Genomic DNA, 138,451 nt, shown 5'->3' on the forward strand with positions numbered 1-138,451 from the left:
CCATTCCAGTTCAGCAGTTCAGGGAGGGTTTATGAACATTACAAAATTAAGAAGGATTGGTTTTGGCTTTGGGAGGAGGTGTTTTATTTGTTTTAATGTGGGGCTTTGGGTTTGCGGGTTTTATTTTTTTTTTTCTGAAGACTCCCTTTGTTTCTGTTTGCTCTTTCCTGTTATTTTCCCGAACCAGTGAGTCTGTTTCTTGTAGCCCAGATCCCAATTGTACTGCGGTACAGGGAAAGATGTTAAAAGCTTCACTGGCCAGAGATCAGGCCTTGTTGTCTGGAATAGCAAAAGGTGGCAGTTCATCCACGTAGGTAATCGGTCGCTGCAGTCACCCCTCCAGCAGCCTTTCCCAGCCCCAAGGATGGCAACGTTTAGTGCACAAGGGTTTTTTTGGCTGCCTGCGTGAGTGTGGTGAGTCCACAGAACATTATTATTCAAACCCTTAAACCTGTGCCAGACTGTTAATGTCTTAATGCTTATTCAAGTGTCAGGGAGTGCTGGCAGATGTCAGAGTAAATGCGAGACTGTCAATAAGGAAATTACTTACCATTCACAGGATGATTGCTGCAGTCAGTCAGGTAGCATTTGAGAGGATGTCAGGCTGAAAGAAGAAAGGGTGGGGAGGCAGGAGAAGTTGTAAATGTTTCCTTTTCTTGAGGGGGTGAGGGAGAAGCCTCCAACAACAGCAACCGTAAATCAATAACTAAACAGAAATAAAGATCCCAACGTCCAGCTTTGGAATAATGCTGCTAAACGAGGGGTTTGGGACTTTTAAAGCTTAAGGCACGTGGCATTGACATAGTGTGAAGCATTTGCAGTTATCCACCAGGATCAGAAGCCAGATCACATTCATCAGTACCTCCGTTTCTTCTGTATTCCTACGTCACGTGTATATCATCAGACAAGGTCCTACATGAGAGCTTTTACCCATAGTTAAAGATATTAATTGTGCAAGGTATGTTATTTCTTCTGGATAGTCTGCTTTGTGGTTAGGCATACTTCCCAATCCACAAGGTTCTGACCTCCCAAGCCGCAGAGGACTTGGGGATCAGGATTTGGTTCTGTTCTTGGTGTTAGCTGTTCATGTGCTACATCATCTGCCTTTGAAAATGCCTCTGTTTCTTTGTCTTTAAGACAAGGTGGAATATTTTTCAAATTTGCAGGTAGCTGTGAAGATTTATTAGTTAAGACACTTTGGGGAAGTTTTATGTAAATAAACAGGAAACAATTATTTCACTCTAGACAGTTTATTCCTTTGGGGACAGTTAAATAGAGGCCATCAATAATGCAAGTGATTGCAGTGCATCAACAACTTTTAGAGACAAAAATCGGGATTAAGCCATACTGAGTTGGGATTGACTTTACCCACTTCCTCTGTCTTCCAGCTCATAAGGGACATCAGGAACTAGTGAAGCATCATGCATTGACCTGCACTTCTTTTGATGGTTTTGAACTTGTAAAGCACCCCAATAGTACTGGCAAAGTTATGTTCACTCAAGAGGAGACAGAGCCATTTGCTCCTTGCATAAATAAATTTTTAAGGCAGACCAAATCCTGACACTTTTCATCATGGCTATTAGTTCCACACTGCATTAACACTGAAGGTTTCAGTGAGACTCTCAAATAAGAAGCAACCTATAAACTGTCCTAAATGAAAGAGTTGCTGCTTGTCCTTAAGAGCTTGAAGATGCTTTTGCAACACAATGACAGCCTTATGTGGCTTAATTTACAGATACCTCACTCTCACACTGGCCAGACCTGGGGAAAGGTCAAGATAATCCACAGTTAGATTCAATGAAAGAGAAAGTGAAGCTGGTTGTCCTCCTTAGACAGACGCTGTGACAAGCCATTGGTATTTTCATCTTCACTGCTTGCCTCACACGGGTTTCACAGGAAAGAAGGCACGACTATGTGATACCTTACAAGGGACAGCCTCAGGACATGTGAGCAATGCTTCACATTGGCCTTCTTTGTCATTTGGGAGAGAAAATAATACTCTTCAAGGATGACTGTCTTTCCCTTCTGCTCCCCACCGAAGTCAGCACTTAGCCTTGTCATTCTCAAGGGTGAACGGCTTTAAAGATTTGACGTCCATTTTTACACATTGATTGTCACCCTCTTAAATGACAGAAGTATCATGTCAAGCTCAGGTATGTGAAATGACTGAATGGAGTCCTCCTCTCAGACTTCTCTGTGTCTGAAGCACTGGTTCATGGAGTTGGATTCAGGAGTCACATGTTCCTCCCACTAGCCTGCCAGATGATACAGAATTTGATACTTTTGCATCTGGGCGGTGCTTGCCTCCTTTGCAAATGGCATTGAGCTCCAGTGGAGATACCTCCATTTGGGAGATGTCTCCTGCAGTTTTAATTCCTCTGTAAGATTCCTCCTTAACTATATTATCCCAATACTCGATGTCCTTACCCCATCTTGTTTCTCCCCAAAATATAGTATTTGATCCTTCCACATTTTTGTCAATTTTCTTCCTCCTTTTCACACTGTCTTGGTGTTAACATGGAGGGCACTGAGAATACAGAAGACTCTCCATCTTCTCAGCAATGGTGCCCACTGCACAGAATGGGGTCACTTTGGTGCAAGTCCAGCTCAGCTCCTGAAGCCTGGGACTGATGTTGTCAGTCGCAAGAAGGTCTGTAAGAATTATGCTGACAAATTCTTCACATGTGCATGTAGGACAGACAGAGAGCTTTCAGAAATTAAGAGCTTGTCTGAATTTGGGCAGTTCTTCCATTAAAGGCAAAACATTAAAGGCAAATTACAGGGAGCGTATTCTTTCAATTTTCCAGTCCCTGTCCAAGGCATTGTCACAGAATGTTTTCCTTTCAGTAACAAATAAAAAAGCTGTCGCCAACACAGGAACATGAGCAATAACAGTAGATTTTTGTCCACCACCTTTTCAGAAAAGCATAAATAATTTTATCTGAATTTTGCCCTAACCTGAAGCAGGCACCTGCCATCAGCACTTTTAGCTCCAATTGCTTAAATTCTGACAAAGTTGTAAACAGCTAAAATCAAAGTCTCATTACAAAATACCTGTTACAGGAAGTACTGTCTGCTTACCAGTCAAGTGCCCTGAGTGCTTGTACATCTCTTAATCGCCACACACAACCATTGCACTGTCACACCACCCCATCTAAACATTGAAGACTGTGCTTGAATCCCTCTGTCAAATCACTGAAGTATGCACTTAATTCAAACTTGAAGCCAAGGCAAGGTTTAAGTGATCTGCTGGACTGCTCGCTCTAATCTAAATGTTTACAGTGTGACTTGAATTTGAAGCAGTTTTTTTAAAATTCAAAGTGGTCAACCAGTTTTAGTATCTGGTTCTCCAAATAATTCTACCTATGCAGCTGTCTCAATGATTTCAGCAGGAGTTCTGTGCACAGGTTTAAATGTGTGCTAATATTGCCAGACTAATGCTTACTTTTGAATTTCAGACAACCGACTTCAAACTCTAAATCCTTCCCTTCCATCCAGTTGTATCAAGAGTACTCTTTGTGTATGGGATTCTGCTGAGTACTTTTTGAAATGCCAAATACATCGTGCACTTTTTATGTAACGTGACTTCTCTACAGTGAGTCAAATGCTACTTTTCATTTACTGTGACTTTCCTCTTATTTAAAACCACAGGTTAGTTTTGGCAAGCATTAATAGCTTTTAAATGATTTGTAATCTGTTTTTAATATGATCCTAGTTCAAGTTCAAAATGAATAAACATAGGGCTTAAATGAAACCTGATGTCTTTGTGCTTTATGCAGGGAACTGATACAAACCACAGGGTAAGGGTTTTGATGTATTTGCACAGCAACAAGTATTAAATGAAAAAAGAACAGGTATTGGCTGTTTTCTCTTAATTATTCTTCTTTGATGATGCTTTGGAGTTACAGGAGGCAGAGAGCAGCTAGTTTAGCCAATTGGTTACACATTGCTTTGACAGAGAACTGTCCAGACAGTTACTTGCTGAAAAAGCAGACAATGTTCTCTCTTTATGCTAAAAATTCAGCATCACTTAACTGTGTTACAGACCGTGCTTGCATGATATAACCAGTAAAAGATTACTGGGTAAACTGAGGGAAGTGGTTTCTGGTTTATCACTTGGAAATGATGAGTATTTGGCTGGAGCACACAGCACAGGCATGGCATCACGGTAAACCCAGAGATGGGCGGGGGGGGTAGGTTGTTTTATCGGTAGACAGATTTTCAACCACATAATGGAAGTTAGTCCACAATGGAAGTTGCATAGAGTTAACAACTCTATTCTCAGTATTCCTAGGCTTGGTGATTTTTCTAAAGCCTCATTTCATCAAGTCATCTGATGCCATTAAACATGCTTTTTCCCCCCATTCTTTATAACTTCTAATTCTTATGTCTTGGAGAAACACTGGATAGTATGAATATGTTGATTTGAAGCTTATCGGCTCAGCTACTAGTCACCAGAAAAGTAAACAGAAATATATTGAAAAAAATAAATTTTCACTCTATGTAAGTGTTGAAATTTGGGGAGTTAAACTCCTGCTTCTTCAGCAGTTTATATTGGCATTGCTGTTTCGGCTTGGCTTTTCTGGAGTGGGTATGAAAGCCCAGGAGCCCCGTTAAAATTAGCCAGAACTGTAGTTTGTTTGCGTACATGGGCCCAGAGTTTTCCAGTGTCTATTAGATACAAAAATCTCTTCTCTTCTAAAATCCAGTTTGTTTTGAAGTAACACATTCGGTTTTCACATTTAGATGAAAAATATGTTTTTATACTAATAATGGAGACAAGGCAGGGCTGTGGATGGAATTTTCCATAACTCAAATACCCAGGCAAAGCAGAGGCCCGGCCTGCAGTCCAAGTCTGTAGTCTGTATTTCTACCATGGTGGAGGGTAACATGTTAAAGCCCAGCCTAGATGCTGGGTTTCATGCCAGCAAATCCAGCCATGGGACCCAGGCCTGGATTTTAGGAGAACATTGCCTGCACAGAACTTCTTTAGCGAGCACTGGTCTAACTGGTTTAATGAGCCCCCATCTAGTTTTCTTTGGTTTTGTTTGTGCTTAATTCTCTTAATCTGCATTGCTGTTGTGAGCACTACCATATCAAAAATGGGAAGAATAAATAAGCAAAGCGTCTGAGCAATACAGACTGGGCATGTTCTGCATTTGAAATGTTGACTCATAACTGTACTTCTTATCTCCTTACAATTTTTGATCTCCTCTCAACTCTTGCCAAGTTATTCATAACTGCTTGCACTACTGCAAATGAGGCCTGAGCAACGCCAAGCACAGCAGACAAATGACCTTCCTTGCTTAGTACAATACTTGACTACAGCCCACTGAGCTGTAGCATTTGCCAGTCTTGCAGCAGCGCAGTGCTGCTGATTCATGCACAATGTGTCATTTGCTGCACCACCCATCACTCCTCTAGGGTAGTCCTCTCTGCCAGCGAGCATACAGGCTGCCTTCACTCTTGTCAGCGTGCACCAAAACAAACCAGGATAAATGTGTCTGTACATGCAGTTACTTCAGTAAAATATTTCTGCTTTAATCAAAGATCGTGTCTGAGCATAAAGGAGACTAGGGGAGGGAAAAACAAATGTTTGTCCTCAAATCTGAGAGGGGCAAAAGGAAAAAGGAAAACCCTTTATCTGGATGAAGTCTTGTCATGGTTTAAGCCCAGCCGGCAACTAAGCATCACATGGCTGCTCACTCGCTCCTCCCCGCCAGCCAGCTCCCCCAGTTATATACTGAGCATGATGTCATATGGTATCGAATATCCCCCTGGCTAGTTCGGGTCAGCTGTCCTGGCTGTGCCCCCTCCCAGCTTCTTGTGAAAATTAACTCTCCCACCCACGGCCAGGACATTATCCATCTCTTATTCTATACCAACTATGTCATGCCCAGACCCCACACTTTTCAATTAATCACCACCACTTTCCCTGTCTTTGATATATATATATATATATATATATACACACACACACAGATATCATTCCCTTAGTTTATAGACCATCCCTCTAACATGTCTGTTGAGTTCATTTAATCCATGACTTTGGGACTCCATCTGTCGTAACAGTCTCTCAGGGCAAGAGAGATGGTGTGTGGTGTTAGATTGTTGTATGCTGCATCCTGAGCTTACGGCTAGTATATTTGGCATGGCCCATGCCCACAGTCTGTGGGTTGAAGATGTTGATCTTGAGAAGGTTGCTGGGCGCCAGTTGCTGAAGCCAGTTCAAGTTCCATCACCATTTCCATCACCATTCCTCAAAGTCCATCCTTCATTGATTTGGGTGACTCTTACTGTAATACCATTGATATGGCATATAGCAACTGTAGTAGTGATGACACACAGTGGCAGGATTATTTAGCGATTAACATCATACAATTTAATTCACTGGCTATTCTCACCGAAAATCAAATCCCCTTGAGGTACACACTGAACCTTCCCATCCTTCTTCATCACCCACCAAGTGCACCCAGGTCCCTGAGCAAAAGCAATCCCGTGGATGGGCTTGCCTTTGCCTAAGGCAGGACTAACCCAGACTGTCCTCCCTAACATATTCTTCGTGTGCACTGTGGGGACTTTATCCCCTTCTACAACACGTGGAAGTTCTGATTGGGCAGGGCCAGCTTGATTGACAGATCCTCTAGTGTTAATTAACCAGGTGGCTTTTGCTAAATGTGAATCCCAATGTTTGAAGGTCCCACCACCCCTTGCTCTCAATGTAGTCTTTAGCAGTCCATTGTATTGTTCGATTTTCCCAGAGGCTGGTGCATGATAGGGAATGTGATATACCCACTCAATGCCATGCTCTTTGGCCCAGGTGTCTATGAGGTTGTTTCAGAAATTAGTCCCATTGTCTGAATAAATTTTTTCTAGAGTGCCATGTCGCCATAAGACTTGCTTTTCAAGGCCCAGGACAGTGTTCCGGGTGGTGGCATGGGGCATGGGATACATTTCCAGCCATCCGGTGGTTGCTTCCACCATTGTAAGCGCATGGTGCTTGCCTTGGCAGGTTTGTGGGAGTGTGATATAGTCAATCTGCCAGGCCCTCCCATATTTATATTTCAGCCATCATCCTCCATACCAGAGAAGCTTTAACCACTTGGCTTGCTTGATTGCAGTGCATGTTTCACATTCAGGGATAACCTGTGCGATACTGTCCATGGTCAGGTTCACCTCTCGATCACAAGTCCATCTATATTATATGTTGCATCTCTTCCCTGATGGCCTGAGGTATCATGGGCCCACTGAGCTATAAATAATTCACCCTTATGTTGCTAATCCAAATCCACCTGAGTCACTTCAATCTTAGCAGCCTGATCCACCTTCTGGTTGTTTTGATGTTCTTCAGTGGCCTGACTCTTAGGTACCTGGGTGTCTACATGACATACTTTTACAACCAGCTTCTCTAGCCGGGCAGCCCAGACGGGTTTACCCCTGTGCTGCCAGTTGCTCTGCTTTGACTGCTGCAACCACCCCCACAGAGCATTTGCCACCATCCATGAATCAGTATAGAGATAAAGTATTGGCCGTTTTTCTCATTTAGCAATGTCTAAAGCCAGCTGGATGGCTTTCACCTCTGCAAACTGACTCAATTCACCTTCTCCTTCAGCAGTTGCTGCGACTTGTTGTATAGGACTCCATACAGCAGCCTTCCACCTCCGATGCTTTCCTACAATGCGGCAGCACCCATCAGTGAACAGAGTACATTGCTTCCCATTTTCTGGCAGTTTATTATCCAGTGGGGCCTCTTCAGCACATGTCACCTCCTTCTCTGGTGATATTCTGAAATCTTTGCCTTCTGGCCAGTCCATAATGAATTCCAAAATTCCTGGGCATCTGGCATTTCCTGTGTGAGCCCCTTGTGTGATCAGTGCGACACACTCCATGTAGCATCAGTTGCATGATGTGTAGAGGAGACCTTCCCTTTGAACATCCAGCCTAGCACCAGCAGTCAGGGTGCTAAGAGGAGCTGTGCTTCAGTACCAACCACTTCTGAGGCAACTGCCAATATGCTGCCAATATCTCTTTTTCAGCTGGAGTGTAGCAGGCCTCAGATCCTCTGTATCCCCGACTCCAAAACCCTCGCGGTCAACGTCGGGTCTCCCCTGGTGCTTTCTGCCAGAGACTCCAGGTAGGGCCATGCTCCCTGGCTGTGGTGTACAGCACATTTTTAATATCTTGTCCTGCCCGGACTGGCCCAAGGGCTACTGCATGAACAATGTCCCATTTAATTTGTTCAAAGGCTTGTCTTTGCTCAGGGCCCCATTTAAAATCCTTCTTCTTCTGAGTCATTTGACAGAGAGGGCTTACAATCAGACTGTAATTTGGAATATGCATCCTCCAAAAACCCACAACGCCTAAGAAAGGTTGTGTTTCCTTTTTGCTAGTTGTTGGAGACATAGCTGCTATTCTGTTGATCACATCCATTGGGATCTGACAACGTCCATCTTGCCTTTTCATTCCTAAAAACTGGAGCTCCTGTGCAGGTCCTTTGACCTTACTTTGGTTTATGGCAAAACTGGCCTTCAGAAGAACTTGATTATTTTCTTCCCTTTCTCAAAATCTTCTGCTGCTGTGTTGCCCCATACAATGATGTCATCAATGTATTGCAGGTGTTCCAGAGCTTCACCCTGTTCCAGAGAAGTCTGGATTAGTAGTCCATGGCAAATGGTGGGTCTGTGTTTCCACCCCTGGGGCAGTTGATTCCAGGTGCACTGGACACCCCTACCAGTGAAAGCAAACTGTAGGTCGCACTTAGCTGCCAAAGGGATTGAGAAAAATGCATTAGCAATATAAGTTGTGGTGTACCACTTGGCTGCCTTTGACTCCAGTTCGTATTGAAGTTCTAGCATGTCCAGCATGGCAGCACTCAGCGGCAGCGTGACTTCATTCAGGCCACAATAGTCAACGGTTAAGTCTCCACTCTCCATTAGACTTCTGCACTGGCCATATGGGACTATTAAAGGGTGAGAGAGTCCTGCGGACCACCCCTTGGCTCTCCACCCGATGAATCAGCTTATGGATGGGAATCAGAGAGTCTCGGTTGGTGTGATATTGCTGCTGATGCACTGTTGTGGTAGCAATTGGCACCTGTTGTTCTTCAACCCTCAGCAACCCCACAACAGAAGGGTCCTCCAAGAGACCGGGCAAGGTGGACAGCTGTTTAATTTCCTCCATCTCCAAGACAGCTATACCAAAAGCCCACCAGTACCCTTTTGGGTCCTTGAAATATCCTCTCCTGAGGTAACCTATGCCAAAAGTTCACAGAGCCCCTGGGCCAGTCACAATGGGGCATTCTTGCCATTCGTCCCCAGTTAGGCTTATTTCAGCCTCCAATACGATTAGCTGTTGGGATCGCCCTGTCACACCAGAAATACAGATGGGTTCTGCCCCTTTATAGCTTGATGGCATTAGGGTACACCGTGCACCGGTGTCTACTACAGCCTTATACTCCTGTGGGTCTGATGTGCCAGGCCATTGAATCCACACAGTCCAATAAACCCAGTTGTCCCTCTCCTCCACCTGGCTGGAGGCAGGGCCCCTCTAATCCTGGTCATAGTATTTGTTACTCACTTTTCACAAACGTGAATCAGAAGTCCCTTCAAAAGGATCAGAAGTGAGATCAGCCCTTCTACTCTGTCTAGGGGACTGCCCACTGGAAACTGGAGCAGCATTTTCCTGGAGGAATCCCCTTTTGTGATTGTTTTTCCTTGCAACTCACGTACCCATGCCTCTAGGGTCAAGGTAGGTTTTCCATCCCACTTCCTCATGTACTCTCCATGGTCATGCAGGTAAAGCCACAGGGTACCCTGTGGTGTGTACCTTCTATCTCCTTTCTCTTGAGCAGGGGAATGGTTACTCCTAATAGCTGAGGTACAGGCCCATACAGGTGTGGGGCATAACTTATCCTTGAATCACCGGAAATCTTGGGACAGTTTCTCAGCTAGCATGTCTGGCAGTTTCTCCACAGCTGAGACTCAGACCTGTAGGGAGGAAGAGAGACTTCCTTCATATTGCCGGAGTTGGCCAGCCACTTCATCCACCGTTTGTCCCTTGCCTTCTTTCCAGGACATTACTGCCAATGAGTTGGCATACAATGATGGTGCACTTCATAGAAACATCTGCCACATGGGTTGCATGCATTGGTCTTCATCTGGATCTGTGGGTAACTGCTCGTTACCCAGGTCATTGTAAATCACCTCCAGCATGGCTAATTCCTTCAGGTACTGGGTAGCTCTTTCCATGGTGGTCCACTTGCCTGGGTGACATGTAACATCTTCCTTGAAGGGGTACCTTTGCTTCATGCCTGACAGGAGTTGCCTCCAGAGGCAGAGGGCTTGTGTCTTTTTTCCAATCACCTTGTCAATACCCACTTCCCTCAACAGGGATCCCAGCTCTTTGGCTTCCCTACCCTCTAATTCCGAACTACTGGCCCTGTTATCCCAGCATCAGAGCAGCCAGGTGATAATGTGCTTGCATGGATGGCAGCCGAAATCCTTTTGCTTATCTTGCAGCTCACTCGGGGATAGGGATCAGGTGATTATCTCTGGTTCTGCCTCTTTCTCCTGTTCTCGTGATGACCCTGGTTCACCTTCATCCCTCACTAAGCAAACTGATTTTTTGTGTATTTCTTCTTCTGTATAGGGGTGACTGATACTGGCACAGGTTGGTTTTCTGGTTCAGCTGCAGTGCCTGTCACCGGGGTTGGGGTTGCAGTGCTTGTCATGAGGGTTGGAATAGTTGAATTGCCTGTAGGCCTGTTTTCCCTCCCTTCCCCCTGAGGGTGCTGCCTAATATCAAGCAGTGTTTGGTAGATACTGGCCAGGGCCCAGCACAGTGTGGTAAGTTGTGCCTCTTCGGAATAGCCACAGCATTTTCCTTTCAAATATTCTATCACTTCATCAGGGTCCCGTAGTTGCTCGGGAGTGAAGTTCCAAACCACTGGAGGTGAGAAGTTCTCTAGATACCTGCCCATATTCTCCCACGTGCCATGACACCCAGGACTATCCAGCCTTGGGGCAGATCTCTGGGTGGTATTCTTAAAAAAATTGTGTATAACCCTAAACAAGACCTGAAACACATTCAGGAGACATAGCAATAAGAGCATGCTGTCTTGAACAGCCCAAGGATATTCAAAATTCTCAAAAGCTGCTGTAATTAGCCTGAAGGAGAAAGGGGAGGTGAAAGAGCTGGAGAAAGTATCCCCCCCATCTCCCCCATAGATAGGGTGCGATTACCAACAAATTCCGAGAGAAGGCGCCCGAGGCACAGGCATGATAACAGTGCCACATACAACTACCAGCTTAACCTCATGACCAGTGATGTAATCATATCGTAAGTTGACATTACCCAATACAGCAAAATGATAGTCTTGATCCCTCTCCCAGAGGTGATAAACATCACTGCAGGGAATACATAGTGCATATAAGAACTTACATAACACCACCATGTGAACAAATGAACCAACATTGTGACCAGCAACTATTTAATATAAGAAATGTGGGTAACAAATTTGTTTTAACACGGTCTAGTCAGATCTGTCACTATCTCAATTCTGGGCACCAAAAAGGACTGTCATGGTTTAGGCCCAGCTGGTAACCAAGCACCACGCAGCTGCTTGCTCACTCCTTTCCCTGCCCCAGCTCCCCCAGCTCCCCCAGCTCCATACCAAGCATGGCTTTATACCATAGTATTGAATATCCCCTTGGCTAGTTCAGGTCAGCTGTCCTGGCTCTGCCCCCTCCCAGCTTCTTATGAAAATTAACTCTATCCCAGCCAAACCCAGGACAAGTCTAAATTCTTTTCTAGTAGATTTCTAATAGGTATGGCAACAAGAGTTGTCTGATGAAGAGAATTGTAGAGGTAAACAGGAATCAAGAAAGTTAAATAGTTTATTGCAAACCTGTCACAGAGAGGAAACAGAGGTAGAAACATCGCAGAGCAGAGCCTGAGGAAGATAAGTAGCACCATCCTCTGACATACCAAAGTGGGAAAAGGACCAGGATATGTGTGTAAGTGCTGTGACCTCTGACTTGACATTGTGTCATCTTCCTTCAGAAATAGCATTGCAATGTCATTTCATTATACTTCACATTATATGTGACACTGTGCAAAGGGACAGAGCAGGCTTTTGTGTGAATCCAGAACTCGAAGACTTGCAAGTACTTTGTAGAATCCACAGTGAGATCCCATGCACCTCTAAATCCCAGTTCCAGAAGGGAGTTGTGCGGGCAAAGGCCCTTTGTGCTGGGTGGGGTCCCTTTACTATTAGTTATCTCACCAGCTCAATTATTTAAAAAATAGCTTTTTAAAGTATTTCTTTCAAAGAGACTGAATTTAAAGAAATTGAAATGCAGGTAGGCAGGATTGTGTGACTGCCTCCAAAATCATCCTGGCCAGAGGAACTCAGGTTTACATGCTCCTTCTATGCTTGTGTGCAGAAATAGTTGCCAGAGGCGCATTTAACTACCAGGGACAGTTTTTCTTCAATTAGTGAAAGATCTGATGCATGTAGCTAGCTTCATGTGTAAAGTACGGGCTCTGACCTGGCTGCTGCCACTCGGTTGGAAGATCTTGGTTGGGTGTTCTGAGGGGTGGCTCCAGCTTGGAGCCCGGTCACAGCCAAAATAGGAAATTGAGCATAGATTGGGAATTGCTAGGAGGGGATGGAAAGCAGGGAAAGTTGGCATACTGCTCCCTAAATCCGAGGTTCAGCTGCACCTTGAATTGTGCGTGTGCAGCTCTGCTTCCCTCATCTCAGAAAGTTTAGAAGTACTGCAAAAAGGTTGGTGAAGGATAACAAGGATCATCAGAGATTTGGATCCTGTTTGAGGAGTGACTGGGTAGACTTGGACTTTTCAGCCCGGAAAAGCATTGACTGAGAATGCTGTACAAGAAATGGAGAAAACTCAGAGCGCTCTGCAGAGACTGAGTAAGAGCAAAGTGTTTTTCACTCCATGCAAGACCAAGGGGACATCAGATGGAAGCTAGTAAGCTGCTGAGTTCAAGAGAAATGAAGGATGTTGGCTCTCTGACGAGTTGTAGTGGATCTGTGCAAGTCCTTTTCGAAGACTGTTGTGGATGGGCTGCAGGGGGAACTGGATGAGTACTGCAAAGAGAGGTCTGTTGAGGGTCACCGAACAGACAAACAGCACCGGGCTCAGGAAATCCCCTGAATTTCCCAGCTGAAAATACAAGCTGGGAGACTGCTTGGAGGAAATACTGCGTGTGCGCGTCCCGTTCTTGCCCACCTGTAAGCATTCGCTTATGACCGCTGCCAGCGGCAAGATGCGAGGCCGGCTCGGCAGTGGCTGCTCTCAGGCCATCTCAGCCGAGTCGAGTCGCACACGGGCTCAGTCCCAGGTTTGAAACCAGCGCCCGCGACGCCTGCCCGCTGCTGGCACCCGCAGCGGGCTTGGCCAAGCCGCTCCAACAGCCTTTCGGGGAGCCGGCTCCGCACCCGCGGCCGGCCCTGCCCACGCTCCGCCTCCGCCAGCACCGGCGCTGCAGCGCGGCCGCCCCCCGCCCTTCCCGACGCCCGAGGGAGGGGGCGGGGCGGGGCGGGGCAGCAGCGGGGGCAGCAGCAGCAGCACCACCATCACCACCACCATCATCACCATCACCATCAGCGCCGCCACCACCACCGCCACCTCCCGCGCTCCCGCCTCCCGCCCGGGGAGTCCTGGCGAGAGAAGCGGCTGTGCGGGGAGCGGAGCCGTGCCGTCCCGTCCCGTCCACGATGCGTGCCTGTGGGCGGTAAAGCAGCGGCTGGGGCCGGTGAGCGCCTGCGGCCACTTCCAGGTACGGTCCGGGGTGTCTGCGGTGCTCGAGTGTGGGTCTGTCCGTCTATCTGTCCATCCGTCCGTCGTCTTGCTAGCCCCGTCAGGATGGTCTCTTTCCTCCTGGTGTTTATCTCCTTGTTAGCTACCTAGTTCTGTACGGGCAGAGCTGCTCGTTTCTGGGGGATCAGGATGCTGGGGAGGGGAGGTAGACTTTAACCCAGCAGAAAAAGTACTTGGCGGTGCGGTCGTTGGGTCCTTCTCCTTGTCCCCTTCCCTGTATTAAGACGGAACAGAGTCCTAAAACTGCACGATGTGATATTTTTATGGCTATAATCCTCGGAGAAGCTTTCCACTTCTTTCCTTAAGCCCATCGGTTCAATTGATGGCTGCTTTTTTTGGATGGGAGGGATGAAAAAGTACTAATTTGCCAGATTGTGGTTGTAGGGCTGCATAAAATGGGTGTGTGGGCAGGACAGGGGGGTGTGTGTGTGTGTGTGTGTGGTGTCACTGAAGCGTGTTCATGGGCTGGCTTCTCTTTTGCTGGGCATCTGCTGTGTGTGACTGTGGTAAAACTTCAGGCCCCTGTGCTGAGTGAGGTGGGAGCAGTTCAGGGGCAGAAGGAGGGTAACAGCTGTTAAATGACCCGGGACCAACGTGTTGCTCATCAGTTAGGTGTACTATGTTGTGCTTAGGCTAGACTGTAAACTAAGGCATCCCTAACAGCAAGCAGTGCCTCCCAGTCTGTATGTGTGTAAAGCTAAATACAGCGCTGAGGGATGAGGAAAACTTTCAGAGGAGTTCCCCTGAATAGAGCAGAGGAGGGCTGACTCCTCTCAAAGAGGAAGAATAGCCTGAAAAATCAAGAGCTGTGAACAAAGAGGTGCTCTGTACCTCAGACAGACAGCTATCTGTCTAAGCAAAGAGTGTTGAGGGGGGTGTTTTCAGTGAGATTACAACCGCTGTGGGCTGAGATAATGTGCCATCTGTGGGAAATGGGGACTTGGGCAGGCAGGACTGGATCTCTAGTCTGTCTGTTTATTTTGGAAGTTGAGAACAGCGTTTGAGGGATGGGTCCCTCAGGCTTATCTTACAGCTTCCAAATCAGATGTCTTGGAGAAAAGCTGGTAATCAGCTGAAAATCAGTGCTAAATATACTCAAGACAAGTAGCTAACTGGTGAGCTGTGCTGGAGAGACCTAATAGCTAAAACCGACCTCTGAATTTGGGTTAGCGATGGGGATATCACTCCTTTAAACAGGCAGGACTGAAACAAGCCACTGTAGGTTTTGTTAACTCTTTGTAAAAGAGGAAAAAAATGTACTGGTTTATCAGGGGTTAAGCTCACAGTGGTGCCACACACTGAGTAAAGTGCTTTTTTATATGGTACAATGAATCCCCATTGGTTCATATTCTTCATAGTTTCTTTCTGTTGAGGTTTTTGGGGACAGCACAGTGTGTTGTTACCTGTGCTCCAGTTGTATGAGTTACCTAAACAGTCCTTGGGGAATGCTGTGAGTCACTGTACATGTTTGTGATCTGCAGGGTGAGCTGTTGTCACACAGTGTCAGAAATGACAGGCATAGTTCAACACTGGAACCCCATCAGTGAAGGAATGTGAACTGAAAACATGGGAGTTTATTTTTGTAACTCAGAGTGGTTAGAAAGTGAGTTTTTCTTGGGGTGAAGATAGGAAGGAGCTGTGTGTGGATCATATTGTCAGTTTGTGCTACATTGCTGTAAGGGTCTGGCATTATGATACCTACTAGTGCTGATGGAATTGTGTGGGTGGGATCTTTCTTGGCTACCTTTGACTACATGACTACTTGGGCATTGGTGTTACCCTTGGAAAAGTGCTACAAAGCTAAATGGTTAAAACTTAGTAGAACTGGTAGTCTCAAGCGCTTCTGAAATTATCATCTCTGAAAGGGTTAGGTGATGTTTGGGGCCAAAGATGCTGAATGATCCTGATAACAGGGATGCATTGTGGCTCTCAGCTTTTCTGAATATCAAGCTCTAGGTGTCTTGTGCAAAGAGAACAGGTGTAAGAAGTATTGGATGGTTCACGCTCCAAAGATTTCCTATCTAAATCAGAGGGTTTAGAAACATTTCTTTCTACACAATGCAGTCAGCCAGCTCGTACTGATTTTAACTGGAGTGTCATCACACTTAGAAAACGTGGTGGGAGCTCAGTCAAATGACTTGGCAAAGGGCAAGCTTGTGGTATTCACTTCACTCTTGCACATCCTTGATGTGGGTGTGTCGTTCTTTGCAACTGTGTCCCTGCTCAGTTTGTAGAACTCCTTCCATTAACTGTGATCCTTCTTACCCATTAGGAGAGATTAGTGTCAAAGCTCCAACATTGAGCAGGGTAGCTGTTATGGGAGATTTAATTTAAAGCATAGTCTTCAGAAGACAGCCCTCGACTTTTGGAGATAGAGGTGATCCTAACCATTTATGTCCTTGTCTCTTTATGCAGTGTTTCTAAATGAAAAGCTAATTTTGCCTTTGTCTCAACACATCTTCCTTTTCTTCAGTCATTTCAGCACTGTTCTGCTGTTCAGTAGATCATTGGGCAGTACAAGAAGAAGCTGTCAGTTGGAATAGGATGCCTGTGTTTCAGTGAAAGAGGCAGAATTTCTGATTGCTCATACTCTTTTTTTTTTTTCTCTCATACATCTTTTCCCAGATGGTAGTAGATACACAGGTATACACTGCAAGCACTGACAAGTGCCCTTTGCTTGGTGTGGGTTTGTGGGACCGAGTCACATCATCTAATAAACACTTTGCTAGAAAATGAGCTTGCAAACAAAAGTTCCAGAGTGCTTTTTGCAGCTACAGCAAGGACAATACATAATTTACAAACAGGAGGCAAAGCCTCTACCTCTAGCTGAAAGCTATTGCTAATTTCTCCTCTATTATAGATGCTGTGAGAAGTAGTATTAAAAAACCTAGATCACTACAGTGAGGAATGTGAACGGATGGTATTCAGTATGGCTGTATTTTTAATTAGAAAATGAGCAGGATCATGGAAACAATACAGCTTAGTCTTCCTAGGTGGCTCTAGAATAGCACCGTATGACTCAGATCCACATATTCTGACTATTTGGGGTTTGATTCATTAAAATGCATCTTCTTGCCAGAGTAAAATGTTCCCCAGGTCACCTGCCCCTCCCATGGGGTCAGGTACTCTGCTTGCATCTTGTCACATCTGGAAATAGGACCAGAAATACCAGGTTGCACGCCAGTAGAGAGATGAGTCTGGGAAGCTGTGAGTCTGCATCAGCCAGCACAATGAGACGTTTAGATTCATAAGCAATAAGACAGAGGATAAATATGCTTGAGTCAGATTGGGGAGTGGGATATTTTCTGAGATAATTGCTCTCATTGATACAAGGCCAGGTGCTTCCCGCGTGAAAGCAGCGTTCTGACCTGACATACCTGCCCATCAGGGCTGCGAGTTGATCCTCCTTTAAACATCCTGCAGGGACTCCAACACTATTAGCCCGTGTTTACAATGATCCTTTCACAACCCAAGCTGCTATACGTTTGCTCAATACCATACCTACTGTGTGTTGACTTAATAGGTGTAATTGTTTCAAGGCAAGGAGATCGACCTATCGATTGCAGAGCCCAAGGGTCCACCTTCAGTCGAGCATGGGAACTGCTGCGGGGTCTTAAAGGCTGACACAAACCAGCAGATGCAGCGTGTGAGTGGAGGAGATTTCTGCTATGGCCCTGCCTAGACAAGGGAAAAAACTTTTCAGTCAGTTTAGCTAGACTGTTCTTCTTGATTTCCCAAGGAGCCAGTCAAGCTGATTGGAGCCAACTGTTTTACAAGTCCCCTACACCTCAGACCCAGCTCTGGTCTAGAAACCGCTGGCTGATATTCAGCCCAGGTGTAAATGGGTACGAGGCAAGTATAACTGATCTGGATACAGAGCTGTGTTTGCTTTTTTAATTGTCAAAGTGGGACCATCCCTTTTTATCTTCAACCTAAACATTGGAAGATGTTTTTTTGTGGTTTTTTAACTGAAGTATTTCCACTGCAGAAACTCTAAATATACTTTCAACCTACTGTATGTCTGTGTCAGTAAAAATTCTGTACTGTTCATGGAAACATAAGGTCTTAGTAAATGGAAAAACAGATTATGTGAACTGTTTGCCTTAAACCAGCATTTTTTCTGCATCATCTAAATGGAAAAGAGACGTTTGGTGATGAGGTTTTAGGTAGAACCAGTTAGATGAAATTAAGTACTGTTCTTTAACACTATTACAGCTTGCTGTTGTATACTATGACTTGACTATCTATTATGATTATAAAAGGGAATGGTGCTTTCTTCTGAAGCATATTGTAGGTTTCACCAAAAGGCCAAGCATGGATGTCTGCAAAGAGCAACAGCTTTTGGATTTGGAAGATGTCTTGCTTTGATGAGGTTGAAGAAGGAACCGTGTCAAGAGAGCTTCATGCTTAAGGCTAGTACTGTGCTTCTGGCATTAATATGGTGTGATACACCTTCTGTACCCTGTTCAAAAAAAGATCTTGGAACTTAGTGAAATAACCCCACACTAATGCCTCTATGTACTGTCAAGCAGAGGAATGCAGTAATGAGAAAATGAGTGACTTGACTAAAGCCATGTGAGGACCTTGTAGCAGAGTCAGAAGCAGATCCAAGCTCCCAGCTGCCAGGTCTAAGCGCTGAAATGATGCTTTTTCTGTTGACTGTGGATGGATGTGTGAACAGTTCTTGATGAAGCTGTTTATCACTGTGAACTAGTTCCAACCTACGCTTAGCTACTAACTGTGCAGATAGAGGAGGTGTATCTTTTGGCCTTGGTTATCTGAGGTGGATTAGGATTACAGAGGTCGCATAAAATGGATCATATTCCCCAAGGTTAGTGGAAGTCTAATACCACATTGAAATCAGTAATACTCTTCTGATGATAGGGCAGGGGAAACTACACTCCTGTCTCGTACTGACATAAATTTTCTGTTTCTTCAGTATGAAGTACGCAGGAGGCACAAAGCGTGCTACGGAAATGATAGGGTGTCAGGGTTCTGATTCACTAGTGGGGATGGCATAGCATGGATGACGTCGCAGGTCCCAGCTGTCCGCCCACCCCACACCCCGTTCCTGGACAGCTGAGCCACTGTGAATCAGCTGCTGAATCACTCGCTTTACAGCATGATGTTTCAAAGTAAATCATCACTGCTGTTCACTTGCCTTAAAACTCCTGATTGCAAACTGCAGCAATTCATCAGCTGATTGATGAGCAGCAGCTCAGCCGTCTGCTCAGTAGCGCAGAAGTCTGGGACGGTAACCTTCTCGGGTCTGTAGAGCTCTGCATCTTGCTGGTGGATGGGAGCCCTGACCGAGCCAGTCTGAAGCTGGCTGAATAAAAAGGTGGGATTTTAGCCTTTTATGACTGTAATATTTAAGACCCCTCTGTTTTCAATACAACCAATGGCAAAACTCTTCTGTACTTCACTGGGTGCAATTAGGGGAATGCTGTGTATTTCTAAAAACCCCACTCTGCTTCAGTAAGTTAAAAAAGCATAAGGGTTTAGTAGTGTGCTTGTGTTTTCTTTGAATTTAATATACTTGTACTCTTATTTCAAAGCTTTCGATTTTGCCATGAGCAGTTCCAGCCAATTTAACACTTTGTGCTGGCCAGCCAGTAGGCTGTCTGCCTTTCCTGATGGTATTTGATTTTGGACAAAATTTAACATGTAGGACGGAGAAAATGATACGCAGCTTGTGCATTGGTTTGGTTTTGAACAGAGTGCTTGGAGGACAGTCCATTTATGAATTTTTCTAAAGGAAATAGATCCTGGAGGGGGGAAGTTGTTTCTTAATATGATGCCAGTATTAGTTGTCTATCAAAACTTCTTTGTTTTCAGTTCAGCTGTTTGCTCATAAATTTTGGTAGAAAAGAGTGTTGTTTGTTGTTTAAAATAGATGGTATTTCATTGCATGCTTTGGCTAGTCTGAGGCCTTTGTGCCTCCTTTTCCATTTCATTCTGTAAATCACTCCAGCTTTACAGGAATCACTATGGAGCATGCAATGGACTGAACTTTTCTAGAATCTCTGGTGGCTTGTGACATATAATCACTGCTGTGCTAATCCATCGTGTCACTTAAGTATTTATCTTGTATGGCTCATGTTTTAAACTTCTCCTCTGAAACCAGAAAAAAAAAAAAATGTGGGATTATCAAAGAGATTTACAAGGTTAAAAAAAAACGCATTTATGGGAGGACAGCCTTATTTTGAACTAAAAATTGAATTAAAACATTAAAAGGACATAATCCAGATGAAGAAATTGTCCATAAATTAAAAAATAACTTACAAATGAACTTAATAAAAAGATTAATCAGTCAGTGATGGAGCACTCTTCATATAGTGTCTTTTTTAATAATTGTGACGTCCTCAGTTTTAACCTACAAATAGAAATCTCAGTTGCATTTTGATCATGGTAAGATACAAGTGTGTTGAGAAAGCTAATATGTTATATGTGTGGTCTTCTTTTCATGTTCTGTGTTTCAAGGCTGCTGCTTTTGTGTGTCCAGCAATACAGACAAATTGTTTCATGTCTTTTTGGTGGGAGGAACATATGTCCCGTCCTCTCTCTCCCTTGGCCTGGCTAATTTTCCTGCAATTGGGATCTTTGCCGTGATGTAGTTTGCCTGCGTGTGCTTGTCTGGCACAGCAGCAACGCTGTGGCATGGCCACCGTCAGCATCATTAGATCCGCGTCACTCTTCCTGCCCCACAAAAGAAGAGCATGGGGAAAGGGTAGAAGGGGGGGTTGGTTCTTGGGTCTTAAGCAAGGGACATGAATTTACAGCACATTGGCATCAAGAGGAACTTGTTTGTTTTCTTCCCTTTTTCCACCCTTGCAGCTTTTTAGAAATTCAAGGCATTCTTAACCCCCCTGCACTTTTCCTGATGCTCCCAAGCATACACACAAATGCATTCATATCCATCACACTTTTGCAGTTCAGTATCCAAGGACTTTAGTTTCGAGTGATTCAGGATCCGCTTAATTACTGTGCCAAAGTTCTCATACCTGAGTAATCAGTCAGTAGTGCTGCATCTGACCTTCCCACATCATCAGCTGAATCTATTTATAGATCCAAGAAAGAGTTTCTTTGCACATTCAGGAGGCAAATGCCTTTCATTGAAATTCAGTTCCTGATCTGTTTTTTGCTTACTGGGGTTTTTCTTTTTCCTTTGCAGTCTATTGTTGCCTGAGTAATATTTTGAGAACTTTACAAAATTGTTCATCCTCTGCTGTTTTAGTAAAAATGAAGAAATATCTTGGGGCTCAGTCAGGTTTGTTATGCCTCAGGTCTTTGCTTGCCCTGCCACAGACTGCAATTCACTGGTCTCTGCTGTGTGCAAGATGTATTTATACTGTTATGCCACTGTCCAGCAGTATCACCTGTGGATAATTTTAGTCCTCCTGTTACCCTGTGGTGGATTCCTTCCGAGTTGCTCTTAGTTTTGCTCTCTGTTTCAGCCAGGAAAAAGTCCATGTCACTCCTCTTTCCATCTGCTATGTGAGTATGAAGTACCATTCTGTACTCTGCCTCTTACAGGATACAGTTTATAAGAAGTATTTCTAGGAAGGACAATATATAGGAAGGAACTGCAAGTCAAAGTTCATGCTGAAGTCACACTGCCAGAATTGTATGGCAAATTCTTCATGGAAGAATGGAAGCAAGAAGACTTGAGCAGGGGTAGTTCTGTGATCTTAGTTTCTGCAAGTAAGGCATATGAAACACTAGTCTGGGAGGTTTTAAGGTTTCGTACCCTGTCAATAGCTTGAGCTGTAGAATTTCACTTTACCTTTCAGTGCAAAAAACAAATGCTTTGTAAGCAAAGCAAACACACCCAGCTGTATGGAATGCAACCAGCAGCTTCTGTGTGTGGTATGCTTTTGTTTTGGGTAGCCTGTGTCATTGTCTAAAATACTCCACACTTTTCAGAAACACTTAAGAGAAAGCTGGATGTTGCTGGCAAGCACCTAGTCCTTACTTCCTTAAAGTCGAGGCTCATTCTGACTTGCTCAGACTTTCCCAGGTTGGTGCAAGCTGTTAAGATTCATAGTCCTTTCCCCAGCAGTCTTTTGTTTTGCCATACCTCAATTTTATAATGGCATCTTTAAGAACAATGGGGGATGGTAATTACCTGCTAAATGTGGTTTGGGGTTTCTGACTGAATGTGAGGTACCTCTGAGGGGATGTAGTTGCACACCTGAGGTTTGCATCTTCTATGAAGAGGTGTGCCTTGGGACTCATAACAAATTCAGTCACCATTCCTCTGGTTGAGGGATGTAGTATGGGAGATACCTGTACATAACAGAGGAGCTGAAAATGTTTGGCAGTGGCTTTAAAGGCACCTTTTGTGTCTACTACTGAACCCCTCAGTGGGTGCTTCTATGAAGGATACAAGCTGTCCATACTGTTGGTTTTGTTTTATACACCGGATGTGCAGACTGAGCTCTTTAACGTAAATGAAAAGAGAAAAAACCAACAATGCAACCTTCCACAGTTGCTAGTAGAAAACGGATTTTTTTTCTGTTGCTGAACATAGAGGTTTGGACAAGCACTTTGCAGCCTGGAAGCTACGTCTTGATTCCTTTAGTTTTGCCAAACTGGAGTTCAGCTCTTGCAGGAAATGGTGGGGGTTTGAGCACATTGTCTTTGGTTCTGGCTTTTTATTTACACTACTGTTACTGGGAAGGTTGAGACTTCTTTTTTGTCAGAGGCTACTCAAAGTCAGAATTTGGACCTTAATGCCCAAGATCTCATGTTCTCTGTAATGATACTAAATGCAGAAAAAATGTTTTATTCCTCTTTCCACAATGCAGAGAGTTATCGACTTCTTCTCTCTGTCACAAGAGAACATCACTGGCAGAGCCAGGAAATTATTTCATTGCTCTTTCCTTCAAGTTAGATCTTTAACGAGAAAAAAAAAAAAGCCACTCTTTTCCTTCTTAAGAAAAAAAAAAGAAAAAAGAGAGGAGAGGAAAATGTTTTCCATGTTAGTGATAGCCAAATGATTCCAAAGCCCAGTTAAAAAGTTCCACTTTTAACTCTCAGGATGTTTTTCACGAGAATCATATTTCCTGTCTTTTTTTCTAATTCCTGCTTGTCAGATGTATTGCTGTGGTTTATCAATATTTTTAGGTTTCAAGATACCTCTGCTCTATATGCCAAGGCTTTGTGGACCAGATTCTGCTTGTGACCAAATTTCAGTTCCACTCAAGTTATTCTGAAGGCAGGGTTTGGTGTTATTTAGCTCCTCAGCTAATTAGAACTAAACATGCTGCTTTGTGTCTCCACCTCCATATAAAATACAGCAGAAGAGTCAAGGTCAAGGTAATAAAGGAGTCCTGCTGGAAAAGCACATGTGTTGTATGAATCATCCTGTTGGCTATGCTATATTTATCTCTGTCACACTTTGATATCATCCCTTTTCATCACACAGAGAACGTGTCCTGTGTCTTGTTCACTTACAAGTGAAATCCTCAGTGTCTGAATGCGGAGCATACAGGACATCTCTTAGCTAGTACAACTTGATGTCTCAACAACTGAAGCAGAACTGAACCATCTCTATCATTTCTATTCCAGAAATATTTAGAACACATGACCCAATATGTACATTTCAGGGCCAGACTTTTGGGAATTTTATTTTATTGTTTTGAATCAATGTATCTATTAATGACCTGATGACTTTTTTCTTTCCTCTTGATGAGGCACTAGGAGGCTCTGTGTGTCTCAAATTTAATTTTGTCTGAAGGAACGTTTTGATGCAGATACATTTTGGCATCTTGCAAGGTGGGATTAGGACAAGTCACGTAGGCCAGGAGGCTCTCTTCACCATCCCTCTCTGTCTTTGCAACAGTTTTTCGCTTTCTCTTACTGTTTACTTACTGAATCCCTCAGTCTTGCGCTGGTTTGAATGCCTCCATGGTCCAGACATGCTGCCAGCAGCAGCAAGCCTGTGGGTGTCTGTGTGGTGCTTCAGGTCCCCAGGAATCTGGCTAGTAACTTAATAGCTTCTCATCTCCACTGAGGTCACTCTGAAAAGTGCTTTGTTGTGAATTGCAGGGTACACAGATGGCAGCACGCTATTTATCTCCAGGCTGTCACATCACTAGTTGTTCTCAAAATGGGGTGCCTTCACAGACTGGTGTTCACTGAGGTCTGTGGCTTTAAAGAGCCTTTTCCCAAATAGGATTTGATACAATGAAAAGAAAAGCAACAGCATCTGCACTTACAATGATGGCTCAGAGGCATTAATGCTTTTCTCAGGCACACACACATGCTCTGTCACACACAAGCACAGCAGCCTGTGGATATTATCTTCTCAATTTGATCTCCCTTGCCTCCCAGTTTTGGGAAGGATGGGAAGCAGTGTGCGATACCTTTTTGCATTTGATCTGTCCGCTCCCCGAATGTGGCTGCCCCATTAGCACTTACAGCCCAGTAACTGCTGTAGTAGAGTTAAAACGAGCATGTATTTGTGGTTAAATCAGGCACAAACTTAGCTCACAGTCAAGGCTATAAAACCCAGGTTCCTTAAACTGATGAGAACTGCTACTCCCAGAAGGCAGAGGAGGGGGGAGGAGAGGGAAGGAGGATATAATTCAACCCTCAAATAATTAGAGAGATTTTTATCTTTTGGCCTTTTCACATACTGTGTCACGGAAAGAGCTCTTGGGTAGTCATAGCCCCCTCACTGCCCACCCACTACTCTGGAACAGCCTGCAGCACTGGCACTTCCTTGGTATGACATTTTTATTCCACAGGCACTGAGATGCAGACTGATGACCAATTGCTTTGTTACTCCTTAAGTATTAAGAAAATCTGAAGCTGGAAAACACAGGGCTGGATTTTTCACATTGTCACAGAATTTGGAGAGAGGGTTTAACAGATCTCTGACACTGCTCGCATCTTTGTTATCATTGGTGAACTTGGACAACATTGGTAAGCACCTAGACACAGGCATATTTTTCCAAATTTCTGTGGAGCCACTCAGAGAGTAGGTGGAGACAGATGCACTGAAGTGTCAGGCTTTAGCCTGGGTCACACCTGTCACAGTGTAATTGGAAAAACCCAGCACCGATTTACCAGGGTGGAGTTGGGAAATTGGAGCTTTTGATTGCAGTTACGTGGCTGTCGCGTCACATAAGGAGACTGTCCTCACACATAACGTCTTCAGGGCTTCACTTCAGTCTCTCTTCCTCTGCACTGACTGGGGCTGTGTCAGCCCATGACAGCCTGAACACGCTTCGCCATCAGAGTGCTGCTCTTAGGTAGCTACTGTCAGGATTTGCCCAAAGTTGTCAACGAACATTATGCCACGTCCCCAAAAGCTTTACAGAAAGTTTGAGTTCCCAAAACCTTTCAGGATTCTTGTATGCTCCTTCTAACTCTTAACGTTGACCTCACCGTCATTTAGTGAAGAAACAGCAGGTTATAAAAGAAGCACCTGGCAACTGGGATGGGCAGGCAGTGATGAGAGCCTGTGTTGGCCCTTTCCTGAGAAATCTGCACAGGCTGGCAGACATTACCATCTTTACTGCTGTGTGCGAGCAACCCAGGGTGTGACACTGGGTTTTCTTCCTAGTGCAGTACTATCTCTGGAGTACAGAAAGGCTCTTACATTGTACTTTCTGGTAATTATTCCATATCTCTTTTGTGTGTCTCCTCAGGAAAGGATGCCACAGACGCCTCCCTTTGCAGCTGTGTTTGACAGCAGTGGCTACAACAGGAACCTGTATCAGTCAAAAGAGGACAACTGTGGAGGACTCTATTACCATGAGAACAACCTCCTGTCTGGGTCTCTGGAAGCTCTGATCCAGCACTTGGTACCCAATGTAGATTACTATCCTGATGTAAGTCTATACACTCAGCGAACTATATGGCTAGGCCTTATGCATCTCGTAAAGGGGAACTTTCATATGTGCAGCAAAAGCAGAATGTGTCACATCAAATTGCTAAGGAAGGGGTACAAGTGACTAATTAGCAATGATAGGATAAACATGCTTCATGTGGGTCCAGCATGCATTAACTCACTTAACCTAGGAAGTCTAATTCTTTATTACTCCTGTTGTGAGGTGCGCAACCTTGGTGACTCATTTATAAAGTAAGTACCTAGTGTGGCTTACTGTTTGATGGGTTGTATGTACCATTGATCCTTAAAAATCTGTCAGGCAAGCTGAGGAGAAAGGCATGACCACCGGCGTGACAGGATGAATATATTTTTTAATGCATATTTCCCATTGTTCATGTGAGGTCCACATGTGTCTTGCAATTAGCAATGGAAGTGTTGAGCTAGTACTATACTGTTTGGAATCAGCAGAGGCTGGATGTCAGAACAGGACATTTGTCATCTGAGAATTTTTGGACTGTCTAGACACATCCGTGCATTGAGACATTTTATATAGTTCTTAGGAAAGAAGAACGATATCAGAAGGTCTGGGGGGCAGTTGGGGATGACTGAGGGATGATGAAACTGCATCTCTGCTTGCTGAAAGTCTCCTGCTGAACACATAACTCCACTTATATTCAGCTTCTGTTATTGTCATAGATCTATTCACATTTCCAAGACAGGATGTTTTTTAACTTGGGTCAGATTTAACAGCAGCACAGGACTGTGCTTAAGCTAGTGCTTATCCATTAATGCTTAATGTAAAATTTTAAACATGTAGCAATTTAGACACCGATTGGTCAAACATGATGATTTATTCCAAGTCCTGGGAACCAGAACATTGTAGAATCTTTCTTGTGGGTGCCATAGATACTTTACTGGCAATGTGGGCAGTGGAGTGGATATTTTGAATATCTATCTCACAATGAGTTCAAATCATGATATATGGAAAATTAAAGCAAAATAAGGAGCCTCTTCTTGTAACCTCAGAACGAGTTACTAATTTTTATTCTGTAAAATTAAGCTATGTAGTTCCCTCTACTTTCACCCAGGAGATGAGCAATACTATAAGAAATGAACAGTATTTGGGGATTCTTAAAGGAAGTACATGTCATATAGTGTGCAGTTTACTGAGGTCAGACAGGCAAACACAGCATAGTAAAGGTGGTGTATGTGACAAAATTGAGTCAGCTCAACAATCTGGTCAACTGGCATCTTTTTTTGTTCTTTTTCTGAAGACTATTTAGTTTCACTAGCAATGTGGAAGCAGACAAGACTTCTCTCTTGTATTCTAAGTAGCTTGGTCTTGCAGCATGAATTTTATTCCATTGCTGGGCTAGAAAGAGTTATGTAATCTGCTAATGGCTCACGCAAAGGTTTACTGTAGAGCAAGAGAAGATGAGCTGAAATTTTATTCTGAGTAATTTCAGGTACTGAGCTTGTAATAAGGCTATGTGCAATAGGAGAGCTAAACCAGCCCTGCCCTGCTTTGTTTTGGTTAAATCTTGCATAACTTGGCTTAAGCACGAATTTATAACACTGATTCTGGAGCAATGACAAGTATTAAATTAAATGCTTACTGCTGTAGTAATAGCTCTTGGTACAGCCACATGCAGTTTTCTTGTGCAGATAGTAAAGTATTAGGAACTGATTTGTCAGGAGCGCATTTTGAGAAAATATAAAACTGGTGGTAATTTATCCCTTTCTCTGTCTTCCTCTTGTTTGCAGAGGACATACATCTTCACCTTCCTTCTCAGTTCACGCCTGTTCATGCATCCGTATGAGCTCATGGCCAAAGTCTGCCATCTGTGCATTGAGCAGCAGAGACTAAGTGAGCCTGGCCTGGACAAGGTAAGATTCCTCACTGTCAGGGATTCCTGTTAATTCCAGTCAAATGTCTCTGCCCTGCCCACAGCAAAATGTTCCTACTCAAGAGACTCCTCAATAGGATTAAACAGATTGAAAACCTGATACAGGCAACTAGAATTTGACCCTTTATTCACTGACATTCATGGGAAATTCCCACACTGCTCAGCCTGTCCTCCATGAAGACTGTTGTTGCTGCTGCACTGTTTGTTTTACCAATACATGGGCCTGAAACAAAAGAGCTTGCTGTTAATAACGTATCCTGCACCACCCCTGCAGTGGTTGCTTTTGTTTCAGGGTTCTGAACATCTTGATGTAGAATGCCAAAATGTTGGAAAGATGTAACGATGAATTAAGCACTTCAGTGGGAATTACACTGACCTGTCTCGCATGCTTAAGCTATGCTCCTGCTACAGTCTTTGCAGAGTGGCTTAGATTGCCGGCCCCTTTGCATGGGAATGCATGGGGTTTTGTGTGTTGTGTCTAGAGTTGAAAGGGGGCAGGATGTGGACATTTGGATAGAACCTCCACCCCGGCAGAAAATGACACAAATTAAATTAGGATAGTTGAATAATCCCACTGCTTTCTCATTATAAGGTACAGTGCATGCACAAGTCTTGGCAGAACTGGAGCTTGTCACTTTCATTGTTGATAGTTAGCCATAAGTTACGGAAACACTAATAAATGTCTTGCACTGAGACACTCCTGATAATGAGGGGAATCATTCTAAGATTTCCACCTACCTGGGGCCTAATTTCCAGGTCAGTTAAGCCAGTAAGAGTCTCTTCATTGGCTTCAATGGGTATTGGCTCTGGCCTCATAATGCAATGCTGAATTAAATTAAGCTTAAAAATTTAACTGAGCTTCGTACCCTTATGCTCCACAGCATCCTACAGGAGGGAATTCTATTTCCTTTGGGTTAGATATGTGCTGTATTGCTGTTACATGTAACATTCTTCCTTACCGTTTTCAAACAGAACCGGGTACGAAAAATTGCGCCCAAAATCCTACAGTTGTTGACTGAATGGACAGAGACGTTTCCTTATGATTTCCGAGATGAAAGAATGATGAGGAACTTAAAGGAGTTGGCACAAAGAATAGCCAGTGGTGATGAGGTAAGTTGTCTGTGCACAAAGTTATTGGATAAAAAGGCATTCCTTTAATGCTTTGATATTGCAGGTTTGTTAGTAACATGGTATGGCTCTAGGTGGCTAAGCTAACTTATTATGAAGGTGCTGGTAGGCAAAAAGTTCTGTCTCGTACCTAGGCCTAGGAAGAAACCACACAGCATAAGTAGATCCTTTTCAAAGCACAGGCAAGGTTCACTCCATCCCTAAAAACCCATAATATAATTGCATATTGTGCAGACAGACACAACTTGGTGGGTGTTAGTATTTTTCATTTTAGTGATTCTGCTTGAAAGAAGCTAGAGAAGACACTGGGAAGCCTTGCATATCTGAGAAATCCCTACCAATGTTGATAATTTCTTCGATTTGTGTGAGTAAGGTGTGTTGGAATTGGGCCTCTGACCTGTAGGTCAATGGAAGAGTTATAGCAGGTGTGGGAAAAAGTTTCTAAAGGAAAAGTGGACCAGGAAGAACTGTCTTGAGCTTAAAGCATCAGAAATGGACTCAGAGGAATTCTGTCATATTCATTCATCCGTTCTGGATGGAGTGCACAAGGAAATCGCTTGACCTTTTTCTAAGTCCCAGTTCTCAGATGGAATTAAAGTTTCATGGAGGTATTACGAAATGTTTTGATGCTTAACTGATGCTTGTCTTCTAAGTACCAAAATAAACTCAGCCAAAAGCCAAGCCTTGTATTCACTTAGGGGAAAGGCAGTTAACAAGGTTTCAGTACTCAGATCATGTGTAGCTGGCATCATGCTAAGATCACAAAAGCCACTGGAGTGGCATTTAGAAGAACTATAAACGCAAAGAGCAATGGCTAAATGGCATTGTGTTTCTAGTGTTCCTCAGGGGCTGGTGTTCCTTATGTAAGCTTTTGAATAATGATATGGCCGAGGCAGCAAATGGCATGTTAACAGGCATGTAGGTAAGCTCTACTGGGAGGAATTGCAAGTGCTGCCAAAGGCCTGGAAAGATCTTGAGAGACTGTAAACAAGGATGGAAGAGAACAAACCTAAACTGAATTTGGAAGCTGAAATACATTTTGATGTTGTGAAAGTGGGGAGGGCCAAAAGATGGGACAAGAGAGTGAGATGCAGTATGGAATATAGATGAAAAAGATACCAGATTTGATGGGCAAGCTTAGAGTCACAGCAAGATAGCTACAGAGGGCTTTGGACTGTAGAGAGGCAATAGGTTTGCCTTTACTGCGGGGGTGCCTGGAGGCACCTTTCCCTGTACAGTGCTTCTGCACTGTTGCCTTGTTTCTGGGTATTCTTAATAGGAAGATAGGGAACTGAAGTTCAGTTCAAGGAAAAGTAAAAAGATTGAGGACTCACACCTACTTGAAACATACCTACTGGCACAAAAGGAGAGAGCATGCTGTTTAGCCTGGGGGAAGTTGAGCTGGTGGATACAAGAGTGAAATAGCAACAGGGAAGGGTTGTCTGCAGTGAAGTTTCTGGAAATTCAATAGAAATAGTTTCTGAAATAGTCTATTGAGAGGAAAGGCAGATGTACAAACTGCTAGAAAATGAGTGCTAGGGAGCAATCTTACTCTGGCAGCGAGCTACAGATCTTTTCTAGTTCTAGCTTTGAGCTTTTTTTACTTTGAGGCTTCCTTTAGAAAGACAAAGGGAAAGCAAGCACTGCAGTAAATTGATCTGAATTATTGTGAACTGCTTGGAACAGTAAATGGCAAATTCCTTGACCTTGCTTTTCTACAGATTGCTTGGATTTGTGTGAGTCATTACCTTGAAGGATACAAATGAAGCAGTGTTTCCTATTCCTGTTCACTACAGCTCTTCTACTTGTAGCTTCTTATTCCACTTCCTGAATTATTGTGCTCCAGTACTGTTAAGAGCTATAAGTATGAGTTCAAGTAAAACCATTCACCATGCTAACATTTTGCTCCATCTTTGGAAAAACCTTGGTGGGTTTATTTTTTTCCCCTCTTCTCCCTCAATTTAATTCCATGCCTTCCATTTTTTCCCTCTCTGTGTCCTGAGAGGTCATCATGCTCGTGAGATATTTCTAGATTGTTCTGGTCCCTTTTACCACTTAAGTGACCTTCGTTTCAAGGTATATCTTCTGAAACCTTCCGCATCAGCCATTGCCTCCCATTTCCTGATTAGTTCCCTATAAACATTTATCAGTGGCTTTTTCTGTGAAACACTTGATGAGTGTATGCAGTCAGACCAAAGCCACGTCCTATATCCTGATGTCTTTTCATGTGCAGCCCAACATTGCACTGACCCCTCTTTTTTTTTTTTTTCCACCATGATATCATATAGTGAGATTGACTGTGGAAACTCATTTAACATACGATATTCCGTATCTAGCAGGTAGTAATGGTATTTCCAGTCACTATCCATGCAGGACAGACACAAAGGGGTGACCTTGATGTGAAGTGTCCCATCACTTTCTCCCGTGCTGTCCAATCCTCAGAGGTTTTTACATAGAAATAAATATTAGCATTGTCAGTGTGAATATAGAATCAAAAATGAGACTGTGGGACAAATAAGTGGAAAGGGTAAACCTCATTTAGAGGAAGACCATATGTTTAGGCTGACTGGTAGCCATACTACAATCAAATTAATAGCTAATTGATAAAAGACTTATTCTGTGAGTTCATTGGTGTGTTGTTAAATATATATATCTGTCTCTATATGTGATATTAAAAAAATGCATGAGATTAAGTAATGGTCCAGCAGCAAATACCTGTCATGGGTGCTAAGTGCAGTACATACTTATCCTCGCACAGAATGCCTCGAGGTGACTGCCTCTTTGCTCAAGAGGAGACTGAGGCTCAAAAGAGCAGAGGGATTTTGGTTTTGTGGGCTCAGGTACCTCTAGGAGGTGTGAGAGGAAACTGGCATTTCCTTCTGCCTTTTGTGCTGGGAGGGTTTTACCTCATCACTGGACAGAGGGATGTTTGTTATGTTGAACTGCTGTTAGATCAGATGTGGGCTAATAACCCTGATTTCTTGTTCTGGTTTGGAAGGTATCTGTGCCAGCTTGCTTTTCTCTGGGGTTTTCCAGCTACAGAAGCAGACTGACCAGAATTAGGTCTTTCAGCTTTGTATCTTCACCCATTTCCTCCCTGATTTTTGTTGTCAGTTCTGGGTTGACATGAACCACAAATTCAGGCAGGGTTTATTTTTTTGCTTTGAAGCGTAAGCCACTGATTATTATGTGATTTCCAAAAGTAGCCAGAATTCATCCTGAGTACTTTTGATGTTTTTTCATTCTCAGTTGATTACCAGCTGGGCAAGAAAATGCTTCATAGTTCTCTTACATGAAATTTCAATGAATTTGGCAGAGAATGTGTCAGTGGTGCAAGTCTGTGTGTGTGTCACCTAACACCTGTTTATGGAAGTGCAGCACTTGAAGTAATACTTCTGCATCTTCCTGAGGAAAATGTAGATCCTTTTCTTTAAAAGCTTGGGATCTCCCTGTTCTTTCCCCACCTACCTAGGTGAAAAATTATGCTGTGTGTATTTATCTAGAAAATCAAAATACATCTAAGCAGAAAGCAGTTCTTTACCAAGTAACAAGACAAATTCAGCCTTGGTTGAACACAACTGATTTCAAGAATTAATCTGACCTGAGGTAGTGCTGTTGTATTTGAGTAAATTTGGAAATCCATATAAATGGCAGCTTTGGAGGGAATGACAAATTCATTAGAATACAGGAAACATTCCTGCCTTGGACTGATCACACTATACTGTGCTGCCAATAGGTTTTGGGTGCTCCGTTTTTCAGATACTTAGGTTTTGCTTTAATGGCTTTAGGATGGTATCTGGAATTTGGAAAAGTAACCACCTTGGGGTCAGTTACATAGATCTATCTACTTAAGAGTCAAATCCTGCTCCTACTTAAATTTGTCACTCCTGTTAACTTAAACCGCCACATGGAAAGGCCTACAAGGTTTCATTGTCTTCTCCTTTTTCTCAGATTTACTGCAAGTTTTAACTCTCACTTCAGTGAAACTGGTCTTGATTTACTCCATAGAGAAGCAGGCCCTTTTTTGATCATTGAATGACCATATATTGTTTTTTCTGTGGTCTTAAGCAGGAGAAGATGGAGTATTTTCATTTCTTGTATTTCGTCTGGTGATTGGTGGTACTTTTCATGCAGTAGATTGTGCATGTGTTTTCTGCTGTACCTTGAGCTAACCGGGTCACTATTGAATCTGTGAGACAATCAGTGTTTAAATCCTCAGCTGGATTCCTTCTGGTCTGATGAAATGCCAGTATTAGAAACTCACATAGTAGACCGTATCTTAAGTTGACAACAAATACAGGCATCAGCGTCTATCTGTTTTGGTGTCATGCAGACTTTAATACTATCTTCTCATATTTTGAAAATGTCTCCCAATTGTTTCATGTCATGACAGATGTATTGGAAGAACATACAGCAGCTCCTCCAGAACCTGATTCGGAAGCTCGCCACTGTTAGCCAGTATGAGGAAGTACTTGCAAAAATTAATGCCACGTCCACAGACTGCCTCACGGTTCTAAAGACCAAGCCCCAGTCCATCCAGAGGGACATAATCACAGTCTGCAATGATCCCTATGTGTTAGCTCAGCAGCTGACACACATAGAGCTTGTGAGTTGTTATACTTTGAGTATGATTTCATCCTTCCCCTCTTTTTGAAATGCAGGTTAACATAGGATATGACTTGGCTGCTTGTGTGCTTTATTTAGGAGAGGCTCAATTATATTGGACCAGAAGAATTTGTCCAGGCGTTTGTGCAAAAGGATCCTTTCGATAATGACAAGGTAATTGGACCAGATCTGGAGCGGCTCTCAAATGTGGCATTTAACATCCTGGAGCTCAGGTGCCCCATGAGCTGGAAGTGAGGTCCAGCAATAAATAAGGACCAGCAGAAACAAGCTTTGTGGTGAAAATGCTTTAGTATTCCTCTTAAAAATTTTGTTGATGCTTTTTCTTCCTGGAGGACAACACCTGGAGCTCCAGAACTCAGCCAACAAATTGACTTAAATTAACACATTTGCTGTTTTTTCTGATTTAAGCTAAGGGAGAACTCAATCCTGTGAATGTTCTTTCCAGGCTACCTATGTAGTCTACAGTTGGAAAAAGCTGAATTTAACTTCGGCTTTTGCATTACTCATTTTCAACATCTGTTCTCCCTTTTTAGTAAACTGAACTCTTTGCAGCAAACTGGCAAGTAGGGCAATTTGCAGGTAGAGCACACATCACAGAAAGGGAGCAGTGAGCTCTAGATCCATGTGGGATGAAGGGCAAAGACTGCTTTTTAGCTAACCATGCCAGAGTTGTCATCTCCTTGAGTGCTGCTTTCAAGATGACTTATGCTCTGTAAATAAACTGTGCTAAAGTTAGGCAGTTAAAACTTGAATTACTGTCCTCCCTAAAACTGATAAGCAGAATAGAATGACTCAAGTTTACAATTTGATGTTCAGTCAGACAGTGTCTGAAAATGATTTTGTAGGTAGAGATCACTAAAACTGCTGTCTACCCCTTTTTAGGCAGCCCTGAGATGTGGTGTGGGAGTCATTCCAAGACACTGCAGAACAAATAGCACCGGTTAGGAAAGGGAGAACCCAATCAAAATGGTAGAGCTGGTCTCCCAAAGTTAGGGTGCGGTATGTTAATTTGTCATCAACAACTCTGCCTTTGGAGTGGGCTGGCCTCTGTGTTCCTTCTGCACTTGCAGAGGGCATAAAGTTGTCTCTACTATATCAATGGGACAGGAGTGAGGACTGAAACAGTGCTCATATTCAAGGAAGCTTTAAGCAGCTGCTTAGCTTTGATTGTTTGCATAAGTCTATCCTAAGTTCTTAAAGCATCCTGGTATGACTTACAGCAGGTGATGGATTCCGCATGCCTGCTTGAGTGCTTTACCGAGCCAGCAGCTCAGGAAGAAGTTATACATGCTCAAATACTATCACTGCTGCTTTCCCTCTACGCTTTTTGTCATTTTGGGTAATTGAGTTATTCCTGGTTACTTGACAGTGTTTGGGGATGGCAGGGCAGAAAGCCAAAAGGTGTGTCTCAGGGAAAAGATTTAAGATGACACTAAAGGTTGTTATTTTTCTTCTGTCTGCAGAGCTGCTACAGAGATCAAAAGAAGACCCGGAATCTGGAAGCCTATGTGGAATGGTTTAACAGGCTCAGTTACTTGGTTGCAACAGAAATCTGTATGGTGAGCAAGGACTTTTTCCTGCTAAGAGGTGTTTTTTGGTTTTTTGTTTTTTTTTTTTTTTTTTTTTTTAGTCTAGTTGTTTAAAACTGTGAAGCCTTTTCAGGTTTGGTGCCCCTTCAGAGTGCCCTTTGATTTTTCATTCTCTCAGCTCTGTACTTTTTCACATGTGGATGAAGTCAGCACAGGGCTGAAGTGCCGTGTTTTCAGCATCGTACTCGTGCCTCAGCCTTGTTAATGTGACACAGTGGTGATGTTATGCTGGGTTAGCCCCTCTTGGCACAGGAATGCATCTGGCCTGCCCTTCTCTCCTGTGAATGCCCCTTGTGAATGGAGGCATCTTTTCTCTCTTCTGCACTGACCACCTTCTCTGCTCTATTGTTCTTTGTACCCTTCTTGTTGGCAGAGCCTCTTTACCTGTTATCCTTGCTCTCTACCTGCCCAGTATCTGGGTTGTCTTTGCTGTCCTGAGGGTTTTTGAACACAATAGTGCGGCTTCCTCTACATGTAAACCATAGTGTGAAGTTGTGGTACATGTAGAAAAGACTTTTAACAGGGGTGTTGTTTCTTTTGGGGATGGGTCGGAGTGCTCTGTTTCCTGCTGAGTGTAACACTCCAATGGCATCTCTTGCAGCCTGTGAAGAAGAAGCACAGAGCAAGAGTGATAGAATATTTCATTGATGTGGCACGGGAATGTTTTAACATTGGCAACTTTAACTCCTTAATGGCTATTATTTGTAAGTATATGTCCTGAGACATTTTGTCCCTGTTTGAATCCAGATAAAGGAAGCGTGGTCCTTCATAAAAAAAGTCTGCTGCTTAGCAGCTCAGCAGTGTGAAGTTGGGAGGGGAAGTGGTGGAGAATTGCTCAATGTTATTGTAGTCTTATGTGTGTAAGAAATTATTTACTGCAATAGTGTAAATTACAGAAAAACAAAGTTTTCATTGCAACTGTTGAGAGATCTAAATCCCCACTTTTTGAAACCAACTTCAGTGCTAAATTGGAATAGAAACTCTTCCTGTAATATGGAGGATTGATGTCTTCCATCATTTCTGTCACACCATAAATATCCTAGTGGTTTAAAAATTCCACACCTTTTTTATATCTCATAGGAAAATATTGGGAATATTTCTTTAATTTGAAATGTGAAAACTTCATAGATATGTGTAGTTTTCAATGAAATATGTAAGAGATGGTGTTGAGAAAACTCATTTGCACTTTTCTACTGTATATTCATATTTTATCAAAACCACATTAAATAATGTCAGAGCATTTTTTTTAGAGCCTTCATCGTGTAAGAGATGTTGATTTTGTTTCCAAAGTTGTTTTTAATGTTGGAATTTCAAGAAAATGATGAGTCTGATTTCTGAGTAGCTCCATTGAAAATATTTGTTATTGTTAATAGCTCCTTTGCTTTAGAAATATTTACTAGCCTTGGCTACTTTAAAGACTTTTTTTTAAAATACTCCAACAATTTGTGTCTCTTATATCAAGCTGGCATGAACATGAGTCCTGTGTCTCGGTTAAAGAAAACTTGGGCAAAAGTGAAGACAGCCAAATTTTATATTCTTGAGGTAAGTTTGGCCAATATTTGGTCCTGTGGCTGTTAATAGCATTTTACTTTTACCCGCTCTAAAATGCAAGTTTGGCTTCATTGTGACATGTTTAATTTAGTATGCTTGTGCCTTAATGGAAATTATAGAAGATGTAATAAGAATTGTTCAGCTGACTTGTGCTCTTTTGATTTAGAAGAAGGAAATTGAAGTAATTTTATTTTAATTCCCAAACGCCCCTCCTAAGAATTATTTAAAAAAAAAAAATAACGTAGGTAGCCTCTTGAAAGGGAAATGTATTTGAGAGGGATGGTGTGGATTGACCTAATGCAGTTTTGCCTTTGAAAATCAAGTTCAGCTGTAAGGCAGCTGCCTTGCCCTTTCAGAGAAATTTGTCTTGAACTGATTGATTGCCAATTACCCTGAGGTAGTAGGGACCTTTGTCAAAGATCATGTAGGTGCAGCAGTGTATGAGTTTGTGATTTACCCAACAGATTATTTACCAACAAGTTAATTATCCTGCTGTAAATGGTAATCGGAGAATTCAGGTTATTTATTAGTAAGATAAAGAAAAGTAATGTTTTGTACGTGACACAAGCATGAAATATTTATTAATATCATCAGGAGATTTGACGTGTGTTATGACAATAGATTAAAACTGGATGGCTGTAGCCACCTCACACTTCCTTCCCTTGGGTGGGAAATAGCCTTTGTTGTGTCAAGGGCGGCTGCACAGCTCAGGAAGTTGCTCTTAAGATTACAGCCCTATTTCATTCGACCTTATTATGCAGGCTGGACTTTGCTGGTTAAGGATGTGCTTTGTGAGCCGTGCAGTCATCCTAGTCATCGAAGTGCAACAGTCAGTCTTGGAGCAATGAGGTGGGGACACTAACAGCTTGAGGTGTCTGATCTTACTTTGCCATTCCAACTGAATCAGCTGTGAGAAACCTGCATACTAGGAAGAGCAGAATATTAGTGCCAAGACTTGTTGTTGTCTTAGTTTCATGATTTTGGCTTTTGAATTAAAGCTGAGCTACCTTCTTTGTGGAGGAAGAAAGAAGGTCCATGAAGCCTGCCTTTGCTCTCCTGCCCCTGACTTGTATTGGATCCCTTGTTGTGTTGAGTGAACACTTTTTTAAAACAAGGTTCTCTTCTGATCGAATGAACAGATAAAGAGATACTGCAGTCCTCTGAAAGGCCATATTTGTGGTGCTGTTCAGCAGACCTCTTGCTTTTTAAAATAGTTGCTCAAGTGAAAAAGAATTTTGTGTGGTGATGACACTGGCTCATTATTTACATTTTTTCATGCCTTGTAGCATCAGATGGACCCTTCTAGCAATTTTTATAATTACCGAACTGCTCTGCGTGGAGCCGCTCAAAGGTCCTTGACAGCTCATAGCAACAGAGAGAAGGTATGTTTACAAATGACTTGGCAGTGGGCAAAAATGAAATGTGCTTCTTAAGTTGCATGGTAAGCTTTTGTCTTGGTATTCTGATTCTCAGCAACTCTACCCCTGCTGGGCTTTTAAAAAGAATAAAAAGCCTCAAAACTGAATCCCTCTTTACTGGGAATGTCTAAATATTACCTGTAAGCTACCAAGAAAGTAAATGGAATATTTGAGGAAACCAGGTGGCTCAATGAAAATGGCCGTCTTAGGGCTGCCAGTTCAGTTTGGTGCTGACTGAAAGCTGCAAACATAAGTGATTGTTTTGATTATATAAATAAAATAAGTACACTGCCTCAGCTCATTTCTTTTTTGACAGAGAACTTTATCTCACAAACCAGTAATACAGATGGAAAGGCTAAGGACTGAAAGGAGGTTGCTAGTAATTTGTTTGTATAGCTGCTACTTGTGCCAAATTTTAAGTGGTTTATGGTTTAGGGTGGAAAAAGCTTTAAAATTTACTCAGAAAAGGTACTCTAAAATGTAAATCTAGACAGAGCTTCTGTCTAGATTGTGTGGAGTCCCCTTCCTGGGTACAGTCTTTAGATGAGCTTTAAATATACTCTGGAGTTTTTTAGTAGAAATGGTGAGATGAATCAGGTGTTTGTGTAATGCAGTGGGTTGAAATCCACCTTCCAGATTCAAGAGTGGCTATGAACTATGCATTAACAGAGGTGGCATCTTTCTTTACTCTTTAAAATAAAATAACTTTTGAGAAATAAACTGGATTTCATCACACTTTAATGCAGAATCTCAATTGTGTTTCTTGTGGAAAGGAACCAAATAGCTTCCTAGTTGCTCCCAGCTTAGAAGCAGTTGCTCATCAACTGCTTATAATATTAGGACTTCATGCTGTGTTTAATAAACCTGATCTTGGTGCTCATATAAACTACGGGGCAGGATGAAGCAAATCCATGTGCAGTCTGCTGGTCTATATTGTTGTTATACATGTGTAAATAAAAACAGGGATTTTTTTTCTGAGTCCTAAGGGTCTGTTCACATATCATTCAAAGTACCAGAAGTTTAAATGTGAGGTGCTTACTTCTTTTCAGAGAAAAGTGAGTTTTAAGACTTCAGAGAAAGAACTTACAGATACTGTAAATGCAGTGAAGTCTTCCATGGAAATAGTGATAAGTGATATTTGTCTTATCCCCAGTTGCAACAAGGATGTGCAGCTGTGAAAATTTTTGTAAGATGCAAATTAAAATACAATCATTTTAAGAATGATCCTGCATTCTCCAAAGAAAAATACTTTGATTTGTTTAGTTGGCAGGCAATGCATCATTTTGAGCCAGTCAGTGACGAGGTTCATTTTCTTGCATGAGCTCAGGGAATTGTAGTTCAAAAGCCATTTGCACTGCTAGCCCCAAATTTTCCATGCTGTGCTTTAATGTGCATCTCCCCTCATTTACCAAGCAAGTCCCTGTCAAGAGAGAGAGCTGCACTGAGATACCCTTCAGGAATTACGTGTAAGTAGGCACCTCTGAGCTCTTATGTTCTGGAATCTACAAGGAAGAATAAGAAAGTGAAAACAAGAGGGACATGACATAGAAATTAAATTAGTTAGGCATATTGTTGTTCTAAACATGCCTTATAGCCACAGTTGACAAGCAGTGGAGTGCCAACAGGTACTTTAATTATGGGAGCTACATGCCAAGAAGAGTTCAAGGTAATGGAAGCAGTTTGGCACAAAGGTGGAAATAAAACTATAGGGATTAGCTTACCATCCAAGGGAAGACTTTTTTTATAGAGAAACATCATGTATTTTTAAATGTAGTGAATGCAACGTTTTTGTGTCATGAAAGTGAGAGAGGTATTATACAGATCTTAGTCCTTTGGTATTTTGCTTACCTTTTGTACACCTGACTTCCTTTTATTTTTCTCTGTAGAGCATTTATGTTTTGATTCAGGACCAGACTGAGAATAATGTTGTTCTTTCTTTAGATTGTAATACCTTTCTTCAGCCTCTTGATCAAAGATATTTACTTCCTCAATGAGGGTTGTGCCAATCGTCTTCCAAATGGTCATGTCAATTTTGAAGTAAGTAGAGCACTGAGTGGGGTATTGATACAGGGTTAGCCCCTGTAACAGAAAAACTGAAGCAGATCATGGTTCAGCTTCCACTGGATTCTGGGAGAGCAAAATTAGACTGGAATTTGAGTGTATCTGTTAATTCTCACAGGAGCTGGGAGGTAGTCAGGAAAAAGCAGTTTTATTGAAGATGGAATGTTTATAGAAACCCTTTCAATATTCACAATTTTTTAGTGGGGAAAAAAGTCAGAACTTTTTCCCAGTGCTCAAATTCATCTAAACGTTTCAACTCACAGGTTTATTATACTTAACAACAAAGTCATTCAAATTAGTATTTTAGATCTTCTTTTTGAATTCCACATGTGAAAGCCAAGTTCATCCTTTGTCAAGATATATATGCAGTATTTTCGTACCTGTAAGTCACAGATTGTCTCTGAAGAAACATGTGATAGAGCAGCAGTGAAGGAGTTTTGAGTCCCTTGTCTTTCAGTAGTTCTTCTGCCTCCGATTTCACACTTGTTATCTGACAGTGTGGATTAGCCAATGATTTGTTTTCTGGTGCTTTCAGCTTTCAAGAAGCCTGGGTCATTTGCATGAAGTTACAGTGCATTTCACTTGTAGTCATTGGCTTGAATTAGCCTGATTCTAAAGCTAGACTATGTGATTATCTGCAATGTCCTTTTACTTAAGGATTCCATGTGCACTTGAGGCATGTTAAACCTTAATTGAAAGAGTTTGTCAATGAATAACATCAACACACTACATAGGGAATGGCATAAATTTCCAGCATGAAAATTGAGCATTTCAGATTAACTAACTAAAATGGATCATCTGGATTTTGAAATGTCAGTATTAAGCATCTACAGACTTTTGATGTGAAAATTACTAAATATTTCACTGTGAAACAGACAAGCATGAGCATCATCGAAGTGAAAAGTTGGGCATAAGGAGAGTTATCAGCTCCTTGAAAAGAAACTGGGTGCAGATCATGATCTGCTATTTATATTCATATATTACAACAATTTTACTATGGTGGAGGAGTGGGAAGGCATCCCAGTTTGAAACAGAAATGCAAAAGTTAGAAGCTGAGTTGAGTCAGATCATGTTCAATTCTAGCTTAAAAGCCAGGGAGAATCCAAGCCTTGGACTTGAAATGAAGCTCCTTCTCTCTTTTGAAAAAATGTTCAGGGTAAATTGTACTGTTTAATATGTAGCACCTCTTCTGTTTTCTCTTCTATTCTGACAGAAATTTTGGGAATTGGCAAAACAAGTCAGTGAATTTATGATGTGGAAGCAAGTGGAGTGTCCTTTTGAAAGGGATCGGAAGATTCTGCAGTACTTGCTCACTGTCCCAGTCTTCAGTGATGATGGTAAGGAGCTCTGGACTTCCTGCAGGTCTGGTGTCGCTGGCTACTGCTTAGTCTCTTTCCATGTTAAGTTGTTGCTTCCTCACAGGAAAGAAAGACTTTGTCCTGAGACATCTCTGTCTGGCAAGTAAAAAACGCTTCTCCCTTACAAATGAGAGAAAATAAGATATTTCTTTTTATGTGCACATGGTCTGTGAGAATTGACATTATCCTTTTCTCTGAAATGGAATTAAAAACTGATTGGATATGTGGTCCCTGTAAATATCATCTGACGTGTATTTATGTGGACTTTCAGGATGCTTTATACTAAGGGGTGCTGCTTGAGAAAGAAAACAGGGACTTCGCTGATTGCAATCAGCGAAGCACCATGTCCCTGGGCTTAGTTCTTTCTTTTGAGTGTTTTCTTCCACTCTTGTGCTTTTGAGTTTTTGCTAGTTGTTTCCCCCAGGGTAGTCTTTGTTCTCATGCACTGTTTGTTAGTATTGTCTGGATGTAATTATAAGCAATGCTATACTTCCTAATGGGATTCTAGAACCCTAATCTGAGGGATGGGTAATACAAGCCTGCTTCATTTAACTTCAGTCCACTTTCCAGGGAGAGCAAATTTTAAAACGCCAGTAGGCCTAACATTGTATTTGCTTCTGATTGCAGCACTTTACTTGGCTTCCTATGAAAGCGAAGGTCCCGAGAATCACATTGAAAAGGACAGATGGAAGACGCTAAGGTTTGTGTCAGAGGTTACCCACATCAATAAATAAAGAGAATGGGATACAGAGCAAGCATCAAACAGTTATAATCAAATGGCACGCTACATGTTTCAACAGATGGGGCACAGCATCATTGTAAATCCCCCCTCCAATCTGGGACTCTTAGAAAAAAGAGAACAGTCAGTCTTTATCTTAACCCCCTCAAGCCTTCTCTCCCTTAGGGGATGGGAATTAGAATAAGTAATTTTGTGTCTTAATTTCTTGTGTTATTCAGTGTAGGAAAAATATTTTTTAAACTTCAGAGAAATCTCTACTTCCTCCCAAGTACTATACAGAGCACTCTGGTTTCCAAGCAGACGTTTTTGCAGCTATTGCATCCCTTTATGCACCTAGCCTTTCAGACAGGAATGAGGCTTGCACGAAGATCACTCTGGGGTATCACACATTCATGAAACAGGTAACAATTTAGAGTCCAGGCTGGGAAAAACAAATTTAAGCAAAATCCTATTTTTGGCTTTTCTTCTACTGCTGGTTGAACATAGCCTCACCAACTCTTTCATTTTACTAATTGTGGAAGGATACATGAACCATTATGGCAGCGTTTTAGCTCGTGCTTTGCCAATCAACGTTTTTGGTTTGGTTTTTTAAGTTGGATTCATGGCAGCAGACAAAGCTAATCAGGTGCATAGATGGAGACACAGAATTAAGCAGGTGTATGAATAGTCTGTGTTTTCACCCCTACGCCATCCACTTTAGTCTTAAAACTACTGATATCCCAAGGAACTGACCATTAGTTATGTGTTCTTGTCACTGTTGCAGGCAGCTGGTACATTAACACCTAAAGGTACCCATGGATATAACATCCTAACTCTTGTGATCCACTCTGCAGCACTGCAGAGAGACAACTGTATACCACAACCCTAAGGATTCTCCTCAGGCCATGTTAGTTTTTCCTGGGATATCACAAGGGGATATAACAATTCCATCTGATAAATCCCAGTTATTTTGGGGAGAGGACAGAAAGGGAGAGTTACTCACACCAGTGCACAGACACTCCGCATTGCACAGGGTGGCAAAATGGACAGACAAAGAGTCTGAACTTGAAAATCTGTGATAACGTGAACCTCAGTTTCACAGGATCCTTATTTGAGGCACTCTGAAGCTGTCTGAGAAGATTTACATCATGCTAATGATTGTCTTTACTTATTTACGTTTCCCTCTTCCTTTCAGGTCAGCGCTTCTGGGCAGAGTCTAGTGCACAAGATGGCTGCTGCTTCTGCTGTTGCTACTTTATGTGGATTACCAAGGGGCATGGCTTGGTTTATTTTTCTTAAAACCGAGTGGTATTCAAAGTGATGGAAAACATGCAGTCAGTTGTGATATTGTGTCAGCAAAGATGAAAGAAGTTAACTCAAGAACAAACAGGCAGCTTCTCACATCTGACAGATGAGATAAAAACACAGCCCATTCGGCTGTTATTCAGGCTTAAGTATTGATTGAGGACAGTGCTGACATAATCCTTTGAAGAGCTCAGATGCTGCCTATGAATCATTTCACACCTGGATGGAATATTTTTCCCCTTCCTTTTGCTGCAGCTTGCTGCTACAAGGACTTTGCAGGGTTGCTAGTAGATTATGGAGGGGAAAAAAAAAATCACCATTCCTTTCAGTGAAACCCAAGTCTGCATTGGAGAACTTCTATTCCTAAGAAGCTGAATATAGCCAGGAACTTTGTCTGATCGGGATTACTAAGAAGGGAAAGGACTGGACACAACAAATTGGCTGCTGGGGAGAGTTTCTCCCCACCACTGTAACGGTGGCTGTGGTTTTTTTTCTTTTTCCATTATGTTTTTGAGTTGGCTGCTGGTAGGCAAACTCACTATTATTGTAAGTTATTTAAAAAATATAAAATAATAAAAATCAAGGCTGTGGTAGCAAACACACCTGCGACAAAAATACAGTAGCTATGTAGCTTGGACTATTTTACAACTTCTAGGGAGGTTTTTTCTTTCAGTTGTTTACAACTAACCACTACATTCTACAGCACTGTTATTTTTACTATAGAGTTTTGTTACTCTAATTTTCCATACTTGACCACCTTCTTATACTAGGTTGATCAAGCTGACTTTTCTAGAATAGTCTTTGAGAAACTGTTGTACAAACTGTGTTGAAATACAAAAATATGTTTTTATTAAGTCATTTTTACAATTGCTTTTTTTTAAAAGGGTAACAATGGAGAATATAATCCACTTTGAAACAGCAAGATGCCCAAAAGAAAAAAAGATGAGGCTTCTTTTCAAGTACAGCTGTGAACAAAACAGTCTCCCTGTGTGTTTGCTTTATGGATTATGTTTATGACTGTGAAGTAGTTCACTGTGTTACACACCTAATAAGTTTGTAGTAGCTCTGAATACTTAGTCACTCTATTTATCCTAGGAAGAATCTGATGGGGAAAAAAAGAAACTGTAGCTGTAGAATACCCTGGACGCAAAATCACTAAGCAAAACCACATACCTGGCAAAAAAGGTATTTGCAATTATCCTGCCACTGTTATTTAAAAAAGAAAAGAAGTAAGAACAAATGTATCTGTTTGTTGCACTGCATCTTTTCAGTTTTCAGGTAAGCTGGTTTTTATGTTCTGTCCATGCCTTTTCAGAGAAGTATTTAATTTTTTAATTCTGTAAGAACATGCTGAACTAACCTTCATCAACGGGGATACTGTCCTTAACTACAGCCTGTTTGTTGGTACAAGGTGCTAGAAGTCACCAAGTTACATATTCCATGAGCACCAGCACCAGGGCCTTGAGCCCTGACAGTGGAGGAGGATTCCTCTCCTCTCCCAGTCACTGAGTTAGGGTGGAGGAGAACGAAGAGGCTAACTTTGAAAGGAGGAGACTGCTTCTGCAGTTCATAAACTTACCTCCCAGCTTTCATCAGGTGAGGTCTTTCCCATCTTCCCTTCTACATCCTTCCACCATTGTTGAGGCTTATAGGCAGGACTTAGTTTATGCAAAAAGCTGGGGGAAATTGTGCATTCCTCTTCCACATCTTCTGGAAGTAGGATGATATGATAATAAGGTACATAAATGAGCTTCCATGGTGCAATGTTTGCTATTCTTGTTAACCTGCTTTTTTACATTTTTAGCTCTAGGGAAAGCCAGAGGGTTGAACAAAGGGTTAGCTTACCTGTAAAAATAACTTCTCTCCTTCCCTCCTCCACTGTTTGACTACTAGCCTGGTTTAGAAATGGATTTGTTATTTATGCAGTTGGAATGAAGCCTTTGTAAATAAAAGGAAAAATAGCATTATGCAGCCTCGGTCCAGAGTGCGGGCTCCGTGTGTTGTCTTGTGGGCCAGCTTCTCGCCAAGAAAAGGCAGCACATACCAGAGTGATTGCTACGGAGGAGGTGGCTGCTGCCTTGGCACACTAGCTGGGCAGCAGGTGCAGGAGCCTGTGACTGGTGCTTGAAAGGGGAATGCAAACTCCCTAGCCCTGGGCAAGCCAGAGGCTGCTCCTGTAGGCATTAATGAACTCGATGTTTGACGTTAGAGCGATACAAGTCTTATTGTGCACTGTACCCTCTGCTCCATCACTCGGTGCAGCCACTGTGCTGAGCTTTAATTTTGAACACCCTGAGCTACTGTCAGACTGTTAAACTGTTGGCTTGGAAACCGCCGTTCACACCTATCTGTAGCAAATGAGAGAGAAAATGACCAACTCTTCTATGGCTAACCAGCTCCTGAAGGAAACATCACAAACTCCCTGAAATGTGGAGTTACAAGAACTCATTAACTCTACAAGTTGAGTGTTCAGCCAGGACTGAAAATCCCAGCTCAGTGCTGACAGATGCTCAGTGCTTAATGGGGACAGAAGCAACACCAAAGTCTCCTGTATAAATGGCTCAAACATTACTTATTTCTTTGTGGTGCACTTTCTTCTTGTGGTGCAGAGACAAAAACTGGGTCTTACGGACCCATATGAACCAACTTGTTCAAAAGAGTCTAGATGTCTGGCTAAGCCCACAAGAATACCTGTCCTTATCATCCAAATATTTCCCTTTTCTCCTACTTGGGTACAGCTTCATGGCCTCATCTTGAAAAGAACAGTCAGTTGCATGCAATAATGCGCAAAAGCCTATTTACAACTGTCATCTCTAAAAGAGCAAGCAAGAACCTATGCTTCCATGTGTTTTTTGGGGGGTTGGATTTTTTTTTTCTTCAGCCTTCCTAGACAGCCTGCTCTTGACAGAGCTGAAACTGGTACTTGATCTAGCACTAAAAATAACTTTTTTGGATAACAGGCAAAATGTCATTCATTTTCCAAGACTTCTGTTCTTCTAGGGAATTCTCCCTGTCACTGGGTGGCTTTCCTTGTACTAGTTGTGTACAGCAGGACCCCTTGTGGGCTTCTTGCACTATGTCTGCTGGAAAAGAACAATCCTTTGGTAGTGCACTAGTGTCTGCTTTTTCTCTCAGCTCCTCTGTGTCTCCTCTTGGTCATGCTGAGCAGATTTTCCCTACATAAAGGGAGAGGTTAATCCCTAGAGATGCATTCCCTGCTGCATCAGACCCAGATAGCCTGCTTCTACCAAGCAACTGTATCCTAACCTGTGCTTTATGGTCAAGAGGTCCTGTGTCATCAGGTGGTTTTTAGCTTGAGAACACGGTAAGGGTTTTCAAGGGAACTAGTGTATTTACAAGGTTGCTTTTGTTTGGCATCTGCCAAGATGACATTTCACAATGAAAACTGATAAAGTTCAGGGAGTTTAGATGCAAGAGTTTAGTGCCAGAAAGTGTATTGTTTGATACCAACAAACACTGCCGTTATTCCACTGTGCTGCATTAAGCTCTTCTGGAATATGTTTTTTTCTTTCTCCTTTATTAGAAACTTTTAGTTATAGTATGATCCAAAAGGATGTCTCATTATAAGCCAAGTAAATACACTGTCCTTCTTTCATGGAGATTACTTTTCAGGAAGAAAAATGTAAAAGATAATGTGAATAAAGCAGCTGTTTTTCATCAGTTATTTATGTAGCCAAAGCAATCTGAGTGCCAATGACACTGTGGGGCAGGATTTTCTGCTTCCTGTTAGTGCTTTTCTCCCCTGCCCTGTGAAGTCCAGAGGTTGGAAAGGGAGGTGGTTCTTAGGTGGACTTCTAGCTGCAGTGGAAAGCAGCATCTGGAGCCAGTCCATTCCAGAGAGCAACAAAGAAAACAAAGCATCTGTCTTGGTATTATAGCAGGATCCTCTGTAAGCCCTGAAGTTTGATCTAGTGGTCAAAAGATGAAATAGCCTTTTCTTTATCGTCTGATAACTCAATAGCATTTACATTTGGGATGCCTCACTGCTTTTTAAATGTGTTTTTTTTCTTGGAAGATGAAAGTTCAAGGCTGGTGATTCAGAATGGAGTGAATGATGTGGGCAGAGAAGTTCAAAGATCATTTTGTTGTCAATCAAACAGACCGACCCCATTTGTATGAATGATCCATCTATTGATAATGTTGCCTCTAACGACAGAAGTATGTTTTGAAGCTACTGTGGGAGGCATTAAAGCAACCACCTTGATACTTTGTTTTCTATTTAACCATAGAGGAATAACACATTTGGACAGCCAACACTCCTGGGCAGAGACTTTTTTATTTCTCTTTGTATGTGCAACTGCGATAGAGTGTTTACTATTTCTCTATTAATAGACAAAAACACACTAACATTTTCTTTCCTGTGTCTTTCAGAACTGGGCCATCTTCCACATTTCTAATCTTGCCAACCTACTCAAAATTGAAAGTACGAAAACAAGACAGAATACATGTGAAAAACTATGCTGCTTGCTTATTTTAACATATACAGGAGGACTTTTTTTACTAGAGGTTGGTAGAAAGTCAGAAATAATTAGGGCTGGGGCAAGTCAGTCATTTCAGAAAGAGTTACATTTTCCTTAGACCTCCTCTTCCCCGGCCAGTTCAAACAGTTGCAGTTCTGCTTTTCCATAAAAGAAGCTAGAGGAGGATCTATGGAGTAATAGAAAAGAGGATCTGGTAGGAAATGAATTGGCATCCCTTTCCTGAGACACATCACTTAATTGTAGCCAGCGGTATTGAATAGAAAGAAGTGCAAGCAACCAAAGTTTAGGTTACAATAGTTTGTTTGACGTGCATATGTTGAACTTCAGGTTTGGTGGCAAAGAAGCTCCACTCAGAAATACCATAGTGACTCTCTTATAAAGGGAGTCAGAGATATGCTGTATCTGCTAAACCAGGCAATAGTGATCTTTTGCTTAAAAGGAAATAACGTGAAATTCCAACAAGAGTAACCTGGTAATATGACAGCATAAGTTGATATAAAATCAGAGCAGTTAGTAAGGAATATACTTACCAGTGTGGTTTGGTGATAGTTTAGAAAAATAGCATGTGAAACATGAGAAGAAAAAAGTAAAGGATATGTTTATTGGGGTGCATACAACATGATGTTTCTTGCTATTGCTGCTGCCAGGGTAACAATCTACTCCGATGCTAACAATGGAGAATGTTACCATTTCCCCTTAATTTCTGTTCGCGCAAATGTATTAGTTTTTTGGTACTCGTTTCTGTACGGCAGTTCAGAATCAGGCCTGGAGGAAATAGCAGGCGGTGTTCCTTGATCCCTGTGTAGGCCCAGCCGATTTGATTGATAATCAACAGAACAAGTATTCAGAGGCTGTTGGCCCTCCACTAAAATGTGCTTACAGCATTACATATTCTCAAGCAACATCACAGAGAACAGATCTCATTTGAAGACACAACTGGAATTCTAAGGGCTGAGCATTAAGGAGATCTGATCTGCGTATCTCTGTTTCAACAGGTTTACGATGAAAACTTGAAACTGCAATACATGTTGAGCTGTTTTCACAAAAGACTGTAATGAAAATATACTCTGGAGCAGTATTCACAGGGTATGTCATTATTAGATTAGGTTTCAAGGAAAAATAAAAGTATGAGAACAGTGCATCACAGAGTTAATTTTTTAACAGGACAAAATTTTCCTTACAGTCCATACAAAATCAAATATTTTCATCCCAGGATGTTGCTTTTATAATACAGAGTTTTAGGACACGGTACACCTTTTGTTGATGTGCTATTAGATACATGTTATACTTAAGAAACTGTCCATCACCTTCTTTAGAAGGAAAGCATGCATTTATGTAAGTCCATTTATATTTCCGTCTATACAAAATGTCCATTTATATTTCCGTCTATACAAAATTTCCATTTATATAATAGAAGCATATTTCATTGGATTATTTAAATGCTGCTTTTCTTTGCAAAGAATAAACCTCTTTCCTTTTTATTAACTGCCTTGCAAAATAATACTAGTTGCATAATGTCTTGTGAAGAGCAGCAGTTGTATATTTAGCTGGTTTTCAGTAATTATTTGTGAATATGTTAGCTAGTAATGAAATTAATATATCACAGGCTTGGCTTGTTTTAAACAGCTGCTTGGCCTCAGAGACCAAAAGACAGAAAATTAACCAAGGGGAAATGAGCAAAGTAATGTAACCTGAGGGAACTAGAACAATTGCTGCCAGTAACTGGGGGTACACGGAAAAGGTTTCTGTTCCCCAAGATTTTGGACAGCTGGTCTGTGAATTTATTCTGAACAAAAATTAGGTTTGTAGCTATACATCTTCAAATGCTTCAGAGTATAAAGGGCTCAGTAAACTAGCCAGGCAGGAATCTTTTCTTTTCCTGTGAGTAGTGTGAAAGGCTGTGTGCACTGTTAATAGGAAGAGGTCAGCACTCAGCAGCTTAAGGAACTGATCTGTGGTACTGTCTGTATCCTTGGGGAAGTCGATTGAAGGTGTATTGTGTCTCCTCCCAAGTAAAGGCGAACTGGGGTTTATCCTCTTCCATTAGGGGAATCATAAAAAACATACCCTTGTTCTGTCGTGGTTTAAGCCCAAAGCACCACAAGGCTGCTCGCAGTGGGATGAGGAGGAAAAAATATAAAGAAAAGCTCATGGGTTGACACAAGGACAGGGAGGGATCACTCACCACTTAAGATCATGGGCAAAAAACAGACTCGACTTGGGGGGAAAAAAAAAATCAATTTAATTTGTTAACATTCAAATCAGAGCAGGATAATGAGAAGTAAAAAAAAAAAAAAAAATCTTAAAACACCTTCCCCCCACCCCTCCCTCCTTCCTGGCCCAACTCTACTCCTGGGTTTTCTCTACCTCCTCCTCCCCAGTGGCGCAGGGGGACAGGGAATGGGGGTTGTGCTCCATTCATCACACATTGTCTCTGCTGCTCAACACTTTGTCCTCAGTGGGAGTGTTGTTCCAAAAGTGGGGTCGTTTACCCAGTGTGTGAAACGCCAATATACACACAGAGCAGAGATATTTTATTCCAGGTCATGTTTGCACAAAGATGGGGGCTAGGTGGTAAACCACAAAGGTAGCACACCTCATACCTAAACGGGTAAGCAATTTATACAGTTTAGTTTTACATATTCAGTTTCCAAAGCTCTTCCCCAAAACTATTACTGGTAGTCGCTTATCTACCACAGTTTCTATCGGGCTAAAGTTTTCCCCGCTTCGAATTATAGGTACAGTGCTCTTTTATTCTGCAGCGCAGGCTCAAGGAGAGTGGGGGAGTAAGTCTTTTTGGTCTTGAATTGAGTCGGTGGTCGTGATCTCCCCCTGCCACCTTTACCTTTCCCCCAGTTACTGAAGATCTTTGCTAACTTCATGGCTGTTAGCAATTTTTCAACTTTCAGCGCCTCCTGGGGTAGGATGTTCCCTTCTTATCAATCTTTTAGTTCTTTTTCAGGGGCACAGTTGTTAGCAAGGCATGCCTTGTTTATACAAGGGGTATCTTGTTTCACGAGACCTTTGTGGCCTTTTTAAGGTGGCTTAAGTACATCAGGAGGACTCCTCACACTCTTCCCCTGCTCCAGCTTGGGGTCCCTCCCACAGGAGACAGTCCTCCACGAACTTCTCCAACGTGAGTCCTTCCCAGAGACTGCAGTTCTTCACAAACTGCTCCAGCGTGGATCCTTTCCATGGGCTGCAGTCCTTCAGGAACAGAGTGCTCGAGCACGGGCTTTCCCATGGAGTCACGGCCATCTTTGGGGGCATCTGACGGCTCCAGCATGGGGTCCTCCATGGGCTGCAGGTGGGCATCTGCTCCACCGTTCACCTCCATGGGCTGCAGGGGGACAGCCTGCCGTCTCACCACAGGCTGCAGGGACATCAACCTCCTCTGGTGCACCTCCTCTCCCTCCTTCTTCACTGACCTTGGTGTCTGCATGGGTGTTTCTGTCACATTCCAATCCCCCTCCGCTGCAGGTTTCCCCTCTTAAATATGTTATCGCAGAGGCCCTGCCACCATCGCTGATGGGGTCAGCCTTGGTCAGAGGCGGGTCCGACTTGGAGCCGGGGAAGCTTCCAGCAGCTTCTCACAGGAGCCACCCTTGCAGCCCCTCCCCTGCTACCAAAACCCCGCCACACAAATCCAATACAACATCTAAAGCAGCCATCCATGGGTGGGCAGCTGCCTGCATTGATGTTACTACTGAGGTTATGCTCAGGACAGCAGCATTTAGTAGAGTATTACTGTTTCATCTCCTATAATTGATTGTTAAATGCCACCTCCTGTCTGGTTTACTGACTAGCCAAACTGGGGAGTTATATGGGGAATGTGTGTGACTTGTGATCTGTCTTTTCTCAAGGTCGTTAATTACTTCTGAAATACCCCGTTTGGCAGCGGCTGGCAGCGGATATTGAGAAACACGGGTTACTCTAGATTGCGGTACTGCAGGAGCAACCCGCAAGGTATTCACATGGGTAGCATCTGTCCCTCTGCCTCCGAAACTCCACACCCTGCCATTGGGCAGATAGCATTGCTTGCCCACCAGCACATCGAATCCTAATATGTTTCCCTTATAAGGGCTCAAAGCCGCTTCCACAGCTGTCATTCTCTTTTCCCCAGGTAGCTAAAGTTGAGTTCGAGCTGCCCCCATCACTCCTATTGTGTTTACTGTCTTTCTTGATGGTTTGATTCCTAAGCCTTCAGCTTGCTGCTTATTTATTTAGAACACTAATTTGGGCCCCTGTAACAATTAAGAATTCTAAACTTACCCGTCTTGGACCCACAGGGATATGTGTATAAGGTTCCTTATCAGCAGACCATTGACTGGCAAGAATTCAGCACGCGGAGTGGGCGGCCTGAACCCCAAACTGCAGCTTCTAGTTAACTCTTCCAGTTCCCCTTGCAATGCCGCAAAACGGTTAAGCTTCCCTTCCCGGGGCGGGTGCGGTTGCCGGCGTTTCCCTCTGGTCCCTAGTTTTCCCCTCCAGCAATTGCACCAGCCTCCGGACGCGGTCGGCGGACTGCCGGCGCAGCGCTGCTCCGGGTGCCCGCAGAGCTCACGCTTTCCGCCCGTTCCTTCCGGGATCGTGGGTCCGACGCGGCCTGCCCCGGCGAGAGGGCTCAGGCTCCCGGGGCGGGGCGGGGCGGCCGTTCGGGGCGGGGGTGGCGGCTGCCTTGCCGCGCCTTCCTGCTGCCACCGCGGCACCGCCGGGCTCCGCCTTTCGCGCCCGCGGGTCCTTACATCGTGTACCACTTCCCCGCGGGTAAGCACGTACTCGGGCGGGTTCTGAGGGCTTTGTTGCATGCGCTCAGCGGCCCCCTGAATCCTTTCTCCGAGGGACTGGACATCTATTTTTAAAGCGTCCGGTAGCCCTCTAATAAGGGGTCTAAGGTGGTGGGGTTCCACTGGTGCAGCCGTCGATATCCCTTGCTGCCCCCTTTCGTACATTGCCTGGGCACACGTGGCTTTTTGCGCTCCCTCCGCTAACTCCGACAATCCGTCTCTGCTTGGGGTCCGCACGCGATAGGCTACCCAGGACGTTATCGACTGATCACCTGCTGGTCCATCACTCAGAAACACTCCCGGTCCCCAGAAACCCCTCGCTTCATCATCACTTAATAGTATCTGATCTCCCCCTGTTAAAGAAACTCTCCACAAATACTCAGTTTTCAGTTCAGCCAGGTGGGCCCACAAAACTGCTGGGCATGCTGCAAGGGATTGAATTTCTTACTGGGACGGAGAACAGAGATTAGGCTTGTCTTCGGAAGCCATAAGGCAAGTAGTTAGGCAGCGTGAGATCTGCGGAATAATACGACATGCTCACAAAGCGTGAGTGATGAAACAGCGCACGTGATGGGAGAAATGCATGTTTGGAGAAGCCTGGCCAGCAGGTTACATAGCCTCCTTTGGTTCCAGCAAGACCGGCAGGCACTGCGGTCTCACAGTGGTACAGCTATCACCATGGTGACTGGAAGTTTTCTGCTGGGAAAACAAATAGGAGTAGCATCCTAGGAGAAAAAAATAAGTGTATCTGTCACCATGGAGTGCCACTTGAGCTAGAGTCAGATAATGAAAGTCCTTTTGGAAAAAAAAAAAACATCCAAGAATGGGCTGCAGGTCACGGAGTAGACTGGGTACATTGTACTCCCTATCACCTCTGGCCAGCTGGAAAGATAGAATGGTACAATGGCTTACTTAAAGCCATGCCCAAGTGCCCTGGAGAAAGAATCTCCAGGAGTGTGAACCTCCCCTCCAGGAAGCTATATGACTAATCAGCACAAAGCCAGGAAATTGTCACCATGAATGTCATCATTTTCTGCCCTGCAGAAAACCTTATATTCCTGGGTGAAAAAGTACCAGTCAGGTATGCCAACACTTGGATTGGGAAGTGAGTTTGTGTTTCTCACCCTGCGGCTGTTGAAATCCCTTAGGAGAAGATGAGATTTTAGGCTCTAATTCCAAAGGGAGAGATCTCCTTAGTGCATAAACACGTTCTTGTTTTCAGTAGGAGCATGTACTTGGTACAAGTAGGTACATTTTTATATTGGGGGTGGTGGTGGTCCATGTTCAGTTTATTCAGCGTGGTTGTAATAAATAGCTGAAATGTAACCAAATGTTGACAGATAGGTTATAAAATGTGTAAAACTGCTGTTGCCTTAGAAGTGGGTTAACTGCTCTCTGCTGAGGAGTTAGAAACTGTCTTGTCACTAAGTTCATATTTAAGTAAGAAATAGCTTCTTCTACTTTGTTGCTCTTTCCTATGGGATTCATTATTTGGGCGAGTATTCTATATATGCTGTATACTCAGTTTTGCTATTTCTTGTGTCCTGGCTTGACTAGGTGTTAGGGGTTTATGTGGTGGAGGTTTTTTTTTTTGGTAGCAGGGGAGGGTGCCACAGGGGTGGCTCCTGTGAGAAGCTGCTAGAAGCTTCCCCAGCTCTGAGTTGGACCCACCTCTGGCCCAGGCCGAGCCCATCAGCAACAGTGGTAGCGTCTCTGGGAGAACAGATTTAAGAAGGGAAACCTGCAGTGAGCAGGGGGATTGGAATGTGAGGAACACCTCTGCAAACACCGAGGTCAGTGAAGAAGGAGGGGGAGGAGGTGCGCCGGGGAGGTGGATGCCCCTGCAGCCCATGGTGAGACTGTTACTGATTTGTCATTGATTTATTATTAATTAGAATTAATTATATTTAATTTTAATATTTTAGCAAAATCATATGTATGTTGTATTTTATATATTTAACCACCAACCAGTGTCTGCTGTGAAATCCCCTGTATAGCCCCGTACCAAGACTGGAGAAATTGGCTAAAATCATCTAGTAGGAACATTTAGAACTTAGATAACAAGATAAAGAAATTAAAATCTGATTATAAAAGAGTTTGGTTTGACTAAAAAGTAGAAAATTGTGAAGCATAAGTATGGGAGTGTTAAGTTTGAAATGTAGCCTTAGGAACTTAGGAGCTTAGAAAATGTATAATGTGTAACCATAAGAATTTAAGTATTGTTCAAAATCATTTAACCACAGAAGTCTTGACAAAGATTGGTAGTCTTGTAGTGTTTGTTTTAAACACTAAGGAAACCGTTATGGACACCAGTTTGCTGCTTGGAGACACCTGAGAGGTCAAGAAGCGGACGAGTGAGGAGTGAGGAAGACTATGAAAGACCACCAGAGGACTCCTGAGGACCACCAGAGACCTTTACTGCGCCTGCGTAAAGGACATTTACATATGCTAATGATTTCCCAGAAGTCTAATGAATACGTATAACTTTTCTTGGAAATCTAATGAATATGCATCAATAAGTCCTAATATAAGGTGTATTGTTTTGGTGACAGGTGTGCGTGGTTTGTGAGAGGACTCGCCCGCACACCCGGCTGTCAATAAAGAAGTGTCTGCTTATCTACACTAAATTGGTGTTGATAAGTTCTTCATTCCGAGCTTTTTGGTAACAAGATGGCAGGCTGTCCCCCCCCAGCCCATGGAGGCAAGCGGGGGAGCAGATGCCCACTTGCAGCCTGTGGAGAAACCCACGCTGGAACAGTCAGATGCCCCCAAAGATGGCCGTGACTCCATGGGAAAGCCTGTGCTGGAGCAGCTCGTGACTGAAGATCGGCCCACGGAAAGGACCCACACCAGGGAAGTTTGTGAGGAACTGCAGCCCATGGGAACGACTCACGCTGAAGAAGTTCGTGAAGGACTGTCTCCCGTGGGAGGGACCCCACACTGGAGCAGGGGAGGAGTGAGGAGTCCTCCCCCTGAGGAGGAAGGAGCGGCAGAGACAAGGTGTGGGGAGCTGACCCCAACCCCCATCCCCTGTTCCCCTGCGCCGCCGGGGGGAGGAGGTGGAGAGAACCGGGAGTGGGGTTGAGCCGGGAAGGAGGGACGGGTGGGGGGAAGGTGTTCTAAGGTTTGGTTTTACTTCCTAATATCCTTGTTTTGATTTGATTGGTAGTAAATTAAATTGATTTTGTTTCTTCCCCAAGTTGAGCCTGTCTTTTGCCCGTGACCATAAGTGGGGAGTGATGCCTCCTTGTCCTTATCTTGACCCACGAGCCTGCCTTTATATTTTCTCCTCATCCCACCATGGCTGGGGGGTGGGGAGGGGAGGGAAGTGAGCGAGTGGCTGCGTGGAGCGTAGTTACCAGCTGGGCCTAAACCACGACACTAGGTCATGATTTCTTTTAATACAGTAGACTGGCAAATAAATGTACAGTAACACTGCTAAGGGGAAAAGCACTAAACGTTGCCATATCAAATGTCCAAATGGATCCAAATCCAGATGGATTTGGTCAACTTAATTACACTTTGGAGAAAACAAGGGAAAGGGAGCTAAACAGCGTGTGGCTGTAAAACAAAGCAAAACCAAGAAAAGCAGAAAGTTCATGCCATCTCTGGTAAAAATCTGCTTCTGCATTTTTTTCAGACTACAATTTGTTTTCTTATGTGTCCATATGAGTGAGACAATTTGCCATTGGTTCTAAGCCAGTTATGCCATTGCAAATTTACCATTTGCCCATTGCTCATGGGTTTTGCTGCACAGCTACACTATTAAGTGCTGTGTGACATGGGGATGGTGGAGTAAGCAAGTCAGGAAAGCTGATTTGTCCCTCAGGTGTGGGGAGCATCTCACCTCATCTCAGGTAGATCTGCATGGTGCTGTCACTGGTGTGCTGTTTCTAAAGATAAGGAAAGTTTTTTCTTCTAGAGTTTTCAAGATATCCCCTTCTGTCAATATTATAGGAAGCAAAATAAGTTAATAGCTCCCAGCAGCGAGAACATGATTCCAGCTTGCCTCTCTTGAGAATTTCCACAAGAGTCTGGTTTGATTACAAAGGTTGGAACTGAAATTAATGATTTCTTTAGCAGCAAACAGGGTGGTTTTGCTGAGATGGTTTCATATGCAGTCGTGCAGAGCATTTTCTATGGCACTTTCCATGGGCTCCTCAGACTCCTTCTTTAAGTAAGATACTGGACAATGATACCCCCTGCAGATGAGATGCATCCTGATTTGTTGTCACAGTGCTAAGGCAGTTGTCCTCTGATAAAGCAGCTCTAAAAATATTTCTTAAGGAGGTCAGTCACTTAAGCTCACAGAAAAAGCCTGCTTGGGAGTGGCCCTCCTGCAGAAGCACTGAGTAATTGACATCTTGATTGGTGATTTAATGGGTTTTGCTTGGAGCACTCAAGAACTGCTCTCTGTTGAGACAGTCTTCCTGAGTGTTTTCCTAGGATTAGGAATATTATAATAATCCGTCTTTGGGTTTTCTTTCTGACTGTGTTATCTGGGTTCCCCCACCCACCTTCTTTTTAATGGTCAAAATATATGTCAGTGTTTTCCCTGTAGAACAGAGCTGTTCTTCCTCCTTGCCGGGTCATTCACTGGATGTGCCTCAGTTTGCATGGACCAATGGGATTTCCCAAGCAACAAATTGTTGCAGAGCCTAGAGGTGCCAGCAGCCACCAAGGATGTAGTAGACAAGGTAACACTGCAGGAAGGGCAAATATCCCCTCCCTCCTTTCTTACTTAGGAAGAAATTACACCTGTACTGGAGAAAACAAAATGTATCCAAGAAGAAGAGGAGGTAGGGACTGCAGGCAGATGGAGGTGGTCCAGGAAGGTTACACACACTGTCTGGAAACTCTGCCTGCTGCCAACTCATCCTGGCTGTCAGAAGGAGGAGTAAAAAGCAGTTACCTGTACAGGCAGGAATAACTGAAGCTGCTCTTTGCAATATGGAGCATCTATGTAACTGACATTGCTTGGGGATGTGTTGCTCTGCAGATGGAGTCCCAAGCTGAAACAGCCTCCTCTCCGGCTCTGGGCACATTTGCATTTTGCACATTTGCAGAAGCAACCTGCAGTCTTGGGTGCACAGCCTGCCCTTTCCTTTAAACACCCAGGAGCAGCAGGTCCCTGAGGCTTGAGGAGGAGAGAAAATGAGTGGCAAGGTAGAGGGGGAACAAAAATTAAAATAGATCCCTTCTGCATAGCAGAGTTTGGTTTTCCTACCACTAGGCCAAGGTGTAAGAAAAAAGACCCTGCATCCCTTGTTCAGCTTCCCTTGTTCAGCCAACCACCAGATGTCCACACTGAACACACAACTGAAAGGTAGCAGTTGGGAAAAGGAAAGGAGACCAAAGTGGCAGGGAGGAGAAGTGCAAAGGGACCTGGAAGGGCTTATTGCCAGGCCTGGACACCCTTGAGGCAGGGATGATCCTCAGGCCTCTTTTGGCAAGCTTTCATTTCACAGTCCAGGAATACATTCCCACCACCGGGGATGTTGAATTGAGATTGATCTCTTTGGAGAAAAAGGAGGAAAAAGGGAGGTTCCTCCAGTTCCAGTTGGTGTAGTATAAAAGGAACTAGGCCTTAAGCCTTATTGTTTTAAGACTATTCATATTAGACATGTAACTAATGATTAGAAATTGGTTTAGATATGATTAACAGAATGCAGGTGCTTATAAAACAATATCTATGAGCTGCTTAATTCTTCTATGAGACTCCCTCTTCATGGCTCGCTTAAAATCCAGTCTAGCTGAATCAACAGAGGAAGGATCATACATCTTAGACCTAAGACATGGGAGTAAGTGATTAACTTTAGAACAAGATAAATTAAGGAAATAACCTGAGTAGTTTCTTTAGAAATTCATAGGTACCTTTGATGTGTAAGAAGATAAGTGATGATGGTGACCGGAGACCTTCTGCCTATGACCACCAATCTCAGAAGAACCGAGACATGAGAATGGAGAATGGATGAGATAAGATGATGAATGATAATGATATGAGAACAGAAAATCGGCTGGAAAATTACAGAGACTTTGGCTGGAAAATTACAGAGACTTTGGACTGGGACAATGGGTGGCAAAAGGGTATATAAGGTTTGGAAACTTTTGGAATTGTGCCATTCACTGCGGTGGTGGCCCAACTCTGAGTTGTGAATAAAGCAAACCTAGAGAAACCCACGTTTGAAAATTCTTTAACATGTAGGATGTGGCGGTGGTACGCTTTTGGTATCAGTGTTAGGGAGCACGGCTATGGTTATTTAATCTGGCTGCTCAAAGGTGGGTGCCTGTCTTGTCTGGTTAGGATGGCAGAGTGCAGAGGGGAGTAGTGCCCTGGAGGTGCTCGGGCTCTTTGGTGGGATAGGAAGCCACTAAGGACCTGGACTGAGACAGCCTTGTCAAGTCCACACAGCAAATGTGGCCTGTGCAGTTCCAGCATTGTGGTGCCCAGGCTGGGGTGTAGCTGGTGCCGGTGTCTTGGCACTGTGCTCCCCAGTCTTCTAGTTTTGGAGTTAACCTCCACCTCAGAGCTTTTGTGCATGCGCATGCGCACGCACACACACACATATTTAACAAATCTTCTAAATAAACTGCCTGAAGAGAGAGATAAAAAGTAATTTAATTATTACAATCTTAAACACTCTTCCATCTATAGTGTTGTAAGAAATGCTGTCAAGTCTGATGAATTAAAGAAGCAGACAATTCCTTCACACTTTGTCACTTAGAAGTTTCCAGTTAAAATGTGGTTTTTTTCTGTTTGTGCTGTTTCTGCTTAGGTGACCTCCTGTAGGATACAGATAGCTGGCTGTGTATCCCCATAGGTCAAACAAGACACTTTTAGCTTATATTCCTCTCACTTTTTACTGTTCTTTTTTTCTTTTAGGCTAACAGAGGGCTGTCACACCACAGAGGAAGAAAAACCATGCATGGTCATAAGCAAGAGTCAGTTTTCCTAGATCAAAGGAAATGAGCTGGACAGCAGTGAAGAAAACTGATGTGATGAGTATGCAATCATATAAAGAAGCCATAGAAGGAACTATACATGTAATTAAAGACAGAAAAATGTGTGCCTGCACAACACGCTTAGATTTGTGATCTTACCATCTGAGGAAACTGTGCAATCTCCCTAAATTCTGCTGGCCTTTTCTTCAGATGTAGTACAGTTATATTCCTTATGAGCCGGAACTTCTGGCTTCTCTATACTTCTGTCTCACTCACAGACACCTCAAATGCTCCTTTGTCATGTGCAAGACCTACCTCCAATTCTTGCTCCCCTTTCTTTTTGTCCCTATAATTAAATTTTATCTTTCCATGCTGTCTTATTAGGCTTGGGATTTTCTTCTTTTCTTTAAGGTGCGATCCTGCAGTGCCCTGGTCACACTAACCACGTAAGGGCACCAAGCTACATGTGTGAGATTGTACACCGAGTTCAGAGCACCATGTGCTCAAATACCTTGCTGGATCCAGTTAGGGCAGATCCATTTACAGAGCTCAGCTGCCTCCCACTTTTTTTTCATTTTAGTTTATCCTTCAGCTTCCTCTACGAATCTCAGGGATGCTCTTCTCACAACATGGAAATAAAACTAGCATTCTTGAGGCACTGTGTATTTTTAACTGTTGCTTATAAATGCTTCAGGGCAGGCAATGTATGGTGTATTGTCTCTGTACTGAGCCACCTAATTACATGTTACAGTTTGTCTCCATTTATTTTCTTAGAAACATGAACACAAAAGAGACTGTGCCACTCAAGGGAGCGTGGAAAAGCTGAAGGAAGAATTTGAACAGCAAAGAGTGTACTGTAGAATATTTTCTGAGATAGAGAAGTGATAGTCATTGTGTACTTACTGAAGAGAAGAAAGAAGTAGTTGTTCCCAAGGTCTTTATAAGGTATTAATGTGAAAGTAATGTGGAGCAAACAGCTTCTATGGTAGTGTGTATGGTAGTGTGGTTCCTGGCTCTGTTCCTATTTGGAGCCTCAGTGAGCCAGTTCTTTTGCTTAAAATAATATACAGCCTGAAGTATCTCACTGATTCAGACCCTAGGAAACCTCATAACCATGGTCACAGGATTCAGAAATCAAGTAGCCAGTTGTCTCTACATCCACCTCTGTGTGACTTTGCTGTATGATGTCAATCTCATTTTGCTTAGAGGGTTTAGTAGAATCAATATATGTTCTCTGCCACAGCAAGTGGTCATGAGTAGTGATGTCCCATGTTACAAAACTAATAGCTAGTTGCCTTGAACATGTTCTTGTAGCATTTTTATTAGATTGCTATTGTTAAGGTCACACAGTGGATTTAGACAGGCTACAGTTGTATTGTTATAAAGTTGTATCTTCCAGGTTGCTATAGGAGAAATGGCACAGGCGGTTGTAACTGGGCCCACGTTAAAGAGTTTCTGGTGTAGTGGTTTGATTAAAATTTATAATACATCTATAACTGAAAAACATTAGCAAGATACAACCTCCCTGGGAAGCTTTGACTTAGACTGGGTGCTGGGTCAAATCTTGACCTCGTAGAAGTCATCAAGACAATATTTATTCCATAATGCTAATCTTCTGTTTATCATTTTGTTTTTACTTCCAGTGCCAAATACAATACAGTTTTGAAGTATTGTAAAACTGGTATTACAATATTTTCAATATTGAAATTTCAATTTTGAAAGGCTGGCCAGGGATAGAAATTAGTAATTTTGGCCTCTTGAAGGACATTCAGAACATAGAAAATGCCATCTGTCCATAGCACCACAGGAGAATTTTTAGTTCAGAGTCCCTGTTGATGATAGATGTTTTACAGGAACCTGAAACTTGCCCAGTGAGCTAAAGAGCACAGGGCAGTAGCACCAAGCCTCCTGATCCCAGCTAGATGATCAGCTTGCCTATGCAGCTATGAGAACTTGGAGCCTTTCTTCAGCTTGCCTTAACACTGCACAGGCAGTTGAGGTCCATGGCTCTTTTGTGGGTTTTTGTTACTTTTTAACTTAGCCATTTGTCTCAAATGCATGACTTGACAGAGTATCCCAGGTGAGAACTTGATGTGATGTAAAAATGAGATCCAGGTCAAAACTAGGAAAGGTATGCATGCAAAAAGTAACAACAAAAGCAGGATGCTTCGGAATGTGATAGCTGAACTAGAAAAAAGGCGTGCCTTTTTATGTGTGCTAAATCTTGATTGCATCCTAATACCAGAGTAGAATAGCTACTGTATCTCTTTCCATTAAAAGCCTTTTGAGTTCGCCTGAGTCTTGCTGCCATGAATATACACAACTTGTATTCGTTTTTGCTTTTGAGATCTTCTTCATCTGTGGTGGGGGAGGACAGCAAGTGGGAACTGATCTAGATCTAGACTCAGTGTGTAGAAGGCCGGCCCTTTCACTCTCTCTCTCTCTCTCTCTCTCTCTCTCTCTCTCAAAGCAGGTGGTGCTATTCCTGACAACTAATAGCACTATTTTCAGCCTGAATGATTGCATATGGCCCAGGCAGAAGCTCTTTAGCATACCAGCACAGGCCCTTTAGGTGCCCTCTATTGCTTTGTTCAGGCTGCCTCCATTCGTAGCCCATACCTGAGGGGATAGCGGCTGACTTTGGGCTGATGCTCAATGATGTCCCACAAAGATGGGCAAGGAGCAGTTCAGGAGTTTGGTGCTGGCTCTCAATGCAATGAGAAAAGCAGAAGAGCCAGCAAAGATGACAAAATGATCTGTGTCAGGTGGAGCTCTGTTGCAGTTCACTTCTTTCCTGGATCTTGCACTGCCCCAGCTTACACTATTCATCCTACATTGGTCAAACTGAGTGAGAGTGGTGGAACCTGAGGGTTTGGGGCAAGAATTTTCCCGTGCAGAAATCCTGTCAAACTGCTGCCAGACATACCTTTGCTGTGCTTTCATTTCCAAGGGCTAGAGTATTCTTGGCTAGAGGAAGTTATGGCCAAGTAAAAGCTAGCCTGGTGAGTGAACTGACACTGAATAAGGCAGTGTTCAAATGCTTATTTATTATTTGGGGAAAAGATGGCACATAAATATCCATTATTTTGTGTAATTGAATGACTGGTTTCTGTTTGGGAATTAAGCAGCAATGCCATTTCCCTTGTACAGTCCCTCTTTCATATGCCGTAAACTTTATTATCATATCTGTAGAAGGAGACTGCTCAAGATGCGCTAGCATCATTCAGTCTGTTGATTAATTATAACGAGAGGCAGTAAAATGTGGTAAACTTTGCCTGGTGATCTTTTTAGGGCCATGAGAAGCTGCCTTTCCTACAAGGCAAGAGAGGAGGACTTTTCTGGCAAACAGTGATGGAAAGAAAAGCAGGATCTCTCTCGGTACTTGCTGTGCGCTGAACAACTGCTGCCATGAGCCTGGCCTCAAGCCAGGACTGCAGCACCATCTCTTGCCAAGGAGAGGGGTGGGACATGGCACGTGCGGTACTGGGACTGTGAGGGGGCCCTGGCAGTCAAGCTGCGGGGGCTACACCTGGACTGTCGCTAATCTGCTGGATGGCCATGGCCAAAGGACTCTATTTTTCTGCCCTTCCCTTTGTCCCCACCAGCGCTGATGTGTCCTGACCGCATAGACTTCAGGGTCCTTGGGGAAAAGTGTCTCTCTTGAATTTTTGTACACAGATAAAACTTTGGGCATATTTACAAAGGTCTGAGCAGAAGTGAGGCTGTAAATACTCTAGGGCTTGTGGGAGACTATTATAAGACAGATTAATAATTAGTGTCAATTGCCTTTTCAGGACTCCAGCCTTGCCTATGTCTTCCAGCTTAGAGTCATCCCTGTAACAGAATTAATGTATTTTTTTTGCCCCATTTGGCTGAATTTGAGTGAAGGATGTTTGCTTAACATGGCTGAAGTGGAGAAAGCACCCATACATTAGGTTGTCTCCCTCCCACTTGCTTTCTTGCTGCTCATGATGCATCTCCCTCTTTCAGCCCATGGATTTTGGTGAAGCAGCTGCAGTATGGCCAGCCCCTCTGGGCACAGCACACACCCTCGGGAGCCTGGAAGCTTGAGGGCTCCCAGGTGCGTGTGGGACAGTGTCTTGGAGCATAAATCACTGGTGCAGAGTGGTGTCTGCTTGTAGGAACCTTGCTCAAAGTCAGCACTGGGGCTTCTAAATAAAAACTTAGAATTTTTATTTACTACAATTCCTGTCATTGCCCGTTTGAGCTATTTGCTGTTTTCAAAAGCATAGAGATGAATAAGAGAGGTTAAAGTATATCCTGAAGCTGCTGATAATTAGTGTGGCTGCACTCCCTATTCATGTCAGGTACCAGACCTTTTATTATTTCAAAGGTGGGGGACATGATTTTTGTTTGCCTTTATTTTTAGCCAAGAGAGAGAACAGCTGTGCTGTCTGTGATTCTGATCTCAGGTCTCTGACAAGTAGTTCTGTTTCGAAAGCAAACTTTGACAGAGGAGGAAAATGGACTTTTGAGTGTGGTATGACCTCAGGAAAGCTTAAGCTTCATTTGACGGTTTCACTTGACAAAGTTTTTATGCCTAAGGAAATGAGACAGACCATTAAAGCCAGACAGCCCCTGTCTGGTTGATGAAATGATGCAGTACATGTAAGTTTAACCCTTACAATCATACTTACTTTTTTTTTAATTCCTTGACAGCAGTAGGGCTTAGATGATTTATGTGCTTTAGATTTCAAACAATATTTTGGTTTTGTTTTTTTAATTAAGGGTCTGCTCCAAAGATGGTTAGTTCCCTGAGGTGCTAGATGAGCCAAAACCACAAAAATATCACCACCGCTACAAAAAACCTTTTGTGGGGGGGGAGAAGGGACAAACCCTAAACAAAACACTCTTTCTGGGATTACAGTGGGCAAGTAAGTGTGTCATGTTTCAGGTAGAAGTACATCTTCCAGATTACTGATTCAACAGGCTAGCCACAGAATTAAGAGCAAAATTCTTAGAATACAGAAATATTTCCCAAAGCATGAAAGAAACAGAAGCATTGTTATTTTGTAATCCCTACCTGTTTGATTCCTATCTACAACAACAAAAAAAACAAAAAAAACCAACAAAACGTTTAATACCATCAGTTTTGTTCTACTTCAAAACATGAACTCTGCAGCAGCTGATGCCTTGAATAGAGGCTGGAGTTGAAAGACTCCATCGTATTTTGTAGCACTTAATTTGTGCTTGCTTGAGTGACTTTGAAACTTTTGGTACGTGAGAAAACCTTGAGGTTTGCTAACCGTATGCACAAATAGATAAGAAGCCTTAAGTTCTGCTGAGCTTTGTGATTAAAACTTGCCAGGACCAGCTAACTAGGAAGCAGAGATGAACCACCTGAGATGACCCGCACTACACATGCCTTAAGGGAGAGTTCAATTAGTGGACACCAAGATAATGACCACCAGAGCGTTTTGAAGACCTCAAAAGACCACCGGTCCATTTAATAGTGCATGCCCAAAAGTGTGGACACTATGTAAATTATTTCTGAGAAATAACATGAATATGTACGACAGTTCTGGGAAATACAATGAATATGTATATATTGGAACAGTACAAGCTTTGCTTGCTGTAGGCAACAGTATGCACATTAGAAAGAACTATTCCCCCATGCATCCGGCGCTGCAATGAAGATTGCCTGCTTTCTAAAACTCCAAAATTGAGTCTTAGAGCTTCTTCGACCAGCTTTTTATGGTAACACAGCAAGGCATGATCTAAAGCCCCATCTTTTCAAGTTCCTGCTCCTCAATACTTCATGGCCATAAATATCTCATCCCTTTCTTGTTAAGAGACAGCAATACAAATGGAAAGGATTAACAACGGGACACTGCTGTTGTGCTTTGTAGGTTTATTGCTGCCCCTGCAGTTTGCAGATAGGACAGTGGGAGTTGGAGACTATAGGGCTTGTGTAATATGATTGTACAGTTTTTTCTTTCAGTACATGCTGTCCAGGAAAGAACAGAAAGTGAGAGCTGAGTTGCTTCAGAGTCATTTCAGCTCCTTCTCCCTTCTATTGCAAGGGGGCACAGGAACACTTCTTGCCTCTGTCTGCTGGTGCATCCCTCCTGCACCTTCTGCTTCTCCAGGCTGTCTGCTGGCACATTCCTCTGCAGAAGCTTCAAGGCTGTTTAGGCAGCTTAGAGGAGCTCTGTGAATGCCCAGAGCAGTCAGGAAGAGTGGAGGCCTTTGCTATGTACATGCTCTCAGAGTCCTCTCTTTAGGTCCTCCATGAGGCTGCTAGACCACAACCTCCTTCATTACAAAGACCCACCGACACCTGTGGATCTGGTCATAAATCTCTTTCTTTTTTCTGTTTACCCCCATGCACACACACTTCCCATGGTAGCCATTCCCTTTACCTTCTCAGCTTCTTTCACCAGGTCTCCTAGCTGATGCCTGTGCATCACTGCTGTCACAGTTAGCCAGGAGCCCCTTTCCATAGGGTGCAGCCCTCTGCCTAAATTCTGCCTTGCCTTTTAAGAAATCAGAGCCTCTTAAGTCAGACATAAGACATTTATTTGGACCCAGGATGAGCTCTCTTACTCACTGCAGGTTGCAGAGCTAGTCAGCACATCAAAGTTGAAGATGATATATAATGCTCTAGTACATCTAAATTAGTGAGGTGGCTTGACATTCCTGTACAGAAGAAAAGAAATCCCTGTTAGGCAAAATCTTATTTCTTCATTCTCCATGAAAACATCTTTGAGCCATGCAGTTACAGTTTTCCTAAAAGGACCCCCCTCCTGGTATACCAGCTTCCAGTAACTTTATCTGCAAAAGCCTCTGTTCAGTTTCTGTAGCTTCATGCTGGCCCAGAACCTTGTCACTGCTGAACCCAACAGCCTGGGGTGCAGATTTCTAGCTCTAGATTTTCATCAGTTTCCATCTGTTCTAGCATAGAAAGCCATATGTTTCTTGGTGACTTTCAGTGGGGGCGAGTCACCTATAAGCAGGTAATGCCACAATACAGCGTCTAACCACAAATCCTGGGCTGTAGTGCACTCATATTAACCTGCTCAAAGGGAAAAAACACCCAAATACAAACCAACTCACAATAAAACTGAAACAAGTAGCAAGTTTTCCAAGTTTTTAAACTATAACTGCTAACAAATGAAGTTCTAGTCTAGGTTGACCAAAGCTTCCCTAACTGTAACCCAGACATATCACTACCCTGAAACATGTTCTGCGAAAAAAAAAAGTCTCTGTAATATATCTAAGGAATAGGGCAGCTTGGGATTTCTGGGAGCATTACTGGTTCTGTGATCTCTGAAGTATTTCTTTACCATATTAGGTCTCTGAACCACCCATGCCCCCATCTTTGTCCTCCTAAGATCTTCTTACCTTATAGGTTCTCAGGCTGGTAGCAAAATCCTTCCAATATGACATGGAAATATTAGCAGACAGCTGTGACAAAGTTGCTCTTAGATAACTGATTCCTGGCTTCTACAGGTGACTGCAGTTATGCATAAAACACAAGACTATAGTGTAATGTAGTTTGATGTGCTAGGGAACAACAAAAGAAAGGCTGTTAAAGAAAGGTGAACCAGGAGGGTGAAAGAAGCACAGAAATCACACAGCTAGCAAGGCAAGGGCCTTGCTGACCAGGGCCTACTCCCACAGTACCTGAGTGAGATAGCAGAGGCAGAGATCATGGCCAGTCCAACCAAGAGTCAAGATCATAAGGCAACATCATAGTGATGAGGCAGATCCAAGGTCAAGCCAGGAACTCAGTCCACAGGTTAGGGTTAAGATCAAGTACAGTGTTGCCAGGCATGTTTCTACTCAGATAGTAAGGACCAAGATCAAGCCAGGCTGAAATCTGGATCAAGGACCTTAGAAATTCATTACAGTTGTAGCTAAGCTGGAGATGACTACTACTCTACCACCGTACATGAGATGAGAACTAAAACCTCCAGGCTGAGCTTAAAAAGATCTCCTGGGCCCATGGGTGTAGGTGGAGGCACCAGGTGGGGTTGATTGGGCCATTAAGCCTTATTAGTGCCCTCAGAGCCCCAACACCAAGTTCCATTCAGATATCTGCAAGTCATTTCTGTGTGATCTTGGGCAACTTCTTTCTCTGTATGGGACTGTCCTTCCATCCTCCTTGGTCACCTTGTCTATTGTAATTGTAAACTCTTAAAATAGGAACTGTTGTTTATTCTATGCCTGTGCGGCAATAAGCATAGGAGGGCCTTCATCTTGACTGAGCCTGCTGATAATGAGGCATGTAGTAGCTGTGCACAAACGTGTTCCTGGTCAGATTCCTACAAAAGCTTATGTGCTGTGCAAACAGTAAACATTCCTACCTCCTGGCCTGACACAGCCCCAAGACAGTTTCTTTCACAGTCCTGCCCTCAGTATGTTTTGCCTCGGGTAGGCTTTGCCATGATGTTGGAACCATGCGACACTGTGAAATCAATGTGCCTGTGCCCAGCACCCCAGCTGCAGCATGTGCAGAATTGTGTTCGGGATTGCTCTGAGGCTGTCACTGCAGCTGATACATGACATAGGTCTCAATTTATTAAAAGCTCAATTTTTGCTGCTCACTTTTAAAAATCTTAGTGCAGGGCTGTTTCTTTGTGCATTTGAGATGAAAGCAGAGGATAGAGTGCTGAGTATTACATCGTTGTTTGTTTGTTTTTTCCACAAAATCTCAGTTTAATTCTTTCAGTCGTGCTTTGTTATCCAGGTTTTCCTTATTAGAAATCTTAGTTGCTAACATCCTTAATGTGTGAACCGCTCATATCTTTTAAGTTCCAGACTGCTGTTAGAATCTGTAGTAGTATCTCCAGTGGGTTTTTGAAAATGGAACAGTTTTCTAACAATGTAACTTACATGCCGTGAACAGTAACAAAAAATCTGTAACAAGTTAAATGAAAATTTACCCTTTGACTGCAGTGGAAATGGGCCTTGTCCTTAAACCTGCATCAACAATAGCTCAGCTGTAATGCTTATTATCCAGGAGTTTAAATGAGAGGATATATCCACCGTAGCTCTGTACTTTCTGATTATCAGGCTGCTGGCAAGAAAACAATTTCTGAAGTCTCCTGGTAGGCAAACTGGGGGTACCTTTTACCTTTTTTGACTTTACCAACAAAAAGCAAGACCCCGGACAGCCCTGGCGTAGTGTAATTAGGGAGCAGCCTCCAGACTCCTGACTGCATTTCTTACGTAGCTTTGCAACAGGAAAAGAGGGTGCTGACAAACTGCCTCATGCTCCAGGGAATCTGACTGAATTGCTGCTTCCCAGAGCAGCTCACTTTCAGAGGCCTAAGCAGTTGCTGGGACATGTTTTCTCATCACATGCTTCTCTGATCACTGTAACATTTGTTTTTTTGAGGTATTGAGTAGTCTTTGAAATGTATGTGGCCAACATTTATTTATAATTTTGTCTTTTGTAATTGAGAACTCCATGGTAAGTAAAAGAATGCACAGCCATTCTCAGGCTGGTCCTGTTAGAGTTTGTGAGCTGCTTCATCCCAGCCGTGGGCAGCAATTGTGGAAGCCATGCTGAACACTGACGCCTGTTGAAGCCGAAGGAGGATTTATAGGTAGGCAGACTGGAATCGGTGCATGTGATGGAGTTGCCTGGAGTATTTAATAGACATGCATTTGTAAACATTTTTCACTAGTGGGGCTGCCAGGAATTGCACATGGGAGGGATACCAGCAAAGACTTAGAGATCGCATTTGGTATTTCTCCTCCAGTGCTGGCACTTTTGATCAGTAATTTTAAGTTTGTGAATGGGACAAGAAAGAATTTGGGGTTAATGTGAAGACAGTCTCAAAAGGAGAGGGTAAGTGCAGAGGACAATATTGGAGAGCCGGTGTCCTAGAGGCTACAGGCTTAGACCAAGTCTGCTTGACAGCATCAGTAGGAGAGTTGTGCACGCAGCTTTTTGGCTGTTGTAAAATCCTTTCACTCATGGTCTGGCAGGCTGTTTGGGTCTAACAATCCTTGATTTGAAGACAGCTGTTTTGAATCACCATAAAGATACGCACCAGGAGAGAATGGCCCTTGTGAAACCCATACTCTACTGAGAGTCAGTGTTGAACACAAAGGCAACGCTCTCTTCTGGGGCAAGCCATGGTGCTCGAGCCTGAGTGAGGACAGACCTTGGGACGCGAGAAGATGCCTTGCAGGAGTGCTGTGCAGTGGTGCCTGGGGGTCAGTTTCGGAGAACAAGGGCTGCAGGCTCTCTGCTGCAGCTCAGCCTGTGTGCCCGATAATCACATCAGGACCTCTCTAAAGGGCAGGGGAAAGCAAGCAGGACAAGCACTTGTCAGCATGGCCCGAGCTGGGCCCTGCATTTACCTCTCTGCGAAGTGGAATGGTCTGAGCAGCCCGGCTTGTCCCTGCTGCTCCTGACCCTGCCCGCCTGGGACGGGGCATCCGCCTCCCTGCCGAGCCTGGACATCGCACCGGAGGCTCCCTACGCCCTGCAAGCTCCTGCCTTTCCCCGGGCGGGGGACAGCCCAGCGCCCCCTCAGCCTCCGCACGGCCCCGCAGCCCCCGCTCCGCCGAGGGAGGGAGGGAGGGACGGGCGGGCGGCCGCCCGCTGCCGCTCCCGCCCTCGCCTCACCTCCTGGCTGCCCGCGACGGGCAGCGAGCGAGGCGGGCAGCGGCGTCTCCGCCCGCCCCAGCTCCACGGTGAGCGCGGGAGCATCAGTCCGTCTCTGCCGCCGCCCGGCCCCGTCCTGTCTCGGGGCCCCGGGCCCAGCCGAGCGTGCAGGTGAGGGCAGCCCCGCGGGACCGGGACCGGGACCGAGGAGGAGGCACCGGGCCCTGCCGGTGGGTGCGTGCGGGGACCTGGGGAGGCCGGGACCGCGCCGCGGCGGGTGGGGTGCCTGGAGGAGCTGCGGCCTCCCCGGGGTGACGCCGGGCTCCGGCGGGGCAGGCGCGTCGGCGGTGGTGCTGGCCCGGCAGCACCGGCACCCCGCGGCCCTGAGGTGGACCCGGTTTCTGGGGAGCGCAGCCCGGGCACTCGGCGCCGACTTGCGCTGAATCCCTTGAGCAGCCCGCGCCGGGTGGGGAGCCCGGGCATCCTCTTCTCTCCTGGGTGGGTTTTGGGTCCGCCCGGTTCCTGGCTACGTCTCTGCTAGTGGCAGACCCCTCGAAAAAGCATGTGAGGTGCCCTGTAGTAAACACAGAGCATGCTCTGTTTTTGCTTTTTGTCTTATTACTTATGGGTGAAGATTGGCCAAACCTTGGAGGCATAAGGTTTTAAGTATTCTGTTAGAATTAACTACTGTAATGCTGAATTACCTATCAGTCTTTTCTTGAGTCCTGCTACATACTGGGCCGTGAGTTTCCTGTACCAGTTGCCAATAATGGGCACTGTGTGGAAACAGGGATCTGTCAGATCTGACTGCTTGTTCCATTGTGCACTGACAATTAATTGTGCATATACAACAGGAAGACAGACGTTCCTAATGTTTTCACTCCAATTTCACTCCAGTTTTCATCTCTTCATACTGTAAACCTGTTCCTTTTCTGGATGCAATCTAAATAGGTTTTTCTGTGCCTTGGGGCAGTCACCCTATCCTTTTGTAAAGGTCATTGTAAAATGTCTGTGATACCCTTTTTTTTGAAATGTGGTGACTGCCACTGCATTTAGTAGCAGAGGCTGCCCCCATATTGTGTGTGATATTTCCTGTAATCTCCATTTTTACTCTAGATGTTGTAACGTTTAGTTTAGGTTGGTTGTTGGTTTGTTGTTTGCAGTTGGTTGTGGGTTGGTTGTGGGTTGGTTGTTGGTTTGTTGTTTGGGGTTGGTTGTTGGTTTGTTGCTTGGGGTTTTTTTTAAATATGGTTGCATGCTGAGCTAAGATCTTTGGTTAAGCCATATGCAGTGACACATAGGTACTTCTTCAGAGTTATTTGATTTGGTACCTTGATGTGCAATTTCTTTAAATACTCCTGTGCAGTACAGATTTACCTTTATTTCTGACATACTACCCTGTTGTCAAGCTGAAGCACCAGCTGTCAAAATGCATCCAGGAAATTGGGGCAAAAGAAAAATATTATGCAAAGTCACAATAAGCAAGACCGTTTTAAGGAAAACTAGATTTGCAATGTCAGCTACCTTGTCAAGTATTTAAATTCTAACCCACTGAAGGGTGCAAACCAGAACAGAATTGTGAGTCTGTTAAAAGTATGGTTATCCTAGCCAGTAAAAGCAAATTGCTGAAGCTTCCCAATTTATTTATTGTTGTCTGATCAGTGTACCTTGTCAGGGGCATGTTCTTACCTGGTTCCAATGAAATGGTAAAAGAGATTAGCTTAAGCTACATCACTTGGGATTCAACCTGAAAAAGTTGTACTTCATTCATGAGGCAGACCAACAGCTGCTTTGGGCCTACTGATGACTGATCACAATAGCAGCATGATTGCCTGGTTAGTGCACCAATACTTTTATATAGCTTATTAAAACAGCTTATTGATGAGGCAAAAATCAGAGTCCAAGGAAACAATTTTCTGTTTCATCTGAGGCAGGTACTTCCTGTGCTGTCGTCTTCTGCAATAGCAGGTTACAATTGAACAAGATTCATGAAGAGCCTGAGCAAGGGTTTTGGGAAAAGCTCTATGTGGTGCTAAGGCCCAGACAACACAGCCCTAAGGTCATTCCTTCTCTTGTGGTGGAGGCCTCCTTGGGCTTGAACTAAGCCAAACCGTAACCTGGCACTGTTGTGGCTCACAGATGGGATTTATAGGCAGGCACTGCTCCCCAAGACTAGTTCTGGGGTACACTGGGTTAGTGATTGTTGAACGCTAGACTCCCAAAAGCAACATGTTAGTTTTTCCCCCCTCAACTTGTGCATTTAATACAGTGTGACCTAAGCAGCAGGCACTTCTTCCTCGCTCCTCTTAAAATGATACAATACAATATGCCAAAGACAGTGTCCAGGGAAGAAGGTGGGTCACTGCAAATCTACTGAAGGCTGCTAGTTGCAGCAAGTGCTTGGAGCATGGGTGTTCTGACAGGAGTCCAAGCTCTTTTTTTTTTTTCCTGGTCACTTTTCATGATTAGACAATGGAAAGGGATAATTCACCATAAAAGGTAATTGACAGCAGTAGCTGCTGTTACACTAACAAATAAACATGAGCCAGTTTTAAACGATTAAGAGAGCTCCAGAAACAGCGCCAGGTGCCTGCTCTTGGTAGGAATAAATCAGGTCTAACTCTGTACTGCCCTGAATTTGTCATCAGCAAAAGATAGCAAGGTTGGTCAAACTTTTGGAGTGATGCCTGTATGAGAAAGGACTGAGTAAGCTAGCAGTTGTCATTCTGGGAAATAATTCAGGCTTACGTTCAGGCAGAGAGGTAGGATGGAAATTTAAAAAACAGCATAGAAAAGGTTAATAGAGATAAGTCTTTCTGAAACTGGCTTTTCCTAACTTTGATATCCCTGGTTTTGTACTGGAAGAAACAAACAAAAGAGGTAGTTCTTCATGCAAGAAGGAGACCCGTGCAACTCCTTGTTAGGGTCCTGCCAGGGTCTGCAGATATGAAGCTTACAGGGGTTAGAAGGGATGAGACAAGTACTAGGATTAGAGACCCACTTAGGATTAAAAAAGCATATCAGGCTCAGGAAATACGAAATTTCAGACAGTATTTCAGTCAAGCAGCCCATATGTTCATCCTGTTCATACCCTTTCCTGGGCATCTCCTTATGGCCATGGTTGGAGACAGTTTACAAGCTAGCCAGACCCCTGTTCTGATCAGTATGACTGTTCTTTTACGGTCATAACCCTTAAAGTTTTTTTTTTTTTATTATTATTAACACATATGCTTAACATCCTTTATGCCAGGCAGATATGCACCCACTGGTTCATTTAGTCTGTGTACTCAATAATTATTCCTCAACAGGGAAGTGACCCAACTTTTTTTTTGCTTCTAACAATTTTCTTGCTTCAGCAGTAGAGCACCAAGCTTTTCTCCTTCCTGCTGTTTGTTTTGTCTTTGTTAGGCTGATAGGAGCTTACACATCTCTTCTCAACTCACAAAAAAGAAGTGGTAGGCATCAGACATTTTGCTTTGTATCCACCAACCTACCTACCTCTTCTACCTACCTACCCCTTTACTATCCCCTTTCTATCCACCAACCTACCTACCCCTTTACTCCTCTGACTTTCAGGACTGGAAAGGATGAAAGCAATTGACTATGTTTACTATAGTTGTATATCTGAAATTCAGCTGCCCATTAATTACTAAATTCATTACTTACCGTTCCATTGAATTTTTTTTTTCTTCCTGTTGGGGAATGAAATAAAACTGCAAATTTATTTTCTCACCTAGGTATCTGGACAAAATGGGGAATGGATCAGTGAAACCAAAGCATCTGAGGCGGCCAGATAGACACGTAGCAAACCTCTCTATTGGCTGTGCTAGCAACCATAAGTTTTTGAAGGACCCAGGTCCAGGCATCAATGTGATCAATGGGCAAGATGATGTTCTTTGCAGCAGGGTGCTTGAACTGGAAAAGGAGCTGAAGAGAAAAAATCAAAAGTTGCAAGAGGGTCAAAGTCGTGTTGTTGAGCTTCAGGAACAGCTGGCTGTGCAGACTAAGGTCATAGAAGAACTCACCAAGGAACTTCAGAGCAAGTGTATACAGTTGAACAAGCTGCAGGATGTTGTTAGCACTCAAGGAGAGCACTCTCTTCAGCCTTCTCCATTTAAAGTGGCTTCAAGGATTCAAGTCTCTGCCGATAGGAGGAGAGGAGCAAAGGAAGGTGTATCTGCAGAGCCGACAACATGGCTGTATGGTTTGAACAGGCAAGCTATGTTTTCCTTTGAAAAAGCAAGAGTACGAAAGGATTCCAGGTGAGCTCGTTTCAGGGGGATTATATGCTTGTGTGTTATGGGTTTGTGTGGTGGGTTTTTTGGTAGCAGGGGAGGGGTCGCAGGGGTGGCTCCTGTGAGAAGCTGCTAGAAGCTTCCCTGGCTCCAAGTCGGACCTGCCTCTGACCAAGGCCGACCCCATCAGCGACAGTGGTAGCGTCTCTGGGAGAACAGATTTAAGAAGAGAAACCTGCAGTGAGTAGGGGGATTGGAATGTGAGAGGAACCCCTCTGCAGATACCGAGGTCAGTAAAGAAGGAGGAGGAGGAGGTGCGCCGGAGGAGGTGGATGCCCCTGCAGCCCGTGGTGAGACGGCAGGCTGTCCCCCCCCAGCCCACGGAGGTGAGCGGGGGAGCAGGTGCCCCGAAAATGGCCGTGACTCCATGGGAAAGCCTGTGCTGAGCAGCCTGTGACTGAAGATCGGCCCGCGGAAAGGACCTACACCGGGGAAGTTTGTGAGGAACTGCAGCCTGTGGGAAGGACTCACCTTGGAGAAGTTCATGAAGGACTGTCTCCCGTGGGAGGGACCCCACGGTGGAGCAGGGGAGGAGTGAGGAGTCCTCCCCCTGAGGAGGAAGGAGCGGCAGAGACAAGGTGTGGGGAGCTGACCCCAACCCCCATCCCCTGTTCCCCTGCGCCGCCGGGGGGAGGAGGCGGAGAGAACCGGGAGTGGGGTTGAGCCGGGAAGGAGGGACGGGTGGGGGGAAGGTGTTCTAAGGTTTGGTTTTACTTCCTAATATCCTTGTTTTGATTTGATTGGTAGTAAATTAAATGGATTTTGTTTCTTCCCCAAGTTGAGCCTGTCTTTTGCCCGTGACCATAAGTGGGGAGTGATCCCTCCCTGTCCTTGTCTCGACCCACAAGCCTGCCTTTATATTTTCACCTCATCCCACTGTGGCTGGGGGGCGGGGAGGGGAGGGAAGTGAGCGAGCGGCTGCGTGGTGCTTTTTTACTGGCTGGGCTGAAACCACGACACTTGTGTTACAAGGATATTACTTTTATGACAACGATATCCTCTCCTCATGATAAATCAAGATTAATGTATCCATCTTTTTTATATAGGCTTTGTCACTGTGGTAGTTAGATGCTGGTTGAGTTTGTGTGTAACTTTAACCAAGAATCATCTGTGTCCCACAGACTTCAGATGAAGAGTGGTGGGTAGCCTCTGTATTTCAGTTGAGGAGACTCTTATAGTCTCTTTGGGATTTATCTTTACTGCCAGCTAAGCAGAACCTAAGCCTCTTCTCAGGTCTAGGTTTGCCTAGTGCTTGCAGCAGAAGCTATGCTCTCGAGCACTGACGAGCAGAAGGCTGGATGCTTTCATGTGTGTTCAGATTCTTATTCCTATAGCATGGATGGCTTGGGAAGGAGCAGGTGGCCCCAGCTCAGCTCTCCCAAATGCAGTGTGGACACGGATTCTGAGCTGTGTACAAAGTTTGTCAGCCTAGTTTCAACTTAGTCTGGTGTGAAATATAATGAAATGTTTTGTACGGTGCAATTATCCTCTTAGGAGCTTCCTCCTGCCCTCCAGATTCTGACAGTCATGGTGTAGGATCCTAATTTTACTTGTTCCTCTTTGAATCCAATTATACTTCTAGCCTCTGCAAGAGCCAGAAATATCTGTGGTCAGAGCTGATCTTGTGGACAGAGGTATCAGACTGGTATCCTCAAACATACCTTAGACCCTCTTTTACTTTGCAGTGTAGACACAATCTGAGTGTCTGTTTTAACATAGTGGTAGACAGAATCTATGTGGACTTCAGCCAGCAGCTTAAGTGCCTCAGATTTGTGGGGAGCTTTATTGTTTTGTTAAGAATTCATGGCGCATTTGAGTAGGCCTGAGAGTCATCAGACTTGGTTTCTCATCCATCATGTCCAGCATTGCACATTAGACGCTGTCTTGTGAACCAGAAAGGCTGCCTGAGTCACCATAAGGAGCTGAAATCTTCAGCTAGCAGTGTTTTTCCAGAGTAAGGGAACTCTATTAACATTTTATCACATGTACCTGGGCAGTTTAAATAATTGTTTGGTTTAGGAGTGTTCTATTTGTAATTACCTGTTTTCTCCTTGGTATGATCCTTGTACTGCAGTCCGCCACATGGCTTTCAGAGACAGAATTGTGACAGCACTGAGGATTGAAGCAAGAAGAGCCAGTTGATTAGCTAAGTGCAGCACAGACTTTGCCTTTCAGAACAAAAACAAATATTGCAGCTTAAGTAATCCAAGTGTAATGCTGATCATGTGATAGAAACAGAGCTAGAAATTTGCCTTCTTGATTCAGTGGCTTAGCACTTCTAAAAACATTTTCTTTTTAGCTGTTTTCTTGTCTTTCTAAAAGATTTAGTGTAGCATAACAGGATAAAGGAGCAGTTCTCTTCCCTCCTTTCATCTCTTACAATCTGGTTCAGAGACTGTCATTGTTACTGCTAAGGCTCCCATAGATTCATAACAATTTAGAACACACCATTCCTAAATTTATTCTGATATTTACTCCTCTGGAAACAACTGACTGCTTAAGTATGCACTGCATTGGCAGTAAGAGCACACCATCCTCCCCTCCCCTCCCCTCTCCTCCCCACCATTTCCAGCTTTTCTATGATTCTGTTGGTACCTTCATTTTCTTCTCTTTAGTACTTGCACATTCTTGAATTTTCATTTAAATTCTTGTCTTCCATGATGGCCATTAGGCTTGGATTTGCCTGTTAATTACTGTCCTTAGAGTAAGTAATTTGAGAAGGAACTAGAACTCATCATTTGTTTGATTGTCTAGTGCTAGCAAGCGTACCAACTTGGCCAGAGCAATTAGCATTAGAGAGTTTGCCTTGTGTTCTACACAAAAAAAGAAGTTGCTCCTCAAGCTCCAGTGCAAAACTAAGTAAAACCAATTTTGGACGTGCAACCAAATCTTCAATTTTTAATACTAGAATATTAATTTAACATAAATGTATGATTTCAGTTGACTAAAGAGTTTATGTAAACGTCTTTCATGGGAGGCAGGATTATGACTGAAGAAAAACATATCTTGCAGCAGCCCTGCAGTAAAGGACTTGGGGATACTGGTGAATGTTAAATGGAACATGAGGCAGCAACATGTGCTTGCAGCCCAGAAAGCCAACCATATCCTGGGCTGCATAAAAAGAATAATGGCCAGCAGCTTGAGGGAGGTGATCCTCCCCCTGTACGCCACTCTTGAGACCCCACTTGCAGTACTGTGTCCAGCTCTGGTGCCTGCAGCACAAGAAAGACATGGACCTGTTAGAAGGGGTCCAGAGGAGGGCCACAAAAGTCATCAGAGGGCTGGAATACCTCTCCTATGAAGAAAGGCTGAGAGAGTTGGGGTTGGTCAGCCTAGAGAAGAGAAACCTCAGAGGAGACCTTATTTCAGTCTTTCAGTATATAAAGAGGACTTGCAAGAAAGACAGAGAAAGACTTTTTACCAAGGCCTGTAGTTAGAGGACCAGTGACAACAGTTTTAAACTGAAAGAGGGTAGGTTAGATTGGATATAAGGAAGAAGCCTTTTTACGATGAGGGTGGTGAGGCACTGGAACAGGTTGCCCAGAGAATTTGTGGATGCCTCATCCCTGGAAGTGTTAAACGTCAGGTTGGACGGGGCTTTCAGCAACCTGATCTAGTAGTGAAAGATGTCCCTGCCCATGGCTGGGGCATTGTATTAGATGATCTTTTAAGGCCCCTTCCAACTCAAATCATTCCATTCCCCTATCCTTTCCTCCATCATCTTACAGTTGATCTCTTGAATACTAAATCATCAGAGGGGCTAGAATTAAGAAAAAGTGACTTCTAGGGTATCCTAAGTATTCAATAGATCATTCCAGACATTAAAAATTGAATCGCTTAGAATATTAAACTTATCTTCAACTTCATATTTTACCCAGTGTTACTAAACTTAATTTTCTGCAATTAACCATTTTCCAGCTTTAACTCTTGGTAGGAAATAAAGTGCCAGTCTTCCTGTGTTTTACGTGTAGGTCCAAGAGCATGGTCCAGTTGTCAGAAAGACAGTTAAGTAGCGGAATAAGATCTTGTATTATTGGCATTACAGCAGGTGGTCTTTGTTGTTGTTGGAGTTTTTTTAGTGATGCTTTGTGTTAATGTTCTTTTTAGCCTAAGTAGTCATGTAAAAGACAGGTCAGACTAGTTTTGGTTTTATATACAGTTTAGACCATCTCCAAGAGTTCATGCCTTTGAACCTTTGGCTAAGGTTCTGAAACTTAAATCTGTCTTATTAATGGGTACTCGTCATGTGCTTTGTGGTGATCAAAGTGACTTTGTTCAAATATCTTAGGCTTTGAAAGACTAGACATCTTGGACTACAGTACAGCAAGTATGGGTAACTTGAGTTAATACATATGCAAGGTACTAATGAAACCGCAATTCCTGTGGCATAATCAATTTTTAAAAGTCTTGAATATCATACCTAAAGTATTTGTCATTTGCAAGATAACATTTTTTCCTGCTACAGCCAGCTTAACATTAGATGCTGCTCTGTGACAACTCTTAGACCTGGACAGAATGCTTTTTTAAACTACCCTTATAGAAAATGTATTTTATAAAGCAACATACATTATAGTCACAGAAGGAAGAATTTATGCTTTCTCCAACAAATCAAGTTATAGTGAAAAATCTTGCTCAGACTTCTGGGGTGGGGGCAGATATATCTTGCGATGCGATAGTGGCCAAAGTATTATTTGATCTTCCAAATACTTTGGAAGCAAACAGATGTGAAAAAATGACTACAAAAGTGTTTTAGACATAGCACTACTATGCCTCTCAGTTAGATAAGCCTGCAATACACATGCACTTGTTTAAGCCAGCATCACCTTGCTATCGAGACAACCAAATTCTGGAAGGTACTAACATTTTGTTTCCTTACCTGGGCTGTAAATACTGTAGTAGGTCAAATTCAGACAGTTGGCATACATGTAAGGACAAAGTCTAACCTTCACTGTCTACAGAATTCCGTCCACTGTAATTAAAAAATACTGATCCTTTAGCCTAACAGTGTCTATAGAAGTGTTTAGAGTCATTGATATAGGTAGCTGCCTCCCCTTTACAGAGGGAGGACTTAATGCAGCCCCACTTCTGCATAAGAGAATTGCAGTGTTGCTACGCAGTTGTGAAAGGAGCTGTTTCAGAAGGAAGGGAAGCTCCATGCTATATTTGCATTGAGTCCAGCATGTTAGCAGTCCCTTTTAGAAACATTTGTAAAACAAATGGCACAATTTTATGCTATTCATTTAGTAGGGTTTTAAGTGCCATACTTTTGTTTGGAGTATCTCAGCATGAATGATTTTAATGAAAGTTTTAGAAGCTTTCAATGGTTCTTGATCTATCCTGTATGAGTGGATGTTTTCTCATGGATATATTTCATCTCTTGAGCTAGTTGGATAGATCCATCTCAGTTTCCAAAAATATGAGTTTTTCCTTAATGGGAGTTTGAGCATTGCAAATTTAACTAAAACCTGAAGATTTTAGAGCTGGAACATGGTATTTGACAGCAGATCTCTCCAGTCTTTCAAATGGAAATTTTTTTAATGTCTTATCCTTTGCAGTGTTAAGAATCTAGGTATCTCAGTATCTGTAGGACTTGGTTCTCCTTTTTCTGTGTCCTTCCAGAGCATGCTATCACCATTAGCAGCATTTAAGCTGCCTATATCAAGTCCCTTCCCATTATGGGCTCAGGATCATGACCCAGTTCTGTTATTGGTTGGGGAAGAACTATCTTGACACTTGACATTGATGTCTTTTACCAGTCAAGGCCAGCAGGTAACCACAAATCTCTCTTTAGTAGCAGGAAGGTATATTAAGAGGAAGCATTGCTCTGCAAAGTATATGTTGTACCCTTGTATCTGAGATGACATCTATCTTATGATGGGAATAAATTCCCAATCCTGTTCACAAAAAGCCCTTCTTAGAGTGTCAAGTGCTATTTCTAGGGGTTGACTGGGAATATATTGAAAGGGGCAGGGGGAACATTTCCACAAGAGCTAACAGCAGGGAGGGGAACAAAGACTAGAAAAGGACGCTATGGCAAAGCTGGCCCTAGGCAGTGAAGAAAAGTCCTACTAGCAGTGGGACCAAGAAATACCTCAACACCAGAACAGTTGTGTGGAGCTGTGCACTCCCGTTTTAGCCTTTTAGTAGTATTTATCAGGACAGTGACAGGCACGAGTATGGGGTCAAATGTCTTCTGTCCTTTCAGGACATCTAGTTATTTCCAGCAGCAGTTCTCAAGAGTGGAGTGGGTATAGGAGAAGCTGAGGAAAACAATGGAGAGAAAACTGTTAGATACTGTGCTGGATGCCCATGAAATGAGCGAGCAACTGCTTCAAGAGCCTGAGCCATGGTTATGATACTCATGTGTCCTTCGCTCTGTGGCCAACTGCACTTTCTGAAAACAGCATAGTCTTCTGTTCTGTAGTTCTGGAAGCTTTAGTGCTCATTTTAAGTATCAGTTTATGAGCCATTACTGTATTTTATTGCAGTATTGTATGCATGATGCAGGCCAGGGTGAATTAAATAAGGAAGGTTGTTTTTAGCAGAAAACAAAGTTAAGAGTTTATATTCTAATAACCCTGTTGCTTTTGGCAGAAGCTAAATTATGATCTCTGTTTCTAAACACAGTCCTCACCATAGCTATTTGATTTTACTTTTCTTGCCTTATCTCATTAACTTTACTTATTTTCAGTCATTATATGGCTGGTAATATTGTAAGTCTACTTACTTGCCTTAACTGACTGTTCATTTTTGGATTTTCCTCAGGAGATTTTCCCACATAACCTAGTTTTGATGATAATCTTGCATTGTTTTATGAATACAAGCAAGAGTGGGCCTTAAATGCTTCAGAAAGCTGTTAGGGTGTTTATTTTGTTATGCAGGTTCCTTACACATGCACATTAGGAACATGGGGACTTAAAGGCAGAATTTATCTTTCACTTCAGCAGTAAAGGAAAACTACTCAGTAGGTCCGTAAAAGCTCCATCCATGCAGCAGTTGTTTAATTGCATTCATTTCTGGCATGGATTCAAGGCACTGCTTTATAGGAAGCCCTTGACCCAGGACATATGCAAATCAATCAGAACTCATAGATTGCCTAGTACATATGTATAGCCAGCTTTGTCTCGGTTGGTTAGTCATTATTAGTGATTCATCCACTGTTGATTTTTCCACATTTTCTTCTTAAAATCCAACCACTGGGCTCTTCCACCAGCAGCTCAAATAGACTGTTCTTGTCTTTACAATTGACCCATTTATATGTGTTTACTACTGCAGGAAATGATGCAGAGGCTCTGTCTCAGTGAGCAGCAAGAACAGGGCTGTTCCACAAGAGTAAGTGAACTGGGGGTGACTACAGCGCAGACAATATGCTCACTAACCAGGGCACCATCCCACAAGGTCTGGACAGGGTAGGCAGAGCAGGGTGGTGATAACAGGGTCCACCAGGAGTCCCACAGAAGAAGAGATCAATCAGATGCAAGCTCTAACCAAGAGACAGAAATAAAGTACTTAAAATATTGGGCCAATACCCATCCAGAAGACAAAACCAAAATCCATTATTTCCATAACATAGCTCAGGCAAGAATTGAATGCCCAGACCTGAGCTTAAATAGAGTATGGAGGCCAATGGGCAGAGGATGCATGCATGGGTTGTGGTCCCAAGTGAGGCTGATAGGGGTAGTTAAGGCCTATTACTGCCCTTAGGGCCCTGACAGGCTAGTCCTTGATCACTGATGTGCCTACTTTACATGCCTTTTGTCTGACTTTTACGGATACACTGAAGCTTTTCCGAAGACTTTTTTAACAAAACAACTCGGGATAGGTGCAGTTTGCTGTAGCATCACCGAAGTGTGATATAAGTTTATTTCCCTGAATTTCAGAATGCAAAGAGGTCAGCGTTAATGGCTGCATACCTATATCCACAAGCCCTTGTGTTATATTTTTACTTCTGATTATACCCTAAAAATTCCTAAAAGCAGTAGAGGAAAGGGCCTGCTTTGGAAAGATTGTCTCATGTCTGGTCATTCTTAAAGAGACAGAGTGTATTTGGCATCCCACATGAGCAGACTATGAAAGATTTTTACTCGGGTAGGAGCATTTATGCTGTTTGTTGTTGTCTGTGCAAAGGAAGCGGGCACAGCAGAAGTAGGAAGAGTTTTGCAGGTGGGTGGATGGAGGGCAAAGAGCAGTGTGGGAGGGATCAGTACTAATCCTCCACCTCCACACACACCTCTCTTATTTTGTGAATTATGGGATTCACATAATTCAACGGGTACTTTGCAAGCTGACCTTGCGATCGTGTCCTGATCATAAGTTTGTTTAGTAGCTATGTTGTCTCAAAAGTGGGGTCGTTTACCCAGTGTGTGAAACGCCAATATACACACGGAGCAGAGATATTTTATACCAGGTCATGTTTGTGCAAAGATGGGGGCTAGGGGGTAAACCACAAAGCTACCACACCTCATACCTAAACGGCCAAGCAATTTATACAGTTTACTTTTACATATTTAGTTTCCAAAGTTCTTCCTCAAAACTATCACTGGTAGTTGCTTATCTACCACAGTTTCTATTGGGCTAGTTTTCCCGGCTTCGAATTAAAGGTACAGTGTTCTTTTATTCTGCAGTGCATGCTCAAGGAGAGTGGGGGGAGTAAGTCTTTTGGTCTTGAATTGAGCCGGTGGTCGTGATCTCCCCCTGCCGCCTTTACCTTTCCCCCAGTTACTGAAGATCTTTGCTAACTTCATGGCTGTTAGCAATTTTTCAACTTTCAGTGCCTCCTGGGGTAGGATGTTCCCTTCTTGTCAGTCTTTTAGTTCTTCTGGGCCACAGTTGTTAGCAAGGCATGCCTTGGGTATACAAAGGGTATCTTGTTTCACAAGACCTTTGTGGTCTTCTTAAGTACATCACTCCTTAAGTACATCATTAGTACTATCAGTGTTGACTTTAACCTTACTACTATCATCAGTTAGAAAAAATGTATGAGAATGTTAGAAAAGTGGACCTGATTTTTTAACAAGTTGCCATTCCTGTGCAGGCATAACTTGAAGACATCACTTGCACATTTCTTTCCTTCAGATAAGCAAGGCTATATACCTTAGTCATGCAATGGGGAAAGAATATGGTGAGAAACAGTGCAAAACTTTCTGGGGAGCATGTCTTCTACTGGGAGCCTTTTTACATCTAACTTGATGCTTTCTGCAGGTGGGGTCACACAGGAGGAGAGAGGCTATAATGTGGCACAGCTAATGGAACGCATATTAATTGCAAGGATTGTAACATTTGTCAGTGGTACTAGTCATGTTGTTACTAAAATCTGGAATAAAACTCCTTAACACCAATGTGACGTTAAGAAGCGGGCACTTTGTTTATTGCAGCACTGGATGCACGGGGAATAATTCCAGCTAATGTACATGCCACAGCTTCAGCACAAACAGGTTATATGGAGTAATAATTACATATTAATCAGATTAATATATATATGCATAAAAATTATTATTAGTGATTATCATAGCACTACCTACATCCGATCATGTGCAATTATGAATTCATTTGAGTCGAAGGGCTGCTTTTACGACCACTGACCCATTTGAGATTCTGTTGGCTGTCGCTGAAGTCCTTGTTCTTGTCCTTGTTCTTTGAACTTGAAGCTTAATGCAATTTCAGTTACATGTGGTCAATTTCAACATTGTTCTCATCTACTGTACAGGAACATCTAGTCATAAGAGCAAAGAGCTGCAAAACTTATGAACTAGTTAATCACTTAACTACACTTTTGTAATTACCTACATTAACTAGTCCCCTGGCTACACTTTTGTCTATTGTTTCAATCATAAAGTTAGTTCTTAAACACAAAATTCGATAGAAAATATATGAGGTTTCCATGGTTATAGCTATCAAGATTCATTGTACCCAACACAATTCCCTATAGTACAATTTTAACTTGTAAGTACAAAACTGATTTTTGTATTGTAACAATGTGAGTGTTATAAATGAGAGGAAACACCTTGAGAGGAATGAATGCCTGGTGAATAATATACCCCAACCATGCTGGATCTTTTAAACTTTGGTTTTTTGTTTGAAACCAGTGAGAAGAAGCTTATCACGGATGCCCTGAACAAAAATCAGTTCTTGAAGAGACTGGAGCCTCACCAGCTCCGAGATATGGTGGAATGTATGTATGAAAGGACTTTCCAGCAAGGGACCTACGTCATCAGACAGGGAGAGCTGGGCAATCACATTTTTGTGCTCAAAGGTGAATACTGCTTACTCATACAATGCACAAGTGCAAGAAACAGGAAAGTAATTCAGAAGTCTTTGCAGGAAACCACAATGATGATGTTTGTGCTCTTAAATCATTTATGCTAGCCTGCTGAGGGCAATGCAAGTTTTACCTGTGAGTTTTATGAAACAGAGTGAGAGTAACAAAAATCACCTTAGAAACTTGAACCTTGATTTAATGCTATTTCATGACCTCTTTCATTTCTGAAAGCCTAGAGGCCAGCAAATCCTTTCTGTTGTAGGTACAGCCAACACTTTCTTTTCCAAAAGAAGAGCAGGTATAATTTAAAATACAGAAAACTGCTCAATGGTGAGGCAACTTCTGAAATAAACTTACTTTTCCACATTCATGAGAGCTTATACCAGTTTTCTGTGTATGGGAAATTGAGAGATGAGGTCTGAGTTTACTGTTCTCAAAGCTTGGATTTTTTTTAAAAAAAACAGCTGCTTGTTTTTTCAGGGAAAAAAACCAAACCACAGAACAAAAAACAAACTTTAGGATAAGAAGACTTTCCTAAAGTAATGCCAACAGGTCTGAAGTAATCTCACTGCAGTTGTCTGTGCTGACTGCTACTGTGTGCACACTCAAATCTCAAATTACAGATCAGCCGTAGTGGAGCCCAAGTTTAACACCGGAAAGTTCCTCCTGGTGTCAATACTCTCATCATCTCACCATAAAAAAAAAAAAATCAGTATTTGTGATTAATTTGCACACTGTATCAATTCTGAACCACTAGAAGGCCCAGAGGCTCATGTGAATTAGAGTTCATGCTGTAAGGAGTATGTTCTGTTGAGGCAGGAATATTCAAGCCAGGAACATACTGGTATATGTTGGCAAGCGTATATTCTGTCTTCTGGCTTCATATGGATGGGTTAGCTTGAAAAATTGATGGTAGCTGTGTTAGGATAACACAGATGGTGCAGGGAGAAAGAGGAGGTAGGATTTGTAATGGGGTAGTCATATTTTTGCTAGATAAAATGATAACATTTTGAAAAACAGATGAAATATGAGGAAGAAATTGTGCAACTGGAAATTTTTCTGGCACATTAGACCTTTTTTGAGGAGTCAGTGGGTGTCTTGGAGAGAAGAGGACCAAACTTTAAGAAGTTTAAGGGAAGGGTTTTTTGAGACGTAACCTATGAAGAAATTCAGACTTTCTTTGACTTTTGCTAGGTTTGTTGTAAGGCTCAAGGATAATTTCTTAAAGGAAGATTTAACGTGCTTTTCATTTTTCTGCCCTCTCCTTTGCATTCTGCACATATATACATATACATGTATATGAACAGAAAAACCTCATGAGTAATTTATCCTGTGATCACTATTTTAAGACTTGTTTGTCTACACCACACTAGGCTGTCTGAACTGGTACTGATCGGTTTGTTGTAGCAAAGGTTTATCCCATCAGGATTTAGAATGACCCTTTTCCATGGCCTTTTTAGTGTTGAAAAGTTTATTTCAGCTTTCCCTCCCTTCCAGAGCAGATTTGTAAATTAGCAATACATTTAAAAAAAATAAAAATCTCTACTGGTTTGTACACGTGTTTCAAAGCACTGTTTGCATTGTTGCTCCCATTCCTATGTTCCAGGGAGTGGCGAAGCCAGAAATATATTGATTTGTTTTCCCTTCACTCTGTGCAGTTGAGCTCAGTTTTAATACCTATTATCCTGATGATTTTTGACAGAGGGCAGTCTGGAAGTATTTCAGCAGAATAAACTACTCTCCTCAATACCTGTGTGGACGACATTTGGTGAACTAGCCATTTTATACAACTGCACACGGACAGCCTCTGTGAAAGGTACCTGAGGTTTATTATAACAACATTGCTCGAAATGAAAACTATGTACTTTTGTGAGGTCCCTGTTATATCCAGATTTTCTTTGAAGTTTTCATTTAATAGATGTTTGCATGTCCTGATTATCTACAGTAAGCTCATGTTTCCTTCCTTGAGTTCTTTCTGCTTGGGAACTCTAGTAATACTATGCTATGAATATAATTCCATCTCTAGCATGACCTTTGATTAATAGGCATCTATAAAGTACGCTGGTTAGCCAGATCTGTACCAAACTAACTGCTATGGAAGGATTATGTTTTAATGTTGAACGATTTAGTAGCAGCAATGGTCTTTGGCTCTTATGTTCTTGTGTCAAATGCAACCCTGAGGCTGAAATTACACTGAGTTTGAAAAGATATTAGAACCATGGCATTTTTAATACAGCAGATAAAGCATAATTCAAGAGGAAGTAAAATAATATGTAGGAATTAGTTGCTTTTGTACTTCTTTTAGTTCTGTATCATTAAGTTAGTGAGTCTTGCCAAGATCCATTTGCACCTGGCATTTGCGACTGGCACCTGGGAGAAGATTTGAGTTCAATCTCAAATGTGGTAGTCAGAGAGATGAAACTTCTAGGTGAGATGTGCTGCTTCTCTGAGGCAAATACTGGCTCTTGCTTTGTGCTTACTGGCTGACCAGGATGGAGTTAAGTGTTGCTCTGATACGAATATCCCTCTTCCTGCATAAGACTGGATATTCATCCGTTAAGTACCCCTTGATTCCTTTTCTAACCTGCCATAATTATTCTCTGACAGACAAGTAAGTGACCAAATATGATTAAATTCATCACTTTTCCACTCTCCACCATTCCGTAAATATTACTTGTGTTTGAAGGCTAATTTCTGTTCTTGTCTAAATCTGCAGGAACTTTGAACCACCAGTAAGTATGAAGAGTTCGTGTTGACTTAAAAAGGAGCAAATGGAATAAAACAAGAAGTTGTTTGCTTTAAAAGCTTCTGGTCTTTCTTCCTGCACCCAGTTTAAGCACTTAATCATTGCTGGCTGTGCAGATGGAAGTTATTACATGTAATCTGTTTTTGTTGCTGCCTGATAAACAGAACAGCATCAATAATGTGATTATTTTTCTTACTAGCACGCTGTTGTACTTTAATATGTTCCCTATTTTTCTTTTTTGTCTGCTGTATAGTATTAGCATTATAAAGTAGTGTTTCTGCATAGTAAGATGTCATGCTGCTTTAGAATTTAACATTAATTGGTTTTGAGGTAGGACAAGAGTTGTCCGATTACGGACAAGAAAGGTTGTTTGAATACTTAAAATCACTGCAGAAACCCACCCATCCCCAATAGCTTTCTTGTTGTGGAGGAAGACCAGTACAATGCCATAACTGAGCATGACTAGTAAATACATATGTGAAAACACTTTTTTGATGCTGGATCTAGTGACACCCTTTACCTGCAGTATTTGAAAACTGACAAGTGAAGGACCTTAGCCAGACAGCATTTCAACGGCTGCTGCTGTCTAGCAACATCTTTACATACAGTAGCTGTATTTGAAACTGAGAACATGATTTACTCATGTTTCTGAATTTCTCTTTCTCTGTCTCATTTTTGAGATTACAGGCTTTTTTTCTAGCTATATAATTGCTTTATTTACTTAAGGTGCAAGATACAGGAAGTGCATTTGTGATAGCTTGGATACTTGCCATAGTTTCTTCATGCAAAGTAAACTGAAAGATGTTACTCAAGAGAAAAACAAAACCAAAGCAATGCCTTTGCTCTCCTTTCCAGTATCCAAAATATTTTTGAGCTATTTTGATAAATGGCAGTTAAGAGCATATGTGTATATCAGGGTTAAGTACAAATAACAATGACTGGGTATCATTTTAAACCTGGCATTTTCTTTCCTGTAAAAATGATTCTGTTTACGATAAATTGAGGAAATCAATTGCGCTAATTTTTTCTGTAGCTTTCCTTTATCCCAGAGAAAACAGTTTTGTTCCTTCATGTGACAGAAGGAAAACTGCTGAATATGGTGTAGCATTTTTTAAAAGAAGAGATTAAATTAAATAGAATCACCTTATTTTGCTTAAAAACCAAAAAATTCAATGTGTTCTGTTGTGTCAATGATTGCACACAGAGGCCACTTAGTGGTTTGCATCTTTGATGCTGGATCTTATGCATGCTTACTGTATTAATATTTTGATTACCTTTTGAAAGATAATCATTAATGTTTTGATTACCCTTTATTCCCTTATAAAATGGCTACATTGGAAGAAAACTGTGTGAGGATCACAGGATTAATTGAAATAAAATGTATTTCTTGACCTCTGTTATTTCTATCTTATTGCATATCTCACAAACGTTTGCATGTAATCTGAATTAGAGATGGATCCAAGCCATAGTATTCAACATACCTCATAAATTTTGAAAAACTTCAGCCAAGTTTTTGTTTCTTTCAAATCAGTTCCTTTGCAGATTACATTGCAGCTTTTGAGTGCAGTGACTGTCCATGATTAGGAGTAGATCTTCATAAGCATTCAGCCCTGTTTGTGCTCATAATAAATAGCTAGGTTTTCAAGGTTACTCAGCCTGTGGAATTGCATGGAAAGTGCTCTGTGGAGGAACCATTTGGAAATCTATGCCTTACTTTAGTGAGCATTGTTTAAGTGGGAGCTGAATTCTTTTAAAAGCCTGATAGCAGTAGGTGCTGAATATTTTAAAATTTGGCCTTTGGCATTTTGAAAGAGCTAGTCTGTCTTGTACCATGACCTGATACTGTAATGTCTTCCATCAAATCATTCGGAAACATTGATTTTGTTGTTGTTTTTTTGTTCTCTTAAAGCAATCACCAATGTTAAAACATGGGCATTGGACAGAGAAGTGTTTCAAAATATCATGAGAGTGACAGCACAAACAAGACAAGAGCAATACAGAAACTTCCTTAGAAGGTAACTGTAATGTATTTCTATTTCTAATACTGGTTTGGGTTACCTCCTAAGGTGCACAACAACACTGCGCCTGTCTTAGAGAAAGAGGCGCTCTTAATGCAAAGGGCCTCAAAAACCTGAATATTTACCTCTCTTGATTTTTTTAGGATTCACAAAATCATTTTTCTCATTTTGATTGTTTTTCTCTTGTATTACATTAGGAAACAGCAATAGGTGCTTGTATGATTTTAAGTAATGGAACAAATGTATAGGAAGGTTACACGGCTGGAAGTTAAAACAATATATTAAATAAATAGAGTTAAATAAGTCCTCCAACTAGAAGTTAATTTGCTGCTGGAGTAGGTTAAAGAATATTCCTCATCCCTTGGAGACTTGAATATGAGAACTGCATGTCTCTCAATTTATGAACTAATTCCAACATAAATTACTAGGAAATCTGCAGAAAGTAGAATAATTCTCTCTCCTGCAGGAACACTGAGAGTTGTACAGTGCTTTTCATTAGGAAGAAGGTCAAATTAGAGGTGCCAAACCATAATTAGCTGGTTTCATATTTTCTTTATTTAACAAAGAATGACTATTCTGTTATGGCATCAAATCAAGCCTGGCCATGCATAAAACATCTTGTGTATTTTTGCATCAATCTCGATCTTTGATTTCTATAAATACTTCTTTGCTGAGCCTGAGTAGCTAGAGAGCACTATGATTTCCTAACTTTTACAAGTCCGAGTGCTGAGAATAGGAAGTTTTTTCATTCTTACCAGCAAGTTCACTAAGTCATCGCTGTAGCTCAGTTCTCTTTTAATAGTTGTCCAAGTAGTACCGAAGTTGTTACCTTTGTCTGATTTTGCAGTCTCTGCAGTACATTTGAAAATATATTATTAGAGTACTATAATGTCTTGGTTTTGCAATTAATGGGTTTTGTATCACTGAATTTTGAAATCAGTTCATGTGCCCGCTGGAGTTTTTTCCCCTACTGAAATACAAAGTTGATTTACAAACTGACCAACGTTTGCCATGTTTCTAAGTTGTAAGTTGTGTGAGTTCTGTTTATCTAAAAAAACAAGATGAGAATGCTTGAACCTTCCAAATTAAGATTTAGTTGTATACGATGCACCACCAGTTTAGCTAGTTATAAAATGTGGTTGTAGAAATTGTATAGGTGAGAAGAGATCATGAAAAATTGTTAATAACTACTTTTGGGGTTTTTTTTGTTTTGCATTTCTGTTTTCTGGAAGTGTGTCCCTGTTGAAAAACTTACCTGAAGATAAATTAACCAAGATCACGGACTGCCTGGAGGTGGTAAGATACTGTTAAGTTTTTCTAAATAGTATTCAGTAAGCTTTCAAAACAACAAAGAAGAATAAATAAGTAAAAAAAAAACCAAAAAACAACAAAGCTTTTTTTTAATATGGCAGTGGTTTTGGAGTGGTCAGAGTGGAATTCCAGGTTGGCAGCAAATAATAACATTTAGTGGCCTAAAAGTAAGTTATATCTTTGGCATTGAAGGAGTCAAGCAAGTAGGTAAGAGGATCTATAATCTAGTCTTTATTAAGATTAAGCACAAAGTTGATGACTGGGTCTCTAACTCTTTTTTGGTAATCACGCTTTACCTGTTTGCAACGTGGATATGTAATACTTTCATATGCCTTGGATCACATACACTGCAAAATATAAGGGGAAAAAGGCCTTAGGACTGCAACACATGAAACCAGCCAGATATCTGTGTGTCTTAGGGCTGCATATGCCAGCAGCCTTTGGAGCTTAAAGGCTTGATACATGATCATAGCTGTGGTGTTTTCCAAGAGCAGTGGTAACTATTAATGCTTTTTGTATAGGCAAAGTGTGTAGGAACCCCAGTCTTGGGACAGTTCTGCAGGTGGAGAACAAAAGTTCCTCAGAAAACTAAGAGCCTCAGACCCAACAAGCTGATGGAGGCAGATAGTGATGCATGGCCATAGCACAAGAAGATGAGGAGATCATGGTGTTAATTATGTGAAATGGCAAATGGCCTTAGCACAGCAGTACCCTAAGCAGTGACGACTTTTTTTTTTTTTTGGGTGGGGGGGATTCCTGGTAAGGGAGAACTTTTAGGAAACAATCAGAGAAAAAAATGAGGTGGTTGTTTTTGAGGAACAGATCACAAAGCTGAAAGTTAACATGGAAAAAATGCTTGATTGAAAGTTAAACAATTACTTAATGAAGGCAGGTTTCCCTAGCAGAGACAGAAAAGTTGGTGCTTTGGTAGCTTGCAATAGATGATTTAGGCATTCCCACTGAGGTGTCAAGCCCAAAATTACTTTTGGAAATGGGATTTTAATTTAGAACTCTTTTAAGAGCTCTTGATACCTTTTTTTCCTTCTTTTCCCCTGCTTCATAAGGATGATACCAGTTAATATTTTTTTAAACAAGTAATGTGCTGCTGCATTAAGATATGTTACAGATTGGCCACCATACATTACATAGTGGAATGCTTGCATATTATTATGGGATGCAACATATGCAGGAGTTAGGAAGTTAAACATCAATGGAACATCCAGATGTATTAAGAACACTGCATAATAATCAGAATTTTTAAAGAGGCTAATGATATATTGGACAGTATTGTCTCTCTTTCGCCCCCCCCCCAACAGGAGTACTACGACAAGGGAGATTATGTTATTCGGGAAGGAGAAGAAGGAAATACCTTCTTTATAATAGCAAAAGGAAAGGTAAGGTATAATAAACCTAACTTATAAAGTAACATATACAAATACCTGTATTTCAAAAGCTACCTTGAGGGGTATGGTCTTCAGTAAAATCTGTGCAGAGTTTTTTAGGATGCTGTTAAGTTCACAGAACTGTGATAAAAGCCTGGAGCAGCAGTTCAGAGATTCAGGGAGCCTAATTTTCATTCGCAATGAACCCATGTTATACTGTTCTAATTATAATATAATTAAAGTACGTCCTGAAGTCTCTTTACACTGTAGCAGAGATGTAAAGTCAATTTTTTGTAAATGAGATTTGATCCTATGTCTTCTCCTGGATGTTTCAATATCTGATGGGCAAAACATAGACTTGTGAAATATCTAAGAAATAATGGAGTCCTAGGTTTAATGGAGAATGGCCTTCTAGGTGACACAGGGTCTATTCCTCTCATTTGTTAGTCCCAGAGGAGTAAGGCAGCAGCACTTATCCATCAGCTGTTATATTGGAGGCTGACACAGGACTTTAAAGAATCAAATCAGGAGAATTTTAATCAATAAACTTCCAGTAGGAGTTTCAGGTTTCCAAAATATGTCTGTGTCTGGAGATATTCTGGTTTGTTTTTTGCTAATGGGTGTGGGCATCAGCAGAATGTGTGCTACTGTGGAAGTGGAGTATCATGAGCGGGGAAATGTTAGTTAATGTTTCTGGAGGCTATCTGTTTAGCTGAGAAGACAAAAACCTCATATGATGGCTGCCCACTGTGGGTGAGGAGAAGATTGGGGGGTGGGCAGTAATGAACATATTCATTTTTCCATCTCAGAAAAAAACACAGAGGTGTCAGGGAATGTTTGATGGTTTAATTTTTGAGAAGAGGGAGTAATTATATGAATTTGTAACTCTTTATGCAGCATTACTGAGTTTAAGACGTTTATGAAATACACAGAAAAGAAGGGAAAACTACGCAATACTTTGAAACTTACTTTGCTAAATTTTTGTTCCTGTACTTTCTAGGTGATAGTTACCCAGAGTTCTGCAGATCACTTGCAGCCTCAGCTGATAAAAAATCTACATAAAGGAGATTACTTTGGAGAAAAGGCTCTCATTAGGTTAGTTCACGTTGTCTGATTCACAATGTATAGTATTTCAATGGACCTATCACTATATGTCAGATTATACAACTCATGGCTGTTTTGAATATAATCTTTGTTTTGATTGTAAAGTCAACAGATGAAGGCAGTAGCTGAATTTGTCGTAATGTTTTGGTTTTTGCAGAGAGGAGTTGAAAGTATACACTGTCATCTACCATTGAGTTTTCCCTGAAAAAGTCAAATGTTGGCCATCTCTGCATTGCTGCTTACTGTTTATATTTCAGTAAAAGCTGTGATGAAAACTTGTGCCAGGCTCTTTATGACTCCTAGCATGGATAAATTCCATCATTACTGGACTGAGCTGTTGTTTCTGTGCTGGTGCCCATGATAGTAAGAAACAGAGAAAAGGAGTGCAGAGAAGATATGACCTATGAGCTAAATAGCTCATGTAGCACATATTTATGTGGGCGATTGAGTAGGGATCATTTGGTCTCTGGAATGTTTTATATCTGAGGGCTATTTCAGAAATGAGTAGTAAATCCTGATGTAATGCTAATGACATTGCACCCTAATTTCTTGGAAGGTTGCTAAAGGATGTCATGATCCAAACCCTATTGAAACTGGGAAAAATACTGTGCTAGACAATAATAATGACTAGCAAAATGTTATAATTGTGTATTTGGTTCAGCAATAGTAATCCAGATACACACTACAGAGGTCTTCAAGGAGTTTCTCCTATAACAGCTGTAACCCTCCATAAGTACAGTGTGAGGTACTTTGAGGATTTTTATATGTTTCTGAATTCTTCTAATCTGTTTCAATTCTTAGGGATGATGTCAGATCAGCAAATGTTATTGCAGATGAATACAATGTGGAGTGCCTCGTTATAGATAGAGAGTAAGTATCATGCTACAGTTTAATGAAAGACTTGCATCCTTCTTCAGTAGGTTAACAATAAGACGTGACTTCACTGTAGGCACTATCACAATGTTTTTTTAAGTGAATACTGAACGAGTGGTTACGCTTTTGGAATACTGAGCTGTGGCTATGCTTTAGACAAAGACTTAATGAAGAGAGACTGACAGAAGGTGCAGGAGCAGAGAAGCTTAAGAATACAGAGTTATTCTTCTCTTTCGCTCCTTGTGGTGGTGATATTTCACATTTGTTAAGTGCTGTTCATTGGCCCAGGGAACAACAAAAGCCCCTGCATGTCCCTGGTTTCAGGATGTCTTTTTGTCAAGGGGGACATGCAGCCAAATTCATGGCTTTGTTGGGTAGCGGCCAATTTTACACTTCCTAAAGTGGAAAAGAATGGAACAGATGGAAGGTAAAAGAAAGGAAGCTCCCAGTGGAAAGTGAAACAGCAAACCCGCATTTCTCAGGGCTAGTTGTAAGGATGCTTACTTGGAATGCAGACAGCCACCATCCTTTTCCTTGTTGAATCCCAAAAGGGCTCCCACTGAGGGCTAAGATTCTACCCCAACCCAGGAAATGGCATCTTGGGCTGTGAATGCATTTTCTTCTTCTCTTCTTTAGCTTGTTTAAATAGGTTGCAGAGAAGCATGCCAAAGCTGGTGTGTTCTAGGGGAAGGGGATACCAACAGGATTGCAGTAGGTAGACCAAGGATTGGCATGGCACCACCAGAGGGTGGCAATGCTAGTGGGAACATTTACACTGGTCCTGGGAGCACCGAGGGCTCAGGAGCATATCTGAAATGCTTGTACATGCAGTATGAGAAACAAACAGGATGAACTGAAATTGTTGATCAGCTCCCAGAGCTATGATATTATAGGTATTAGTGAGACTTGGGGGAATGAGTCCCACGGTTGGAGTGCTGGGATGGAGGGCTACGGGCTGTTCAGGAGGGATAGGCAGGGCAGGCAAGGTGGAGGTGTTGCACTATATGTAAGGGAGAGACTTGATTGTACAGCCCTTACAGTTAGTGATGATGTGGTTGAGAGCCTCTGGGTGAGGATTAGGGGGGTGGAAAACAAAGGAGATGTTGTAGTGGGTGTCTACTACCAATCACCCAGCCAGGACGTAAGCACTGATGAATTACTCTATAGGCAATTAGGAGAAATTTCTGGATCGGTAGCCCTTGTCCGTATGGGAGATTTCAACTTCCCAGACATCAGCTGTAAATATCACACTGCTGTGACAAGCAGGTCTTGGAAATTCTTGAAGTTTGTAGGAGATAACTTCTTGTCACAGGTACTCAGTGAGGCAACTAGGGAAGCTGCCCTCCTAGACTTGCTATTTGTGAATAGAAGGACTTGTGGGGGATCCGATGGTAGGTGGCTGTCTTGGCCACAGTGCTCATGAAACGGTTGAGTTTAAAATTTTTGGTGTAATGAGAAAAAAGGACAGCAGAGTTGCTATGCTGGATTTCAAGAAAGCAAACTTTAAGCTATTCAGGGAGCTATTTAGCACAGTACCCTGGGAATCTGCTTTTGAGGGCTTAGGACTCCATGAGTGCGGGTCAGTCTTTAAGAACGACCTTTTAGAAGCACCGGAGCAGGCAATCCCACTGTGTCATAAGTGAAGCAAGCCGGCCAGAAGACCAGCTTGGCTGAACAGGGAACTCCTCGTGGTGCTCAAGAGGAAAAAGAAATTGTATGGTCTCTGGAAGCAAGGTCAGGCTTCGCAGGAAGATTACAGAGCTGTGGTTCTTATATGCAGGGAGAAGACACAAAAGGCCAAAGCTCAATTAGAGTTGAAACTGGCCAGTGTTGTGTCATACAACAAGAAAGGCTTTTTAAAGTATGTCAATAGCAAGAGGTCTAAAGAAAACATTGGACTGCTACTTGTTGAAGGCTGTCACCTGACGAATAGGGATGAAGAAAAAGCGGAGGCATTCAATGTTTTTTTTGCCTCAGCCTTTAGTAATATAGATAGACCCTGGGCTGCTCAGTCCCCTGAGTTGGAGGACCACGAGTGTGGGAACAGTGACTTTCCATTTGTGGGCACTGGAATCGTAAGGGACCAGCTGTACCAGCTGAATGTTCCCAAGTCCCTGGGGCCTGGTGGGATTCCTCCCGGAGTACTGAAGGAGCTAGTGGATGTTACGGCAGGACCCCTCTCGATCATCTACGGAAGGTCTTGGGAGTCTGGGGAGGTCCCTGCTGACTGGAAGCTAGCCCAAGTTATTCCAATTTACAAGAAGGGCATGAGGGAAGACCCAGGGGACTACAGACCTGTTAGTCTAACCTCAGTTCCTGCAAGAATTATGGAGATGATCATACTGGGTACAATTGAAAGGCATTTAAAGAACAATGCAATCGTCAGGCACAGTCAACATGCATTCGCAAAGGGGAAGTCCTGTTTAACCAGTTTGATATCCTTCTGTGATAAGGTCACTTGCCTAGTGGATGAAGGGAAGGTGGTGGATGTAGTTTTTCTGGATTTTAGTAAGGCTTTTGATACTGTCCCTCACAGCATCCTTCTGGACAAGTTGTCCAGCTGTGAGATGAGCAGGTATGCAGTGCGCTGGGTGAAGAACTGGCTGAAGGGCAGAGCTCAAAGGGTTGTAGTGAATGGGGCTACATCTGGCTGGCAACCGGTCACCAGTGGTGTTCTTCAGGGTTCAGTTCTAGGGCCCCTTCTGGTCAATATTTTTGTCCGTGATCTGGATGCAGGAGTTGAATGCACCATTAGCAAGTCTGCTGATGATCCCAAACTGGGAGGTGCTTTGACTCTCTTGAGGGACAAGATGCCTTGCAGAGGGATCTAGATTGACTGGAGCATTGGGCAATGATTAATGGGATGAAATTTAACAAGTCCAAGTGCCGGATTCTGCACCTAGGACGGAATATAAATTGGGAGAGAATTGGCTGGAGAGCAGCCCTGCAGAAAGGCATCTGGGGGTGCTGGTTGACAGCAGGCTCGATATGAGTCAGCAGTGTGCCCTGTCAGCCAAGAGGGCAAACCGCATCCTGGGGTGCATCAAACACCGGTCAGTCAAAAGAGGTGATTATCCCACTGTATTCAGCGTTGGTGCGGTGTCACCTTGAATACTGTGTGCAGTTCTGGGCCCCACAATTTAAGAAGGGTGTTAAGGTACTTGAGTGTGTCTATAGGAGGGCAACAAAGCTGGTGAAAGGGCTGGAAGATGTGTCCTATGAGAAGCAGCTAAGGACTTTGGGCTTGTATAGTTTGGAGAAAAGGAGGCTGAGGGGCAACTTCATTGCTCTCTACAGCTTCCTAGGGAGGGGAAGTGGAGAGGGAGGTGCAGATAATCTATCTCCCTGGTATTCAGTGACAGGATGCATGGGAATGGTTCAAAGCTGCACCAGGGGAGGTTTAGATTGGACATTAGGAAGCATTTCTTTACCGAGAGGGTGGTCAAACACTGAAGCAGGCTTCCTAGAGTGGTGGTCAACGCCTCAAGCCTGTCAGTGTTTAAGCGCATTTGCACAATGCCCTTAATGACATACTTCAACTTGGTCAGCCCTGAATTGGTTAGGCAGTTGGACTAAATGATTGTTGTAGGTCCCTTCCAACTGAAATAGTCTATTCTTCCCACAGTGCTGTAACTCACCTCTGAAGTAGGAGAGGTGATCTCAAGCACTTCGGCACTGTGCACCAAGAGCTCTATCCATTGGGACAGAGGGACTGATAGCCTGGACTCATGCCAACCTGGTTCCTGTGATAGGGATGGTGGAACCACACTTAATAACCATAGCGTATGTAGGCGGCAAAGTACACCCAGCCTGCTCCAAATTACTTTAAAATTACTTTAAACATAACATGAAATGACCTGAGGAGATCAGGCACTCTGTCCCCCTACCCTCTGGCAAAACAAGTTCGGTACTTCAGCTGATTACCGCCTCTTCAAAGGTCTTAAAATTTATACTGTCAAAGTGATAGTGTAAAGCTCAGTCTGGGTCATGACTTAGAGGCACTGTAAAGCCTTGGTGCAGCAGCACAGGTACTGTTTTCTTTCTCTTTCCACTCTATGTTTATACTGTTTCATTGATGATTTTAGGACATTTAATCAAATTGTTGGAACTTACGAGGAGCTCCAAACTTACCTTGAAGGTTATGTGGCTAAGCTGGCCCGGGCTGATGAAAAACGACATGCAAAGTAAGTCAGATCATTTCTTAGGCATATCTTTAGTAGGTAATCATAAAAAAGGGTGATAGATACGTAAGTAAAATCATGGATGGTAGTTGATGGAGGTGGGGCCCTAGAAGTGATAGCAATCACTGTAATAAAACTGGCCGGATATGTTTATGGAGTCCAAGAATTTTTTTCTGAAACAGAAATTACATAGAACCTCAGTATATTGACTTCCAACCAAGAATTCACTCTATCCCAAGAAAACTGAGCACAGAAAAGAAGTGAAAGTGTGCTCAAATAATTTTTTGCATTCTGATGGTAAATTATTTGACTCCAGATTGAGTTAATGAAACTGTATTACTGTACAAAAGACAAATTGCCATTTCAAAGAGAAATAAGTAGACATAAAAGAAACAGTTTATTTCTAATGTTTCAGTGTAGCACTGGTGCTATTAAAGAGTTTGCTTTTAGCTTTTAGACCACACTTTTAGTTTATCTGCCTCTGATTTCAATCCGAGCACTATTGGAAGATTAGCAGAGTATGTTTTTCTTCTGTTTAGAAATATAGCTGCATTTTTATTTCTGATCATCCTGCTAGAACTGGTACACAGTCCTTCAGGAATTGGTTCTCCAACTTGGAGTGCCCAAAGTTTTGCAGCTGACTGCATAATTAGGAACCTCACCATGGATCAGCTCTTGATAAAATACTGTTTGATTGTACTCAGTGAACTTCAGTAGCATTTTGCTTCTATTTACTTCCATAGGATGTCCAGAAAGAAAGTGCTTATGCATAAAATAAAATTAAGATTCTGTTAGGAAATAAGATGGCTTTTCTTTTATTTTTTTTATAGGAGTATTAGAGTACTGTGATACAGGTTGCTGGCAAGGAAAGCACTAACCTGTGTTAATTTTCTTAATGCAGAGGAAGATCCTTCTGTGGACAGTTAACCAAAGAGGTGTCATTGGAGATGATAGAGCTGAAGGAAAAAGTAGCCCAGCTCCCTCCTTCCCCGTTCCAGAATTTAGAAGTTGTCACAACTCTAGGTGTTGGTGGGTTCGGAAGGGTTGAGCTTGTAAGAGTTTGTTTTAAACATATTCAAGTAGTTCTCTGTCTTAGATGATTGATTTAACCGCTGAAAAATGTGAAGGATTTTAATATTCTGCATGCTTGTGCTGCTCAAGCAGAGATAATTCTATATAAAGCAATGCATAGTTTAAAAATATTTTCAGGACTTTGGTGTTCAAAGAAAAAAATCCATTCCTGTGTGCCTTCATCTCCTGCTGTTAAAAGCATCTTCCTGGTCACTAGACATGTATTCATCAGTTTGTGCATGTGGAGTTTACAGATGTGCCTACCTGCATTGTGTTCCCTGAATTGCAGGCCTTTTCCCAAGATTCTGCCTGGACCTGAAGTAATCTCCAGCATCTGTGTTGTTAGAATTGCTTCAGCATGCCCCACAGCAACTGTAACCAGTGTGATCTAGCTCTGACTTTGAAATTTCCAACAATTTGTAATGGGTCTTTTGAGTCATATTCAGTAGCATGAACAGCTGTGTTTCTGGGATGTGAAGAGCCTCATTAGACTAAAGTCTTAAATTCCACTCTCCTCTGGCTGGGTAGCAAACATCTGGAAAAAATGTGAATGCTTCTTGTGCAGGCTGCTGAAGATAATGGTAAATTAAAGGAGACTATGTGATTTTAGTGAAGTCGGTAATCCTTTACAGTAGTTAGACCATCAATTGTTTTATTCCAATTCATGCTTCACAAAACAAATTTCCATACTGGTTGACTGCCAGCTTGGAAATTCTAGAGCATCACCTGAATAATAACCTAAAAACTGAATTCTCAGCCAGCTGTAGAACACTGATAGCTGCTTCCTTAGTTTCCTGGAAGTCCTGTTTTAACTTCCATCTTTTTATTGCATATTGGATAATATTTCAGTGTAATGCAAAATAATTTGTAAACATTCTTCATAAACTGCCTCTGCTTTTTCTTCTTTTGTATTATGCTAGTGTTTAGAAATCTTAAATTGAAATTAGGACCTGTTGTGGTATGAATTCATTGTAAAATATAGTACCTATCCAAACTGCTGCTATTTTCTATACATAAAATTAGCACAGGGAACATTTCATTTTACAAGTGGGGACTGGGACACTAAAGAGATCTGATGCTTGACTCAAAATCATACAGAACAGTTCTGCAGGAAATCTGGAATTTGTCCCTCATTACAGTCATCAATTTCAGTCCTGTGCTGTGTTGAAAAAGATGGATATCAGTGTACCTATTGAGAAGAGATTGGTAAAACATTCTTTCTTTGCCTCACATGGACTCATCATTTTTATTCACAGGTTAAAGTGAAAAATGAGAACATGGCTTTTGCTATGAAGTGTATAAAGAAGAAACACATAGTGGACACCAAACAACAAGAACATATCTATTCTGAGAAGAAAATCCTGGAGCAGATATGTTCTCCATTCATTGTAAAGTAAGTTGACCACAAGGTTTCCTTGAAAGCTGACCCCCAGTTGACCCACTGGACAGCGTTAAGAATGAGGTTTGGCATACATGAGTTCTGGAGAAAAAACATTGCAAGTCTTGCATTTTATTTTGCTTTTCCTAAATTGCTGCCATTTGTCTCCACAGACTATATCGCACATTCAAAGATAATAAGTATGTATACATGCTACTGGAAGCTTGCCTTGGAGGGGAATTGTGGAGCTTGCTGAGAGACAGGTAACAGCAAAAAAAGTGGAACCTTGTCCTTTAAAATCACCAGTCAGCTCCATATGTCTGCTGAGGAGGATCTCTATTCAAGGGCTGTCGGATAAAAAGACGTTTGGTTCAATTTTCAACTACATGAGTGACATACTGAGTGTCAGTGCAAAAAAGCTGTTAACTGGTTAATGAGCAAGGCATTTTTAGAAGTTAATTGTCTGCAAGGATAGTGATTATTTTTGTTCCAGAGGCAGCTTTGATGAAGCCACTACCAAGTTCTGTGTTGGGTGTGTGACAGAGGCTTTTGACTATCTACATCACATAGGAATTATCTACAGAGACCTGAAGCCAGAAAATTTAATTTTGGATGCTGAAGGATATATAAAACTGGTAAGATGTAATCCTTTTGTAATGTTATGCTTTTGTGCCTGTATACTGTTTCCTTGCAAAGGGGATAAAAATAAACAGCATGTAATTATAGTAGCAGGGTCCTGGAGTTAAACCTTACGCTTCAGTAGAAAAGAGGGCAGGCTACTCATTGCACAGTGAGAAACAAAGGCATTGCAAAGCCATTGCAAGCCACAGACAAACTGGGGATTTGCAGCCTCTGAGAGCTCTTGCCACAGCATAAACAGCAAAAATAATTTCTCACAGCAGCCAATCTTAACATAAAGGCAGGAACCACTTTCCCAGGTGCCTGTCCAGCCTCAGGCAATCATAGGTTCTACATTATCTCTGTAGAGAGGGAACACAGTGAACAGCTCCTGCCATACTTGACTATGACCATGAAAAGTGCAAAGAGCACTTCAAAGAGCTTGAAATATCCACTCTGAGGACAATGAGCAACCCACCATTTTCCATGGGCTGTAAATCTCCTCAAGGAAAGCATGGGTTGTTCTATCCAAAAGGAAAATAATTCGGGAAACTACTCATGAGAATAAATGAATCCGTTCTATAACATTCAGTAATCCAGTGGAATTACTTCTTTCTCCTTCACAACAACACTGTGTAATTGTTTTAGCTGTAAACTGGCAACTCTGAGATCTTTGCAGGAGGTGAGGAAGCAATTAAGACCTTAAGACTTCCCAGTGCAAAATACCTCTGCATTATGCAGCATATGTTGATTTTGATCAGGTTGATTTTGGATTTGCAAAGAAGATCGGATCAGGGCAGAAAACCTGGACGTTTTGTGGAACCCCTGAGTATGTTGCCCCTGAAGTCATTCTGAGTAAAGGCCATGACTTCAGTGTGGATTTTTGGTCCCTTGGGATCCTTGTGTATGAACTCCTTACTGGCAGGTAAGTGCCTCCTACTGCAGATCCTTACCTTGTTTGTTTGTTTTTAGAAATATTTTCAAGGTTATTTTAAAAACAAACAGTTTGGGTTTTTTCCCATCAGTAAACAGGAATGACTTGCAAAATGATACTTCTTTTTGCCCCTACTGCATGTCTTATCTTCCATGATTTCAGAAACACCACGGGCAAAGTGTGGAACATATTCTCAATTCTCATTTATCCATCCAAGGAAAGGGCCGGGCACTGGCTATAAGTGGCTGGTGTCGAGCTCCTTTAACTGATGATGATGTTTCCTGTGAGGAACAGCTGACAACAGACCGTTCTTTTCCCCTTTAGTGTGTGACAGGGTACAGTGGGGTGGGTGAACTGTAAGCAGGGCTCATTCTTTGCCTCCATGCACACTTCCGTGGCAACTCTTTGTGAATGCTCAATGGTAGTACAACATGGAAGCTTCTCTGAGCTAGGCTAGAGGCAGAGCTAGTGTAGAGGGACACATACGATCATGTGTTTTCCCTGGTACCTACAGGCAGCTTCTCAGCTTCAAACCCTTCTAATACCTTAAACAGACTGAAAGGCTGAATGTTGTAAAACTAGGAAGGTGAGGTTTTTTTCCGTATTCTCAAATATTTGCTTTGTTGAGAAATGGCCACATCTGCTCTTGCCAGCCATTCCATTTATCAGTGTTGCTTTCTTTTTCTAGTCCACCATTCTCTGGGGCTGATCAAATGATGACATATAATTTGATTCTCAAAGGCATTGAAAAGCTGGATTTTCCTAAAATAATAACAAGACGGCCTGAGGATTTGATCCGCAGACTCTGCAGGTAGGAGGAGCGATTTGTGGCAGAGCCTGGGTGCAGATAGATTGAGCTATTTAAGATCCAGACTAGAGTGTTGAATTCCTGACAGCTTCATTTAAAATTGTTATGCCTAGCATGGTCTATTCTGATTATATTCAGTACACATGCATGCCTCTGAGTGTGTATCACACCTCTTAGTCTGCAGGGGTGTCATTTACAAATGCAGGCTCTGGGCTTTCTCTGTAGCTGTGAATTTTTTGTGAAACACATCTTAAGGAAAAATTAAGTGTGAGCTGAGGAAAGAGCTAAAGAATTTAATTTTATTATCAAGCGCAGTGTTTTAAAAAAATGCTTCCAAAATCACTTAGGCATCTAGCTCCTACAGAAAGCGTAGGGCACTTAAGGACTGACTTAAGCCCACTTGAAAATGTGCAAAAACATTGTATTTCAGAAGGGCCAGCATAACTCAGAAGCATTAGTGCATAGTGGCATGCGCAACCTGTGGCTCATGACACTGCTGACTTTGAACTCCCAGCTCCAGTGGGATTTCATCCATGGCATTTACACAAACACAGTGTATACTGTCCCTAACAGGATTGAAAGTATCTTTGTAGCTGCAAATTTTGGTCTGCTTCCTTTTGTAACTTATGACCAGACCTGCTGGTCAAGAAAAAAAGAGGTGTGCAACTAAAATTCAGCCAGTTGATTTCCGTCTGCTGCTTCTCACAGCAGAGTGACACTGTTTTGGTTTTCTGGAAGGTTTCTCCATCCTCAAAAGAAAGGAGCGGTAAGCAACACTTCATTATGTCTCCTTATGAGACCACATGTTGTGTGCAAGCTCCATCCCTGTGAAATGGTTAAATGCAAGCAGTTAGGACCCCTAAATGCTCTTTTAAAAAATAAGAATATTTTTTTTTAAATTCTTATCCTTATTCTTTTTCTTTTTTTTTAAGGCAAAATCCTACAGAAAGATTAGGCAATCTGAGGAATGGAATTAATGACATCAAGAAGCACAGGTAAGTGAAAGAGACTGCCAAGAAGAAAATTTGGGTTTTAATTTGAAAATATTTTTAATATTTTAGAACCAGTCCTGTAAACCCATAAAGCTCCTGATACTTCCAGGCATGTTGTGCAAGAGAGAGCTCTGTTGCTATCGAGTATATTTGTGACTACAGCAAGCAATGATATAAACATAAATCCTCAGCATGATTATCTAGAAACATCTTGTTGTTTACTGGTTTTGTCACAGGTTGCTGATGTAGGAGTTTCATTCAATTCTCAGAGAAATCGATGCCAGTTTAGCATCTGCCTTTCAGACCTCCCAACCTTTAAACAGCTGCTTTTTAAGAATGGTAGTTAAGAGCTCTGGAGCAATACTAGGTTTTTGTCCTCTTTCTTCTAATGCAGAAAGTCCTCTGTGGATTAAACATTTCCTGCTTTTTTGTTTTATCTGAGTTTTTTCTAAGCCCTGTAGTTTGTGCTTGGGAAAAGAAGTGCTTTGACTTTCCTGCTTGTCTCCCTGTCCTGATTTTGGCTGGGATAGAGTTAATTTTCTTCCCAGTAGCTGGTACAGTGTTGTGTTTTGGACTTAGGATGAGAATAATGTTGATAACACACTGATGTGGTAGCTGTTGCTGAGCAGGGCTTACACAAAGTCAAGGACTTTTCAGTTTCTCATGCTGCCCTGTCAGCAAGGAGGCTGGGGGTGCACAAGAAGTTGGCACAGGACACAGCCAGGACAGCTGACCCAAACTGGCCAAAGGGGTATTCCATACCATGTGATGTCACGCTCAGCATATAAACTAGGGGGAATGCTGGCTGGGGGGCTGCTGCTGGGGAATAGGCTGGGCTTCAGTCAGTTGGTGGTGAGCAATTCTTTTTCATTTGCATCACTTGTTTTTTGTGGGGTTTATTTCTCTCTCTTTTTGTTATTTTCCTTTTCATTGCAATTTAGTAGTAGTAGTAGTATATTTCAATTGTTAAATTGTTCTCATCTCAACCCATGAGTTTTCTTACTTTTACCCTTCCAATTCTCTCCCTTGTCCCACCAGGGGAGGGGACTGAGCAAGCGGCTGTGTGGTGCTTAGTTGCTGGCTGGGGTTAAACCACAACACTCCTTCTTCTCATGCTGTTAAGAGAGTGGAATTCCAAGGGGACACATACATCTCTGCATGGCTGTGCTTATGCATATGTTAACCTGCCTGTCACTTTCACACTTCTATACAAAGGAGATGCAATGTATCTGGTGGTCCTGAAGCTCCCCCTGCTACCAGTCCCTTGTATGCCAATGACAGTGCTCAAGTTTCCTCCTTGTAACAACTGTGTTGTCACATGGACAGAGGATGTCATGAGAAAATGTGTTATAGCCCTTGTTCACATGTTTTTCAGCTGTTAATAGTATAATGACAGAATAGTATAGTGACAGAAAACAATCTGTTTTTCTCTCTTGGTCTCTCCCTGTCTGTCTGTCTGTCTGTCATTTCTTTTTAATCAGGTGGTTGAGTGGTTTTAACTGGGATGGTCTGAAAGCGAGGAAATTAACATCACCTTTAAAAAGAGAGGTATTGGCTTTGGCTTTCAAAATTGTAATGCTTTACTAATATAAAGGTGCATGGCGCTCTCTGATGGTAAGAGCAAAATTTCCCAAAGATGCATTTGAATTATTATAGCTCACCATTTTTAATGAAAATTGAATTAAAAAAAGAAAGACAGCAAGCAATACATAAATTCAGTTAAATAATGGAAATATTATTCTGCCTGTGTACTTTGCATTAGATTTTCACCATTACTAGAATAAATAATGTTTGGTCAGAAACAAATACTGAAAAAACATATTTTCCTTGGTAATGGGCACATTATTAAGATGCACTGTTCACATTACTGTGCAGAGTACAAATCCCTGTATTCTCTTGAGTTACAGCACATCCTTGAATAAGCTTCCTGTTTTAAATGGCCCATTTCTCTTTGCCCTAAAATGAAAAAAGATTGAGGGTTAAGAATTTGAAACTCACTTTGAACTCAGTTTGAAACAAAAAATAATTCTGAGATCTGCTTTGAGTAGCTACCCCATGAGTGTAGGTTTGGTCTTAAACAAATTTGAATCAAAATTGTACGCAGTGTGGTCCAGTTTTCTTCCTGACTTTATAGGGCTTTGGGTGAAATCTAGGATTTGATAGTATTTGGGGAGCGTTTTTGTATAAGGAGGCTAATGCCATTGTTCTGCTGTAAAATTTAACTACTGGAGGTTTATCTTTTAAAGAACGAGGAATTGCATCCATTGAAAGAAGTCATCCATGTCATGCTAGCCTTTCATTCCTTCACTGGTAGCAAAACAATTATGCATAATGAATGGAGAGTATTTTCAAAAGTTACCTTCTGAAACAACCATTTGTTTGTGTTTTTAATGTCCTAGTTGTCTGGACCGACTGATTACAGCTACTTTGACAGCTATCCACCTGAAGAAGGAACCCCTCCAGATGAACTTTCAGGCTGGGACAAGGATTTCTGATACTTTTTTCTTCCAGGACATTTATAGAGACTCATAGACATCAGTTCTAAACCTGCTCTCTTGTTTCTTGTTTAAAATCAAATTACACAAGGTTTGTGACAAACAACATTCCCTGAAGGATTGAAGACAGTACAGCAGCCAGAACTTGTTTGTGTAATGCTCTAAAATCTGCGTGCATCTCTTTATAACAACGGCGTGCATTCAGTCAGCAGATGTAACCTGAAGGGTTTTTGATACATTTTCAGACACTGATATGAACATTTTCAGACACTATGGATCAGATGTATGGCTTTGCCATTGGAAATATCACTAGCTAATATTTTGATATTAACAAGGTTACCATATGTCTTTATTTTGAATGGAGAGGATGAGTATTGGAAGCCAATAACTCTGTGGCATTTGTCAACAGCTGACACTATAGGCATTTATTTTTCATTTTATCTTAAGCCTGCTATATGTTTCACTTTTTCCCATAATGCCCAGTATTGCATTAATCCAGAAGCATGTAGAAAAGAGACTTAATGATAGGTTGATTTGATCTTATGCTGCAGCTAAAAGGGTATCACCGTGGATGCTGCCTCTCTGTCAGTCTAGTTTTGCACCAGGTTGAATATGTAAGACAGGGTGTAACAGTGAAAATGAAAATCCAGTAGGAAACAAGGTATATACATAATAGAAGCTGCCTGGAGAAGCAGACTGTGGTATGTATTTCCCATACTGCTTCAAAGAGCCATGTCCATTTTTAAAAATGTTTTGGTTTTGTGTAGCGTGAAGATAAAATAGATGGACAAAAAGCATTTACCTTGCAGGAAAAAAATATGTAAGTATAGAATCATATTTTTTCCTTCAAATACACTTTCAGATTGTTTTCATTGATATTTTGCTGAAATGCTACATCTGTTCACATCAGTGCTAAAACTCCCACCCATTTCAATGTTCCAGTTGGTAGCACTAGATGTGAACTATCATTTCAAATCATATTTCATCAGACCTCTTATTAACATATGTTTATTCTGAGTTCTACTTATATAGGAGGGGAGAATAGGAGAGCAAAAACTTGGGTTTTTTAGTCTTGTAAGGAATTCTATTCACAAATCAGTTTAAATATTCTGTTTTCTTTTGACTGCCTTCCCTTGTTTCTAATGGCTACTAGTGAGATTTAGAAAGGCAAGAAATTCCAAGCTCCTCTCAAAAACAATATAAAAACATAATTGTGATTTGCAGCCCAATTTTTCAAGCTCTGTCTTCACCTACTTTGGTACAAGTGAACAAATTGCTAACCAGAGCTGTCAAACAACCTGAGCGATGGAGTCCAGCAAACAGCGAGGAGGCTGGAGCACATGCGCTGTAAGGAAAGGCTGAGGGACTTGGGCTTGTTCAGCCTAGAGGGGGGAAGGTTTGTGGGAACCTACAGCAGCCTGCCAGTACCTACAAGGAGGTTATTGAGAAGACAGAACCAGGCCCTTGTCGTGGTTTAAGCCCAGCTGGCATCAAAGCACCACGAAGCCGCTTGCTCACTCCTCCCCCCACCGGTGGAATGAGGAGGAGAAAACACAACGAAAAGCTCGTGGGTCGACACAAGGACTGGGAGGGATCACTCACCACTTCTGGTCACGGGCAAAAGACAGGCTCAACTTGGGGAAGAAACAAAATCCATTTAATTTACTACAAGTCAAATCAAACCAAGGATATCAGGAAGTAAAACCAAACCTTAGAACACCTTCCCCCCACCCGTCCCTCCTTCCCGGCTCAACCCCACTCCCGGTTCTCTCCACCTCCTCCCCCCGGCGGAGCAGGGGAACAGGGGATGGGGGTTGGGGTCAGCTCCCCACACCTTGTCTCTGCCGCTCCTTCCTCCTCAGGGGGAGGACTCCTCACTCCTCCCCTGCTCCACCGTGGGGTCCCTCCCACGGGAGACAGTTCTCCATGAACTTCTCCAACATGGGTCCTTCCCACGGGCTGCAGTTCCTCACAAACTTCCCTGGCGTGGGTCCTTTCCATGGGCCGATCTTCAGTCACGAGCTGCTCCAGCACAGGCTTTCCCATGGAGTCACGGCCATCTTTGGGGGCCTCCGCTCCACCATTTACCTCCATGGGCTGGGGAGGGACAGCCTGCCATCTCACCACGGGCTGCAGGGACATCCACCTTCTCTGGCGCACCTCCTCCTCCTCCTTCTGCACTGACCTCGGTGTCTGCAGAGGGGTTCCTCTCACATTCCAATCCCCCTGCTCACTGCAGGTTCCCCTTCTTAAATGTGTTCTCCCAGATGCGCTACCACCGTCACTGTTTGGGTTGGCCTGGGCCAGAGGCAGGTCCGACTTGGAGCCGGGGAAGCTTCTAGCAGCTTCTCACTGGAGCCACCCCTGTAGCTCCCTCCCCCGCTACCAAAAAAACCCCACCACACAAACGCAATATGGAGCTGCGCAGGAAAGAGGGGTCATAAATTGGAACAGGAAAGGTGCTGACCTGACAAAAGGAAAAAAGTGTTTCCCTGGTGAAGCAGGATCCCAGACAGGTTCCGCAGTCTCCTTCCTTGCAGGTTTTCAAGACAGGACCAGACAGAGCATCGAGCAACCCAGTCTGAATTCAGTGTTGACCCTGCTTTGAGGAGGAGGTTGGACTAGAGTTCCCTTCCAGCCTGAGTGATTCTGTGATTGTAGCAATTAGCTTTATCAGTCAGCTGTCTGTGTAATCAGAATATAGCACAATGCATGTTCCCCTGAGTTTATATATGCCTGGGCTTTGCCACTTGTCCTTTAAATTGTTAGAACAGGGGAATTAGTTTGAAACGTTGATTGGATAATAAATGCATTGGGATGTTGTGCATTCATGGTTTATACAGAAAAATTCTGTTGCTCTCTCTTATGAACCACAACTGCTGTAGAAACAGAGATGTTCCTGGGTGTCATGCTGGGCTTATGAGATCAATGCATCTGCAGCCCCTGCTAGGATTTGTTTCAGCTCCCACTGAGACAAAGTCCAATCTAAAATTTCAATACTGAAGCTACCACAGCACATTGCATTTCACATGCTGGATGGAAAACCTCCCTGGCAACTTGTAATTTATGCTCAGGGTTTAGTTACCCATGACTGCTGGCTAGACTTCCGTGGTGCTGGTCATGACTTATCCCAATTGGGTGAGGGAGGGACTGCCATAGGGGACAGTTCCATAGTTTGTTCCATGGTTACAATTATTTTTTACTGCTGGGTGGCTATCACTTTGACAGCAAATCAATGTAAATATTCTGTGTAACATTGAGTCCAAATAAAGGCAGTAGAATATTTTTCCATTGGATTTAATGAAGGTTAGATTGAGCCCTTGGAGGAAGACACTACATGTTTAGCTGGTTTTGTTTCCCTGCCTGGTTGTAAACTATTGTGGAACTTGCAGCCAGCAAAGCCTGTGCAAAATGGTAGTAAGCGTATACAGTCAGAGAGAGTGGAGCAGAGGCTGTAAGCTGGGACTGTAGATGCTTTAGACACTTGCAACTAACTCTGTTTAGCAATACCAAAGACCAGATTTTCTTTTCAGGATTTAGACAAGCACGAGACATGAGGTATGCGTGTTTCTCTCTGTGTCTTTCTCTCATAAATACTATTATTACAGTCAAAATAATATTGTGCCAAGTTTTATAAAAGCTTTTGAATGTATTTTTCCACTGTATTTATAGGTAGTTTTCTTCTATATATATAAAAATAAGTGTATATATATATATGTTTTTTAAGTGAAAAAATAGCCATATGATAAGTTTAGTGCAGTTAGCATTAAGTCTGTGCAGCTGTAGGATATGTTTTCTTTATAAAGCTTGTTCAACTTGCAGTGTGTGCAAATAAAGTAAGCTTACAGTGCAATGGGCAGGACATTCATTTTTTACAACCGCATTCCATACAGCAGTCTGCATTCTTAGCCCTGAATTATAATTCTTGTCCACATGATTCAGAAGAGACTGAGGCAGAAAAGACTACCCTGGAGAGAGAGTCACTGATGTAATTTCTTGCAGCGTGTCCCCCACTCAGACTATGTTTTCACTAGTGGATGTTGAGAAGATGAATGCATAAGAAGATACAATAAATGAGGTCACAGAGCATTTTGTATTTATGTAGAGTTCCCATGTACATTTGATTCATTTTATTTATGGCATGTATGCAGTTGACTGAGCTGAAGTTTTCCAGAAACAGAAGCAGAAGCTGATACAGTACAGGCTAAACAATACTTGAACTAACCCAAACCATCTTTAACAGGCAGATGTACTTCAGACTTCAACTCAGCACCAGTGGAGTTATGCTGTTGTAAAACAAGAGGATAAATAAGCAATTCAGGCTCAAGTAGTTTCACAGTGCAGGATATGATGGAAGAATTGAACGGACAGTTATGATGATAATCAGATTATGCTTCTTGGTGCCTTTTCTAATTTAAGGTCAGTGAAAAACAGATTTTGACATTCAGGTTTTGGGCATGCTGTGGATATGTTAGTAATTGTCTGAGTTCTGTCCTTGGTGTTCTTATCTGTGTTTTGCCTTTCTGTCTTAACAGCTTTGCTTTTATTGTGTGGCTCCCTGAGAAACCCAGCTATAGCTATGCTTTTTTTCCCTGTATTTCTGCCACAAGATAACATGCCTTGGGAGGCAGGAGGGATGACAGTTCTTCCTGACAGAGAACACAGATAAGAAGCGGTTAGCCTGGGCTGGATAGATGGAAGCACCTTTCCCTAACTACCACATCAGAGCAGAAATGCAGGTGAGCACTTCAGAGACATGTAGCCAGGAGTAGCAGCACAGTGAAAGAGAAGATTCCCAGTTGTATGATAATTCCATCCAGTTTTTAGTGCAAGTGGAGGATTTTCACCATGTCCTCACAGCTGCCAGTTCCGGCTTTGAGAAGGGTGAGGTTGGCCACCCCAATGCCTGAATGCATCATCTGTTAATAGAAAGGGGAAGAAGTAACCTCAGTACCCCAGATGTTTGAATTCATACATAAAGGGGTGTGAGGTGGATGTTAGAGAGTATAAGTCTGTAAGATTTTTGCGTCGAATGAGAGGAAACAGCTGTCCTGACATTTAGAGAATCTCTGTGATTTCAGGCAGGATTTAACAGGTCTCACTTGGAATTAAAAGCATCTGAGATCCCTTTCTCCTCCCACTACTCAACAAGCTATCTCTGAACAGACACAGCTTTCCCCTGCTGTGGTCCCCAAGGACCTTACAGTGTAGTGGCAAGATGAGTTTCATCTTTATTTGACAAAGTGGGAGCTGAAGTCCCAAGAGCTTTAAGCCCCTTGTGATTTTTGAAGTCCCTCTAGAGAGCTGTGTGTAGCTTTGGGTTTAGACACCTTTGACAGTTTGACAATTTGGCTTCCTCAAGATTATGTAGAAAGTATAGGAAAGAAGAGACAATTAAAGCCAGCCTTCTCAACTGTAGCATAGCATGCTGCCCTAAATTCATCCTCCCTTCCCATTTTTTGTAAGGAAGTACAAGACTGGTGCTCTGTAACTCTTGACTTCCTTGTGCTTGAATGTTGTAGCACAGCTATTTTGCTTCCTGGCATGGGTTTGAGCATTTCTGATTGACTTCTTTACTTCTTGATCTAGGGCTGAACAAGCAGGAGTAAATCAAGACATACAGACAGGCATGCACAGCTGAATATGCCTGTTACAGAACTTTGTTTCTCAGTTTCATTTCTCACCACTGAAGTGGCTGCATGTCCGTGCTCAGATAAATGGTTCCTATGGATGTGGTGCTCTTCAGGTGTGTTGAGGTGAAAGGCCAAGGAAAATGAATTTGCACCATATTATGATTAACATAATTTGCGTGTGGTGCAGTTTTAGGGAGAGAGGGGAGGCAGTGCTAAAGAGGCAGAATGCAGCATCAGTAAAACCAGATAATTCCTCCCAAATGTGGAAAGTAAGGAGGAAGTTGTGCAGAGAGCAGACATGAAGATGTGAAATTAAAAGCATCCGTAAGCATGCACAGCCATGACCTGTCTTCCTCGAACCGTTATGTCCCTGTGGCTTGGGAACCTCAGTCACCACCAGACGAGAGGGCAGAGTGTTACTCTGAGACCCAACACAAATTTACTTGGAAGGTTGGGCCAGCAGGGAACAAGCGAGCAGTCAGAAGCATCTTTTCCCATTGGGAGTCAGTGTCTCCGCTCTTGTCACCCTCTTGTAATCAGAAGCAAGAAAGGAGGGCCTGGTTCTTCTATACATTGTATGCAAGATGATGCTAGACGGGGAGTTAGAGGTTCAAAGCAAATTGGCTTGCACACCGGCTGCAGAAAAGGTGGGTAATTTTTTTCCCGCAAATCCATGATCGGTTGTTTGCCACACAAACATTGCCCAGTGGTCTGTTTTGGGGATAGCAGCAAGACAGCAGCAAGATTTACATCAGTGTTCAGGTGCATCCTTTGGCAGAACTCCCAAATGTGAGCTCGTTGTGACTCGTGATATGCTGTGGCTCATTGCTGGTTGGTGGGAGTTGGGACAAAGCTACTGAAATAAGGTGAACTCCTGATCCACAGAAGTCAGGGGTGTACTGTGGCTGATCTACACTAGCCAACATTTCATCGATCTGTGGCAGCTGAGAAGTGGCAAATGTAATTTTAAAGCTCATCTGATATGCTTGCAGAGCCAAAAGCCATTATCTGTACTGAGCAGCAGGCCAGCAACGTCGAAAGACAGAATGAATATCCTAGTTAAATTGTGGGACCAATAGCAGGAGGCATGGCTGCTAGTCTAGCTAGTCACTAGGGAAGCAAACTCCATCCCCAGGTAGATTGTTTTCCATGCTGTCATGCTAAGCAAAAAGCATTCCAGAAAAAGAAAGCTGAAACGCACCCTAATGGGACTCAAAAAGGCACCCAGCAACGTTGTACAGTCACACTGCTGTAGTGCCTGGCTGCCAAGAGCTTACATTAGAGATCTTTCTGATCAGCTTCCCTGACTGAGAGGAAGAGCAACAGAAACATGCCAGATGGTATCTTGAACTGTGTCCTCTGTAGCACATCACCCTGCTGGGGACAAAGCGAGAGGGACTCATATCCTAGTTCCTTCAGCTTGTGCATGACCCGTCACTCGGGGGGCATTGTACTTGGGCACCAGAAGCAGGTATTTTCCTGGGGGACTGACTGCCCTTCTCCAAGGCAGCAGTCTCATTTGCAGTGTGATGACCACCCAGCCCTCCCGTGGGGAGTTAGAAAGCTGCAAGGTACTTTCTCCTCTGCACTGTATTCAGGAAGATGTAGTCTGGTGCTATTCTAAGAAAGGAATGTGCTGTAATCCTAACAGAAGGCAACATGGGGAGAAATCCAGCCCTCAGGCTACTGAGCAGCTCTCACCTTTCTACTGAGGCTAAGAGGTGTGCACCTCAAGAGCATCAGAAATACTGTAAAGGAAATTATTCTGGTGTTAGCGTGTTACTCATCACCAGTCAGCTCACCTTGAACAAAGAAATGGGATGTATTGGCACAAAGGTGAGGTTGCCTTGTCAAGCTCTATGAAATATATTTTGCAACAAGCTCTCTACAAATTGAAGATTAGATTTAGTTAGGTTTATTGTTTGAGCTTGTGTGTTTTTTAACAGTAGCCATTGTCAATTTTATAAACTATGGATTTATTTATGCAGCTGTTACAACTATTGGAAACTACTGCATCTGGTTTTGCTTGCAGGGCCTGATGTCTACTGAAAATCCAAGCCTGCTTCCAGCTTAGCAGGTGGCATCCCCCAGGTGTCCTAATGACACCAGGCCCAGGAGTGGACCAATAGATTAAAAGGTCAATGCTACAGTACAGTCATCCTGTGCACATCACTACTTCTGACTGTCCTTAAAGACAAGACAGGAGCCCACACAGCTCCACACCAGAGAGAAGGGCTCTTTTTCATTACCAAGACACCAGTGAAAAGCTCTTTTTTGTCTGCAACTGTCTGTCTTTTTCAGCCAGGAGAAAAGCACAGCTTTTGTCTTCCAGTTTTTAAGTCCATCTGATTTGCACACAGAGTGTCTGACTTTTTTCCTGCCCATTTGCCTTAGAGAAGGCTTGCAGATTTGGGCCCAGCCTGCCCAAATAATAGCTTAATAGTTTTCAAGTTCCTTCTGCCTAAAAACTACCAGGATGCTGCTGTTTGCATTTTATTTATAGAGGTACAGCAAAGAAAAAAAAAACAAAACCAAAAAACCCCACATTCTCACCATCTCCTGCCTGAATGTTTTTAAAGCTCTTGTTACAAAAGACCCTTAATGTTACTAGAGCTCAAAAAGGCTAGAATTTGGCCTGTACTTGATTTCACAGGCTGATGGCAGCCAGTGACTAGCTGGTTTCCCTGTGCAGTACTTGGTTTCCCCTGTTTGCACAGGCATTTCATACCGCAACAAAGGAAAGAAAGGCATTTTGAAAAGGAAGAGAACATAGTTCTTAAACCTCAAGAATTGGCCCAGTGGCAGGTGTAATACCTAAAATGACTTGAAATTCAGTCAATAAAAGAGAGTTTACAGTAATTTCTGACTGTATAGCTTTACCAGAACATCATAAGAAGGACCTTGCAATTGAAGTCGAGTTTTTTAAATGACTTACTTGCAAGACATGTTCCTTTAGTGATGGTATGATTAAAAGTGCTTTCAAAAGCAAACTGAAAGTCTTGCATTCGAGGCTTTTATCTTTCCAATCTCTTTTATTTATTCTGGCTTATATTATTCCTCCAGATCCAGAGCCTCAAAAGTTGCAGATTAGCACACCTCTATGGGAAGCACTGAAGGTAAGTAGATTTATATCAGCTGGAGGTCTGGTGATTCAGCAGTTTCGCTAACTGGCAGTAGGAAAGAACAGTCATGTGCAGAAACTGATGCACGGACTCAGCCATAGTTTAAGAGTACACTTGCCAGAATTGTTAGTGTTCAGCTGTAACTCACATATCATCTGACCTTCTTCCTAGCTTTCTTTTTAGAGTCACAAGGGATGGAAAACCACTCACTGGTTTGGTACCCACAGGCAAAGAACCGGAAAAGGCTCTGTCTTAGAATATTTATTGAGACAGAGATCACTGTGAGGCCTGGCCTAAGCAAGACACAGGCTGCTAGTGTCATCACAGAAATATCCCACGACAGTGACACAGCTGTCACAGAAATCACAGGATGAACATTCTTTGACTCAAATGCATCAAAATAAATTAGAGTGGATAAGTCAATGAGGGAGAACAGTGCTGGAATGTAACTAGATACACCGTGAATGATGTACATCTTTACTTCACTTGTAACAGATTTGGGACCTGGGGTTTCTTTCAGCTTTGTCATGGGCATCAAAGGTTACTTTTTTGAGTGACTCAGACTGAACAATTATGTTTTGAGATAATTTAGCAAGATTAATGGAAAACAAATTTGCCTGAATAGAAGATCACATGAACATTCATCAAAATCAAAAGCCAAACCCCCCAGCCCAAACAACAAACCACTAATAATCCAGCCTAGTCCTGAAATCTGGTGCTTCTGGCTGAAGCTCTCATCCTATCCCCCCAGAGGACTGAGCCATGGAAGGAGAAACTTGCATTTAACAGTTGTTAAGATGCTTCCTTTGATTAATCATGTCTTAGTTTTTTCTTGTTGGCTGTCCATTGCAAGACCACAGCTGTCATATGCAACACCACCTCTTTTCTTGGACTAGAAACAGGGATGGGTTTCAACAAATCCTACCAGTCCTTGGTCTCATTACACAACGCAGAATCTCACAGGCTCCCAAAAATTTGTCTGGTGGGTTATCTGGGAGATCTGGGAAAGGCCTTTCCCATGTGCTGCAGAAGAGCCAGAAGCCCTCCAGGGGAAAAGCAAGGTTTCATTGCCGCATTTTGAGAGTTGTGTTTCAGAAAAAAAAAGATATTCTCTCCTGAAAATATGCAGTTAAATTGCAAAATATATGGCTAAACTACAAATGAAATCACTAAAGATTTTGTTCAAAGCCTCTTGCTGTAGATGGAGGAGAAATGGGCAGATTCTTAGGGAAGTTCTGCCCATCGCAGACAAAACACTGTCTCCTGAAGGGGCTGGCAGCGGGGATGGTATAATGTGCTAAAGGAGTAATGGCAACATAATCAATTAATTGAACTGATGCAGCCACATTAAGGACAAGGGCAAGCCTATGGGAGACTGAAATTTGCAGCCAAGAAGCGCAACAGTCAGAGCAGAGGATCTAGAAAAAAAGCACCTCGAAAGGGAAATACTGTGGATGTGCCATTTCCAACGCAAGGCTGGCCAGTCAGTCAGGGGCAAGGAAAAAGTCAGAAACCAGAGAAAGCCTTTTCACCCCCCCACCACTCTGAGGAACATTTGATGTAAGAGTTTTATGGAAATGCACGTTTCTGCCGTCAAGAGGAGAGAAAGACAACAGCTAGCTGATTAAATATTTTGCATGAATACTTATAAAAGTGCTAAAAACTGATAACCACTTCCGATTTATTGCTTTGGCATTTGAACTTTGAAAATATTGGAGGAGGAGCAGGAAGAAAGGGATTAGTGAATAGTGTGTTTATAGGACTGCTGCCACCCAATGTCAAGTGAGAGTATAAATATAATCAGAAAGACCACAGAGATGGGATTTCAACCAAAGGCTTAGAACAAGAAGTATCTTTAATCAGATATGCTTAAAGGAGCAAATATCACTCTTCTGGGACTGTACCTTCTCGTCTTTCAAGGAGGGCACTGCTTATTTCAGACCAGAGCAACATGTATTTGTCATCAGAGCTCATGATTCAAAGAGCAATTAACAGCAGCAGGTCTCAGCCATGACCTGCTGACTTGTGTCCCCACATAGGTGCCTGAAGTCCTGGGCTGGGGCTGCCCCCAGTTCCAGACACCCCCCCACCTCCCCTACTCCCTGGCTGGGGCAGTAGGATGTGGGGTGAGGCCCTGAGGTGATCCCTGCGCCCCTTTGGACCTGATGCAGGTGCTATAGGGCTCCACTTGTGTGATGTGGCTCTCACCTGGCACCTTCCTGTTCCCTGGCCTGGCGGGGGCCTGTGCCCAGCAGGACAGGAGGTCCTCCCCTCAGGGCCAGGGAAGCTCAGAAGCCTGCAGAGCAACTTGACTTTTTCTGTGGCAGTATCACTGGCACTGTTACAATGCATGTTACCAGACAAAGGAGGGATGTGTTTGGGGTACAGACCACTACCCAGCATTTACTGTGCTGGGCTGGTCTGTAGTGAACAGCTGGGTTTGATACAAGCTGTGTCAATACTAGGTGACATTTTTTCAAAAAAATACATAAATGCTGGACCACAACTGGCCTGGCTGTCTACCTTAGTGATGTTAAACGTCTCCTCTATGATGTGAAAAAGCTGTGTTTTAAATGGTGTCAGAATTTATTTCCCCTTAAACTGTTTGGGTTATACCCGTGCCCATCCCACTGAAGGGAGACAGGTCAGGATTATTTCTCTCCCACACCAGGCAAGAGGCTATGAGATTGGAAACATCCTTAGGGACACACCACTGACTGGCAACGCAAACGTTCTTACTGAATTGTTGTGAAATTTGCCTATAATCCTCATGGGGGAAGCAGATGCACTCATTATGTTCATAATCACACAGGCTAACTGGAGGCTTACTGTCCCTCATCAAGAGAAGTAAGTTTTCAGCCGTAATAGGATTCACTGGTTAATTTGCTTAACCCATTATTTTCTCTTGTTTTTACCTTAACCCTTCAGCCATGGTAATTCACCTGTAAAACTTGTTTTTTAACAAGAACAAGGAGTTCTGTCTTTCCTTTGCATGAAGGTAATGAAAACAGCTGGATCAAACATAAGCAACATATAGTTAAAAATACCCTTTGTACTGCAAGGGATCACTGAAACTTCTGTGCTACTAAGGGAACACAATACCCATGCTATAACATCTCTCTTGGTAGGTGCTTAGATACTTTGGCTGACGTTAAGGGCTGTATTAACTGCTTTCTGGATGCTGAGCTGCGGTCTAGTGTTGACTCTTGGTTTGCCACGGTGCAGGCTGGGCGCTGGGGCCAGTTGTGTCCTCCCAGCTGTGACACTGTGGCTGCTTCCTCACACGAGGGGTTTTTTCAGCGCAGGCAACGGTGCAAGGGAGCAGCAAAAAGGCTTGGCCTGGGCCTGGGCGAGGAGCATGGCCCTGGCATGGGCAGAACTGGGGGACACTGACACGGTAGGAAATGTCGGGTGCCTCTGAAGCAGGCAGGCATGCCGTGCTGTTGGCGTCTGGCTGGGTCAGGCGTGTGGGAACACCCCAAACGCACGTGAGCTGAGGAAGCTGTGCCTGCCTGTGGTTGAGGAGGAAAACAGGCCTTGCTTGTGGCTTCTGGTGCTGGTCCTGGTCCGGTTGTGGGGTCGTTTGGGGCTGGCACCACTCCTGGGAAGGGGCCCCGGCTGCAGCGGGGTCATGGCTGTGGCCGTGGCTGCGCCTTGCATCTGTTTTGCCTGGCTGTTGCTTGGGAGGAAAATGTTCTTGCTTGTGGCTTCTGGTTGTGTTGCGTGTCCTGCTGTGGGGTGTTTGGGGCTGCGCTGGCAGCACTCCTGGGCAGGGGTCCCAGCTGCAGCAGGGCCAGGCCAGGGGTCGGGGCTGTGCCCCACGGTTCTGGGACTGGTCACTGGGGGGGAAGCTGATGGAAGCTCTGGTGCCATAGCTGCCCCAGGGCGGCTTCTCCTTGTGCCATGAGGGACTACCCAGCAAGCCCTGGCATTGGTGTGGCTCTCTACCATGGCTGGACTGGGGACAGCCCTGTCCTGCTCCCCCGTGGGGCTCCTGGTTGTTCTGGGGCCCTCCTGAAACCTATTTGGCTTGGTTTAGCTTTAGTTGAGGTTTAGCACTTGGCTTGGCGATGACGTTTAGCAGGATGCAAAGCGGAGTCTGTGGCTCCCCCAGTCTCGCTCCTGGGCAGGGTGAGGGTGAGGCTGGTGGCCGTGGGGGGACAAAATCTGTGCCAGGCCAGGCCCTACATGGGAACAGCCCCTCCTCAGCCCCAATATTGCACCATGTCATTTTGTGCTGAAATGCTTCTCACTGAGCAGAGGAGTTTCAGCAAGGTGTTCATTCTTGCCTGCTTTTCTGGGAAGAAATGTGGGGGGGGGGGGTTCTGGCTGAGCCCCAAGCTCTTCTGTTGTCATTTCTCCCTCCCCTTCCCACTTACTGTGTGTGGTACTGGGCAGCCTCTGCTGAAAGCATGGGGCAGGCAGGAGGGAAGAGTTGCCCTTGCCTGGGACAGGGACAGGCACCTCCAGTGGGTTGTGTGGGGCCATGTGGGGCCACGCTGTGCACCCCAGGAACTCTGACTGATGGGTTTCTCTCCCCTTTCACAGGTACAGAGGGGACAATGATGCCTCATGCCACTGCCTCGCCTGCACCCCGCAGCCTGCACCCCATTGTAGCATCGCTGCCCTGGGAGAGCTGGGGGGAAGAGGCCAGGATCCCTGCTTACAGACAGAGAACTCGTCTCCCTGCTGCTCCTGTCTGGGAAGAGGTCCTTGTTGGGGACAGCCCTGCCTGTGCCTGCCTCAGAGTCTGGATCTGGTTGATTGACACCTTGGCTCCAGGTAATTTCAGCTCCAGCCAGGAGACATTGCTGCTCCTTCCTGTTACACCTGCAGGTTATCTCAGCTCTGGCTAATAGAGGCTACGGATAGCAGATACTCCTCTGTTCAACTGTGCTAGGAGTGCAGCTTGTTACAGCTCCAGCTAATGGATACTCCAGCTGTATGGCAGCTCCAGCAACTGGATGCTCCAGATAAGAGGTGCTCCTGCTTCTTACAGCTGTTGCTGATGGACAGTCTAGCATGTTACTACTCATGAAGCCCCAGCTAATTTCAGTTCCTGCTTCTTACAGCTCTAGCTCTATATTGCTTGCAGCTCCAGCTCCTGAACGGTTGCAATGAGAGATGCTGTTGCTGCTCATTTCAGGTTCAGATGATTTCAGTTCCAGCTACTGGACACTCTGGCTTCTTATCGCTCTGGCTTGTTTCAGTTTAAGGCAATTTCAGGTCTAGCTTATTGAAGGTCTAGCTTTTGCATGGCATTCCATCTTCTTAGAGCTCCTGCTGATGGATGCTCAGGCTTGTTTCAGTTTCAGCTCCAGCTCATTCCAGCTCTGGCTACTGGACCCTCCAGCTAAGAGATGTTCCTGCTTCATACAGCTCTGACTGATGGACGCTCTAGCTTGTTTCAGTTTTAGGTAATTTCAGCTCCAGCTTGTTGAAGCTCCAGCTCTGTATAGCATCTTTGGCCACGAGATGCTCCAGCTTATTCCAGCTCAAGTTTGAGGCTCCAAGTTATTTCAGCTCCTGCTTCTTACAGGTCTGTCTTCGTGAAGCTCCAGCTCTACATTGCAGCTCAGCTACTGCACAGTTGGGATAAGAGATGCTTCTGCTTTTTACTGCTGCTGTTTGTCACAGCTCCAGCCAATGGACACTCAGGCTTTTTTCAGTTTCAGGTAATTTCAGCTCCAGCTTGTTCCAGCTCCAAATGATGGACACTCCAGCTCAAATAATGTGAAGCTCCAAGATATTTCAGTTCCTACTTCTTACAGATCTAGCTGATGGTCGCTCAGCTTGTTTCAGTTTCAGCTCCAGTTCAATCCAGCTCCACTTTGTTGAAGCTCCACCTCCAGCTACTGGATGCTCGGGATGAGAGATGCTCCAGGTTCTTACAGTTCCTGCTGATGGATGCTCCAGCATGTCACTGCTCAAGTTATTTGAAGGCCTAGGTTATTTCAGCCTCTGCTTCTTAAAACTCCAGCTCTACATGGCAACTCTGGCTACTGGACATGCCAGAAAAGAGATGCTTCTGCTTCTTACAGCTCCGGTTGATGGGTGCTTCAACGTGAGCTCATATACACTCTTACTGCTGGATATTTTGGCTTGTTAACTGATGCTCCTTCTTATTACAAGCTCATTGCAGCAATCTAGGCTTTTGGCAAGGTTGTAAATCAATCACCGTCATAATTTGAATATGAATATTAACTGTCATAATTGTACGTCATCAAAACATTGACTAATTATTAAATAACTATTCTGGTCATTGAACAAACCTCAAATAAAGAGTTGGAGAAAAGCACCTTTCCCCCCAGAGACTAGCTCAGACATTGAGTTCAGCCTGGTGCATACTGGCCTCCCTAACTTCAGGGACCAATATGACCAGACCCACACATACCCTGCCCACCCCCCTCTGTCTCCTACCCACTCACCTGCCCAAAGTTTCCCCCAGGTTTCTGTTTTGGGGGCTGAAAACAGCCCCATTAGCCTCCATTTCCATGTCCCAAAAATGCATCACTTTTATTTTTTTTCTGAGGCCCAGAAATGCAGGACTTTGCCTGCATTTTCAAGGGCTGAAAATGCACAAATTTAGTCTTTCTCTGAGCTTCAGAAATGCAATGCTCACTCTGTTTTTGAGCTCCAAAACCACAGCACTTTTAGTCTTTGTTTTCAAGCACTGAAAATGCAGGACTGACTGACTCAGTCTTTTTCAGAGCATCAGAAACAGAGAGCTGTGCTTTTGAGACTCCAAACCAGCCCCCAGAGCTTGTTTTAAGGCCCAAAAATGCAGCACTTTTAATCTCTGCTTTCAAAAGATGAAAATGCAAGACCTGGTCTGCATTTTTAGTCCCAAAACCACAGCACTTTTTTCTAAGCCCCAAATCCACAGCATTTTACTGGGTACCCATGAACAACGTGTCATGCTCACTCTTGTGTCGTGGTTTAAGCCCAGGTGGCAACTAAGCACCACGCAGCTACTCACTTACCTTCCTCACTGTGGGATGGGCCAGGGAATCAGAAGGGTAAAAGTGAGAAAACTTGTGGGCTGAGATAAAAACAGTTTAATAGATAAAGCAAAAGCCACACACACAAGCAAAGCAAAATAAGGAATTAATTACTTCCCATTGGCAGGCAGATGTTCAGCCATTTCCAGGGAGGCAGGGCTCCATCACGCCTTACAGTTACTTGGGAAGACAAACACCGTAACTCTGAATGTCCCACCCTTCCTTCTTCTCCCCCCAGCTTTATATACTGAGCATGACATCATAAGATCTGGAATAGCCCTTTGGTCAGTTGCAGTTAGCTGTCCCAGTTGCATCTCCTCCCAACTTCTTGTGCACTCCCAGCCTACTTGCTGCTGGGGTAGGGTGAAAAGCAGAAAAAGCCTTCACTCTGTGTAAGCACTGCTCAGCAGTAATGAAAATATCTCAGCATTATCAACACTGTTTTCAGCACAAATCCAAAACATAGCCCCATACTAGCTACCATGAAGAAAATTAACTCTATCCCAGCCAAAACCAGCACACCTTGCCTTGCAGTTCCACACGATGCCTTCTCCATCTTCTGCACCAGCTGCTGCAAAGAAAGGAGGACACAGTTAGACCTGGGAAGCTCCACTCATCCACCTGAAGGACAGAGGGACTCCAAGCCCTGGAGCACTACCCCGCAGCACTACCAGCCACTGGCCCACCCCCTACCCCTCAGCTTTTCTCACCAAAGGGATGCACAGCAGGGTTCCAGACAGTGCTGGAGCTGGCTGGGCTCTGAGGCAGGCACCCTGGGCAAACAGAGCTGGGCATGCAAAGCAGCAGCCATAGAGGGGGTCATCCCACCCATCACTACTGCACTTTGCTCAGTTTTATCACAGTTCTTTCTTGCTTGATCGAAGTGATTCTTACTCTAGTACTATAGATATAGCATATAACAATTATAGTAATGATAACATACAGTAGCAGGGTTATATAGCAACTAATATCATACAGGTTAATTCTGGCTATTCTCACCTAAAATTAAATCCCCTTGAGGCACACATCGGACTTCCCCATCTTTTCGCATCACCCACCAAGTGCACCCAGGCCCTTGAGCAAAAGCAATCCCATGAATGGGTTTACCTTTGCCTGAGGCAGGAGTAACCCAGACTGGCTTCCCTAACATATTTTTTATGTGCACTACAGGGACTTTATCCCCTTCTACAGTACGTAAAAATTCTGACTGGGCAGGGCCACCCCGATTGGCAGATCCTCTGGTGTTGACTAACCAGGTGGCTTTTGCTAGATGTGTATCCCAATGTTTGAAAGTTCCACCCCCCCCCCCCCCCCCCCCCCATTGCTCTCAATGTAGTCGTTAAACAGTCCATTGTATCGCTGGATTTTTCCCAGAGGCTGGTGCATGATAGGGGATGTGATACACCCATGCTCAATGCCATGCTCTTTGGCCCAGGTGTCTATGAGGTTGTTTCGGAAATTCACCCCTGAACAAGTGCAGAATCCAGAAGAACTAGTAAAATATTTGGAAAAGGTATGCTGTCACCCCGGCAGCTCGAGAGAGATACAAATCACTGCAACGTGCTGGGGCCTGGCCCATGCCTATCGAGCCCTGTTCGACACAACTCAGCACCCTCAAGGGGAAGAGAAGGTCTCTGGACCTAACAACAAAACGATGAGCACTGCGGTCACCCAAACCCCGGCAATGGGCGCTGTGGCCCCTCCAGCCCCGGCGACGAGTATTGCGGCCACCCAGACCTTGGTGACAGGCACCGCAACCCCTCCAGCCCTGGCAACGAGAACTGTGGCTACCCAAACATCAGCAACAGGCACTGCAGCCCCTCCAGCCGCAGCAACGAGCACAGCAGCTACCCAAACCTTGGCAACGGGCACTGCGGTCCCTCCAGCCCCAGCGACGAGCACTGCTGCTACCCAAACCTTGGCGACAGACGCTGCTATCCAAACCTTGGTGACAGATGCTGCGGTTATCCAAAACCCGGCGAGCGATACTGCAACTGAACCAGCGGATCAACCTGCACCAGTATCAGTTGCCCCTGTACAGAAAAAGAAATATACAAAAAAATCAATTAGCTTAGCAAAGGATGAAGGTGAACCAGGGCCATCACGGGAACAGGAGGAAGAGGCAGAACCAGAGGTAATAACCCGGTCCCTATCCTTGAGTGAGCTGCGGGATATGTGAAAAGATTTTGGCCGCCATATAGGTGAGCATATTATCACCTGGCTCCTCCGATGCTGGGATAATGGGGCTAATAGCTTGGAATTAAAAGGTAGGGAAGCCAAGCAGCTGGGATCGCTTGCCAGGGAAGGTGGCATTGACAAGGCAATTGGAAGAGGAACAGAAGCCATCAGTCTCTGGAGGCAACTCCTGTCAAGTGTGAAGGAAAGGTACCCCTTTAAGGAAGATGTTATATGTCAATCAAGCAAGCCACTGCCTGGACTGCAAAGTGCCTGGGACTACAGGGCACTGGATGGGTCCTGAGTTACAGGGCAGCCCAAACGAGGCTCCCTCTCTCCAACTCGGGGGCACCGTGACCTGCACCCCTGCGAACAGGGTGGTAACACCACATGAGCTGCCAGGGGAGTACCAAGGATCCCGGACCTGCAGCCTGCTTACAGGCAGGCAGATGGACACGCAGGGAGCTGAAGAGCTCATCCTTCCCCCCACAGCAACAGGAACGACTCTCAGCAGCCAGGCAGTGGAGCAGCATGGCCAAAGGCCAGGGGCCTGGGACCCCAGCACTGATGACAGGGAGGGCTCACCTGGCCCCACAGGTCTCAGCCCCATGCCCCTGAAAGGCTGGGGCCAGAGATACCCGCCTGATTACAGGAGGTCCCTCCAAGCACCTCCTGCTGAGCAGCATTCCCAGCAAGCCCCACAGAACAGGAGGCTCCAGCCTATTGCTTGAGGTACAGGCTGGCCCTCCTGGCTGCAGCACACCACCACATCTTCAGGAGCCCAGGCAGCGGCCTCGAGCCCAGCTGCGCAAAGGTGGGCCTGCGCCCTCCCTCGGCACAGCACTTCCTCAACCTGCACCCTTCAAAGGGTGAGGCAGGGATCGTTCCGGCTGGCTGGCTAAAGCAGCTGGCTGCAGCACTGCAGCCTCTCCAGCCCTGCTTACGGGGAGGAGGTCAGGCTACTCCTGGAGATAGAGGGCTCCTTGGCTCATGACACACACCCCGAGGATGGGGCTGTCACGCTGGCAGGTTGTCAACAGGACAGGCGGCCGCGCAGGCAGCGACCCAGGCCCTGACCACAGGCAGGTCGCCTTGGCCGCACTCCTGTCAAGTGGCTTCACTCCATCCAGGGAAAGAAGGGGCAAGCCCGGACCCTCCCTCCACTCACTGGCTGAGAGGGGACCCCCCTGTGGCTGCACAGAGCCCTTTGTCTCCTGGGAAACTCAAGCTAAGCTGCAGCAATTTGATCCGAGGCCTAAAGGAGGGGTGAGGGGCTCACTCTCTCGCACACTCACACCAACGTGGACGAGGACAGGGCAGGGACAATCATGACTTTCCAGAGGAGAGAGAGTTCAGTGCAGCCTAGCCGTGAATCAGGAAGGAGAGCCTCAGACCTGCCCCCAGGCTGCATGGAGACCAGAGCTCTCAACATGCCAAGGGACTTCACAGGTGGCCACAGGGCAAATGCCGCGTCAGGCCCCGACGATGAGGACAGTCTGGCCAGGCTGCCAGCAGGCAGGGAAACAGCCCTCCCCTGCTTACAGGGTGGGCTTGGGGCCCAGAGAGCTCCGTTTCCTCCTTGGGTGCAGAGAGTGACTCTCGGGGACCCTCCTTGCAGGGTTGTCACTCTCTCTAGGCAGCCAAAGGAGCAACGTGGCAAAAGGCCAATAAAAGCAAAGACCCAAGCTGTGGTTACAGGGACGCCACCCAGCACAAAGCCAGCCAGGGCACCAAAGGGGCTGGCAATGCTCTTGCAAGACCGCAGCCCTGGTGATGGGGAGGTCCCGTTCTCATCCCCCTCTTCAGCGCACTGCTCCTCTTCATGGTCACTCTTGCCTTGCAGTTCACATCATGCTTCTTCTTTCTTGTCCACCAGCTGCTGCAAGGAAAGGAGGGCACAGTGAGAACTGAGAAGTGCCAACTACTAACCACTACACCCAGGGATGGACTGACTCTTGGAGCACCACTCCCTCAGTCAGGCCTGGGACCTACCTGCAACCTGCATCAAGGGCAATTTTCCATCCTGGCATCTTCCCCTCCTTTATTCCCTGGCCTCTCTCTCCCACTCCCCACCCCCTGTCAGATTCATTTGGATCTCTCAGATTTACAGGACAACATACTCTGTGATTTAAACTTTATTTCATGAGCTTATTGAGAAATAGAGCAAAAATAACGACAAACAGGGGCTCAGTCTCCTTTTAACCAGACTAGTCTATCATGTGAATTCACTTATTCACCATTCAAGTCATAAGGTTTCATAACTTACAACCTGTAAGTCTTAATATCGTGCACCTATGAGCAAAAGAAAATAATTAGTTACCTAGCCGACAGTGAGAGTGCTCATCCTTCCTCCTCTGTCATGGTGTGGTATGCAATACCTTTTTCATAGTTGCTGATTAAGGATTCCAGTTCTTCCGTTTGAGAGGATACTGTCCCCCTACTGGTCCTAAGGGTACGGACCAAGTTGTAGGCCAGAGTGAGTAGTGGGATTGGAATGTGAGAGGAACACCTATGCAGACACCGACATCAGTGAAGAAGGAGGAAGAGGCGTGCTTGAGGAGGATGATGCCCCTGCAGCCCGTAGCGAGATGGCAGGCTGTCCCCCCGCAGCCCATGGAGGTCCATGGTGGAGCAGATGCCCACCTGCAGGCCATGGAGAGGCCCATGCTGGAACAGTTAGATGCCCCTGAATATGGCTGTGACTCCATGGGAAAGCCTGTGCTGGAGCAGCTCGTGACTGAAGATCGGCCCACGGAAAGGACCCACGCCAGGGAAGTTTGTGAGGAACTGCAGCCTGTGGGAAGGAGCCACGTTGGAGAAGTTCATGGAGAACTGTCTCCCACGGGAGGGACCCCACAGTAGAGCAGGGGAGGCGTGAGGAGTCCTCCCCCTGAGGAGGAAGGAGCGGCAGAGACAAGGTGTGGGGAGCTGACCCCAACTCCCATTCCCCATCCCCCTGTGCTGCTGGGGGGGATAGGTAGTGAATTCGGGAGTGAAGCTGTGTCCTGGAAGGAGGGGGGAGTGGGGGAAAGGTGTTTTGAGATTTGGTTTTGTTTCTCGTTACCCTACTCTGGTTGAGTGGCAATAAATTAAGTTAATTTTCCCCAAGTTGAGTCTGTTTTGCCTGTGAAGGTAATTGGTTGAGTGATCTCTCCCTGTCCTTATCTTGACCCATGAGCCTTTTGTTATGTTTTCTCTCCCCTGTCCAGATGAGGAGGGGGCGTGATACAGCAGCTGCATGGTGCTTAGTTGCTGGCTGGGATTAAACCATAACAACAATCGTCATTTCCTGCCTGGTGGTTGGTTTGGGGTTTGGATTTGTTATAGGCCAGTTCTTGCAGAAAATACTGCTCCATGCTTGCTAGCCAGCCAGGGCTGGAGGCAGAGGGAGATGTGTGAATGGATGGTGACGTGTGCCCAGCTGGCAGCAAGCACAAAACCATTATCTGCCTAAACAGCAGAGTATGACCTCTTCTGCTGGGCAGAAGTAGTATTAATGGCATGCTTGCATGAGCATCTGATACTTTTATGCATGAATACCCTCTGAAATGATGCATGAGCATCCAATTATTTCACACGAGTGCCCTGAAAGTTCATGCATTAGTGCCCAATTAGCTCATGCATGAGTGCCCAACTAGGTTATACCTAAGCCTCCAATTACTTCATGCACAAGCACCCAATTTATTTATGCATGAGCATCAAGGTAGCTCACACGAGCATCCAATTAATTCATACCCGAGCATTTAAATCATCTTACACATGAGCAGCTGTTTCTCATGTGTGCCCCATCAGCTCATGCATGAGCACACATTTAGTACATGCACAAGTGCTGTGGTGGACAGAAATTGCAGGGTTCATGTTGCTGGGGGCATTGCCTGCCAAAATGCCAGCTGGTGAGAGAAGCCCACAGACCAGTGCTTGGACAGAGTTAAGGAAGAGGAGAAGCTATGAGATGAGGTGCCACATGAGGAGCCGTGCACTGAGATATCTGAGGAGGCATGGGGAAAGAGAGACCCCTGGGGAGATGTGCAGCTGGAGACATGCTCCACATGCTGGAGGGGTCCACCTCTGGGGGGGTCTGCAGCTGGTGGAGGACTCACTGGAGCAGTGATGGCAGTGCACAACCCCAGCCTTCTGTGCTGCTGACATCCCCCTGAAGGAATGGGGATGTGCTGAGGGCAACCTACAGCAGTTTTGCTGTAGGAAATGGAGACTAAGGACGAGGGGAGGAGAGGTGTGTGGCTTGAGTTGCACCCTGGAAAGACGGAGGAAAAAGTCTTTACTGAAATGTTTAATTGCTTATGTTTTCTTTTTTATCAGTGATTAGAAGTCTGTGTTAATTGGCAATTAAGTACCATGTTAAGCAAAAATTCAGCAAGTTGAGACCATTGTGCTGACAACACCTTGCTGTTCACATTGCTTGTGCTGAGCCCAAACATCATACCCCTTCCCCACACCTCGTCTTCCCCAGAGCTTCGAGGACTAAATACCTCTTTTCTGCCCTGGAGGGACCGAGCTGTCAGCTCTGCCCTGGGGGAGATGGCAGCAGTGTGTTGGTGCCACGGTAATGCTCTTGCCCTGACTGACTGGAGAACTAAGAGATGGGCAGGAGGGAAGGAAGGAAACCAACCCCTTCTTTGCTGCAGCCTGAAAACTGATTGCCAGTGAGGTACATCTCTGATGCCACATTCCCACCCTCTGCCACTTCTTGGGGTGGGGTCATCTCAGGTGTGTCTCCACTGAAAATTTTTCTTTTCAGGAGCATCAAAACTACTTTCAAGGTCTTTATTCTAGCAGAGCAGTCCACAAACACCCCTCCTGGCTCCCCAGAGCACCAAGAGGCTGAGAAGCATGGTCTGTCAGGGTGTCACTGCATCTGCTCAGCCCTTGGGAAGATGCAGAAATGTCTTTCCCTGCCCGTGCACCCAGCGCCTGACTTTGCCTGTCAGAGTTCAGCACTGACCCCATCTCTTGCCATTGCTTTTTTCAAGGGTTGCACTAGAAGCCGTTTCTTTATTTCTGCCCGCAGGAGCTGGGGAGGTCTCTGCTGTGTGCGGTTTCTCTTGCAGCGTGGGGCTGGGCCAGGTGGCAGCAGGCATTTCTAGGAGGTGAAAGGCTTTAATGCCCAGACCTTACAAACCCTTTGCCTTGGCTGATCCAAACAAATAAGGTGCTCACTCTCTTCTCCTGCTTGACTGACTATGCCATGGGTATTATTTCCTACATCTCAAGCGATGGCATACTATGCAAGTTTTAAACTGTGGTTGCAAGCCAAAACTTCCAGGTGAATAAATTGACACAAACTGTGTGTTACACAACTAGTGACACCATAAACATAGGCTTTGACTTCTCTGTGCGCAATCACCTCAGTGTTGCCATGTGCCTTCCTGCCATATTTATGCCTCCCAGCTTATGCTTAGGGAAGGGATGTGCACGGCGGAGCATCGTGGAGGATACAGATATATATAAAAATACAGGTATGTATTTACATCAGATCAGCTACTCCATAAAAGCCATCCCAAGAAAAACTCTGGCTTTAATTAAATGCAAAACAGACTTTTCCCTCTTTCAGACAGTGAAACAAACTGCCTTGACTCTCTTGGTGTTTACCAGGAGGTAAGAACACACAGGCAGGCAGTGACCGTGCTTCCAAGGTGATCCAGTCCTCGCCTCGACAAACACTCTCTGAGCAGAGAGGAGGAGGCAGAGCTCCATCCAGCTGCCCACCTAGCCATGCTTGCAGCATCCCAGGCATCCGTAATACCTGCAGGGCAGGGCAGAAACGACATGGGGTGTGCAGGAAACCCCAGCTCTTCTTGGGCAGTAGTCAAGGGCCAGGTGGGATACCCCCAACACCACCACCAGACAATTGCTAGGTGCATTGAATAGCTGAATACCAGTCATACTGACTGCCTCCAAGTACTGGGTGTAGGGTTTTCCAGTACTCACTTCACTTGATTACTGGTGAAGTTGACCTCTCCCCCACTGGCTTAAGTAGGATCAGTTTCAGGTCACCACTAAATTCCTGAATATAATGTCAAGAGAAAAAAAATACACAAATCTGCTCAAAATATAAAATGAAACAAGCATAGCAGAGTCCCACATAATTTCTCACTAGCAGGTAAAAGAGGCTTAGTTTTTCCTTACTAGAAAGGTTAGACTGAGCTACAGAGGAAAGTCACTTTTCAAGAGTTATTTGGCTGTGCATCTCTATCCACAAGCCTACACTGCTTTTTAAGAAAATGAAGTGACTTTCACAAAAAGTGCTCTGCAACCCAGTTACAAAACCACAGCTTTAAGACAGAACTGATTATAGTCCTTAGCAAGGCAACAAATTTCAAGGTTCATCTATGAGACAACCGTCCACAGAATAAAATCCTTAAAGTACCTGATTACAGGTAATTTGCAGCAAACACACTTGGATACATTGACTAGAAAAATCCCCTTCCCCTCCAGTGTCCTCATTCCCAGTGTTTTAATACAAGGTACTGTACCAAACAAAATAGCCTTTTATGTGCATATACTGACTTTAAAAGAATAAATAAATACATAAATACACACATAAATTAACCTACACCAATGGGACACAGTATCAGAGTTTTGGAAGTTCATTCCAAGCTCAAGGCACTTGCAAAACACAATCTTCTTCCAAAAGAAAGCAGCACAGCAATAGCTCTGTCAATTAAATGAGCTCTGCTGTGCATCAGGTCATAATGACACTAACAATGCAAGTGAAAAAATTAGCTCCTAAGGGAACATTTGTGCATGCAAAATGTAACCATTAAAAACGGTTTCTATACACCTGTACTAAGAACAAGTTCCTGCCTGTGTGAAGGCTAGAAAAAAAAAGAGGTCCTTTCACAGCCACTTTACTCAGCAATTACAATCCCTTGTTAGTCTCATGCAGACACAATAAACTGAAGCGATCTCTCAAAAGCTGACAGCAGCACACACACACACACACACACACACACACACACACACGCCGCTACTGATTTCAGCTAATTCACAACTGCAGCAAGCAACATGAGCAACGTTCAATACTTCCAACAACCGAAAGGACACACACGTTTTAAAATGTACCAAGGCTGGGGCTGTTTGCCAGACCCCATGACTACAACACATCCTACTGCCGAGACAGCTGGTCCCACCCGGAGCCTGCCTCATCCCTTCCCCACCCAAGTTCAGAGGGAGGACTCTGGGAAGAAGGTGCTCAGCCTGAGCCAGGTACCCTCACTGCACTGGGCAGAACACACCTTTAGGTCAAAACACACTAAATTTTTACCGTTACAGGCCAAAAAGTGGAAAATTATAGCTCTTTCCCATAGTATGGCTAGCTCTTTTGAACTTGGAGAAATTCAAGTAAAGATATCACGGCAGATTTGCCGACTAAGCAGAGGCTGTGCAGAATTCACCACTTTTCAGATATACAGAAAAGTAGTAAGATTTAAAATAAACCCGAAGGTTAGCTCTTTTGGCATTGCTATGCTGGTACCAGTGCTGTTAGGTAACTACCATTTTCAGCCTACATATCATTTTTTCACTGCAGGTGTTTTGCTTGGCAGTGTTTAATAATCTTCTGATTTGCAACAATTCTATCCCCTGAGAAACTGAAGGATTAAACAGCTACTATTTCTCCTAAGTTTTACCAAAAAAATACCAAGTCATGTATACATCCCGCCGGCACTAGCAGAATAACTCTGTAAGTAAAAAAATTGGGGCTGCTCAGGTTGCCTGAGCAAAACAGGAAACAGAAGTAGAAAACCCAGCAATTTATTCACCTGCTTCTGAATTTATATCTTAGCCCCACCAGCAATTGCTTTGGCATTCAGTACAATCATGGGAGTGAAAAAAATTTGCGTGGGAACAGAAAGAGCAGCTGGGAGTACACAGGAACTTCCTGACACAGATCTGTTACCATTAAACCCCCCCCCCGATTTTTCCATGCACCCTTGCAGGGACCCTGGTTGTCTCGTCCATCTGTATGTTCCTGGTTCCTCGTGACCGCCTGGTCCCAAGTCTCCAGTTCTCCAGCACACATCACACCAGCTCTCCCCATGGCCAGGCTTTGCACTGAAGGCATGGCAGTAAAGGGCTGGGGGCACAGCAGCCCTCCCCTCCTTCAGCTGACAGAAGAGACACAGCAAAACAAGGAAAGCTGCTCTGCTTTTTCTTTCTTTCCTTCTTTCTTTCAGCAGTGCCTGGTCTCCGAAGAGGATTTACGTTTGCTGGCATGAATACCTCATGAACTTGAAAACTTAACATGAACCCCTCTTTCAACCACGGTATTGAAGTGACCTTTTGAATTTTCCCCTTCTCACACATACAAAAGCTATTTTCTTTGCTTTTAAATGCATCAAAGACACGTAGCAGATGTAAGGAGAGTATTTCTCTCCATTGCAGGTAGCCATTTGACAACCAAACATGCTCACAGCCAAGGGAGGCATTGAGTCAGACAGACGTAATGAACCTTTTTTTTTTTTTCCCCCAAAACTGCAGGCTAAGTCTTCACTTAAACCTTAACGAGATGATGGTGCTCTTGGCTTCTCAAGGGCAGGTCATACTTCGCTTCACCTCTTTCAAAATTTGAGCAGATGAGAGGTAGCTGATGGAGCAGTACCTGCTGGGGAATACTCCTGTCCTGAGAAGGTAAGTACAACCAGGAGTCAAGGGATGCTACGGTTCCTCTCCTACACGCTCAAGCTGATGGGATTACAAGTCTTTCTTACCACCTGCTAACAAAGAAATTTTGGAATAGAATCTGAAAGAGCCACTTGGAAGAACAGATGACCTCCAAACCCTGGTACTGACCCCCTCCCTCAAGCTGTGGCACTGTTTTTTTCTGACTATTGTCAAACTGTTGCATTGTACAATTGCAGGGTGTTTTGCAAAACTGCCCAAATGCTTCTCTTCTAAATCCCAGTTGTTCATCTAGTCCCAAATGCAAAATGTTTTAAAATGCCTCTTAAGGTAGCAACCTAGGGAAGTATGTGCATAAAGTTAAGGATTTGACTCGACTGCACGCTGTACATCTTCCAGCAAACTTTGTACACCCAAAGCCTTGCAGATTATCTGGCATCCATTGAGTGCTTATAGCCCATAAACCTTAGACCAGCAAAATGAGCTCCCATTGGTAATAACCCAAATGCTGAAGGTACTACCTTACTTGCACAACTGTAACTTCCCAAACAACCTTATTTTACAGAGTCTGTTCATACTAACATTTTTGTGAGAATAAAATGAGGCATGTTCGGAATCCTTTTATGACCTAAAATGTTAAAATGCCATCGTTTCGCACCTAGGGTCTGATGTTTTCTGAAACCACTGCAGAACATAGATGAAATTTAGTCCTGAAAAACCAAAAAACCCTGTCACCTCTGTTTATCATGTTGTTCCAGTTACACAGTGGAAAAAAAAAATCAGCACGCTATTAGGCTTACTACAGTTTTGCCCATCTATTTGTGCAGTACAGATCCATGAAATGTTACAACTAGCAGAAAGCTGCTGAGGAAATTAAAGTTTTCTTATGAAGCGGTTAGCATATAGGTTTATGTGCAAAAGTGGTTCACAGGCTGGTCCTTGTAAAAGAAATACCCTATTTTCAGCTTTTTTTTTATGCTTAGACTTTCCAAAATTAAGAAGGATTTCCAGGAAGATGTGGAGGAAATACACCAAGACAATTCATGACTGCTCTAATAGTTCTCCTACCTACTTGTTTTAATATTCATCCTTCTCCTAGTTATGGCGCTAATCCCAAGATGAACTTTTAGGACCTCATTGGCTTCCATCCCTTGTGTCGAACAAGCCCCAAGTGCTGCTCAGAAAGCCCAGTGTAATTTCTCCCCAGGACAAGCACCATGACACAACTGCAGAGATGAAACAATTGTGTTTCACACACCTTTACCCCAGACCTGCACAAACCCCAAATAGGGACAGCTCGTCACTTCAGCCAGATGACAGCAAACGTCATCATCTTCCAGTTGCTGTACTTCTCTGTCAAAAGAGAAATTTTGGGCCAGCCAGTGATGCTGACCTGATTAAAAAACAACTAGGTCATAGAGAAACTCAGAAATCACATACATTTGTCCTCAAATACCCTTTGAGAAGTCCTCCTTTTTCAGACACTTCTGCTCCTTATAACTTCATTTGCAGTTTTGGTATCACACTATTGGCGTGGACACACAAAAAACTTATTGTTTATTAGAATATCACCTCAAAGAAAAATAATGACATTTGTGAGAAGCCACTTGATAGGTACAACCCACCTCTTTCACAGCTACGAGTGCCTCAGCTGCCAGTTGCTTTTCACCAGTGATTTGCAGCAACCAGGGCAGAGTTTTGCTGCACCTACAATTTAATTATCTCCAACAGGTAATGACAGCCACATTGCTTCCACTTAAAAAGTGAACACTCTGGAGACACGCACACACAGGGTGCTATTTTGTAATTATTTGCAATTACCTGGCTGTAGGAGGTGGCTTGCTGGAAGACCTCAGCAAGCAGAAGGTAACAGCCAGCATAGCCTCCTTGCACCCATCGCAATCTCATTATTTCACAGGAGCTCCAAATGTCAGTGGCAAGAGGAATACCCTACGCTTTGCTCAGTAAGGAATGCTGAGATGCTCCCATCGAGTGTGCCTTCTTGGTGATACATCCATTATGATCAAATCTCAGAATCAAGTCTGACTTGCTAAGCATAAGACAACGCAAACCCTCTGCTTCTCCCTCCATAAAGTTGCCCTTTGACTGCGTATTTTCTCCCACTAATCCTCTGCCACTTACAGCTAAAACTCATTTTAAAAGAAAAAAAAAAAGAGAGAAAAAAGCTGCTACCACAGTTTCTGGGCCAGTGAAATGGTCAGGCCTGTCCATGGAAATATCCTACGCACTTGTTTTATTATCTCGTAAACTGAGACCATCATCCTGCCCAACAGATACTGCCTGTTTGTATACACACCAAAGTGCTGTTATCCCTCCAGCAAGGAAAGATGCAAGTTCTGTCTCTTACTACAAACTGTTGGTTCTTTTTGAAAAACTATGTTGACAATATTACCTTCTGAAAGATGTGCAGGGAACCCTACCGTCTCTAACTTCAAGCACAAGCAAACCTGGACTTCCAGAGGTGTAGCACAGAGCAGTGACAAACCCTACTCAACTACCCTTTTCCACTATTCCTAAGCAAGGCAGCATGGCAAGAGCATTGTTTGCCAAATGTGACTCCTGGCTGAGAAATTACAAATTCCAATTTACAAGACTGAAACCCCAAGGTCACTAGAAAATGTTCCTCCTCATAGCTCATGAGAGCCAAAATAGAGAACCATTTGGGCTTAACTTCCCATACATCTGGAAACCAAGCAGCTCAGCTAATAGAACACTTCATTGCTTAAACAGCGAGAAAGCAAAGCTGCGCAGTGATGACACGGCAGAGAGAAAGCTGATAGCTCTTCTTTCTATCACATTTGTCAGGGAAATATTCAGCTGCCTGCTTTCATGAGACTTCAAAACAAAGGTTCATTTTTCTAAGACGATAAACTAACCAAATTCAATACTTACATGTTACTCGCTCTCCTCGCTAAGCTGGGTGTAGCCTTACCGAACACCAAAGAAGTAGTTGGTGTTGTGCAACCTATCCCTACCCCCAAAAACAAGCCAAAGACACATTGAGGGTGTTATCCAGCTTGAGGAACAAAAAGTTACCTAGGGAAGTTCCTTCAGTAAGTCTATGCAGCAGAGCTGAGCCTCTTTCTGTAAGAAATTTATGCACAGCCCAAGGTGTTCAGCGACACGGTAAGTAATCAAGAACAGGAGTTGCCTTCACAACCCAGCGTTACATGCACCTACCATTAATTCTTACTCAGAATGTGCTGGACATGCCTAGCATGGAAGGGAAGCTGGACAAAACTATCAGCTTAACATGTCAAGGGTGAATGAACAGAGACTAGGGACAAAAATTACATTCCCAAAGTCAAGTGCATTTGAAAACTAGGCAAAGACTGAAAAATATAAGGGCTTAATACATTTAATAGTAACTGCTGGCATGTAATGTAGAATATGCTACAATCTTCACATACAAAGAATTCATGGCAATTACTGGCCAAGCATTGCAAAGCACAGGTTAAATGGAAAGAAGCTGAAACAGCACACACACTGCCTCCCCACACTTATTAAACTGTTCTGAGCACATAAATCCATCTCATACTTGTCCATTCAACCCATTTTCAGTCCTATTTCAATGCTACAAGGACCAAGCTTAAGGATTTAGTAAAGGACTGGAGACTGGCAGCTGTTTGCAAGTGGTAGGAGGCAACTCCAAGTGACAATTCCCTCCCTGCTCAGGGCTTAATTCCACTCAACTATGACCAAAGTCCACAAGCAAACAACCCAATTTTCATCTATTACTGCAAAGGAAATGGCAGATGCGTATAGAACAAGTCATACTTCCGACTCCCCTCTTCTTATGAAGAGGCTATAAAGGCAAATGAATAATCTAGTGCGACCCATTTGGTTACAGCCTTCCCCGTGCCTTCACTTGCTCATAGAATCACTGTAGTAATAACAAAACACCAGTTCATTTTCAAGCCAGCTGGCCAGTAACATTTTCCCTTCCAGTTCCAGGTTTTATTACCTTAGTTTTTTCCTATTTGTACCTTACCTTTCACAGCATCAGCAGATGCTACTACGACAACAGGGTGTTGCATACCCCAAGAGGTACAACCAGGCCATTAGACCACATGCTGACATTCCCTACAGGTTTGACTGCGTAACGTCTGTTATTGGCTGGAAACCTCTCACATCCAATTCCAGCTCAGGCTGTAATAATCTCCTGATGGTCTTTCTATGGTCACCTTGACTAGAAGCAAACCATAACCAGGGTAAAAACTCTTCTTAACCTGTCTGACACTAGGCAGATTGTGCTCAGTTCCACATCTTTCAACTGTAATGCAGAAATGCAGTTACCTTTACAGCTCTACTCTGGACTAATGATGAATCAGTACTGTGAAGAGCAAACCTTTAATGTGCACATAGATTGAGTGCCAAAGTGTTCATTCGGATACAAGGAATTTTAAACATTACTCTGTAGTAAGCCAGCCTGTAAAACTGGCTCCTAGTACTTTTGCTGTAAAGACAGAATGGCAATTTAAATGCAGGTCTGCCATCTGGAAAGATGAAAAGGTATAGACTCAAGCTCAGTTGCAGCAGCTTGCCCGCAGCATATCTTTTTTGCAGCATTTTCTACTGCTACTTCAACACGTGAGTAAGCGAGCAGCAAGTTCCAAATGTAATTAAAATCCAGGGTGCACTTACTGATTCTCTCAGTTATTTCCATGTCATATGCTAAGACTATGACAGCTGCTGAAGAAAAACAATAGGTAAAATTCCTGCACATTTTCTGAATGATAGTAGTCTAAGATACAGAAAACTGTTCCTCGACTTTTGTGTGGACCATTATCCCCACTGAGCCATCCAAGTCTGAGAAATTCCCCGTCCATCGAAGTTCTGAGCATTATTACATGCTTTGATGTAGAGCTAAGTAGCAGACTTGTTCTGTGCAGAGTGCCCAAGAGGCCTTTCAAAACTCAGAGGCAGGTCATCTATTAACACTGTCCAGTAATTTATTAAAAACACACAGCAACAGGGCACATGAAATAAGAGCGACAGCTCAAACCAGCTTGCAGCTTGTAGAATTCTCACTCCTTGCAAACAACCTCCTTCCTCTTAAGTAACACCAACTCAGCCCTTGCTTGCTATTGCCCAGGGAAGATCAGATACATTAATTCTGGTCCTTTATCCCTTTCTCCTCTTCCTGCAGCCAGGCTTCTATTAAGTGTTCCTTGAAGTTCAGTGTTGTTTCTATAATATACTTTAAAAAAATGATTACATTTTTCTTCTGTA

At 43.4% G+C, this 138,451-nt stretch overlaps 2 protein-coding genes across 4 annotated transcripts; both read left to right on the forward strand.

Moving 5' to 3' along the window:
• The first annotated feature begins 13,581 nt into the window (after positions 1 to 13,581).
• On the forward strand, positions 13,582 to 45,314 carry RASGEF1B (RasGEF domain family member 1B). Of its 2 annotated transcripts, none has more exons than XM_030010752.2 (14): positions 13,582 to 13,803; positions 25,505 to 25,687; positions 27,451 to 27,573; positions 28,566 to 28,703; positions 33,115 to 33,327; positions 33,426 to 33,500; positions 34,811 to 34,906; positions 35,538 to 35,640; positions 36,399 to 36,478; positions 37,774 to 37,869; positions 39,847 to 39,942; positions 41,180 to 41,303; positions 41,952 to 42,024; positions 43,238 to 45,314. In XM_030010752.2, exons 2-14 carry the CDS (start codon positions 25,511 to 25,513, stop codon positions 43,260 to 43,262), a joined length of 1,419 nt encoding a protein of 472 aa, XP_029866612.1. In that variant the 5' UTR covers positions 13,582 to 13,803; positions 25,505 to 25,510; the 3' UTR covers positions 43,263 to 45,314. The 2 variants fall into 2 exon arrangements, with proteins under 2 accessions (XP_029866612.1, XP_029866606.1); XM_030010746.2 differs by lacking the exon at positions 13,582 to 13,803 and adding an exon at positions 19,032 to 19,185.
• A 15,038-nt stretch (positions 45,315 to 60,352) lies between these two features.
• On the forward strand, positions 60,353 to 121,649 carry PRKG2 (protein kinase cGMP-dependent 2). Of its 2 annotated transcripts, XM_030010729.1 has the most exons (20): positions 60,353 to 60,523; positions 62,870 to 63,039; positions 73,901 to 74,425; positions 84,544 to 84,710; positions 86,419 to 86,532; positions 89,372 to 89,477; positions 90,713 to 90,776; positions 92,108 to 92,185; positions 93,174 to 93,268; positions 94,079 to 94,147; positions 98,236 to 98,334; positions 99,233 to 99,383; positions 100,659 to 100,795; positions 100,954 to 101,043; positions 101,274 to 101,415; positions 102,160 to 102,323; positions 103,021 to 103,143; positions 104,073 to 104,135; positions 105,614 to 105,680; positions 106,532 to 106,756. In XM_030010729.1, the coding sequence occupies exons 2-20, from the start codon at positions 62,987 to 62,989 to the stop codon at positions 106,625 to 106,627; spliced, it is 2,403 nt and encodes an 800-aa protein (XP_029866589.1). In that variant the 5' UTR covers positions 60,353 to 60,523; positions 62,870 to 62,986; the 3' UTR covers positions 106,628 to 106,756. The 2 variants fall into 2 exon arrangements, with proteins under 2 accessions (XP_029866589.1, XP_029866599.1); XM_030010739.1 differs by lacking the exons at positions 60,353 to 60,523; positions 62,870 to 63,039; positions 105,614 to 105,680; positions 106,532 to 106,756 and adding exons at positions 70,212 to 70,334; positions 119,931 to 121,649.
• The last annotated feature ends 16,802 nt before the right edge of the window (positions 121,650 to 138,451 follow it).

Source organism: Aquila chrysaetos, chromosome 1 (genome assembly GCF_900496995.4).
Source record: "Aquila chrysaetos chrysaetos chromosome 1, bAquChr1.4, whole genome shotgun sequence".
Lineage (NCBI taxonomy): Eukaryota > Metazoa > Chordata > Aves > Accipitriformes > Accipitridae > Aquila > Aquila chrysaetos.

Bases quoted from the DNA above. Each gene is read 5' to 3' on its own strand.
- RASGEF1B (XM_030010752.2), top strand. From the start codon at position 25,511: ATGCCACAGACGCCTCCCTTTGCAGCTGTGTTTGACAGCAGTGGCTAC. The intron at 36,479-37,773 runs GTAAGTTTGGCC...CATGCCTTGTAG, and splicing joins CCAAATTTTATATTCTTGAG to CATCAGATGGACCCTTCTAG. The intron at 39,943-41,179 runs GTAAGTAGAGCA...CTATTCTGACAG, and splicing joins ATGGTCATGTCAATTTTGAA to AAATTTTGGGAATTGGCAAA.
- PRKG2 (XM_030010729.1), top strand. From the start codon at position 62,987: ATGAGCCTGGCCTCAAGCCAGGACTGCAGCACCATCTCTTGCCAAGGA. The intron at 86,533-89,371 runs GTACCTGAGGTT...GTTCTCTTAAAG, and splicing joins ACGGACAGCCTCTGTGAAAG to CAATCACCAATGTTAAAACA. The intron at 102,324-103,020 runs GTAAGTGCCTCC...TTCTTTTTCTAG, and splicing joins TATGAACTCCTTACTGGCAG to TCCACCATTCTCTGGGGCTG.